The 106899-nt window shown below is 38.5% G+C and overlaps 4 protein-coding genes across 10 annotated transcripts; 2 read left to right on the top strand and 2 right to left on the bottom strand.

The window, feature by feature from the left end:
- Positions 1-2188: 2188 nt before the first annotated feature.
- GUCY1B1 (guanylate cyclase 1 soluble subunit beta 1) lies at positions 2189-45395 on the top strand. Its single transcript, XM_064710797.1, has 14 exons — positions 2189-2277; positions 2549-2622; positions 17971-18071; positions 19076-19194; positions 23517-23714; positions 32276-32506; positions 32900-33016; positions 33842-33975; positions 34659-34856; positions 37847-38084; positions 38934-39074; positions 40212-40366; positions 40682-40808; positions 44076-45395. The coding sequence occupies exons 1-14, from the start codon at positions 2275-2277 to the stop codon at positions 44097-44099; spliced, it is 1860 nt and encodes a 619-aa protein (XP_064566867.1). The 5' UTR covers positions 2189-2274; the 3' UTR covers positions 44100-45395.
- Positions 45396-54923: 9528 nt separating this feature from the next.
- Positions 54924-94818, top strand: TDO2 (tryptophan 2,3-dioxygenase). 7 transcript variants are annotated; one of them, XM_064710793.1, is made up of 17 exons: positions 54924-55049; positions 55767-55914; positions 67519-67665; positions 74243-74318; positions 74844-75030; positions 78105-78202; positions 83757-83862; positions 84964-85054; positions 85880-85950; positions 87796-87923; positions 89588-89774; positions 90531-90638; positions 91591-91702; positions 91827-91884; positions 92381-92460; positions 93028-93118; positions 93957-94759. In XM_064710793.1, exons 6-17 carry the CDS (start codon positions 78168-78170, stop codon positions 94108-94110), a joined length of 1221 nt encoding a protein of 406 aa, XP_064566863.1. In that variant the 5' UTR covers positions 54924-55049; positions 55767-55914; positions 67519-67665; positions 74243-74318; positions 74844-75030; positions 78105-78167; the 3' UTR covers positions 94111-94759. The 7 variants fall into 7 exon arrangements, with proteins under 7 accessions (XP_064566863.1, XP_064566862.1, XP_064566864.1 ...); XM_064710792.1 differs by lacking the exon at positions 54924-55049 and adding an exon at positions 55539-55638 and having other exon boundaries at positions 55801-55914; XM_064710794.1 differs by lacking the exon at positions 54924-55049 and adding an exon at positions 55556-55638 and having other exon boundaries at positions 74844-74891.
- Positions 58778-74962, bottom strand: ASIC5 (acid sensing ion channel subunit family member 5). The gene is made up of 10 exons (XM_064710788.1): positions 74923-74962; positions 72438-72744; positions 69904-70135; positions 68659-68778; positions 67583-67732; positions 66878-67025; positions 65302-65358; positions 63045-63213; positions 59609-59700; positions 58778-58977 (listed from the first exon to the last, which is right to left on the bottom strand). The coding sequence occupies exons 1-10, from the start codon at positions 74960-74962 to the stop codon at positions 58778-58780; spliced, it is 1515 nt and encodes a 504-aa protein (XP_064566858.1).
- CTSO (cathepsin O) lies at positions 94816-104213 on the bottom strand. Its single transcript, XM_064710796.1, has 8 exons — positions 103884-104213; positions 103198-103303; positions 102077-102210; positions 100869-101036; positions 99344-99465; positions 98010-98173; positions 97454-97546; positions 94816-96114 (listed from the first exon to the last, which is right to left on the bottom strand). The coding sequence occupies exons 1-8, from the start codon at positions 104016-104018 to the stop codon at positions 96080-96082; spliced, it is 957 nt and encodes a 318-aa protein (XP_064566866.1). The 5' UTR covers positions 104019-104213; the 3' UTR covers positions 94816-96079.
- Between the last annotated feature and the right edge of the window lie 2686 nt (positions 104214-106899).

The following is a 106899-nucleotide window of genomic DNA, read 5'->3' as shown; positions in this document are numbered from 1 at the left end:
TCACATTTTACAAATCTCACCTTGTCTAGAACTTCCATTTGTATCATATTGGGTTAATCTCAAAAACAGCCTGTAAATGCAACCTACCAAGCCTGAACCAAATCAGAAGAAAGGCAATTTCACATTTATCTCAGGCAATTTTGATCCTTGTAGATGTCAGCACTTTCAAAAAAGTGTCACTCAGGTACAACAAATCACCACATAATTCACCTCTGAAAACCATAAATAAAAATATTTCATATAATCTCTCTAATACTTCATGAGCATGAGGCCTCACTCCATATCCAAAGTGGATTCCCTTGAAACCTGTGAAGAAAGTTTTTTACACCTATTCTCCATACAGTCAACTTGTTTCCTGCCTGGGCTGTGCTGCCAGGAATTCCTTGACATTTGTATCCTCAAAACTCTTTTATAAGTGCTTGAGGGAGAAGACCAACCCCACTGGAGGGCAAAAGTCCCAGGTGTTGTCTTTTCATTACCAGCAGCAGGCACACAAAGGTGTAACTACAACATTTGTATGGTAGGATGAATTTTCCTATTTTCCCAAAATTCACTTCCTACGAAAACATAAAAAGTAGATAGTGACCTGACACGTTCAAATCTTAGTTAACTGGTGCCAACCCCTCTTTAGCTACAGCAAGGCACAGCCTTTGGTCTGGTTCCAGCAGTATGATTTATTACATTATCTTTGTCACCAGTTTCCTGGAAATTGAAAAGATTTTTAGAGATTTACATCTCTTCAGTTTTGATTCGGTTTTCTACACAGAGATATTCAACCAGTAGTTTGGAACCGTTTGGTTAATTTATCTAAATACTTTCATTCTCTCTTAAAATTAGCATATTACTTGTATGATTTTAACTGGTTATACTGAAGCTTTTGTTCTCGGTCATTCTTTTAAAAAACCTAAAATTGGTTTTCCCAGTAGATTTGGACTGTGTTAAGTAGAATTGATGACTATGCCTACAAAACCTAAAACTAGAGTTTGGTTCTGCTGTTCTTGGAATGTCTACTGAGATGATTTTGCTAAATTTCTAATGCCCATCCATTCATGTCCTCACTTACTAGAACTCTTGAAAGCTCTTAACACAGATTCAAAAGTTGACCAGGCAGTGGTTGAAATTTCAAAAGATTTTACATGCTGCCATTTTAAAACTTATTTACATGGAACTTCCAACATCAATGTTTCATGTTTTTTTTTCAAGAACTGTGTGAACAGTTCAAATGTTAAACTTATTTTGCATTATTTTACTAAGGTCTGAACTTCTGTGATTTTACCTACATTGAGAATTGATCTGGTCTGACTAGTGTTTATGGCTTCATGCAGCAAGGTTTCTGCCCGAGAGCTACTACATTGGTAGTCCACTAGGTACTGATCTCCTTGTCCTCCTAGATAAACTAACTATATTTTTAGTATATTGTGATTCTTCTTAAACAAGTTTTTAAAAGCTAGTGGTCTCCTTACATTTTTTATTTTGTACACTGGGGCCAGGTCTTTTGATTGTACAAAGAGCTTTAAAATACATGGTGCTGTATAATCTTTTTTTATTCCTTGTATATGACAGCATGATGGACTGTGTTATTTCCAAACTGGCCTTGGCATATTGTCTTTGCTCAAGGCCCCTGTTGTAAGGGCCATACCTTACCTAGAGAACTGTCTAAGAATCCATGTTCAGAAGCTTAATGATACAGCACTGTATTTATTAACACTGACAGCTGAAAGGACTCAAAAACACATAAAAACACCCCATTACTGAAAGTACTTCACTGCCTTTGAGAAATGAACGCACAGGAGCAGAAATGTCTGGGATCACTTTGTCGCCCAGATTCGTCCGTTTTTTAGGGACATTTTCCTCCCTAAAAACTAAGTAGTTGCATGGGTACAAGAAACAACTGAAACATTCTTGCGAAGGCAGCCGCTGCACGGGGAAGTGCCCTACAGGTTCCCACCCAAGCAGTACGCGCAGGATGGGCACGAACAGGATCGAGCCGGTACCCGGGCTGAGCCCCCGGCCCCGGCCCGGGCACGGGCAGCGGCCGCCCCTCAGCCCCGGGCGGTGCCGGCCGGGGCCCCCGCGCGGCCCTCGGCTCCCACGGCCCCGCCTCCGTCTCTGATTGGAGGAGAGCGCGGCGGCCGCGCCCGCCATTGGCCCCTCGGGCAGCGGTCGCGCTCGCCATTGGCTGCCGGCGGGTGCCACTCGGGGCGGCGGCGGCCGGGGGAGGCGGTGAGGCGGCCGGGCCCATCCTCTGCTGGCGGCGGCGGCGGCGGCGGCACCATGGTGAGCTCCGCCGGGCCGCCCGCCCGTCCTGGGGCTGGGCCGCGTCCGCTCTGCCGACACCGGGCCCGCGGTGGGAGGGAGGGGGCTGAATCCCCTTGGGAAGCGGGCAGCCGGGCCCATAGCTGTGTTTCGGGGGAGATGGGTGATGTTTCGGTGGGGTCGCTTCCCGGCGGGGTGATGGGCAGGGTGGGGTGGGATGCTGCGCGGCGGGGGAAGGGGCTCCCCTGCCGCCCGGGGCCTGACCGTGCCGCCGCCTCGTCCTGTCCCGCAGTACGGCTTCGTCAATCACGCCCTGGAGCTGCTCGTCATCCGCAACTACGGCCCCGCCGTCTGGGAGGACATCAAGTAAGTGTCTGTGCGCGTGTCTGCGCGCGTGTGTCTGTCTGTGGATGCGCGTCTGTGTGCGCGCCTGCCCGCGGGGGCGCGCAGGGCCGGGAGCCGGGCCGGGTACCAGCGCTGCGCTTGCCGTGCCGTGTACCGGGTACCAGCGCTCCGTTTGCCGTGCCGGGCGGTCTGCGGGCCGCAGGGGCTGGCAGCGGCACCGGCACCGGCACAACAAGCAGCGGCACCCGCAGCTCCGCGGGCCGGCAGCGGCGCCCCGGACGCGGCTCCCCGCCGTGACAAACCAGCGCGGCTCCTGCCGCGCCTCGTGCCGCTCACGGCCTCCCGTAACGCCTCCAAGACCCGCCTCGATCCATCTTTCCCGGTGCCCAGGAGCCGCAGCGGGGATGGCAGTGAGGCCCCGGTTCCCTCAGATAAGGAATGTGTGGCAGAATTGCTGTCCTGGCATCAGGCCGCCAGGTGAACCGTGCAACAGTTGCATCCTCTGCATCCCTGAAGGAACTAGGATACAGTGTTTGTTTAATAAACACTGAGTGAAAATAGTGTCGGGTTTTGGTAATGTCCTCAGCTCGAAATCAAAACAGTCACTGATTATTTAAGAGGATGTACATATGTAAGCATGACGGCAGAAGGATAGTTTTTGGCTTCACTTCTTGCATCTGGTTTCTTGAGCCTAACCCTTGCTTTTCTGGTGGTATAATGTATTTCTAAGGAGCTGACTGCCTTCACTTTAAACCTTTGATCAGTTGTGAGCTTGCACTAAAAGTTTTAAATGAGTGTGCAAGCAAAATACTGTTGACCTTAAAAATAGTAGTATGAATCACTGGGCAAAACTGCAACAAAAATTTTTGAAAGGTTGTAAAAAGCTTACAGAATTGTAGGCTTACTTCATCAGGCTTTAAGCAACATGGGGTCAAAAGAAATGGTTTAATATGATCTCTTGATAAAGCAGAAGTCGATTTTTCAACTTGGAGAAAGTGATTCTCTTTCAGCTGGATGCCTTCTGCATGCCTTTGTTGCATTTATTTTAATGTGTCAGAGTTGATGTTGATTTTATAATATTGCTGTTGTCTTAATACAATTCAAAAGGTCAGTTGTGATTGTAAAATTTTTTACCATGACATATTTTTTTTCATAAAATCATTTGTTAAGAGTGTGGTAACCTTGCACAGTACGTGAAATCAGAGAATCATAGAAATGTTCTCTGGAAGGGGCCTCTGGAGGTCATCTAGTCCAGTTTCTGTTCCAGCCTGGATTGGCACCGGCACTAGATCAGGGCTCAGCTATGACTTTTGTCTAGCCAAGTCTTTAAAATTACCAGAGGTGAGTCCACAGTTGTGGTTCAGCAGGCATTCATGGTTCTATTGATCCCTGACAGGTAGTCTGTAAACTGCTGTTTGCAAATACAGTTCTGTGCATAGCACAGATAAGCTTTTACGGTATGCCACAGAATTTTGTGCTATAAGTGAGGCATTTATTTTCCTTACATACCAAACATTTCTAAACACAGTGATCTACTTTGAATTCCTGTTTTGATTTTTTAAAATGACATATATTAATTAAGTGGTGATAAAATAGTGACACGTGCATAATTTTCCATGAAAATTAAAAGAAATAAATAGAAGAAAAATATGTGTAAAACATGATGTTCACTATTTCTTGCCAAGATGCTTTAAGTATCATGAACCACTTTTTGTCCAGATTACTCACTGAATATGTATTTGTATTTAAGATCAATCCATCAGAGAAGATACAGAGTTTCATCTTCTAGCATGAGACCATACTGCAGACTGCCAGAGCACAGTCATGATTCCTGATGCATCCTGTCTCTTTAGATTTTGGAAACACCTGATGGAATACTGTAGATAACTAAAGTCTATGAGGAATATTACTCATATAGCATTTTGGAGAAATCTAATAGATATATACAAAATACTCTTCTAAGGTCAGCTGTGATAATTCAGGAAGCTGGTACCTCCTGTTTCTGCTTTTCAAGTGAGAAACATTTGTGTCTTGTGGCAGCCCAGCAGGTAGGCTCTGCTGTTAGCTCACAAGAAGATGGCTCTCTGGAAGGAAACCAGCACAACACCACCCAGCAGAAAATTGGAATGTGATCCCCATGAAGGAGCCAGTGCATTTGCAGCAGCTGCCTTAGCTCCTTGTGTTGAATTGGTCACCATAGGGTATTTATTCAGCAGGATTTCTCAGTTGTGTATCCAGAGTTCAGAAACCAGTAAACCAACCCTGCCTGGAACACATTCTGGTGCTGCTGATTCAGGGAATGGTAGTGTCAGCTGGTAGCCAAGTGATGTTGATGAAAAACTTGGATGTTTTACCTTTTATAAGATAATTCAAACTTCTTGCAAAGGCTTTTTTTTGTTAGAACTGTTAATCATTTAGGAAACAGCAAGAAAGTACAGAACAGTGTTGTGGCATGCTGAATTGGATCAGTTGAATCACAGATGACTGGAGAAATAATTATTGAAGTCAACAGACCTTGGCTGTTTCAAAAAAACCCAAGAGGAACTTTTCACTGTTAGTAAGCTTGAATTTGCAATAGAACTTCAGCATTTCTGTGAAATAAAGAGACCTCTGGGTAGTTCAGTACATTTCTTGTCTAAACTTTTTTGGTCTTTTTCAATATTGAGCTGGTCACATACAGCTATTTTGTTCTCTCTGAAGTCAGCACAGAAGATGTGAATCAGCACTGCAGAGTGGTGGGTTATGATTGCTGAGTGATTCTGAAATGCCAACAGGTGAATTTGTACTTAAAGTTGATAGAAGGGAAAGAAAACATGAAACTAAATAAACTGAAGTAATGAAATATGGTTATTCTTCAAATAAAGTGAATTTTAGAAAGTTAAATGCTGAATTGAAAGGGTATTCTCCATCTGAAACATGGAAACTATTTTGTAGCTTGTTCAGTCAAAAGAGGCATTGAATGAAGTTCTTACGTAGAGAATTTGGGTACCCAAATAGTTGAATTTGAAGCTCTTACAAGACTGGTGTTTTCAGTGCCATCACTTACTGTTACCTGAGTTAGCATGATGATTTCAAGTCTCTGTGCCTGATATTTTTTTCATTTTTCAGCATTATTGTAAAACCATAATCTCATCAGAAAAAGATTCACTGTTTTTTAATGGCCCAGAGTAGAATTCTTGGGAAAGTTAGCCTCCATGTTATTTTCACTCACTTTAAAAAAAAAGCATAACTGAACAAAATACTCGTTTACACATCATATAATAAGTCGCTTAGTTAATGGAAAAATTACAGGATATACTTTGATACAGGGCTTGACTTTCCTAAAGAACTAGAATTAAAATGCTTGACACACAAAATGGTTCAAAGCCTTCTATTTCTGAACCAGCATTCTGGATCCCAAATAGGTTGAATTTAAAATAAGACTAAGAAAGCTGGCATATAAGTAATGAAAGTTAATCTTGATTTATGATGACTTTACTCATTTTCCAACAGCAAAGTCTCAAAATTTTGCTTCTCCTTAGGGTTTTCTCTGACTGCCACTTGCAGAATTAAGAATTTGAACTAATAAACAGGGGTTCTGTTATGAAGCCCTAGAATCATTAGAGGATTTATCCAGCAAAGCTGGATGAGCAACAGGGAGTGAGAGGAAAGTCCTCCTGTAGCTTCTGAATTCTGCAGTAGCAGAAGTTTCTTGGTGGAAAGTGAGGATGAGTTACTAGAAAATCAACAGTTAACCTAGAACTGTTAACCACACTGTTGCTGAGAAAATAGTTTTCATTTGTTCCTTCCATACTGAAGAGAAAACCTCTTGTGACTCCTTTATTTTGTACTTGTTCCATGCAGAGGGCTGGTTTAGACTGTGTGGCCACAGTTGCAGTGGCTGGTTCTCAGGGTGGTTCTCAAGATTCCTTTGGCATTAGATATCTTCAAGTCCTCTGCAGCCAACATAAACTCCAAGTTGTCAGGCCTGGCCGTTCCCACATACATGCAGTTCTGGGCTCATGTCTGTTTAAGGCCAAATTTGTACTGCTGGCTGGTGTGGTAGTGTGTGCACACAATTGCAAGTAGTGCACATGGAATTACTGTCCATGTACCTGTCCAAAACAATGCAGAGAGATTACTCACATTGTCAAAATAAATAAAAATTTCCAGGGCTTAAGAAATTGTGTTCCCTAGTATGTTTCTATGGCGGGCATGTTTTTATGGTGTGTGATAGTACATTTTTAAAAGAGGCCTCTGCCATAGAATCTGAGCTCTTCTGCAACAGGTATCACTTATGGCTGAGCTGAGCAGCCAATGTATGTGAAATTCTGGTCACTCCATCCAGCAGTTCTAAGGGTTTAATTGTGTGACAAGCATTGACAGGGATGTCTTCTTGAAACAGCTTCAGGTCAACGTGTGGGAGCTAGAGCAATGCTGTCAGCAGGGAATATGTACAGAGTCTTTTTTCCTGTGTTTCCCAGCACTACTCCTCTGTGTTTGATTAAATGAATACAGGATTTTCCCACGGGCTCCTAAATCTGAATTGAGGCCAGGTTAGATGCTCAAATTGTGACACTTTCAAACATACTGCCAAGAAAATGAATGAGAACTCAAAAATCTAATAAAGAAATGCATTAAAATGCTTCATTACAAGCCCATAGAGTAAATTAATATTTTCCCCACACAGGTATATGAAATATCTGGACTTGGGAAATGAAATGGCACAACCAGTCAGCCACAGTCTTCATCTTCCTTCTGTTTTTATGGTAGAAGTTCCCACAAAAACGTGTAGTGTGGAAAAACTAGAAGTTTTTCAACTGGAAGTTGAAACTCAGTATTTGCTAAAAGTACATAGAGGTGAAAACACTTTTCATTTTGGTTCTGGAGAAGTGTTGAAACTTGCACAGTAGAAAAATCGGCATTTTTTGCCCCTTAGCTGTCTGTACCGTAGCGTGGGGGTATATAAATCAAGTAATAGTCTTACATCCCTGGTGCTCAGTGCTTAATGTAGAATTAAGGCCTCTGCTCCTGCCCTTGCCCTGCTTTGTCCTTTGGAGGGGTTAGGATGCCATGTGCTCTCCCCACTGTTAAATGCCAAGACTCCAGGTCTGGGGAGCCTTCTGGCCAGCACAGACTCTGCAGGGACCCAGTGGTCTGGAAGTGCACACTGTGGAAGAGCAAAAGCCAATTGCTTGTCCTAGGAGGAAGGAAACTCATTCCCCAAGTTTCACAGATTATCACCTACCAAGGCTCCAGTCTCTTAAAAGTGTTTTTTTTTCTGTAAATCTCCTGTTATGGTTAAAATGGTGAAACACTGAGGATTGAGTAATTGGCCTGGTGCAATGTGGAAAAGGAAAGTGGAAAACTGCTCAGTTTCAAATTGGGTTCAGGTGAAGCAGAAGACTGTACCATTTGGGGAAGTGAAAGAAACTGCCAGGCCTGAAAATGAAAACTAAACAGAAACTTCCACATCCCATTGGTGAAGGTTAACATAGGTCAGACCAGTGACTTGGTGTGGCTTTTGCAATGAAATGTAGGTTGTTTATTTTATGGGGTAAATTTTCAAAGGCATTCCTAGCAGTTACGTTTAGTAGTGTTGTAAGTTGCCTGCTTAAGTCAGGAAAGGTAGATGCTTTTGTTAATTTACCTATCTAAAAATGGTACTCCACTGATTTCCCTAGCATTTAGATAATTAGAAACTCATTGACAGGATGTGCTATTCTGATTAATTATATTTGTAATATATCTAGAATTTACAATTCTAAAATAGCAAATAATATAAAATGAATATTAAATGCCTCTGAAAAAATATTTTATATTTTTTTTTACAGGAGATAGACTTGGATTGCATTGTTTTGTGGGAATTTGTCACAGCAAAAATTGTCCATTTTTGTACTACTTAAACAAAGCAAATAATAAAAAACTTCTTTAGTTGCAGAGTGAAGGCCCTAGCTTGGCTTTCTGTGTCTCTGTGCTGTGTTCAAAATGTCACTTTGTCAGAGATTTTTTTTCTTTTTAATATTATATCAAAACACAACATATTTCTTGACAAATCCTGTGAGAATTAAGATTTTGACCTACTGCTATTGCTTAGCACAGTGTTCAGATGTAGTAATAGCTCCTACTATACTGTAGTTTGCCTTTTCAGAAACCTAGGAAAATATGCACAACAGCTCTAGTGAAAAACTCTTTTACGTTGCAATAGCAAGCTTTTAAAATTAGTGGGAATTTAGATACTTTGTAGGACTGATGCTGGTAGGCTGTAAAGTCCATGAATGTTGTTTTTTGTGTTTTAAGCATAAAAAGTGCTTAGTATCTTAAAAAACCAGAACCATTGATCACATACTGGGCACCCTAAGTGAATGAAACCTTTTTGATCTGTGGTGTTCTTGCCTATTTTAAATGGAAATGGTATAATTGGCCTCATGAGATTGTTGGAGACCTAATTAATGCTTTTGCATGCAATTAGTGGACATCAATTCCACAGGAAAACTTATTAGAATTAAGGAATAATTCTCTCTTCAGAACTGGATTTGAAAACTGCTGTAAATCAAGCCTGAGATTATATATTGAGGAATGGATAAAACAAAACACCAAATAGTTGTGCATTTGTAGAGTAGGATGTAGCCTCAGTACTGAGGGAGCTGGAGGCCTGCAGGAAAAGGGACAGCTTTTGTGGGCTGCTGGGTGTGGCTGGGATGCTGGGAACAGGCAGGGAAATGTTGCTTGGAGCAAACTGCTCTCATGGTGCTGAGTGTGCCTGAGTCCATCTTTTCTGCTTTCACTAAACTGCAAAGAAAAACTCACCAGATGCTTAAGGCTCTTTATGAGATGTGTTTTATTTCTTTGTAATTGTTCTGGAAAGTGTTTTTCCAGTTTTGAGCTGACTGTAGTTTCTATTTATAGGGCAGCCCTTTAGAAAGCGTGTGAAACAGTGCCATAGTCTGTAACAGTCTGTCTGCAGTGATAACAGCATCACTTCTGGTGGCAGAGAAGTTGGATAATCAACAGCTTAGAATGTAAAATTTTCGGAGAAAATCTATTTGTGTCTCTAGGTACATAAGCAAATAAATATTGATGTGCATGTGTATGTGCATATTAAGTCTACATAATCACCATGTGGCCTGGGCAATAAAAATGCAAACTAAACAGCAAATAAGAATCAAATATCTGTACAAAATGTGACTGGGGCATTTCAGTTTGTAATCATCTGTAGTGGAAGCAAGTGACAAAGCCTTCCAGTTTTCTTTGGTATTTCTTGTCAAGGGGTTGATTTGCAGGAGAACCTCAGTGCAAACCTCCTTGTAAATTTCTAGGTGTAGGTTTTGGTGTGTCTCAGACTTCAGTTTTATTTTATCCTATTAAAGTCTTATTATTTGTCCTATTAAAGCCTTTGGGATTTCTCCCATCAAAATGCTGCCTTTCCTGTTCCTTTCTTCTGTACCTCTCCCCCCAGGAACGGTAGAATTCTGGGTGGTGACCAGGTGAGTTATGGAGTGTACCATGTAGACCCACATACATACCCGTGTGCTGCAGTGGGGGCAGTCAGTCCCTGTGAATCCTCTTTCCTTCTTTGTTGAACTGCTGGAGTTTGCTCAATATTTCCCTTTCCCAGCCCACAACTAATTATTGTGCTTTACAATTTACTTGAACTTACTGGTTCTTTCATGCTCAAGTGTTGCAGACATCCTATGTTAATTATTTTTAACTCTCTTGTCACAATGCACGCTGGTGAAAGAAATTGACTGTTTCACTAGAGTTTAGATTGTGAATCCATTCTTATTTTGTTATTTTCACTTGTAAATAATTGCAGTGATCTGTTAAAAAGCAAGAAAATGGAGGTTTTGCTGCCTCTTTCAGTACCATGTGGGTTTACCCAGTGATGAAGGCAATGTTCTGTTTGACCAATCTCAACAATTTTGAAAAAATACAGATTTCCTACAAATAGATATGAAAAAGACACTTTGGAAAGCTATTAGTGGTGAAATGACAGTAGATGATCCTTTTTAATCCATACCCCTTTTAACATTGTTGAGGTTTTTTCCAGAAAGCAGCATTTGTTTTTTTTTCTGGTTTAAAGTCCTTGTTTCATACTATTCCAAAGTTCTAATCAGTATTTTAATATTTTTTAAGTAGTTCTGACTAGATGATTCTTCATGGGTAGGGAGGTTAATACTTACAAGCATCATAGGGTCAGAACACTATAATTCCTGCTATTTCAGTTCCTCACAGCGGAAGGACCTGCTTGAAGGTCAGGAGTTAAACTCAGTGGATGCCAAATTATTTAATTCCTCTGGGAAAGGGCTGCCTAAAATGAAATACTGGCATGTTATGAAACTTGGTGTGTGTTTCCAGAATCTCTCAGGTACTTTGCAGTTTTCCCAGAATTAAGTGCTTTTAGATGTGCCAGGATAACAGGTGTTATAAACACATCATTCACTCTTGTTAATGAAATGCACGAAGGAGTATTTTGTAAATACCATTCTTTTTATTCCACTTACGTAAAAGGAAGCAAAATAATACTGGCTTTATATTTTTAATAATATTTTCAGTGTTTGTAGTAGCAGCAAGGAACTTGTACTTTTGTTAACTGTATCTTCTAGTATTATCTTGTTTGGAAAACCTACATTAAACACTCCCGTATCCAGCCTGTAAAACTGGGAAATAGCTCAGAACTGTGAAGTCTATAAATACACCTATTTATTTTACCCAGAACATCATTTTCCTGGACAGATTCCCATTTTTATTTAATCTTGTAACTTAATATAATTTATGTTCTTCCCAGCTGGGTATTTTAAAATATCCTTGGACCATCCAAAACATGTACATACCTGTTTTATTTTTTTCCTTTTCAGAATAGAGGCTCAATATTTTTAATAACTTTTAGTAAAGCGTCTTTGTGAAATACATGAAAAAAAGACCCACAACTTCGCATCTGTGAAGTAATATGAGCAGTGAGTTTGCCATTCTAATGTAAATTAGATGCAAAGACAATGATTCTGGTTTCACAGATACCATCTTTGGGTCTGACCCATGTAATCCTGTTTAAGAGTGCTACTCTTGGAACGGAATTAAACTTGACTTGCTCCTATCAGTGAGATCAGAACCATGCTGGGTTTCTAAGTGCACTGGAGTTATTTTGTCATTAAGATTGTTTTGACTGATCTCTTCAATTTAACGAGCACTTTTCCATCCTTGGTACACCAAGAATACTGAAGCACAATGGTGGCAAAAGTCCCAGCAGAAACAATATGTATCATGGAAGAAGTCCTGGAGGTGGTCTTGGAACTAGCTGTTGTTTTTGATGTGTTCAAGGTGACACACCCAGTGCACACACTTTGGGCTGAGTTTTGGTAGGAAGAGATCCAGTTGGGCTTTTGGGACACTGGATGATCTCTTAAAGTGACACCAGCAGCTTCTAAACAATAATGTTATATCACAGAGAAGCCTGTGCATCTTTCAGGATAAAAATAATTGTTCATACAGTCTTCTACCATATTCTTTGTCAACATTTGCTGCATGCAAATGGGAAGGGATCTTCTTCTGTAAGAATTTCTTAAGATTCCAACTTTTTGACTGGCTACAGAGGCAAGATAGCAAGTATGACTTCACAGGGGAAAAAAGTGTTGTCAGCAGCAATCTTCCTGAGGATGATTTATGCAAATCCACTTTAAATACTACAGTCTGACTGCAAAACTACATTAAAACTCACCTTGTGCAGAATGGGCTATGTATAAGTAAGACCAGCCAGATGTGACATCTTGCCCAGCTGTGTTGTCTGTAAAATCTCCAAAAATGAAAAAGAAACCCTTTCTACATCAAACCTCTTGAGAAATAAAAATGTGTGCCTTCTATGGTTTAAACATCTGAAGTGCAGCATCTGTTCTGATTTTAGGAATAGTTCTTCTCAGAATGCTTGTCCACACATAGCATTTCAGCCATTTCTGTGAATTATTAACATCACCTTTGAACATTAGTAGTGTGTTTACAAATACTAAACTAGTTGCACAATGGGAAAGATTTTCAAAGGGACCATTGTACACAGATGTATCACCTGCTGTTCTGTGCTGCTAAATTTTTGGGGGTGTTAGCATGACTGATAGAGGAAAGGCTGCTTTAAGACTTGATCTGTCTTTGATCTATTCAATAGGAATTTTTCCACTGATTTCAAGGCCAAATCTTTATGTGAAAAATATCCTCTGTATAGCTGTTATTTTCCATGGTGCAATGGTTAAGGTTCTTGTCTTGCCCAAGTAAACTGCCTCACATTAACCTGGATAATAGAAACATTCTGGAGGAAAACAAAAGCATTTTAGAAAAGTCTGTGCTGGAATCTTTGTTTCCCACAATTGAAATAGCTCTCAGTAATCATTCAGAATTAGTCTAGAGTAAATAAAAAGGGCTGCCAGACTGTAGAAGTTAGGGCAGGCATGTCATAGGATGTAAGTTTTGAACATGAAATATCACATCTCGTGTGACAGGAATCAGTTTGGGAAGAGCATTAAAATCCTGGGGCATTTCAACATTTTGAACGTGAATTTATAGGGGATCAAACCCTACACTTTTGTCTCTATAAATGAAAATGAGACATTAATTGTAAATTCTGTTCTATTTGACTTGAAACTTATTTTTAAAGAACAGCCATATAAAAATTAGGAGTTTGCTACTGTAATACTGCTTCTTCACTAAAGAAATAAGCAGGGCTTGGGAATTTGCCAGAGCTTGTTGCTTTTGGCTCATTTCCAGTCAAGTTCTTAAGAAAGCTACCAACATGTTATTGCTGTTAATGTCTTTGTGATCAAACACCACAGTCTGCAGAAAACATTAGAACTATGCTAATTTCCTCCCACAGTTTTATCTGGTCAAAAACTGTAACTTAAGATTGCAGCAAAACATTTCAAGGGAAATGCCACAGGTTTTTTGTAAAGCTATGGATTATGAAGTTTTCTCTAAAATGTGGTCAGCCAAGTACAAATGTAAGGAATTACAGGTTATGGACAGCTGACCACAGCAGCTCTGCAAAGCTGAAAAAACAGCCTCACTCTTAACATTAATACTAATTATGACACTATCATATATTTTTTCTATCACCCATGTTATAAAACCATTTCCTTAGTGTAAGTGCAGGCAGCTTTGAGAAATCAGGTAGGGTCAGGTAATTAAGTGTGAAAACTGCAGCCCCTGGGAAGCAATTTGAGGTGTTCAGCTGAATGACACTGCCCTGTCTCCTGGGCTGCTGGAGGTTGCTCACAGTCTGCCTCTGGTGCTGATAGCTGTGATGCTCTCTCACACAAGTTCTTTAGAGGCCCTGCTGTTTTGTGGCCTTGCTGAAGGACCAGTGCCTCTGAAAAAGTAGCATTGCTTTCACTTTGCAGTGGCCATTTTGGATAAACTCACAGCAGCATTTTCCCATCACATATAGTCTTAGGAGTAGTGTTTCAGAGAGAAAGACTTTTGGAAGCTCTCACTGCTGTTAGATAACTGAGAGAAGCAGAAAGGCTTCAGAAGCCTGTCCACAATCACTGTGCCTATGTGTGGTCTGTATGCAGAGCAACTTCTGTGAAAAGGTGATGGAGCAGACAGGGAAATTCATCTAGCAGAAAAATAATACAGAAAAACAGATATCTAACTGAATTTTATTTCAGCTCAACATGTATCTGAGTTGCTGGGATGCACCAGCACAACAGATCTCAGAATATGAAGGAATGGACTTGGAATGGAAGAAGAAAGTTCTGAAATTTAATAATTTTCAAGTATGCATCTTAAAAAGGCAGTTTATCTTTTGACATGGTCTTTGATTAGCCATTGTCATGATATTTGCCATATTTGTAGAACAAGCAAAGAAATTTTTTCCTGCATGAGAAGTAACTAAGAAGTGTAATCCCCTGAAGGAGTAAATATTTACTTTGACAAATTTTCTAGAAAATTTTGCTCAACTTAAAAATATTTTTAGTGGGAAATACATCAGTAAGGCTACAGAGAAGATGGCTGCAGAGTGATCCAAAGCATCTAGAGTAAACTAGGAAAAAAATAGTTAAAATAATTAAATGTAATAGAATGAAATAACTGAAACAACCAGGGGTGATTTTAAAAAGTGATGTCTCAGAGAAATCGCAAATATTGAAGAAAAACTTTGACAAAGTAAACTAAAGACAAATAAAATAAGAAAAAAAGAAGCATGGCTTGGCACAGAGAAGTAAACAGGAAAAGTTCCAATCAATGTAGTTGAAAAAAAATGCAAGAAGTTTTGAAAGAGATACCAACATCAAACTGGGTCAATTTTTCATAGAGAAAATTCTCACACAGAAAAGCTGTGTCTACTGAACTGTGTAAGTATGCAGTATTTTTGAGGATGTTCATTGCTTTTCCAGATGTGTGTATTATCCTTTGTGGTTTGGCTCAGATCAGAGAGACTAAAAGAAAGCACAGCATGTATCAGAGATGTGGGAAAGTTTGTTCACCCTTTGCAAACATCCCTCCAAACTAGCTGGCTTGTTACAGACCATGTTATGAGAACCAAAAAATCAAGATGGTTTTCTTTTCTCATATTCATTTCAGTTCTGTTCTTAGGAGTTGTAAACTTTACCTTCCTGTCCCTGATTGATCTCTTATGTTTCAAGACATCATTTCCCACCTCTCTTCCTGCTTAAGACCCTGCTTAATTAAGGTTATTACAATATTTTTCATGTCATTAGATAGAGAATGATGTTTCTTTTAGATGGAATTATGAGGTACATTTAGTCACACCTCCCCTATAACCTTGTCATTTTTCTTTAGGAAAATTGCTTAGCTTGTGTTCAGTCCATCATTCTTGGAGTGAGTATAAAAATTATTATGTCGAGTAACAGTTTCAATACTTCTGGTATTAATAACAAATATATTTTTATATATTTTTAAAATAATATAAAAACAGTGTTGTGTAATTTTTGGACAGTGGGAAGAATGTGAGGAGCAAGATTAAAGGAAGATGAAGAGGAATAAGAAAATAATGGGTTCCAGATATCCGTTAAGTGAACAGATTACCAAAGACTGATGATTACAAACTGGAGGGTTCGATGACAAGTCATTTCACTTAATTCAATAAAATACTGCCATATGAGATGGGAATCAGTCCTTCCCAGCAGTACCATTTGCCATCTAGCAGTTTTAAGATCAACCAGAGTACTTAATTCTCAGGCCTCTTCCCTTTGAGTACCTCAGGAGATGTTTCTATTTCTATGGATGGATAATTCCACTACATCTGTAAATGCTTGTATTGTTCTGCAGGCATTATTATTTTGTATTAATTAACTTTTAAAATCAATGACACCATTTTAGGAAATTAAAACCTGAGTTACAGTCAAATAATTTGATTTTAATTTATGGGTGATTATGTTATGATAATGGAGAGAAAGTGTTTGATATAGAGGGGATGCAGGATTTTACATAGTAGATTTAGAATTTTACTTTTTATAGGTCTTTATAATTCCTCTGGTGACCCAGAAAAATTCAGAAGTTAGAAATACTGGCTCTGTAGGCTTGAGCCATATCTCAAAGAGCATTTCTTTGTATTTACTCAATTTACCAGTCATACTCTGGTAAAAGCTCTCTTCATTACCATGGTACTAGTAAATAATTGTTTACTCACTGTCCTCTTTAATTTGTACATTAGAAAAATAATTATACTACTACCAAGTTGAGGAATGACTTGATTTGCATTGCTTGTCCTTAGCATTTTTTAAGAACCTACCTCATAATCTGCCTTTTTTATAGTTTTTCTGATTGTGATGGTATTTTTCTAAAGAGCAACATCGTATACTGATTGGTTTTTTTTGGTGTGATGCAAGATGGGATTCGGTAATTCAGTTCAAGGCTTTCCTGTCTCTTTGCCTTTCTTTTGACTTCCTGAAATGAACTGCAGCATAGAGATACATTTAGATGAAAGGGTATAATTTCTTTTTAATGAGGTAGCTGTGACCCTCCACCTGCAAATAAAGTAATGATGCTGTGATCATATTAGTTTTGCTGAGCCAAAATATATTCTAAGTGCATCAATTAGAGCATGAGTACTTACAAATGTCTCACTTCATCATTATTTCTGCAAAGCGCACTATCTCTATAGAGAGTCATAGTAGGCAACACCACAGGAGGTGAGCACCTATTTTAAAAAGCACACTGAGAAAGGAGGCTGTGCTCATTTTCCAGATGAGGACTTCCATAAACAGGGCACGACTTCATCAGAGAACACAGCAGGCCTCTCTGCACATCTCCTCATTTGCTGAAGAAAAATTTGCAAGGGACATAAGAGCAAATACAGAATGCTGCTTTTCATGAAACTGTGCAGAGCCAGGGCCATGTCCATTGGCATGCTCTGTGCACAGCAGCACAGCCCCATGGGAGCTGCCTCTTCAGTGTCCTGGGCTCTGCCTGCCCATGGAGGTGCCCCAGGAGCTGGGACTCAGCACTCCTGCAGCACCAGTGCCCCGGCTCCTGTGCCGTGCTGACGGGGTAAAACAGGGAGCAAGGCACACGTGGGGCCTCCCTAGTAACTCACTTGTGCCAGAGGCAAACCTTGGGAGGCACATTCATTGTCTGGGGGATCAACTTGTTTTCCTCAGTAAAAAAACAAACCCTACAGATTTGTGCTGCCTTTTGGACAAGCTGCTGACTCGATGTTCAAGTTGAAGAGAATAGGAAAGGACATGAAAAACAAAGCAGTCATTTTGTTTTGGTTTTTTACTTGGTGTAAGTGTGCACAGGACATATATATGAGTCTTGTCTTGAACCTGGGGTAGAGAGTTGTTTCCTTTAGTGAAGAAATGTGTATTTTTATTGTGCTTTAGCTAAGTGGTGACGTTTTACACGTGAGAATAGATGTGTGATATGAGAACAAGGCCTTGCAAGGTCCTAGCATCCTTTTTCTTCCTATCTGCTTGGCATGTGCAGAATTCTGAAAAAAAGACATTTGATTTGGTACCTGAATCTGTATTTTAAATTCCTCTTTGGACGTTTGTGCAAATGGTTGTTAGAAACATCCCACGCCTTTTGTAAATACAGTGTAATTAAAATGTGATGGAATGAAAAAGCAAAAAGTGTTTAAAGAGCCCATCATGGGATGCATTATCGGATAGTCTCTTATTTTTAAATGCAGATTGTGTCTTTACTAGTACAGCAACTTCTTTTTGAGGCTCTGTACTGAAAAATCATGTTGATTTTCTTGTAGCTAATTATTATTTTCAGAACACTTGTGGTCTGAAATATTTGTATTGTACACTAATGACTGGGATATGGAACAAATTTATTTCTAATTTTCTGTCTTAAATAACTATACAGGCTTATTTGTTTTAAAAGACATCCATATGGTGCTTTTCCCTCGAGCAAATAGATTTTATTCAATTTTCTTTTTAGGAAGGAGGCGCAGCTGGATGAAGAGGGACAGTTTCTGGTCAGAATAATTTACGATGATTCCAAAACCTATGACCTTGTTGCAGCTGCAAGCAAGGTCCTTAGTAAGTAATGCAGATATCTTCTTTACCTATTCATCGCAAAAAAGGTAATATCCTCCTGCCCCCCAAATCTGTGCAGCAGAGAGGAACAGGATTTAGCACAGGGGAAGTGAAAATGGAGTATTGGTCACAAAATTTTTTTAAAATCTTAAGAGAGAGAATTGTATTTCTTTATTTCTCTAAGAAAAATGTACTTATTTTATTGCTTGAAATTATTTTTATTATTTCCAAAGTATTCCATCTTAAACTGAAGAAATATACCTCATCCACACAACACGGTCAGTGTAATGAGCAGTCGTGAAGTAACAACATCCTGCTGCAATTGCAACTTTCAACCACTGCTGCAAGAGCAGTGAATGAATAAATGTATGAATGAGTGAATGAATCCTTGATCTCTGCTGAAGAACACTGCTGAGTCACAGAAATGCTTGTGGCATGGACACATTTCATTTAGTTGCATATCAGCCATTGATTTGGGTTGCATTCATTTTCAGTCATTGCAACTCCGGTCTAGAATTTAAAAGGTAGAATTATGCCCATCAGCATTATTTTATCTGCAGGCCCAAGTGCGGTATGAAATTGTTCTGCATCAGTAATTAGCCAAGAATCTATAAGACTGATGACTGTAGTAATGCTGAATTGGAGCAGCTGATGTGGTTTCATGCTATTGTAAATTGGAATCAACTCTGCTGAGGCAAGCACTACTAACAACCAAGTTCCTTTATTTTCAGGAAGTGATTCATTTTTCTGTATCAAAATCTAAATGCTATACATGTGTGAAGTGCACAGTGTGGTGAAATAATAATAGTAATTGGCAAATCTTAATGAAATTCCTCTACTGGATACTCTTTATTTGCCATATGAACCCTGAATCTTGCTTTGTTCTTGACCTACTGGATCTGGACAGTGTTTAGGTACTGTCTTTCTTGTTTTTGAATGCAAAAGTAAGGAAATAAGTGTATGAAATACAGTGTTTGGACTGAATCATATTTTCCTGTTTTAACTAGATTTAAATGCTGGGGAAATTCTTCAAATGTTTGGGAAGATGTTTTTTGTGTTTTGTCAAGAATCTGGTTATGATACAATTCTACGTGTCTTGGGCTCAAATGTCAGAGAGTTTTTGCAGGTAAGAATTTTTTGCAAAAATGTTTCACATACCAGACAGAATTGTTGCCTAGTCAAAAGAAATTTAATTTGATATTCCAAAGAGAAATTTGCATCAGGAGTATTCATATGCAACTGATTGCAGGGGTGGTCTGTGATAAGTAGACGTACTTTATTTATTGTAACAGAAAATGTGATCTTCAGGTTTTATGATATTTCTTCTGTTATCTCTGATTTATTATAGATGCTGGATATTTCTAATAGTATGTTATGTAGAGAGCAAGGGCTCATAACAGCTTATCTCTTAAGATATTGTCCTTCATCCATGAACTGAGGATGGGAGACTGCAGAACAGCATGATACTGCATTACAAACACAAACAAAATTAAAATGATTCTTTAATAGCATGGAAGAAATGTAGGGTCTTCTATAGAGTGTTATTTCTAGGTGTAGAAAAATGGCCTTTTTGTCACCTGAAGATTGTTCACTTCTGTAAGCATTTTGTATTTAAGATTTGTGTTCTATGTGACTCTTAGAGAGAACTGTTTACTGTAATGAGGTTAAAAGAATTGAACTGGAGAGTGCCCAAAAGCTGACTATCAAAATTCTTGATTTTCTCTGAATATATAGGAGCCTCCTGTCATCTGTACCCTTAAAATCTCTCCAGCATTAAGGGAAACAGCAGAATCATAGTTTGTTGGATTACTTGAATATTTACTTCTGTGTCTCACTGCCCCAAAACCTGCATCATTCCAGAGCATCCTAGATGCAGTCAACCCAGACTTCTTGTACAAATCCCACAAACTGTAGGTGCTAGGCAGAACAGGGTATGTGGATGTTCCAACACATCATGGAGCAATCTGTAAACCGCTGTGGGATGTGACATCCTTTTTATTTCATAGCTTCATTCACAGGCTGCCTTCAAAGCAAGCCTTCAGATACTTTGGTTTTATACAGGAGTAACTTGGTTGCTCATGTATGGGCCAGAAATACAGATTCTGTTTGCTTTCCCTCATGCCCTTTTCCAGATACTTCTCTTTTCATTCCGTACCATGTGTGCTGGTGGAAGGACTGGACATGGTTGTTATACACACCAAACATCTACAAAAGTGGAAACAGCTTACATTTATATTCTTCTAATGACAGTGTTTTAAGTTGCTTTGTTTGAATTTCAGTGTTAACAGATGACATTGGCTATTATATACTTCTCTAAATGTTAACAGGACTAACGTGTTAGTAGCTGTGCCAGAAGTGTACATTTTTAGCTTTTTATTGCAATGGAAAATCAACACTACTTGTGATTTATTACTTTTGCATCTTCCAGCAGTCATATTAGGTCAGGAAACGACTTTATATACCTGTTACAAAAATAGGTGCAGATTGGGTTTAATGTCCCAAACTTTTCTCAGATTCTTAACATAATAGAGTTCCAAAACGCGCTTCTTGAAATGTATATGGAGTCCAGGATATATACAAAATAATTGAGAACTGCAGCTTTTTAAAATATATAAAAATAAATCTCACATTTATATTCCATTTCCTTTGACATCTCAAGAAAATTTCATTTATTCGTAGTTGAAACACAGGTACTTCAAGCTTCATGAAAGAGGAAAATAAAAAGGGCAACTAAATCAAATATTTATACTTTATGTGAAAAACTCAAGCATGGAAAATTTTCAAATGATGTTGAAAGACACTGTGCCAAAGAGAAGCAATGTGAAAAGAGGTACCTCCAAGAAACCCAAAGTGTGATTTATGTTCAGTTTAGTAACTTTGTATTGAATGAAAATCAAAGTGGTTAGTTTTCTCATTTAAGGAGTTGTTTACATGGCTGTTGAGACTTTCATACTTGCAGAGCATTGAAATTCAGGGGATTAACTCCTCCTTTAGATAAGTCTCCAGGTGCTGTGTACCACAGAGCACTGAACAGCCTATCTTTGTATTTCAGGTGCCAACCACAGCTCTCACTTTTAGACAGACCAGGATCAGCCCCATTTAGTTTGACTGCTTGTTCTTTCCTGGAGATTCCCTTGTGTTTCTCCATGGAGCTGATCACTGTTCTGATCACTCATAGCTCTGGAATTGTTCTTTGGTCCCAGCACAAGCTCTGGCATACATCTGAGCAGTCTAGGAGCCAAGAATTCAGGGAGAGAGCTTGGCCTATTATGATCGGTACCTGACCTCACCTCTGGCTCACAGCAGGTGAACATACAGGAAAAAAAGACATTCATTCTTTCAGAATCTGCAATATCAATTTGAAATGGATTGAGCACAACAAAGAAATAGGAGTAGGAGTAACAATGACAGTGTCTAGGTCTAGGAGTGATTTCAGCTCCATGATCTGGAAAAATCTGTCTACTCCTTGGTTATGTCTCGGAGCAAGGTTTTGAATACAGGGAGCTGTAAGTCCCCGCTCTGGAAGATTAGAGAGTAAAACTGTAGGACACATCACATGGACTTCACGAACTGTGACACTGCTTTGAGAGAGTTGGCCATAAACTAGTGGAAGGGTGGCAAAGTGGTTTTGCAGGGTGGGGCTACTGCCAGTTGTTAGTCACACTTGTGCCAAATCTTTACTTTAAATGTTGATACTTAAGCAATCATTTTACAAAAATCCTGTCCTTGACATTGGCTGTTCCCTGTTTGAAATTCTTCAGCTGGTGACTGTGTAACTGAAAGATTATTGTCTTTTCCCATGTATCTCCCTGGGAGTTTTTCTCCAAAAGGTCGATATATCCCAGCTGTTTCTGAGGCATATCTACTGAAACTGCAGCTCTGCATCCATTGAAGGAGGTGGTGGGGCAATCTTTCAGAGTCAGTCATCTCTCTTGCTCTTTTCTCATCCACACTCTTTCAAAGCAGTCTCTTCCAATTTCATTGTCTTGAACCCTGCAAAATTCTTACAGAATTTGCCTTCAAGCATTGTCTTTTTGTCAGTGCCCACTAACAGCTGGAATGAATTGACACCCAGATTGTTGCCTCTTCATGTTCTAATTTGGAGATGTTGATATAGCAACAAAAACATGAATTTGAAACAAGCTGAAAAACTGAAGGAGGAAATTCCAGGCTAAGTGCATCCCACGGAATTCATTGCTAAGAGTGTCATTTTGTCTGGAGGTCTCCAAGAGAAAAGGCAGCTGTTCAAGCACTTCACAGCTCACATGAAATCAAGTTCAGTGTGCCTCCACAAATTGATGATCGACAGATGCTCATGAAAGGTGGAGAATTTCCCAGACAGCACATTGAAAATATTTTCACTTCACTTCCTGTGTTGGCAGAAAACAATATGCAAAGCCTGATGGTAGCAGTCACTTGCAGGGCAGTGAGAGAACAACATTTAAAATATGCAGTAAAGTTCTGGTCTTAAGATGCAAAGAGTTGTGTGAATTTTAGAGGATAAAAAAAAAATTGTGGGTTGCAGCTCTATCCTGCAAAGTAGGTTTCTCTTTCTGTGTTAAATGTACAGTAAATAACAACTTGGATCCTTGATAATTGCTTCACAATCAAAGTTGAATCAAGTGTTGTGTTTTAAGTGTGATTTTGATCTCACTGTTCTTTCTAATATCCTGATCAGGTATGCCTAAGTTTATAATTCAGCTTTCCTCTCCATATCACAATTTGTCTGGTTGAAATTTAAAGTTAAACATGTGGGAGAACATTCTGGGAGAATAGCAGGGAAAAAAAAAACTCTTCCCTTTTTTGAACAACTTTTCCTGATAAATTATTACAACAGCTGTGCTATTTCTGTTTATTTTGTGGAGTCTTTCAATTATTGTCAAATGAAAAGATATATTTAAGTTTGGTCTTTCAAGCATTTAAATCTTTACTTTAAAATTTGAACTTTGTCAGGCCCTGTAAACTTGATTTTAAGGTGTCAGAACTAGGCTTTTTCACTGATAATAAGGACAAAGATTTATGTTTATTCAGACATGCTTATTTGTATTTGGCTCCTGAACTCATATTTGAAGAGTAGATTATAGAGACAAGAATTGGGAGGAATGAAACTGGATGAGGAACCAGACTGAGAAACACACAGAAGGTCTTTAATCATCTGAATGTTTCAAAATACAGCATAATCAAGCACGACTTCCTACTATCTTGAGTAATTTATAGTAGTCCTTATTTTTATGCCATTCATTGTTCAAATGTTGCCATGGTGGATAGAACATTTTGGGCTACCTGAAAAGCCTGCTGTGACGGCAGGTCTACAGAGAATAAGGCAAATATGTAGAAGTATGAGCACTAGGAGAAAGGGGACATTCAGATTGGACAAAATATGTGCTTGCTTTCTTCATAAATAGTGAGTGAATGCCTTATAATCATGTTTTTAATTTCTTCTTCCAGAACCTGGATGCTCTGCATGACCACCTTGCTACAATTTACCCGGGTATGCGAGCCCCTTCCTTCAGATGCACGGATGCAGAGAAGGGGAAGGGACTCATTCTGCATTACTATTCTGAAAGAGAAGGTCTGCAGGATATTGTCATTGGCATCATCAAAACAGTAGCTCAACAGATCCATGGAACAGAAATAGACATGAAGGTAATGTCTGAAGCTATATACTCATTGAAAATTTATGTCAATAGGAAAAAACCAAGAAAATTAAAGGTGAAGTGATGGCAAACAGTAATTTTCATGTTGCTGTCTCCTGTGAAGAAGTGGCATGACTCTCAGGAAGAGCCATCATCGTTTGTGTTGCTTGAAGGACACAGCTATGTGCTGAGAAGGCCAGCTCTAACTGGCAGCCAGACTTGACTGGGAACAGTACAGAACAATATCCCCTTATTCAGAAAAGCACATGTAAAGAAATTAATACTGGCTCATTTGGGGTGCTTTTCTCCCCCCTTTATTTTATGTTTGGCATATATTTCTTACTGTTTACTGTGTTCTCTGAGAACGCAGACATTTCCTCTTTGTCCTATATTCTTAATCTGTGTGCAGACTGTGAGGCTGATCTTCATTGGTGAGGCCTGGGCAGCAAGCACTGTTTTCCTCCCAGCTAGCATGCCAAGTTCTGGCCAGAAAAAAATACATGCTTGTGGGTTTCTTGCTGTCATTGCATGGAAGTGTGACTGGATATACACCTAGAGCCCCAGAAGTGAAAAAAATGTTCCTCAGTGACAGAGTTAATGTAATGACATGATTGCGCTCTCGCTTGTAAAATGGGAAAGAGACTTCTTCCTTGCCCCTACAGAGTAACAGAAAGATTTGATTAATCAGGTGCTGTATATGTAATAATATAAAATCAGAGTTTGGTCTAAGGTGTGGGGGGAGAAACAAAAAATGAAAGCTTTTTTCTATTAGAAATATTGAAACTAATATAATTTTTTTTCATCAAGTAGAAAAGAATCTAAGCAGATACACCAATCAATCTTTGGGTTTTTTAAATATTCCCTAGTCATTCCCACTACATTTCTAGCAGTTTCATTGTATGCTCTCTGAGAAAATTCTTTCATTATTTTTTCACAAAAACACGGTCTTGCTCAGGTGAGAGATTTGCAAGCAATCCAATAACAAAGATATTTTTACTGCCGTATTGAAGTATTTGCCTTTCAGATTTCCTGTTCTAAGCTAGCTCAAGTTTATAGTACATGTCTAGTTGTGTATAGTGGGTGATATATTTGTGTCCTTGTTTAGATTCTATGTTGTAGAAAGCCACAGTTCAAACTTTGCAGCAGGTGTTGGTAATCAGATACAGAAGGATACAACACAATCAAACCAATCCTCTTTTTAGTTCCCTGTTTATTTGAAGTGTTGAGACAGACAAGGAGCACCATGTTGGAAAGTTGGCTGCAAAAGTGCTGAAGCTGTTGCTTGACGAGCATTTCTTTTGGTAGCAGCTTAAGCAGTCCCTGTTCTCTCAGTGCTCAGGTTTGTCCTTCAGCAGCTTCTTCAGCTCTGCCTTCCAGCTGGTGTCAAGTTATAAAATAAACTATACTGAGGAAGTGAACTGGGTTCAAAACAACGGGGTTTCTTTTTTGGATTTTTTAATCTTCATGTGTTCCTTTACGTGGCTTAGTGTTTTGTCTCTCAGAGGTCCCACACAGAGGCAAAAGTGATCCATGGGGCAGAGGAGAAATCTGGGTTGTCCAAAGCATCTAGCAGCACAAACTTTTGATAAACTGTCCTCTCAATCTGAAGGTTACTTTGCTGAGAAAATTGTATTAATATCCATCTAGAACTTCTCACAAATAATATGTGTTCTAAAGAGGTTTAAATATTTATTATGTATTTACTTCTTATATTAATTTGACTGGTTTAGGCTTTTCTGGAAATTTTACAGTTGTACTGTAAGTAAATAGGTATTTAATACTATTAGTCAAACCTACTGTAAATGGATGCAAAGTCTAATTTCAACCTACACTGTTCTTCTAGACTGTCTGAGGTAGAAGCACAGAGGTGCCTAAAAATAGTATTAAACTCTAAACTGAAGAAAGTTTATATTGTCTTATTTTGTCTGTTACCCCAGTTCTAAACTTTTCCCTGTTAGAATGTACCCTTAACCCTGAACATTTTCATGCCTCTCCTGATTAATGAAGCCTGTGTCTTGACATCTCTAGGACATTGCACACTGCTGTACTCCACAGGTACTCAGAAACTTCAGTGTAGATAAGGAGAGAATTTATTCTCTAAAAATGATAAAAAATAAAACCTGAAATTTGCAGCTTATCCACAGATGCTGAAGTCTTCCTCTGTTACTCCACAGGTCAGATATTAATCAGGAGTGGTATGGAGTAAGGGTTTTAAAGTAAAGTCTGGCATTGTAATAAGTAGGTAGCTTCACTGTTCAAAATATTGAGAATAGGAGAAAAAATAGACCAACTTATTTCATCTCCATTCTTTGCCTCATAATTTAGTGAGTTAATGCTTTTGTGTTTTAGTCTGTCAGCAATGCATTGTTTGAAACAGCACAGCCCAGAAAAACAATGGAATTGCTTTTAATTCCTTCAAGTTTTGTGGACCAATCAGTGCCTCTACGGTAAAATTTTTGTTTTGAACCTAATTATCATTTTGCTTAAGGAAGAATGGGGTGTTTATTGAATCTGATAAAAACCGCAGTGCCTAGCTCAAAGTTTCCAATGTTATTACGGGAGTCATCTTCTGACTTGCAGAAAGATTCTGACTTGTCCTTTCAAATGTCTTTATCCAAACAACTTACACGACAGTCCGATACAGGACTGACTTAGTAAGTTCTGCAATTCTCTTTATGTTAGTATAATGTTGATATTTGCAATTTGATGTTTAATACTTTGTTATCCACTTTTCTTCTCCATCTGTTTTAAAGAAATGCTTATATAAATCTGCTTGAGAGAATACATGCTTCTAATTTTGTATTTCCATGAAACTTTGGTTGAATTTGTCTAATATATTACAAGTCTCTGTATAGGTGGTAACAGAGATTAATTGGTTTTGTTAATGCTGGTTTTGTTTCATTAAGTGGTTAGATTTTGTTTCATGGGTTACAGAATGGCTGAGGTTGGAAGGGACTTCTGGAGGTCAGAGGTTTGTTCAACCTCACCTGCTTGTGGCTGGCCACCTAGGGCCAGCTGTTCTGGGCCATGCTCAGACATCTTTCAGCTATCTCTAGGGATGGAGACTCTCAAATTCTTCAGACAACAGGTGTCAGTGCTCCATCTCTCTCATAGTAGAAAAGTGTTTCCTGATGTCCAGACAACATGTCCTGTGTGTCAGTTTGTGCCCCTTGCCTCTTGAGCAGGCTCTGAAAAGAGCCTGGCTCCATTCTCTCTTCACCCTCCCTTCAGGTATTTGTGTGCATGGATGAGATCCTGCTACGCCATCTGCTCTCCAGGCTAAGCAGTGTTGGCTGTCTCATTCTTTCCTCTTCTGAGAGATGCTCCAGGGCCTTGATCATCTTAGCAGCCCTCCCTAGAGGGAGTGGACTCTGTCTCGTAGCTCTATGTCTCTCTTGAACTGAGGAACCCACAGCTGGACACAGCACTCCAGGTGTGGCTTTCCAGTGCTGAGGAGAGGGGAAGGATCACCTTCCTCAACCTGCAGAGAAAACCAGCTAATGATCACAAGAGGAAACTAAATATTAAAGAACTATTGTTCTTGTTTTGTCTCACATTGTTTCTTTGGGTGGAGAAGTAGCTGAATAAAAAAAAAGGTTACATTTTATCATCTTTCTTCAGAGTCACACAACAATTTTGTGTGTATGTGTGTGTGTGTGTTTGTGTATATATATATGTATTTATCTAAAACCATACATCTTCTGAAATAAAATAGGGCTTCCTTTTTCCAGAATGGTGTCCTTTGGGAAGTTTACTTTCTCTTTTAACACCTAGAGTGTGTGTGTGCGGAAGCAAAGAGGGGATGGGGCTGGGGGGGAAGTGTAATTTTGTTTCTGTTAGATGTTGTTAGCACTGAAAGGAAACCAGTTTGTTTTGAGCTTGGATTCAAAATTCCGGCTGAATAGTTCAGGAAAGCCCAAGTTGACATTAATTAATTAATTAGTTCAAATCAAATTTCCATTATCTTCTGTGATACGGTAATCCATTTTTAGCAAATAGAGCTAAGACTAAATCTTTTTTGCAGTAGATATTGTCTCTAAAATTGTTGCTGACTTTGTGTATGCACTAAGAATGTTCATGTTCTGCCAGTCTCAGTATGAGAACTGAAAAATCATCACAATGCTGGTGACAAACTTTGTCATGAGATCTCTGTTAGCAGCCTACTGGCTATGCCTTCTCTTGCTTCACTTGTCAGAGGTTATTTGTATATAAATGAGGGTGACCTGTGAAGGTGAAGTCAGGACAGGGATTTCCTCAAGGCTACTAATGGTATGGACAACAAAGAGTGTTGTACATAATCCAGCAGAGCCCAAAAATCTGTTGGGAGAGCAGACTTCTGCAGTTCTGTTATTTGAGAGGAGACTGTCACAATCTTTTACATAGGGAAGATGTTTTACAAAATAAAATGAGAAAAGAACAGGGAAAGTCCTTGACAAGATGACAATTTCAGGCTTACTAATGGCAGTGTGAAAAAACAAAGTGAAGATGTGACCAGCTGGAGAGCTGGTCTAAAAAATACTTGGGTACTTATCATGGAAGACAAGCAATGCTGGTCCACACATTACAATGCCAACTGTGCGTGAAGATAAGTCAGTCATGGAGCATGGTCAGTCTCTAATTTTGGTACTGGGGCAGCTGTAAACTTCACTATCTCCAGGCACAGTGGTTTGCTGAAGTGAGAGTCTGCTCTGAAGCCAGCTGCCAGGGACAGATATCCCCATGGTTCTATCTTTGGGTATGCAAAACTGAAAGTTTTCCACTGCCATTTCCACAGTTGAACTCCTTTGTCTTGGGATCATTCTGAAGCAGCTACAGTGAACTTTGTTAAGGAGCATTGCACAGTCAGTTTTGATCAGAAGAGATCAAGAATTTCATGCTGTATTGGCCTTTAAAGGGCAAAACTCCCCTGTTTTTGTATTAATTTTCACAATCACATCAAAAAAGAGCCCTGTCCAAGGACATTCTGTCCTGCCATGCTGAAATACAAGTGTGTCCTGGGGATATGCTCAGATCTACAGAATTGAGTCTTGTAGACACATAGTGACAGCTTAACAGATAGCATGTGCTCATTACATATTCTGTATCACAGCAATACTTCTTGATTTAATATCTTGTGTGAAGCTCACCAAATACATTAAACCACACTCATTTTAAAATAACTTTTCTCTCAATTGTCATTCCCTGAAATATTGGTGTGACTTTTCACTTGATTAGGCAAGGACAAACTCTGAAGCTGCATCTCCTGGAAGGCACAGGCAGGTTAGCAGTAAGATGTTATATATTCTCTTTGAAACCAAGAGATTGATTTCTCCCTTCAGTTTTAACTGCAGTTACTATGGTGATTGAGCTCTTAGACATTGTGAACTGATGTCACTTCACCAGCTAAGACTGCAGGGGGAGGAAGAATTAGACTTGATTGCTAGCTTTGTTGCTTTGTGACTGAACTTTGATTTGTCAAGCATTTATCAGAGGCTTCTTCAACAGTATTTAAATGATACTGAAATTGTGTGGCCTGCAAACTTTGCTTGCAGAATGAAACAGTAGATAAGTTCTATTCTACTTAAGCTTAGCGATGGATCTAGGGCAGGTCCTTATGCCAAACAAATACCTGGCCAGTTAGTTTGGATCTATAGGTGTAAGGGTGAAGGAACAGAATTTAACATCTTATATTAACAGTCAAAAGTGCTAATTTTGAATTTGCTGACAAGCTGAATGATGTAATGAGATAGGAAGATTAGATAGTTCATAAGTTGTGAGCAGAAAGGACATAATGAAATTGCATATCCATTGGGAAGTTAATTAGGGATGCATCAGTAGATTTTGTAGCCTGGAGAGGGGTATGATTAGAGCATCTGTTAATAAGTGTCTGTGCATGAATGATCAGAATAAAATTGCATAAACCAGCCATGTCCACAGCATATCATGTTTACCAGGAATGTGCTGCTGGCTCTATGTCTGTCTTGTAGGTCTGACACATGTCCATGTGTTTGGCCTGGTGTTCATTTGCTGTACTAGCATGTTGCACTAATAGAGCAGGCATTTTTAGATGCCCTGGAGTCTGGTCAAAAATAGTGTTTCAAATGAACTTGAAGATGCATGGGAAATTTGCAGCTTTTCACTGTTACTGGCACAGTTCTAATCTGTAAAGGTTAGGAAAATAGCACAGCATGTGTGAGGACTGACTTTGTCACTATGTGAGCTTGTTGGATCTGCAGAGGGTCATGGCTCAAACTAGCTAGATGTCTGGAAGCATGTAGCAGTTCTATTTTTATAGGTAGTTTTCTTAATCTAAGCCTGAGTTTTGTTCACTGATGCATCATTCATTTATAATAGATGAAATAAAATGGGAAGTTATTAAAAGCAACCTGTTAAATGCTGCATTGTAGCAGGAAAAAGTCTGTAAGTACAAGTTGGTAACAGAATACTAGTGTGCAGGGACTAAGGTGGCTATAAGGGGATAATCTATCTGGAAGATGATGTGTTGTTAGTATGAACATTTCCTTAAAAATTATTAGCTTCTATAAAATCACCTTTGCTGAATTAAGAAGGTTTTTATCCAAAATATGCAGGGATTTTTTTTCCATTTGTGGCAAGAGCAACACTTTAAGATCCAAGACTGGAAATAATCTGGAAGCGTAGATCAGTTCTACAGATAAATCTTCAAAATTTTGAAAAGGTTTCTGTGTGTAATCTCAGCTATCTCTGGCCACAATAATGGTACTGTTAAAATAAAACCTGTGGGAGTGTGCATGAATGACAGAAAGTAAGAGCTAAGACTCTTGACTGCCATCTGATAATCTTCAATATGACCTCAGTGTCTCACAATTTCAGGGATAATGATTTAAAAGGAAGATGTGGAAAACCTTTAAATTCTGAATTCAGAGGAAAACTAGATGTTCATCTACTATGTTCCATTCTCCTAGACAAACCCACTTAATATGTTCTCCTCAGATGACCACCATTGATTTTTTCTGAGGCTTACCCCTTCTTAGGTCATAATTTCCCACTTATCTTTGTCATACACTGAGATGTGGATTACCAGTACAGTTTTTGCGGCAGTTAGGTTTTCTCATCATCAACATTTGAATTTATTTGTACATGCAGCTTTGGGTACCTACATTAGCTGGTAAATTTAGTAGGCTGATCTTTCTCTGAGTTACTTTCATAAGCAATAGAAAGAGGAGAATAATGCAGCACACAGCTATAGAGCACCTAAATCGGGCTCATGCTCTAAACTGTCCTCCAGAAAAGCCTCTTTCCTTCAAATGAGTAGTCAATTTATAGATGAAAGAACTCTGCCACCTTAAATTAATCATCATGTAACAGTAAAATACTGTTTTGTTGTTTTACGCTCCTCCATTTGTTTAGGAACAAAAAAAGGCATCAGCACTCTCTAGCCCATCAAGTACTATTTTTGGCAGTTTTGGAGATCAAATATTTAATAAACTTAACATCTTAGGGATCAGTTGCAGTGTTTGTGCATATCTGTTCTGTTTTCAAATTGTAACTGTTAATCTCTGTGGTTAAGACTATGTGTAAAGGGCAAAATCAGGATGCTTTAGAAATTTTAAGAAATCTTTTTTTTTGCTTCAGTGACTTTAGGATCAGAGTCAACATGAAAGTAGAATCAGGTGGAACATGTTCCAGAAAAAAGCTGTTAAACAATACTATGTAAATAGAATTGTTCTTTCCCAATCATTAAGTGTAATTAAATTTGAAAAGAGGTGAATTTGGCTTCTCAGGGTAAATGATGTTATTCTACTAGTTATTACCTTAAATTATATTGCCATACATGACTCTCGCTGCAAATAAACTAATCCCTATTAATTTCATATTTTTTACTAACTTTGAGTAAAATTACTGAAGAGTGTAATGCTGTGTTAAGGACACCTTTTTGATATTCCACTGATGTAGATGATTCTAGTTTTGCTGTCATTTCCTTTAATGTGGAATACAGCCCAGAGAAGATTGCTTTTAGTTTTGTCTGTTGGCTCTGATCTTGCAGTCTGCTGGAATGTATAGGGACTGTATATCCTAACGTGTTCCATCCACTTTCCTTCTTGCTGTCAGTGACATATCCACCCTCTTAGCACTGTTTAGTCATCACTAAACAGTCGGCACTATTTGCTGTTGTGTTATAGGCCTTGCAAATATCTTTGATCAAAGTAAGGATTATGGGGTTCTGTGGGATTCAAAGCTCACACAGGTTCATTTCAGGGGAAGGGGCCACCCTATTTTCTGGCAAGAAAAAAAATCAAGTACAACCTGAGCCTTGACCCCTCATTTCAGGATTTGCATTTCACTCAGGCTTAATAAATTGTATTTGGGTGATCTTCACTATGTTGCTCTTGTAGAGAGCAACTGTGGCTAAGCAAAGGCATAATTATTCACCTGTAATTACAAAGACTGTGAAATCACAAATTCTTACTAGAATATGGTATTTTTCAAGATGTCAGTATAATTCTTGAATTTATCTTTCTCCTCTAAATACATTCCTGTCTCCATAGTAGCACTCCAGTTACCATTGAGTAGCAGAGTTTTCAGTTTTTCATATTTTCTCAATTTCTCTAGGTTATTCAACAGAGAAATGAGGAGTGTGACCACATTCAATTTTTAATTGAAGAAAAAGAGTCTAAAGAAGAGGACTACTATGAGGACCTTGACAGATTTGAGGAAAACGGTACCCAAGAGTCTCGCATCAGTCCCTACACTTTCTGCAAGGCATTTCCTTTCCACATCATATTTGACAGAGATCTGGTGGTCACACAGTGTGGCAATGCTATATACAGAGTCCTTCCACAGGTTAGATGATTCTTATACATGGATAGCCATAGAAAATTCATAGTGATAGATGCTTCACAGGTTAATTATAAAGATGAATAAAACAGATTTAGGATTCTCTGTCTAAACAGCATTCCAATGTAACTGTATAATATTTACTAAATTGTGCTTCTCTTGTTAGAAAAAGGACTTGAAAATAACCTAATTCTACAGCAGCTTTGTTCCTTATGGTCATGTCCATATGCAGTAAGAGAATAATTTAAAAACTTTGTTATTCAATGAAGAGATGCATAAATTCTCTTCTATTTGCTATTGTCATCTAATAAAATGGAATATAATTACTCTATGTATATTTTTATTATAAAGTGTAACACTTGGGTTTTTTTTCCTCTTTTCTGTTTTTTAATATTGTAGCTGCAGCCAGGAAATTGCAGTCTGCTGTCAGTTTTTTCCTTGGTCCGGCCTCATATTGATATTAGCTTCCATGGGATCCTCTCCCATATCAATACAGTCTTCGTACTGAGGACTAAGGTAACTAGAGAATATTTTCCCTGTTTTTCTTTAAGGATGTGTGCTTTGGAGAGATAAGAAGTGCAGAAAGCTCAGATGTCTTCAGAGAAAATTCTCTGTAGTATGCTCAAACCTATTTGAGTCTTGAGCCAAGAGAGAGTCACAGGTATGAATTTGTGAAAGGCTGTTAAGCAGAGTGTTTTATAGGAGTGGTGAAGTAAACACACTTCATGTCTCATGCTTTCTCTGCAAGGTGCCAGTCTAGTTTATGGTGTTGTATCAAAGCAAATGTAGAGAGGTAATTACATTTACTTTATTTCATAAGAGTGTGGGAGACAAATATGAAATGTGTTCTTGCTTGGACTCCTATGTTCATACAAAGGTCTGTGTCCTGTTCTCTAAAGAGGGCAGGAGACAAGGTGTGTGATATGAGCAGATGCAGTGTGTAGAGTAATGCCTACTACATCAAGGACCCTGTTTATTTAAAGAAAACTGTACCTGAGGGAAACCAGGATGATTTCTTAGAGATGATCTCAGGCACAGGTAGAACTTCACAGAACAGGCAATGCTATTGTCAAAACTATTGTTAAGGAGCAATGTGGAAAACAATGAGTTACAAACATGAATGTAAAGAAAGATACCATGCTTTGTGTCTTCAAGGTAGCAAAACATAATATTAAAATACAGACAGTGCATGGTGTTCAAACGAGAAGTTAATCAGGGCTTAGTGTAAGCTGTAAGTCTATTCCAAATATTCTGACTGCCTTTGTACTGAATGCATGTACAGACTAGGCCTGGTACATAACACACCATTGCCCTTACACAGTGGTGGCTTTTCATCACCAGGAGGGGCTGTTGGATGTGGAAAAGTTGGAGTGCGAAGATGAACTGACTGGCACAGAAATCAGCTGCCTACGCCTGAAAGGGCAAATGATCTACTTGCCTGAAGCAGACAGCATTCTCTTTCTTTGTTCACCAAGGTACTTCAAACCTAGAGAGTTCTATGATATTGATTTTCATTTTACAATGACTAATTTTAAGAACACTTATGAGAGTAGTACTACAGAGACTAATTGGTTCAAGTATTGATTTAATTGGTTTTGATGTGTTTATAGAAAAAGAGGTAGGAGCATTTAAGCATTGCAACTTGACTGAGTATTAAATACTCAGTATAAACATTGGCTTGCTCTTGCCCAGTTTGTACAAAAGGTTATTCCTCATATTACTTTTTTTTTTTTAGCAAGTTTTGTTTTTACTCAGAGAATGCTAAGAAATGTGACAATGATTTGGTTTTCTATGTGGATTCGTGTATTTTTGCAGTAGTTTAAATGTAATAGATTGGTGATAAAAAAGTGGTTGGAATAGAGGATTGAATGGAAAGATTCTTTACATAACCTCACTTTGTGTGCTGAAGTACATGCATTTGATATGCTCATGGAACTCTTTGTGAGAATTCTGTATTTAAACACAAAAATCAAGTGCTGTGGGTTAAAATGGATGATCACAAATAAGGTTTTCCTAGAATATGTTGTACAGCTCATCACAATTTCAGAAGCTTCATCTTTCTACTGTTATTTGGCAGACTGCTGTTTCTTTGAGTTTTAAATGCTCCTTTGTCAAGTTTCATTTTACCCGTATTAGTGTATATTTCTCTGCTTTGCAGTGTGATGAACTTGGATGATTTAACGAGGAGAGGTTTATATCTGAGTGATATCCCACTACATGATGCCACCCGTGATCTGGTTCTTTTGGGAGAGCAGTTCCGAGAGGAATACAAACTGACCCAGGAGCTTGAGATCCTCACTGACCGACTGCAGCACACTCTGCGTGCACTGGAGGATGAAAAGAAAAAGACAGACACGTGAGAACCAAATCCCAATTTTGGGCTGAAACACTCAGAGCAATATATTATTTATAGCTACCTTCTTTAAAGAATAACAGAATCTTGTAAGGAATATCAGAGATAATCAGGACTGGTAATTTTGGAGTCGAGAAAGAACATTTAATAGGGTATTTCTTTATTTAGATTGTCAAATGTCACCCACAGTCTAGGCCATTATATGCCTAGATGTTTTGATGGCTCCCTCCCTGACAAGAAAAGTTATAAAAAAGGAACTGACGATTCATTTTTACTTGTGAATTACCTAAAATTTTGGAATCTTACATGCAGTCCCTGTGTCATGGTTTGAGCCTGGCACAGAGCCAGTGCCCCCATGAAAATGCCTCACCCTGGTGTCTGCTGTGAGATGTGACCAGGAATAAGCAAAACAGGCTCCAACTTAAACATAAAGAACACTTTATTACCTAAAACTACAGGAAAAATAGGGAAAGACTATAAGGAAAAGAAAAAAAAAATTGAAAACCTTACAAAAACCACTTTTCCTCCTCCCCACTCCCTGACTTTCCCAATCCAATACATTCTCTCAAAAACACCAACTGCCCAGCCCGGCACGACACTTTAGTATACTCAAACTGCAGTTCATGAAGAGGAAAGGAGTCCTTCTTGTTCCATAGGCTTCTCCTGGAAACACACTGAAACCTCGGATGCTTCCTTGTCACTTCGGCACCGCCCGGGGAAAAAAAAGTCCTTTTGCCGCTTGTGACATGTTCCTTCCATGCCCAGTGCTCTCACCACCGAGACATGGCCAGAGCTGCTTTTAGGGTTGTCTTTCAAGGATGCCTTGTCTCACTCCAAAAAGGCACAGTCTCTGCTTTTGGGACATCTGTCCCCCCCATATTTTTCCAACCCCCTGGGGCCGGGGGGTCCTCACGAATGAACCCTCCTGGTTTTGAGGCACTGCCTCCCCCTAAATGCAGTCTGTGTCACAGGAACAACTGAGTCCATGGCTACAAGAAAAAGTCCAGCCAAAAGGCCACTCCAAATCATCTCTCCCCATCCAATCATCTCCACAATCTTCGGGCCAAAGTCCTTGTCTCATCTCATCTCTCATCTCCCTTCTTATTCAGCTTCGAGGAGGATTAGCATTTTTGCAAGGCCCCAATCATGCAAGAAAGGGTTAAAAGTTTTCAGTCTCTGTCTGTCCTGGGACGAGATGATACTCCCACACGTGCTGCTGCTGCGGCCGGCCGGCACTCTCCCTCCCCCCTTCTCCTCCTGGCTGGCTGCCATCACATTCGGTGCCGCCGGCTCTCTCTCTCTCTCTCTCTCCGGGGGGGGGCGCTGGCTGCCCGAGGGCTCGATGTCTCTTGGGGCTCCGCCACCCTTCCATCCTTGAAAGCCCCTCAACCCCCACCTCGGTCCAGGCCCCTGGCCTACCGCATGGCCGCCCCTCCCCTGCCCAGCAGCAGCGGGCTGGGCGGGGGAAGGGATCTGACCTCTTCGCCCGACGATGTCCAAAAGAGGAAGTGCCAGGGCAGTGCCTTGCTTTTAACCCCTGTGTATTCTCGGAGGTGTGTCCAAACCCCACTGGCTACACCAGGTGTCAGTATGAAACCCAAAACCTTCATTGGTTTGACCACAGCTTCCCAGAATTCCCACTCCTTCCTGGTCAAACCATGACACCCTGTAATGAAGGTGAATTTGATGAATGCCCGAGTGCTGTTATTTGACAGAGTTCAGTAAACCAACTTTTATCTTTCTGGCACCGGATAATAGAACAGAAAAACATAACTGAAAGCAGTTTGTGTAAGGCTGAAACTTGGGAATAGCTTAATGCTATGAATTTGATGTAGTAGTTACTTGTAGAAATGAATTTGGGTTTATCTAGATATATGTACGTAAAAATAACACATAAGTAAGTGTGCATTGGGCCCCAAATACTGTACTACAGATAACTGTAAAGTCAGTTTCAAAAGTCATTAGTCTATGGCATTTCAGCTCAACGACTGGCAAATTAAAAAAAAGCTTTTGCAAAAAGTAGCATGGAGTTCATGATTGACTTTTATTTATAAAACACAGTCCCATCTCTGTATTAATTCTATTGACAGATACGTTTTTTCTGTAATGGAGTAATGGAAATTATTTTAAAAATATTTGAAAGGGATGGACAGAAGAACCAGAGAAAACAAAGCCTAAGAAGTATTTTTTCTCTTTATTCCTGTTGGCTTACTTTATAAAGTCATTTTATCTTCAGGAGTTCTTGCCTTCATGGCAGCTGCTGGAACAGATAGTGTCACTTACTGTGTAATGTGCCAAAAGTATTCACTAATTATAACTCAAGGAGTGAACTTGCCAAAAATGCAACTAATGAGGGGTTGTGCAGGAGGCTGTGGACAAAATGACTTTCAAGATTTGTGAAAAAGTCAGAGAGGGAAAAGGACCTTAAGATAGGAGTTAGATAATTGAAGGAAGACACAGGAAAATAGGGTGAAGGTCTGTATGTGTGATTTGTAATATGAACAAGTGTTAATACATCATATAGACTATTAAAAAGACTCTCTAGACCCTAAAATCAGCAAGCTCAACAGAGAGCAAGCATTTAGAAATGCATGAGTTGATCAGAGATGGAAAACTGTTTGATCTCTTCGTAGTCTTTTTTGCAGTTTTTATGGTTCTGTGAGAAAAACCATGTTATATCAGCTGAGGATGTGGCAGAAAGAAGTAAAAAGAATCCTAGACACTACTAACAAATCATATCAGAAGAATTAATAATACATGTCTCATTTTGCTGATAATTTAGATGTATACTAATGTGTTCTAAATGGTATGATTACTTCCTGTTTTCCAAATAACATATTCTTCAATAAGGACTTTTTCTGTTGCTTGTTGATGGTGGGAGAATGTTATAAACCCTGTGGGTGTAGGAATTTAATATATGAAGAGTGCTGCTGTAAACAGCTTTCTCCAGATTCTCTTTTTTCACTTTTGCCTTTCTTTCCTTGCCTGTGTAGGTTGCTGTACTCTGTTCTGCCACCCTCAGTGGCAAATGAGCTGAGGCACAAACGCCCTGTGCCAGCCAAGCGCTACGACAACGTCACCATTCTCTTCAGTGGCATTGTGGGCTTCAATGCCTTTTGTAGCAAGCATGCCTCTGGAGAGGGAGCCATGAAAATTGTCAATCTTTTAAATGATCTTTACACAAGATTTGATATTCTGACTGATTCACGAAGGAATCCATTTGTTTATAAGGTAAGCATAAGATTTTTGAAGAATCTAACCTGTTGCTTTTCTATAATTTGCTATGATGTCATTCTTTTCCAATCTTCTTGGATTTTAGGCTTTAAAAAAAAACAACTTATGTTCTCAGTCTGAACTGTTTTATCTAATATTAGATAGCTACAGAAGAGTATTTTGGTTATCTCTAAATGTCTGAAGGAACATAAAGTGCTAAGTTCTCATCATGATTTCTGCAGTCACCCATTAGGTGGACATATAAATGTACTTCCACATTTAGCTGATGTGAACTCATACAAGCCATTTGTGGTTCTTCTGACCTTGTGCTTTAAGTTTTTCTGTTCTATTCCTGGGTCTTCTAATTGTAAATTATGACTTACTATTCAGTTACTCAATGTGAATTTCATGCCTTCATTCACTTCAGGAGTGAGGTGTAGTTGCAAATGTGGCTGGTAGCAGGAAGGTACAGAGATAGATATATATGCATCCCATAAATATGCATATGTGTTTGCTTGTGTGTTTATATCTATGAGGTTCATTCCTAGGTCTTGCTAGAACTGAATTTTGTGTCCTGTACCATGTGAATTAAGAGTGTGAGTCAGAACAAACATAGAGCTTAGCTTCATTCAGAAGACACCAGAAGAGAGAATGAAGTTTACACAAGCACAGTCATTGTAAGTTGCTACATTGTGGGTTTATGATAAATCCCCTTCAATAACAAGCAGAGATGACAGTAATTAGGGTGATTTGAATGAAAGGGAAAGGGAACTCTTTTAGAGGAGAAGCAGTCTTGAAGCACTGCATCAATTCTAGTACTCTAAAAACCATAATAATGAAGTAATTGAAAAATATCTATCTTGATAGGTGGAAACAGTCGGGGACAAGTATATGACAGTGAGTGGTCTACCAGAGCCCTGCATGCACCATGCACGATCTATCTGCCACCTTGCTTTGGATATGATGGAAATTGCAGGCCAAGTTCAAGTAGATGGTGAGCCTGTACAGGTTAGTAAATGAGGGCTTGAATGAAAACTCATTCTCTGACAGCATGGTAATGTTTTGAAATAAGATAATGCTCTAGTCACAGTCCGTGCAGGGGATGGGCCTTGTTATTGTTAGATTTTGAGACTGATATATACAAATAATATGAGAAGTCACGTGTAGCTGTGACATGTCCAGTTCCCAGACCTTAAAATGCTTATTATGCTTTAAAAGGTAAAGGACTCATTTAAGTCCACACCATTTATGTCTGTTTTCTGATAATTTCAATATAATCAGTGAATTCCTATTGTGCATCAAGTGTAGTCTGTTGGGTCTTCTTCAACTCAAGGAGCAGAAAAATAATATTTCCTCCCTGATATTTTTCATCACACCTCAGATCCTCATGTCAGAATGAGACATTATTGCATTAGAAAGAGAATTACAGTGTCATAGACAGGTACAGCAATGATTACTGACACCACTGTATATTAGTGGAATTTCACTCATTGTGGAACTTTCTGGAGATGTTGTAGCACTGATACAGAACTGGGCAAGCAGCATTGACTGTCCTCATCAGAAGGCTGTGAGCAGAAAATGATTGAGTGCAGTGCATATTTCTATTTACATGAATGCTGCTGTTCTATCACCTAGCTCAGAGCTGTGTACTTCAGCTGTGTACTTCAGCTTTGGGGCTTTACAGTAACTGTAATGTGCTACTAGAATGAGCTTCTCCAAACCTCTGTCCTATCTCTTGACCTTCTGAATACAAAATACCGTGATTTTTCCTTTGAGAAACATCTTTTTTCTTGACCCGTGCCTTCCTTTTCTGCACCTTCTGAGCAGTCGTTAAGCACAGACCTGCAGAGTATGTCTCTCTGCTCACCGCTTTATTTTCACAGTACATAATAACAGCAGGGTGGATGCTGGAAAATTACAGAGTTTGATTGTTCATGTGGAAGGCAGAGGCATGACACTGTACTAAAGTTAAAAAACAAAGAAGTTATAAAACCCACAAAATGCAACGCTTGGAAGAAGCAGGAGTAGCATTTTGGGAAAATAAACTCTAGTAGATACGAGTGGCATGTTGCCTCTGTTTAGTCAGAGGCATCAGATTAATTATGTTACTTTTGAATATTGAGACTTAATTTTTTCTCTCTAAAGATAACCATAGGAATCCATACTGGTGAGGTAGTCACAGGTGTCATAGGTCAAAGGATGCCACGGTACTGTCTCTTTGGAAATACAGTCAATCTTACAAGCAGAACAGAAACTACTGGAGAAAAGGGAAAGATCAATGTCTCTGAATATACTTACAGGTGAGTGATGTACTATTTTTATTGGTATTGGCATCTTAAAATAAATCACTTTGTCAGCATACCATAAAGGTTTTTTGGAGTTGAAAGTGACAGTCCTCATGCAACCATTATTTAAGTCTGTGAGTTCTCATGGAGCTGTATGGCAAACTGCATTATGGTACACAGTTATTGGTCTGCAAGTATAATAGTGATGTAGAGATGGAGTTGAATCTTTTGATAGTCTGCTCACGTACATGTAGCATGTTTAATATATTGCATAGTGTGTGGCATGCATGCAAAGTCCATTCATTTACATGTTTTCTCTTTCAATTTCAGGTGTCTTATGACACCAGAAAATTCAGATCCTCAGTTCCACCTGGAGTACAGAGGTCCAGTTTCTATGAAGGGCAAAAAAGAACCAATGCAGGTTTGGTTTTTGTCCAGAAAGAGTACAGAGACAGAGGTATGAGTAACTAGAGTGTAATTTTGTTTTTTTCCAAACATAAACATTAAAAATTTAATCTAAACCATGGAGATACATTTACATTTGCAAAACCAAATGTTCCACAGAAAAAAATGATGACTTTTGTGCAACACTCTTTCATTAACACATTTATTATCTTGACAGTACTTGAAAATACTTGATTATTTGTCTTTGCAGTTTGTGCAGTTCCTGAAAGAGTACTTTTGATTTCAAAAAGTCCTTGAGGGAATGCCAAGTGTTTAAATATTTATATCTCCCTCTTACAGATTTCTGCACTGTACTAGATTTTGCAATATAATGTCGGTTTCTGTTTAGCTGACATGTTACCAGCACTTCAAAATTTGCCATTTGCTTTCTTGCAGTGAGTGAAAAAATGTGTTTTCAAATCTTTAGGCAACAGTCAAGCAACTGTTTGCAAGCAGGTTCACACCTGATGTGTGTGGTGGTCTCTTAACTCCAGATGGTCCCTGCTTGTTCAGACACTGCTGCATGGCAGAGGTCCTGCTTTAGAAATACACAGGGTGTAAATAGTTTTTGTAAATGACATATCAGCCTAAGTTGTCTTCTCAAAATGAGGTGGGGTAGAGCTCTTCAAGAACTGAGGGACCTTTAAGCTTATGTCTCAGTTTCAGAATTCTGGGCATGTATTATCCAGAATTTCAGTAAAAGCCAATGAGATCTAGACTGAAAGTGTGGTACAGACTTAGACAATGAGGCTACAGTATGCCAGCTGCTTTGCCATAGCTGAGCAGATGCATACAATCCATCCAATATGTCAACAGGAAGAAAAAAAAAAGATAAAAGTAATTTACATAGCTTGAATTTTGCCCTGAAGCAATATAAAAGGAATGAGTTTTCTACTATGTATTTAAACTTAAAAACACCCTTGACTAAAATAATGAAAGTCATCAGTCACCTTGGCTGAAATAATTCTTGTAAGTCAGAGGAAATTAATTATGTGTCTGAATGCTCATGTACTTCTGAAAGTGTAATTTAGGCTCTTAAACTGTTTAAGCTTTTTAGGAGATCTAATCCAGATTTATTACCACTGGTACCCAAGTATATGAATATTGACTTTTTAATGGTAACTCCCAGTATTAACCCTCTGTACTTTAGCTCTGCATTTTCATTCTGTATTTGAATTTATATTATTTACAATTATATTGTGGATGCCACTTTTGAGAATACTTTTCTATTCTTATTCTACAGTAAGATAACTTCGCATGGCTACCATTATTTAAAATCTGTATTTAAAATACATTTTAATTAAACACCTTTCACTTTTTTTCTGCCTTATAAATGTCCTATCATTTGTTTCAAGACACATTATAATTTTAAATGTAAATTTTAGAGAGTTACTGAGTCAGATGAGTATTTTCCTTGTTTTAGCCTAACATATCTTTAGTATGAAAGGTTCAGGTAGTTTAAGACTTTGAGAGATATTGAACAACAGGTGGTTTTGTTAATCCTCACAGCAGTCCTGAGAGACACTTGCTGATACTATTATCCAGTAATGGAGCTTTGTAGAGGGACACGGGGGCAGGAATAAACCTGACTGAGAAATATTGTGAGCCTGATTTTCAGGAGCATTTAGGACTCACAGTTTAAGCACACTGAAAAAGCCTTTCTAATTTTGTTAGTTTTTATTAATTCTGAAATTCAGATAGAGATGTAATTCTTAGAGACAGAAGGACTTCTCCCAAGACAGGTATCTCTTCTAAATTGTACTAAGTTTGGGAGCATAGGAGAATAGAAATATACACTGATGTGGTGAACTGATAATCATTTTGTCAGAAGTGATTTTGAAAAGTGAAAGAATATGTTCCTCTAACCTTTTGATTCTTTTCCACTGCCTGCACAATTTCTTCTGTCCATACACAAAAAATGCACAAAATTTTATTCCTTTAAGATTATCTGAACTATTTCTCCTGTGAACATACTCTTCGTGGTTTTTTCTGGCACTTTATAGACTGTGCATAATTTCTTTAAACCAAAAGCAAAAATCAGATAACCATCTTTATGTTTGATCACTTTAAAGTAATCACTTTGCTTTATGCACACATGTAGTCTTGGTTTCCTTTCCAGAATTTTTTGCAGAATGCTAATGTATTATTTTGTGCAGTGCTGTTTATTGTTATGTACAGGGGGACTGTAGATGACAGTAAATAAGAGCATGTTTAAATATATTCAGAAACTATATGGTAAACTTCCTGAAAGATCACTGCAGGATATTGCAAGAAGTGGCATATAGAAGCAAGCATGAAAATGTTTCTTGAATCATCCTGAAGACACTTCTGCTAATTATGCTTTTACTGTGAAGTTTTCTACCTGCAGTATCTTCAGTCTAGGATTGATGCACATTAGTGATGTGTTTTTCTTTTCATTATATTCAGTGGAGAGTTATTAACTCAGCATTTCAAATCTATCAGCATATTTTACTCTGAAGACCAGTAATAAGAACATGGTGAGGAAAAAGGACAAAATGTTCACAGATGCCATAAGAGATGTGAAAACAAAGCTAAAAATACACTGTTTCTCTACTGGGCCAGTAGAAAATGATAGGGTTGAAGCAGCTCAGCATGCCTCAGATTTGATTCCTGGGTTGATTTCTGTAATATCAGTCCCCATGAGCAGCAGTTACTTCTTAGAAAGACCTAATTTATAAAAATAAGTGTTGGTTTGGAGTGCTGCTCCTTCACCTTTTTTCTCTGATATCTCTTCCATGATACCAGTACAGCACTAAGTAGAATTGCAACAGAAATACACATACAACAAAGCAACTGTGACAAATTAATCACTTTGCATCTGCTTGTTTGCGTAAGATTAATTATCGCTGGCTTCATTATTTTAACAGAGGTTCAGCTGAAGTTTCTTGAGAAACAGATTTGTTGTAAAAAATGAATCTTGCCAAGAGCTTCAGATGTATGACTGCAATTTTACTCCCTCTCCAGTTTTTAATATCTTTCTCTTCTGCCCTGTTCCCGCATTACTGGTGGGAACAAATTGAAATGTCTCAGGCAGAGCTGGTAGTTCACCAGGACATGTAGGAATTGTTTCATTCCTACATACAATACATATGGAAGAAATACATGCATTACATATGTGTTTTTGGTTTTTTTTTAGTTTTTACTATTTACTGATACTGGTTGCAAGTTGTAAAATGTATTTTGTCACTGCATTAACCCACCATGTTGTTGCTTCAAAGAAAATTCCTTACTTCTCAAATTCTGTTTGCATGCTCTCAAGGAAACAAAGCAAGATGCTTTCTGAGCTGAGGGAAGAGGAAGAGGATGCTGAATGTGGTGCAATGCTGTCTCCAAGTAGGGTGCAGGCAGTAAGGTTATGTTATGGATGTTCTTTCACATTATATCTCCCATTGCCATGTGCAATACCATTGTCTTTGCCCTACTCCTGAAGTCATACTTACCATTTTTCTCCAGGCTTGCTTGCTAATTTTTTGTCCTTATTGTTTGGTACTGTTATACCTCTGCTATGAGCATGTATTTCAAGCTTTCCTTTTTTTGATATGCATTTTTGCATGTCAGTCATGTGACCATTCCTACCACCAGATAATATTGAATGAAACCATGTAGTATGCACGCCACAGCTAACCACTTCAATCTGATGCTTCACATCTTCATCTTCATCTCTGAAGTACTGTGGTTATGTGAATTGATGACATTTCTTGAAAGATAGGTATTTCAGTTGATAGGCAGGACAGTGAACCTAAGGAATTATATTAAAAAAAAAAACTTAAAGCAGCATTATGAAAATTATTGCATATATGGTATCACATTTAATTCTGCTATTACCATGCTTCTCATTCATTTTGTGAATAACACTTGATGCTCTGTAAACTCCTGGTTAAAAAAAGGTTTCTCATGTGATATCATCCTGCATTTTCCCTTTGTGGACACTGTAAACATCTTCTGTATTGGGAGGGGGCAGCTGTTTTTCTGATACTGCCATTTGAAGCATGTGCCAATGTACTTCTACTGAAATGCTGTTCACTTGCAATGTATTTCTCATTGATTTATATAAACTAAATTAAATTGTCATATTAGTAATAGATTGCTGGACAATTTTAGACAACTCATAGTGCATTGATTCTCATCTGATGTAGCCCCTGGAGTTGGAAGGCATGCTGCTGGGACATGGTTGATACAGTTGCCTTTTGGTTTGGTCTCTCTAATTTCAGAAATGATCTTATTTTATTCCTTGAGAGGACCTGGTAATATTCTAGGCATCATGACATAATTAAGGGATGTAAAGCTTGGGAAGGGTCATAGTGTGTTTCATCATATGACACAGTTAGTAAAAGTGGACAAGTTTTCAGATGCATAGACCTTCCATAACTTTAATATATAGTGCATTTTTATGTGAATAGTATCTGTTCTTATCTGACTGATCATTTCTGAATATTTGCATTATAAAATAGAATAGTGCAATTACCTTGTGTATAAAAATTGTCTATATCTAGTATATCTTATTAGCACAGAATATATATGTATAAATGTTTCATGTTAATGTGCAAAAGAAATTGCAATAAATTATTTTTTCCACGGACTTCTAGAAATCTTGTGATTTTCTTTTGGCAGAAAACTTTATTTCGTTGCTTGATACAAAAAAAAGTATTTTCTCCATTAAATAATTTGCAGTTCATATTTAAATAAATTGTTGAGGCATTGTTCCAGTGTTTGCAAATGTCCAAATGTCTCACATATTCACGTTAATGGATCACATACTCAAATTAAAGTAGTGTTCAGAATGTTGAGGTTGATGCTTCAAAAACAGTAGATGAGGTGACAAAAATTTATAAAACCTTCATTTGAAACCCTTGGGCAGTATTTAACAATCAAACATTATAGCTGTATGATTGAGCAGGAGGTGCATTAGCAATCCAAGCTTTAGGAATGGGAAATCAAGGGAGGAAACCTCATATTTTCTTCTGCATCATCTCACTGCTGGACAGCAACACACCCCAAGACATCATCAGAGGTTGCCCTCTCTCAGATAGGTCCACAGCAGCAATGTGGACTGATCAAGTTGTTCAAGCTTACAAAAACTTTATGGTGCCTTTGAAAGACATGGAATTTGTGACAGCTGTGGTTGTATATTGATATAACTCATATGCAAATGGTTCTGAAGAAAATGAAGTTCTCTATCACACTTTAAGCTGGTGGAAGATGGCATGCCAGAAAACTTAAATAATGCTCTGGGTTTATATTGTATCTTCTTAATAATTTCAAAATATTAAAGCTCCCATTAAGCTACCTTGTAACATAACATTTAAAGCTTATGGGAGCTTTAAAATTTTGAAATTTCTTAAAGCATAGAATAATAACTCATATTGTGTTCATGTAAGAGCTTTTTATCTCAGTACAGTTTGGGCACTTAGCCACTTCTGTTACTAAAACTGATCTCCACTTAAATGTTGCATTCAACTACTAAATGTACCATTTGGTTAAATATTACTCTCAGTTAACAGTTAAACATTTCTGCAGGTATTTAGTTCTTTTATGTGTGTTCTACTGCCTCTTTTATTTAACTATAATGATTTGCTTTTTCAATAGAGGCTCTCTAGCTAAAACATGAGGCAGAGTAATAATCAAAGTCTGTTTCAAAGGTCTTTATAAATGTATTTTATTCTGGTATTTTTTGTTTAAAATAGAAAAACTAGAACAAGGAGAAAAAAGGGGAGATCAGCCACAAAACTGCAAATTATGGAATGCTTAGTTGTTTGGAATCTCCTGGATCTTATGCATTCCTGTGAAATCAGACAGGCAAGGGAAAATGATTTTCAGTGGTGTTTGTGCTTTGACTGTGCAGGGGGCTCTGTGCCTCTACTGCTGTCCTGAAGTGGGCACTGCAGTTGGCTTCCAAACTGCTGGGCCAGTCCTTGGTAGGAGCAACCTCTGGGGACATAACTTCATGTTTGATTTTTTTTTTTAACAGAATGATAAACAATGGATGAGATACTCATTTGGATATCTGCTTACAGGATTATCGCAAAAATGTCTTTAGTGAAAGGGTAGTCAGGCACTGGAACGGGCTGCCCTAGCATGTGGTGGAATCACCATCCCTGGAAGTGTTCAAAAGGCAAATAGAGGCAGCACTTGGGAATGTGGTTTAGCAGTGAACACAGCAGTGCTAAGTTAACAGTTGGACTTGATGGTCTTAAGAGTTGTTTTCCAAACCAGGATTCTCTGTAAAGGCAATCCTCCAGGAGGGACACATGAAGACAAAACTGATAAGGTTATGTGAGATTTTTTTTTTATTACTTGGTTACAGTGTTTGAGATGGTAGTGCAAATATATCTGATTGGTTCCAAGCTCACTTTTGAAAGACAATCATAGGCACAAGAAGGAAACAGGATGGGATGTGCTAGCATCTGATATGAATGGGTGGTGCTGGAGGCCCCAGAACCTTTGCTTTGAACAAACCTCTAGTAAAATCTAAAGCTAATCAATGAGTGAGCTGCAGGCAGTTGTGCACTACAATGTACATTCTTGTACTCTGCAATGTCTATGGCCCTGTCAGCAACACCTCTCTCCATGGAGCCAGAGAAAGGTCTGAGGCATCTGTATCCTAAAATGTGTTTTTCATTCACCATGTAGACAGGTCAACACTTTACTGTATTGTCACAAACTGTAAAATGGTTATTCCATGCATTTCTAGAGCCATCACATACTATTAAAAAAAAAAAAAAGTTGGGTCATGAGATTCTAGCACTGTGAAAACTTGAAGCGAATGTAGTATTCATGTACTCTAGGCAGTCAGCATACTGGTTCAAATGGGATGTTTTGGGCAATTATAAATTAATTCTGCCAGTCACTGTGTTGGCTTATCATAGCAGAAGTAAAGGGAAGTGACTGGACTTATAGTCCTGTTTTATTTTAACAAGGTTTTATTTCTCATTATAACAGGATCCTTTCTTTCCTGGATACAGTCTGAAACTCTTGTTATTTCATGCACCGACCTGACCATGGGAAGGGGAGCAAGTAATGAGCTAGTAAACAAAGCTGTGCTAATGTAACTGCAAAAAAACCCCATAAACACAAAAACAACAAAAAACCCCAAAACCAGAATAAAACAAAAAAAAGAACAAAAAGAGGTTCCATTCCCCAATCCATAGCTGCATGTATACGAGGCACTGAGTTTTTTTCTACTGTCTGTCTGACTTTGGGTGAGACTTTGGAAAAACTGCAACAACACATGCTGTCTCTACCAATTAATTCTTTGTTATTAACAGGAAAAGGCTAATGTTCAGTTTCATCATAATCAACGGGTCTTTTTGCCAATGTAACTGTTTGGAGATAATTACAAGAGTGGAATGTGAAAACAATATTTTGATTATTATTCTGGGATGAAGATGTGGGATCTCTGTTTGTAAGGGTTTTGTCCCAGACTGTTTCCCACATGCAGCATTCACATTGGCATTGTTTTCCAGAGGTGATTACCTAATACAGATTTAACACCACAGAGCAGCTGTGCTTTCAAGGTTAGCAGTTTTGTGGGCTGAGGCTCTATCTGTTTGTATGCTAGGCAGCTCTGGCAGGAACCTGTGTGCCTTTTTGTATTGTGGGTTGTCAGGGTCATTCTGGCCTTTAACAACTGATTTTACACTTCGATAAATGTGCTGTCCTGTCTAGTGCTCTAAAAACTGACTTGTGATTAAAATGACAGAACTTAGCTGAGCCCCAGCAAACGGCTAAAAATGTTCACACTTCCTAGCAGGTGTTAATCATAATCCTGAACTGGAGACCAATTAAGCCAGTAGTCCTTGAGCCTTTGTTTAAAAATAAAACCAAATAATACCTCCCACAAAAACGAAAAGTTCATAGTTTTCAGATAAGGAGTAAAACTGAGTTCAGTATTGCTGTCGTCAGCCCCTGTGTCAGTGTGAGCACAGTGCTGTAATGCAGTGTATGAAAAATGAACCACTTTCATAAATCACACTGAAATATGCAGTGTATTAGGTGAAGAAATGGACATCTATTTCTTACAAGTCCTAAATACTGGGTCTAACGTTCCTGGAAAGAAAATACAGCTTGTTATGCCTGTTATTTTCAGATATTTTGTGCAAGTCAACTTAATAAATGTAAGCTTTCCTACACAAAGTGTTCAGAAACAACCTATTTAAAAAAACCAAAAACCCTTATATAAGGAGATTGAAGTGTAAGTATTCTTTTTCCACAGAGGGCATAGTGAAGCATTCAGAGCTTCAACTACCTGTACAAGAAATCCAAGCCCCACTTTCTGTCACATTATATATGCGTTTCTGGGCAATTTTGTAATGATCTAGAGGATAAGAAACTTGCCCACAAAATAAGGATTCATACCTTTTCGCACAGTCATTCCCACATCATCTTACACTTCAGGCTTCATAGATACCATGTGTATATACACAGACACACATATTTGAGTGCTGCATGCTCTTGCATAGAGTATAATGAGTGGTGTACAGACTGCAAGTTCTAAAGTTGGCAGCTGTTGGAAGAATTTGCTTTCCTGAAGTTCTCAATTCTCCAAAGGAACACCATGGAAATAACTACTGTGCTGCTTTCATCACTGGAAGAAAAGAAAGATCAATTTTGTTTATACAGATAAGTATTTAGTTTTGAAAGCAATTGCTTCTTTCCATTGCGCATTTTATAAGTCTGAAAGGAGAGGCTATCTGTGCAAAAGGGCTGGGATTAATGATAACATTTCTATCTTTATGAGTGACTCAATCTCAGTTTTTCACTTGAACCTTATTTTCCAAACCATGCTGCATGGCTGTCAAGGAGCACTGTCCATCCTTTTAGTTCATTGGTTTTGTTTTTACTAAGTGCTAAATTTTCACCTTACTCTTGACTGCCCCTGGCACCCTGAAGAAAATCAAAAGCCTTTTCCTTCTTGACTGCTGACTCTGCTTTGGACTTCAGAAGTCAGTCCAATATTTGTGGTTGTTTCATCTATTACTGGTGCTATTGATGCTACCCAAACCCCATACATCATGTAGCTCATTAAATTTTAGTTCAGGAATACACAAATCAAATGTTGTGTCTCTGATGAATGTATCAGTACTTTGAATTAGAACATCGCTCATGTGTAAAAGCAGGTAACATAAGCTACAATTTTATATGAAGATATAATATTCCAACATCTAACATAAGACACAGTTACAATGGCACGGATCTTTGGTAACATTTTGGTAAGGATTATGTAACAACAGTGTTGTTCAAGAAAAGAAGTTCAACTTTGCCCAAGCAGAACCCAGCATTCCTATAGCTGCATTTACATGAGGCTCTTAGAAGGAAAGCATCCTACAAATAACTTAAAGTTGTTCCATCATAGGAGGTCATATTTGTGAGATAGTTTGTTTAAACTATTTAAAAATTACAAGGCAAAGATGCTGCATTGACAGGTCTTTCTAAACATTCAAATTCTTCATTCATGTGTAGTTTCTCATACAAAGATTTTTGGGTTATTTCTGTTTGCATTACTGATTTTATTGTCCCCATGAATGTGAAGGCCCATGGCAGTTGTAACACTGCTGCTGCAAAAAAAAATTTATCTGGTCTGTTAATTAAGTATTTGAAAGAACTTGTCAGCACTTTAGGACTAGCTTCTGTTGTAGAGTACTCACTTTTCTGCTAGGACTTCCTGCTGACCTACAGTGTCACTCCTGATGCAGAGTAGTCCATTTTACACATCTCTTTCTGTTCCTTATGTTCATTTTCTCTACAGCTCTCTGGTAAATACACAGGAAAATTTCTGTTGAGACAAGTGCTACTGAAAGTGTCTCTGAATTGAAGGCAGGAATAAAAATACTTGCAAATCAGGAAGAACTAATATATTATTTCCAGGCTGTTGCTTATACCTGGAGTATGCCAAAATTCCCTGCATCTGCTTTTATTCTGTTCTGCAGCCTTCAAGCTACTTCCATTGTTAATTATGAGGATGTGGACTGGAAGGACTGATGTTAAAGTCTTTGCTTCTTTCCTTCATCTGTTTCTGTAACATTTCCCCTTCTATGCATCTCAGTTATGCAGATTTGAACTTTGGGTTGCATTTATCAGAGCTGTTTTACTTGCTCAGTCAATGCTTAAAAACATTCACAGGTCATTAGAGTTTCTAATTGCAGTCACTAGGTCAGGTTGGAACATCTCCTGCTCCTAAACAAAAAACAAGCAGGAAAGCTCCCTGCTTGTGGAAAAACAAAAAGCAGCTTTATTCTGGCTGATACACAAGTGGGTGAATTCTATCAGTGCACAGCTTGGTGCAAAAAAAATTAGTAGTAATCAGTGGAAAAGGATTCTGAGTGGAAAATTAGGCTGTGAAAGGAATAGTCCCCACCCACCAGCACACAGATTAGTCAGGCAATAAATTTAAGCACTGCCAAGGCTTTTTCAACTCTGCTTCTTTCCTTCCTGCAGGGGCAGGTGGAGCAGATAATCAGGAGGGTGAAGAAAAGGAGACTTGTTGCTTCCCGAGCACCAGGCCTCATTTGGGCTTCTCTTCTTGTCTGGACACTTGCACAAGCAGCAGCATTTGGGATGCACCTGCCTTGCCCTGGAGCAGAGGCAGTGAGGCTCTCTGGGTGCAGGGGACCTGGGCAAGGTGCTGGAGACCCAAGACCTTGCTGAGGACTTTATCTTCCATCAGCATCCAGAGAAACAACAGTACCAGGCAATGTTGCTCCTTTTCCACTTTTAACAAGAAAAAGAGGGACAGAATTTGGGCACTAAGATTCTGTAAGCATGGCCAAAATAGATGTTTTGGCTTATGGATCTGAGAGCTGCCTGCCATCTGTTTTCTGTTCTGCTGTCCTTCACCTCCTTAGGGCAAATACTCACCTATTGATGCATGTGAAGTGTGCATTCATTTTAATTACCAAGTCCTGTATATGCTTTATTTCATCAACCTGCTCTTAGTAATAAAAAACCAAATGCATGCATTCAGAATACATGCTAGAAATCCATTTCACTTGTAGCTTTCTCAGCAGGAGAGCCATTCTGTTCAGCTGATTGCTGAGCAATCTCAGAAATTAACCCTCAACCTCTTTCTGCTGATTATTTAAAGGTAGAATGCTTTTGAGTAACATAGTATTTATAAATTAAGATGGGGAGACTGGAAAAAAAAAGTAGTCAAACTTTGTCCCTGATGTAATCCTGGAGAATTTTGCTAGCTTTAACCACTATTGTATGGTTTGTTGTTAATGACATTCATATCGATAAGTAGCTATTGCATATTTTCATTACAGGGCATCCTGGGTCTGATCTTGATATCATGTAAACTACTGATCACTTTGTGGACTTGTTTATATTCTTTATTAAGGCAAAAATGTCAGAATTATGCAGCTGAATTCAGAACTATATTTTCTGACTTTACACTGTGGGAATGTGTTGAGTGTTTTATGTAGGGGTTAATTAATGGAGCTTAAGAGCTGAATTCCATTGCTGGGTGCACATTCAGTAGAAGATTATACCTTTAGAAGGTTTATTTCCTGTTGGGCATTATGAAAGACACAGAGGTTGAGAAAGCAAAAGTCTAGCATTTCCCTTAGCACAGCAACTGTTTGAATCCTCAACTCTCCTGATTTTCCTCAGAGATATGAGCTATACCATCATGAGAAATTCTCTCTTCTTCAATTGGAACCTACTCCTTCCTCTTCCCTAAAGAGATGGTTTTCACTCTTGGATGCATCTTTGGAATTGAATACCATTACTAATTTGCTAAAAATGTTCTTGATTTCCAGACAGAGTTTTCTGGCAATATTTTCTTATTGGCTTATTGTACTAAAAACCTCCTATGGAGTCTGTAGAAACTGGCAATGCCAGCCAGTGGGATTTCAGCCATGTGTCAGCAATAAAGAATAAATAGATTGTTTCCAAATATAGATGTAAACCTCACAAGTATTTGCAAGTGTCACCAGCAGAGCCTACGTGGGTGAGTATTTTCTGGAGCAAACCCAAAGATGTCATCAAAGCAACTGGGTGACAGGAAGTTGCTCTGTCCACATAACTCAAAAGCATTGTTTCTCCACCCTTCTTCATACACCAGGTACAAAACCTCTTTGCCTTCAAAAGGGAGGCTCGGGAAAAGTCATGTCTATCACACGACAGTGCTCTTGCTGTTCTCTGCTTGCTATTGAGGCCATTTGTTTTGAGACATTTAAATTTTCTGCGCAATAAGTAAGAATGAGAGAAAAGGTAGTTACCATTGCCTGCCTAACCACACTTTCTTATGTGACCATGTAAAGTGGCTTCCCAAACACGCATGTGCTTGAATTGAGGAGAAAACCAGGTGCCTTACAGTTTTCTTTGGAGCAGGGTCTGTGAGGTACTTCACACAGCAGAGTCCTTGTCTGAACTGGAATACTGGGAAAAAAAAAACAAGGAGCAACTTACACTTGAGGACAAATGAACTCTCTAAAATCTGGTGCTGTAATGCACTCTATGACTTCACTTCTCTCAGGTATTTTTTTTAGAATTATGTAGGTCTCTTAGTAACAGTATGGACTTTAAAAAAATTTTTCTCCTACTTGTTACTGTTTGCTTGACTTCCATGTTTAAACAGTGAGCAGCTTCTTATAATTAGTTTTAAAACAGACTTTTGTGATGTTTCTCCAGTTAAACAGGGCTTTTTTTCTCATACCTGGTTTGTTTCATGTATGAGATTGTTTGCCATTTTTATTCATACATTGCTTAGATGTTTGGAGTAAAACAGCCTCAGAAAATTCCATTTATTCAGATTGCAGGAGAAGATGAAGATGTGATGCAGCACTTCCAGACTAGAGCATGTGCAATCTATAAGTGAACAGTATATTTACGTGGGCATGGTCTGAAGTTGTTGGCATTTTAAGGCTGGAAAATTTCTGCTGAACTCTGGATCAAAGTGTGTAGCATGTAATATGAGTCCTACACAATGGGGCTAGAAACGTTTAGGTGCAATTCAGGATTAAACATGTAGCAGGCCAGGTGACCAACAGGAAAATATTCCTGGGCTAGTCCTATTAGGGAGGATTCACAGTAGGCTTTCTAAGTTTTGATGTTCTCTTTGTAGTTCCTGTACACAAAGACCTGTTGGTTACCCCAGGCAAAAGGGTTATATTAAAATTCTTAGCTAAAGTTATTGGGAGTATCAGTTACGGAAACTGCATAAGAAATGAGTCATTGTTGTGGGAGGCATATGGGTTCAGTTGAAAAACACCAGAAGAAAATTTTCATTTTTAATGAACTGTTTTTGCATGTTCTGTGGTGTGTGTGCAGCCCTGACAAACCCACGTTTTTTACAGCTTGTGCATGAGAGCATTCCTTGTTGTAACTGTTCCTATTTCTTATCTTCAGCTGATACACAGTGTGTCAGGGGTGTAGCAGGAATGGTCAAGTGTCTAATCATCAATCCTGCCTTGCACACCTGTTTGCCAAGTTCTTAAATAGGTAGAATGAGATAAGGGAACTCAATGCTGTGCTGAGATTTGAGATCCACAAGGGACACAACCTGTGTTTATTTAGTGTTCATCTCTTTAACTCAAAATGACTGGCTAAGGGAAGAGTGGCTTTGAGTGTCACAAAATAGGCAGAAATACTAACAAATATGGGCTATCAGCCTTTCCGTTAAGGACCTTTAAGTGTACTGGAAGTGGTACTAAATTTTCTAAAGCTCAGGGTTATTTCTTTGAAAGTAACCCCCAAGAATTAGGAAGGCAAAACTAGATATGCATTTAAGCAGGCTTCCTGTTGCAAAATGACATTCTTCTCTGGAGATAGAAGTGTTCTAGAATTTCACACGAGAAAGAATAGCTGCATGTGTGAACCTCTTTCTCCTAGTTTTGTGGAAGTAGTCCTGATCCCAAAAGATGCTAAAAAATACTCAAACCAAAAACCACAAAACCTCACCATCTTGGGCATTTCTGTCCTGAGACAAGAGATGCGTGGGTGTTCCCTGTTTAAACATCAATTGTGTGTGTAGTGGGAAGAGCCATTTGGAAGTTTTTGTGTTCTAAAGAAGCTTTCCTTCTTGTGGTGACTGCTTTCAGTGAGGAGTGAACAGAGGTGAGCATCTCCTGCTGGATGAAGGGACAGAGTGCAAGAGGGTTAACAGCGCAGGATGGCCATGAGCAACATGAACAAGATGTGATGCTAACCCTGGATCTGCAGCAGTACCCTCACCATACAGAATTTATCATTAATAACCCTGTCATGTTTCAACGTTGCACAACTAATTAATATGGTACGAAGTTGGAAATATTTCCTGTATCCTGAGTTTATTGAGCACGCTGACTGCCAACACAAAAATGTGTTTAACTCTGGATACAGTTAGTATGACAAGCTGTACTAATGTTTATAGCCTAATAAGGGATACTCACTTCTGTGTACAGAAGTAGGAAGTTCTGGAAGCGCTTCATACTTTGAGAGACAGTGTGAGTGAAACAATATGGTTTATGTTGGTCTGAGAGGTTTTAGAATTGCATGATCATGTTTGGATTTCCAAAATACTGAACAACTGTGAGGCAATGTTTATTTGTAAGAAACTTGGCTTTCATGCTGACATGAGTACTACTCAGGTGAGGAAGAGTTCTTTTCTGAAGGTTTGCCAGCACGAGATTCACACACAGTGCAATCACTTGTAATTGGGGTAGGGTGTAGGCACAGCTAACTGCCTTCAAACTTGAGTGATTATAAAGGGAAATAATCCTCCTCCCCCCCCTCATAGTTTCAGCTTAAAGTAGTTGGTGAGGATAATTATTTTACCTTAACCAACACTTTCTTAAGCAACGTTAGATCAGCTGGCATGTTTAAGCTCCTTAAGAAATGCTTTGGTAGGTTATTTTGATGCAGAGTGAGGATGGCTGTGTACTTTTTTTGTTTCTTTTCCTCAGAAATCCATCTAAACATAGTGCTGCAAAGATGATGTCTCTTAAATAATGGCAGGTCTAATTAATGGCAGGTTTGTCAGGAGCTCCTTTGAAATATTTCCCCAGCTGATACCTCATTAACCAGAGGGAAACAATCTGACTTCAGCTACTCTGAGAAATTCTCTAAGAAGTGCTGAGGAATCAACTGTGCAAGAGGAGCTTTGTGAACAGCAGCCTAAGGTAAGTGGGGCATCTACTGGTGAAATGTTGCAGTGAATTCATCTACGCCATGAGAGTCTGCTCCAAATCCTTGTGTACACGCCGTTCTGTACATTCTACATTTTGCTGTGCCAAATAAGCAAGTGCCAGACCTGTTTCCTGAACTCTGGGAAAAAATGAAATTATTTCTTGAATAATTCCTTACTTTCTGGCACTCCTTTACAGATGGCTGCCATGTACATTGCAATAGTAGTATTGTGAGACAGTTAGAAAAAGGGAAATGAGCTAAAAAACTTGTCAAAAGGTGTGATTCATGTCTTTAGCTGTCCCCAACTTTCCCCCACCCCATTCTCTCATGGAAAGTTCTCTGATAGTATTAAGTCTGTCTTCCTCATACCAGGAACTCAGTTGAAAATGAATACTATGTATAAATAATACTCTATGTATAAACAATACTCTATGAAAACTACTTATAAAATTCATAAGTGAATGTGACACCACTCTATAAAATCCAGAGCTCCCAAACACAGGTCATTATCCATGTAACTAAATTTCTTTCCTTGGTTCTTCAGAAAATGTATGCAAGAGTCTGAGATTCTCTACAGCATTAAAGTTTAATGGCTTCTACAGAATGCATTTTAAAATGTATTTTAAATTTTTTTTACAAAATTCTATATTGCACGTTAGAAAAAGACTTGAGAGAAGCTTAAGGGAGCTTTTCCAATCATATAAACTAATTTCATTGTTAAGACTACCATTTTAGAACCAATTGCTATGGGAAAAACTTGCCAGTATGTTTTCTTGGAGCATGGATGTGCACTTGTGAAAAGGAAAACTGAATAAATAAGCGACAAAGTCATGCTAAAGTAGGAGATGATCTGATCAAACTGTTAAAATACCCTGCTTCTGCTGTCATTACAGATATGACATTGTCACCCAGTCAGTAAAGCCAGACATTTTCTTTAACACTTTTTAAAATCCTATTGCCATAATAGAGGAGTAGTCATACATCAAAATACAAAAGCACCCTTACTTCTGCTCTGCTGCACAGCACACTTGCTAAATTTAGCTGTGCTGGGGAATCAATTGCTTTATATAATCTTATCACAAACCATTGCTGCAAAAAAACCCCATCCAAGTCTGTCACTTGACCTTGGGCAAAACAAGTCTTTGTGCTTTCTTCAGAGCTCCTTCTGCCACGTGTGTTAAAAGAATCTGTAACCAAGCTGTGATTTCAGCTGTCCTTGTCCAAAGTCAGTGGTGTAAGCAAAAGTCATTTTAGTCTTGTTAAACAAAGCAAAGATTTCAGTACGTTCCCTTTCTGGGAACTGGTGCTTTTTTGGCTGATTTTTTAGCATGTTCTGTGCCTCATTTCACATGAACCTTTGGACAGAAACAATACCAGTTTTGTTTTCTTTAGCCCTTACAATACTAATGTTATTTTATTCAGCTCTTATTAATAGAAGCAAACAAAACAAATCATTGTGATTGATAGCTACAAAACACTTTGATCTCTGAAATACAAGGTGTGCTTGATTACTATGTTTAAACTTTACCCTGCTTTTCTTTTTTTCCTTAAGTCAGATAATACCTGGTTTCTACTTCCAAACCTATAATTTCTTTTGGCTCGAGAATTCCACAGTTAGAAACTGTTTGAGGCTGGGGGAAGTCTTTGGAGAAATATTGCAGTATGTTTGCTCTGTTCTTTCCATTCTTCCTCTGGGTTGGCTAATGCACACCTTGAACAGTGTGGTTAGAACAATTTTTATAGCAGTGCTGAGCCAAACGTGCCTGTGCTTGGTAACAGTGAGGGGGGAAAGTCCCAGCAAAAGTGGAGTGACCAATAAATAAGAATTGAGAAAAAAGGTTAGAGGACAAAAATCAAGGCAACTCTTTCTAGGTAGGAAAACCATTTCCTGTATTTCCTGAATTGCAAATCCTAGGACTTTTGCTGAAGGGAAGCTATTGCCAATGATGGTCAAGTGGTAGCATTTTCATTACTTTATATCTGACCTTAAGGACTTGGCTCTTCAGTAAATACACTTATTACTTTATTTAATCATTGCAGTCTTAAAAAAGTAGAAGACTAAACCACCACTGTTCTATAAGCCCAAACGGATGCAGGAAATCATGGAAGCTTTTCTGAACACTGAAATAAATGTTCAGGAAGCGTGAATCAGTACCAAAGCCACAAAATTCTTACACTGACTCATATTTAGTAAGACTTAGATGAAGCCTTTATTATCATCTTTCATGACATTAAACACTGAACTTGACCTGTGTTTGCCCACTTGCCATCCACTTGGATGCCCTGTTGTTCTCCGTAATAGCTGGCAGACTGATGAGATTTTTTGATGTGTTTCACACAGGTACTATTGTAAATTTTATTGCTATTAGACACATTCCTAATTGTTCTAGGTGAAGTTACCATATTCTTCAATGGAATATATTACAATGATAACATACTAGAGGAGTTGCTAATAAGGAACCAGCATTTTAGAAATAGCAATGCTCCATGTTTATGGTAGTCAAGAAATTTCTGTGAGATAAATTGGCATGTGTATTACTTCTCATCACTCAAAACACAGAAGATAAAATCTGGGTTATGAATGCTAAATTGTATCATATGTCAGCATCACTTGCCATGATGTTTAAAAAAAAAACCTAATTTGTTAAATCAAAGTTAAAGATTACATTTTGCTTTATATGAGAAGGAAAGTGAGACTTTGTGAAATGCGCTCTTTAAAGTTATTTAGCACAGTTAAATCATTTTAGGGAATAATAGGGAGAATAAGGAGAGCAGTGTAAAATATTACAGTCTCCTTTGTATCTTAAAAAGAAAGGGAATTTGCAAAACCAATTAGTTCCAGACTTCCACAAGCCATTAACATTCTTGTATTCTCCTCTTTTTTCCCTTTTGCGTTGGTTGGTTCTGGGATGGATTGTTCCATTGAGGCATTTCAGGAGCTTTCAAAAGAAGAAAGATGCACATCCAACAGAAGTTAGTAAAAATATACTCTAGGAGTTCTATGATTGTAATCATACTGGCACCACAAAACAATCCAAGCTGGCCACCTACATCAGCTGTAATAGAAGGAAATAAACATGTGTCATACAAAGCATCTGGTTTAGTCTAGCAAGCAAACAAAACCCTGCCAGGCTCAAGTGCTGCATAAATTCAATATACATAATCCATCACTTTAAGAAAACAGAATTAATATTCTTAAGAAAGTTTACTGAAGAGGATAATGTGTTTTTGAAAATTCTAAATAAAGCAAGTACAACACAAGACATCCTACTGTGAAACAGATACTTAAAATATTTACTACTTCTATGCCCTTTTAGCTGTCCCCTTGCTTCTCATTCCCATGTTCTCCCTCTCCTCTCCAAATCCCCAAAATGTCACTGTTCTTACAGTCCTGTCTGTGAAGAACCATAAACTAGTGCCAAACTTAACTCTTACTCTCAGCTGCTGTCCATACCACGACTTCTTTAGTGGAATGACAGGAGATCGTATCAAAAATTACCACAAGACAGACATGATTATTACTATTATATATAAAAATTGTGCTTCTTGTTCAGAAGCCCACATAGTTTTTTATTCAGGAGGTGGGAGAATTTTAAAAATGGGGGGAGTTTGTTGTCTGTTTTTTTTTTTTAAATATTATTTTTAGATTAATTATTAATCAATAATAAATATTAAGCATTCACTTACCAAGCAACTCAGAGATAGTCAAAGCCTTCTGCTGTTGTGTTATTTTGTAGCTCAAATCATGATATTTAATCTCAATACGCACAAGGTTTTGCCTAATGACAAATACAGAATTTACTTGAGACAGTCAGGAGTGCTGCTCATTTTTACCAACATCTGTCAGCATGGTCTGAGTTCAGGGAGAGGGATGGTGTCTTTAATGAGAAGTTAGATGAGTTTTATCAAAATCAGTTACATGAGAGAAGGAGAAAACTCTAAATCCAAATAACATCAGCAGTTTAAAAGGAGTAGATCTTCCCATTGTGTTGAAAAGGTAGCTCTAGATCTGTACTGTGGGATAGACTCATTATTTTTAAGGATCACTGAGAGAAACTTGAATGGACATGTCAAGTAAAGTGTAGCCTAGCACTCTTAATTACATGCAACTGCATATTTAATTGTGCTTATTTCAATTGGGATGTTTGTGCAGAGCAGTGCTTGTCCTAAACTTGGATATTCAGTTCTACCCTCTGCAAGTAGCTTCACTTATCTAATTATATTCTTGCCTGCTGCAAAAGTGGAAAAGTAGGTAAATCTCAGTTTGAGCAAGACCTGTGTAATAATGGAGTGAAGAACTCCTCTTCATGGTATCTTGTCTACAGAAAGACTCTGCCTAAGTCTTAAATGGAATATAAAAGTAATGTGTTTGGAAGAAAACTGGCACAAAAACTGTCTGCACACGTAATGACAATGGCTCAATGTCCAAGTAGAATATTTTGACCAGTGCTGTTGAACATTTTTTTAGTGACACGGACAGTGGCACCGAGGGCTTCTTTGGCAAGTTTGTCGATGACACCGAGCTGTGTGGTGTGACTGACATGCTGGAGGGAAGGGTTGCCATCCCAGGAGTGGGGACCTGGGCAGGCTTGAGAGGTGAGCCTGTGCAAACCTCACACAGTTCAGCAAGGCCAGGTGCTAAGTACTGAACCTGGATCATGGCAAGCACAAGCACAGGTGGAGGTAGAACAGAGAATAGAATGAGAGCAGCCCCAAGTGGAGGGACTTGGGCTGTTCGTTGAGGAGAAGCTCAACACAAACCAGCAATGTGCACTTGCAGCCCTTGGAGTCAGCCTGGACTGCATCCAAGGAAGAGTGACCAGAACACTGAGGGAAGAGAGAAGTAGAGGGGCAGAATGGAACACCTGGAATGTTTTGTCCAGTTCTGGGGCTCCCATCGTAAAAAGGATGTAGAGAGAGTCCAGAGGAGGCTATGAAGATGATCAGAGGGCTGGAGCACCTCACCTATGAGGACAGGCTGAGAGACTTGTGGCTGCTCAGCCTGGAAAAGAGAACCCTCTAGAGGGAAATCACAGCAGCCTGCCAGTACCTAAAGGGGGCTCACAAAAACCACAGAATGGGACTTCTTACAAGGATATGTAGGGATAGGACAAGGGCAATGGCTTTAAGCCAAAACAGAGTAGGTTTAGAGTAGATATTGGGAAGAAAGTCTTTACTGTGAGGGTGGTGAGGCACTGGAACAGGTTGCCCAGAGAAGTTGTGGGTACCCCATCCCTGGCAGTGATCAAGGCCATGTTGGATGGGGCTTTGAGCAAACTGATGTAGAGGGTGGTATCCCTGTCCACACGGGTTGGATGATCATTAAGGTCCCTTCCAATCCAAACCCTCCTGTGATTCTTCAGAACTGCTAACAGCTACAGGTTTTTGCTTTGGCAGTGACAGTGAGCTCATTAACAATATTAATGAAAATAAAGTATTTTTATACAAAATCATCATTTCTATCTCTTTGGGTGAAAATTCTAAAATTCAGGTAGCGCTAATGTATAAAAATAATCCTTTTCGCCTAGATTCTGTTAGTAAGGCTCCTGCCCTTGTAATGGATTTGCTAAAAGAATTATCAATAAATATTTAACTTTTTCCTCATAACATCTTCAGAAATAATTACGTCTCTATGTTTTATAGTTTGAAATGTGTACTCATTAATGTGTTGGCAGGATTCCTATTGGTTAAGGCCTGGTTACAGGGGAATTTCTTGTATGTTCCCTTATGTAATTGAATAATTACTGAGTTGTGCATAATGTTTGCAGACAATAAAATAATCAACAAAGATAAAATGTCCTGAAGGGATTGTTATTGTTTGTATATAACAGGTTTCATTTTCATAATGTTCATTTGAAACAGACTTTTAATAGGGCCTGTAGATATAGGACAAGAGGTAATGGTTGTAAACTAAGGGTAGATTCAGAGTAGGTGTAAGGGAGGCATCTTTTACAACAAGCATTGTGAAACACTGGAACAGGTTGCCCTGAGAGGTGGTGAATAGCCCATGCCTGGAAACATTCAGGGTCAGGTTGGACTGGGCTCTGAGCAACCTGATGTAGATGATGATGTCCCTGCTCATTGCAGGGGAATTGGATTAGTTGACCATTAAAGGTCCCATCCAACCCAACCATTTTATGATTTGTATAGTTCCTGTGCATGTATAAACATATGCCAGCATATCAGTCAGCATTTGCAGACTGATGGCTTTGAAAGTGAGAAAACCAAAGTCACTGAGAGAATGAAACTCATAGATATTTCATGAATCAAATGTTCTACAATTGTTTATAAACATACTTTGATATTGTATATACCATGAGTTCATGTAGCACCTGCCTTAATACTTATTTGCACTGCTGACATCTCTGGCTGTGAGAAAGAGGCAATTCAGTGTATGAAACTGGATTAAATTTTCCAACTCCTTTTTCTGAGTAGTGCTTTCAATCACACACAACCAACCTGTTTCTGTCTTCTGCTACCTTGTGAGAATTGATGTGGTACCAAAGATTTTCTAAATAACTTCTATAATATAAATAGTGTTAAGGAATTCTACCAGCAATAGAAAATGTTATTAAATTTTTAGCTTTGCTGCTACAATAAAATCCAAGTCTTCAGTATTTACAAAACTTCCTTTGGAAATAGGCTAAAAGGAGAAAAACTTTATGCAGCATCTATTTGTGTTTTTTCATTGCCTTAATTTGTGGAAGTGTGAAGATTGGTTGTCTGTAATGAATCCATAGTGAATAGGTTTGATAACCCTACTTTTTTTATTCCTAATTGAAACAGTGATAAAAAAACTTTGTCATCAGAGATTAGTGAAAGAGAAGGTAATTGAGAATATTACATTGTAATTGCATTTTCTATTCTTTGTTATACAGTCTTAGGTGTATCTAAGTATATTATATACATACACATATATGTATCTATGTGTATAATACATACATACATAAATATAGACATGAATTAGTATAAATCTTAACCAGTTTGTCCAAGGGATTATGTTATCTCACAGGCAATGTTATTAATACCACACTTTAAGGTCATATTTTCATCATACACTCTGCTACCATGGTTACAAGGAATTGATAATTTCTTTGTTAGACAAGGTGTTAAGCAAGATTACCTGATGTATTCTGGGCTTTTCTTCAGTTTTGTAGAAAAATATTTTATGGCTTTTTCTCCTCCAAAGTTTGAATAGGTGACTGTGGTAGGATAATCTGTTTCTTCACATGGGGCAGGGCAAGTGGAATTGTGTGTTCCTACTGTACATAATCCTTTTATCTCTATATTATCTGAAATTTCAGAATAAATAATTTTATACAATATTTCTTAGAAAGCACACAATTTAAAAATTTTAAAAAATTACTTACTAAATTACTTTTAATTGTCTTTCATAAATGTGTAGATTAATTCTCCCCAGAAAAGTGGATACTTACCAGTATTGAAGGATCAAATAAGTGTTTGCAACTTTCATTTGGGAAACTGGTGCACAAAAACAAGGGTTGAGATATATTTCTCATTTTTTTCCAAAGAAATACAGCACCTCTAAGTGTTTCTGCCTTCATTGGGGCTTTATGTGCTTACTATTTCTCACCCACAGTTAAACAAAAAGACAACAGAAAACTTTCCATGTTCTGTGCTAGCTTTCAAATTAAATACTTAGGTATATATCCTTGATATTGATGCCTTAGTGCCTGTCCAGCTCATTTCAGTGCACAGAAACAGCTTCCAGAGCAGCTCCAACTGCAGTTGGCTATCATCTGATAACTGTAAAAACCTTGGTAAGATAAATTCACTTTACCTTAACCCCTGCCTGCCATTTCATAATTGGGCTCAGCTAAGAAGGCTTAGGGAAAGATTTGTCTCTTCAAATACTGAAGAGAAGTCATAAAATTCTGCAGGTCTGGCTGCCATGAAAGTGGGGAGCCATTTGTCTTAACAAGGAATTACAGAAGGAAGTACAGAAAAGAATCGTTACAGAAATCTGGCAAGGCTAGAGAAAAACAGTGTGGATGAAAAATTGTAAGGCACAAATGTTTCCTAAATCATAAGCCATCACTGTGAGATGAGTACTGTGACCTCCTGCCTGTGATATTCTATTTGCCCTGTTTGTGGGGTGGCAGAGGCAGTGTCTGTTCATTCTGCTGGTGGGCTTCTCACTTTCCAAAGCACAGAAGAGGAGATATCTCAGCCTGTTAGCTGATGACTTGAAATACTCTCCAGGGATGCTGGGGTTGTGGATTTTATTCTGGAGAGGCAGCCTTTAGAGCTGCTAAAATAATGCTCTTAGTGGGTCCTGCAGATACTAGATAAGTGTGCTGTTACTTGAGATTTTGTTATCAGATCAATTTTGTTATTTTGTTATCTTACCTCTCTGACACTATCAAAGGAGGGTCAGTCCCTAAAATGAGATCCCAGAGACCATATATCTGCAAACTTTCTGGGATCCAGCTCTGAATCCTGGCCATCCTTCAGAGGAATTTGGGGTCATTTTTGCTTATTGCTCTGTGCTTTCTTTGACATTCAGTCACTGAATATCTATTGAGTAAAATAATATACATCTTCCCTCATGACAGGCTTTTAAGGATCATGGTTATATAAGAATGTGAACTTAGTGGAATCCATTTTAAAATAGCTTACAGGGAAACAAGTAATTGTTGACAGTAGAAGATCTGGCCTGAATGTTGCACACACCTTATCAAAACAGTCCCCCCCACCAACTTCTGAGTCTGCTAATCACTCATAGTCACATTACACAATAGAAACCAAACCAATGCAAAAACAAAGCTTTCTGAGGTTCATGAAAAGTAACGCCTCAGATTACTGTTTTATGTATTTTCCAGTCTGTTGCAGTGACTTACAAATTTCATACCCACTGTGCATAGATTATTTGTTTGTGGAAAAGAATTGCATTTCAAGTGCTTTCAAAATTTATATTTTACTTTTTAAAAGATGAAATCTTAAAGCTAGTGATTTCTGTTTTGCCTGTTAACAAACCTGTTATTACTGTACTGTTCACTCTCCTTGCACAAAGAATATAACCTTGGATCTAGAAGGATGCTGTGAAGATGTGAAAATGCTAGCCAGAGGCTTGGTAATTGAAAGCATATTAGTTGGATGTTCTTCAATTTTAAACCATTTCTGATTGCTAAAGTGAATTCTCCTATTAGTTTATATATACACATACACACACACACTTTTTTTGGAGTATTTTTGTGTGGTTTGTTTTTTAATGGACATATATTTCATGCTCTGTCTGGTGTCTGTTTTCAGAATATTAAATGAACTGGGATGTACTCCATTTCAGATTATTTTCATTATCGATATTGTCTACTATTTGTAATTGGCTTGGAAATCATGAATATGAAGTTATTACTTACAGACTGCTGGATAAACACATTTGTAAAATTTCAGCAAGTCACATTCTGTTCCATTTCCTAAAAATAAATAAAAATATTTAGGACCCTCAATTAACCATCTAACCCTTAGCTCTATTTGTACTAAACTGAAATGTAATGTCATCAAAACTTGCTCATCACTTCAGGTTAATGATTACACAACTGAGAAATCAATTCAGCTGGGCACAGTGCAGTTACCAACACCAGGAAGGGGACAGGCTGAAGAGACACAACAGACCAAGCCAGAAGGCTGCTGATGGAGCAAAAACCTTCAGTATGTGTACCAGCCTGAATTGCCTTTAAGCTTAAGAGTGGCTCACTCTTGGTGTTAGCTTGCTAAAGACAGGAATTTCTGCTTTTCCTAGTGGAAATGAAAAAAATAAACCCAAAGTAAGGTAGATTTGATATGAGATTACATCCCACATGTTTCTGCAGAAATTCTGAGCTTCATGCAGGAGTTTTTTGGAGATCTGGGATGTAAAAGAGTATGCTGAACTAGAGCAAAATTTTTAGTTGGCCTCAATTTCACTCCATTTTAAATTTTTTTTCCATCACATGGAAATGTTGTGTAGCAGTTTAGCACACAGTTCCAGAAGGCATTGCTCTCCTTTATCTAATTGTCCTAGTATAAAGTTGTATATAGCTGTCACCCCAGGCATGGGAGACCCAGACTTAATTGTCTTGGCAACCCCTTTTCCATGACAGTTTGCAGAAGGCTGCCAACCTCCTTTCCCAGGGGTTCCCAAACTAACAGACTAGAGACTACATATTAGGGGGTCTGATTAAGTAAGAGCTTTCTGCCTTGCTTGAGCATATTTAAAAAATACAATGATTCAGTACAGGCTTTCTTGTGATCTAGTGGCTTTCTTGCCTACCAGTTGTGAGAAAAGAGGTGCAAGAGCAGAGATCTGGGTTCCAGGCTTGCTTTAGGTGACAGTATTGTCATTAATGCTGAAAAGGTGTGAGAGCTCACTGTTAGTGCCTTACATTTCTAGAGTGATTAAGCAACCTGGATACTTTAGGGGAGTATTACAGCATGCACCTGGTGCTCCACATTTGAAGCTGATTAGAAGGCTTCATACAGCCTTTTTGGCTTTGTGGAGCCTTTGCTGCTGCCAGGCTCTTTCTGTGGCTCATGTAGGAGTCCTGAGATTCTGTCTTCAAGCCAGTTCTTCTGCTGTGGTTACTGAACACCTGCCTGCAAAGTAAATTGCCTGGATTATGTGTGAAAATGTATGCCTTCTTATGGGTTCAGTTCCAGCTCCTTAGGAAGTCAGGTTGAAGACTACAGACCTGTCTCACACTCCTGAGGCATAATTGTTTCTTTCTATTTTTTGGACTGTATCCTAAGAATAGACAATGACCCAAATGCTAGGTCTAGCCTTGACCAAATATCTTGCTTGTTTCCTTGGAATTTTAATTAATGTCAACTGGAGATTTCCCTCAAATGTGTGCTCTATCTATTCAGTATATAGCAATAGCTCTGGCTATTCAATAACACATGAGGTCTCCCAGGAAGACGATCAGCGTGGGGTATAATGATTTTCCTGAGAAATACCTGGAAGAATGAAAGGCAAACAGCCACACCAGTCCTGTATGTACCGGGCTTTGCATTCCAGCAAACATCCATTAGTACTATAAATCTTGTGGTACTGAAGCTTTATATCAGGCTTGCACTCTCCCCATGGGTATTCTTGGATAATTGACTGTAGGATAATAATAACAAAAAATACAATTTTTTTGGTGTCTGTTTTAAACGCTGGTATTGCTTTTCCACATTTTAAAGTGCTGCAGGAAGCCTGTTGAAGACACAAGCTGTAACATTGTGATTTAATTAGAGGCAATTACAGTTCATGCTCTTGGGATTAAAAATTCTCCCCTCTCTCAAAGCAAAAGTAGGGCCTGATTAGACAGCTTAGCCTAAAATGGTTCTCTACTCCACTTGAATTCTGCTAGGAATTTGAGAACCTCTTAATGATGGCAGAATGTGTTGATAGGGGAAATTCTGTGATGTCTTTTTATCATTTTCTGTCAATGAGGTTGTAAAATTACAGGAAATAAGGCTGACTTTGATAGACAAAGTAGGAAAACCAGTGATATTCTCCCAAATTTCTCTTGCATTTGGAGGAAATGTTATTTTTTGGACTCACTAAGGCTTAATGGATATTTTGCACTCCAAAATGTCTGATTCATCGTTAGTGCTTCAGAAGAGAACAGGAGGCAGTAACAAGCACCACTCCCAGCCCCTGGGCAAAGCCCTTACCTTCAGCTGGCGGATTGCGACCTGCGCGTGCGTCCCCACTGGCGTCAGCAGACCCAACCCATCAAAGCGCGGCAGCTCTTGGGGTGAGTGGACAACAAAAGTTATTCCAGCGTCAGTATAACCAAGGGCAGGCTCATCAGTGAATTTGTCCTGACACAAAAAGAATTGTTAAAAGTCGTTTTGGCTTTGCTTGCCATCTGAACTTTTAGCTATATTTATTGTGGTACTGTGCTGTTTAGTTATATTTTTGGCAACTTACAGGAAAGTACAGAAGCAAACTGACTTGAATTTCCTTTGTTCATTACCTCTGTGGTTTTCCTTCCAGTTGCTATAAACTTTTAACCTTTTTATTCTTTTTGGCAACCCCAATTTTAAATACAAGAAGTCATAGTTTAGCATTTACTCATAACTTGGAGATTTGTTCCTTTTACTTGCAACTACCCATCACATTTCACTAAGCTTTCCATTATTCTCTTCAGAACCTTTCACTCCTGACTCATAATTCCTAGAGAACAAAAGCCAATGTCTAATAATTTATCAATCTATTAGTTTTCTTCCCTGTTCGCACAAGGTGATATTCCCTGTGTTCTGCCTTTCTGTTGGTCAAAGACAATTCTAATGTCAGAAACAATTTACAGTGCAAAGGTCTTGGCTGGCATTGAGCTGCTGCAGCTGCTCTAACTAAAATTTGGTGCTACATAGAAACTGACATCAGGTGACCTTCCCTTCTGGGCCTTTTATTAAGATGAACTGCTTGTATAAAATTAAATCACGCTTCTGATGACATGTTTCAGTTCTGGATGAGCAGTACATGTGTATGCTCACTCACAACCTTCTTCCCCTTAGCTGGGGACAGAGTCACTACTAATTCTGTCTTTTTAAAGCTCTATTTTGGTATTTCCTTTAAAATACCCTCTCACTTGGAAATAGTCTTGATTTTGAATTTTGTACATGAAATTCTGGAGGCCTGTGTAAACCCAATCAAACAAAAATCCCAAACCAAACAAAATAACCCCCTCCACAAATTTATAAGTTATTACATGATTCATTGCTTATAATCCTTAGGATAGCTGTACCTGCTGGACATCAAAAAGCAAATGTAAGCCTCTTCCAGACAAACTCACTCTTCTTGCTGAAAGATCATTATGATTAAAAGTAAAGCAGTTTCCATATTCAGTAAAGATGTGTTCAAAATCCTTCAATAAAGGAAAATAGGGAAGGGTGAAATGAAAGAAAGAACACTTGTAGTTTCCTTAGTTAATTACAATGCAAGAAAGGGGTTACTGGCGTTGTTGTTGACTCATTTTGTTTTATTTTGTTCTCCAAAGTGCTCAATATTATAATCAGAAAAGAGGTGTTTAATGAAATATTCAAAAGTATTTCAGCCCTTTCTATAGAAAATGAAGTTTAAAGGAGAAATTTCACATTCTTTATTAACACTGAGCTGCTCAGAATAATTTAATGAGGTCCTGTGTTATTTCTATACCTGTTACATGATATAGAAACTATATATTCAAAAATAAATTTTAATTTTTTCCATTAGCTGCTTAGTGCAGACTGTTTCAAAACTAAATGTCATGTTACATATGAAAGTACAATATTTGCATTTTTTCCTGAAACCACCTTGTAATTTACTATGACTGCATGTCATTGCTTTAGTTATGTTCTTAGCACTAGTGTTTTCTAGTTAAGAGAAGTCTCTAATGCCTAATTTTAGAATCTGCATCATATCTAAAGGTTAGATTAATCTGAAAGGATATAGACCTGACTTCTTGGTTCACATTTTCTGTCTAAGTTGGGAATTCCTTTACAGCAGAATTGACATAAAAATGGGATCATCATATTTTTTGGCTGTCATCCCAAATTCCCAAACATGGGCTATTTTCTTTCCAAGATTTAAAATTCCTGTTATATCCTGTCTGTATTCTTGACCTCAAGGAGAAAACCACAGAATCACGCAATGTAAAAAAACTTGTTTCAAACTGTCCTTCATTTAGGCCACTGATGGAAAAGGTTGTTAGATACAGCCTGGGGGTGTGACAGCTTTCAAGGGCTGCTGCCTGTGCAGAAGTGGCATTAGGCAGAGAGCAATTTAAACTGAAATCCCATCTTACAGCTCAGAGAGTCCAGCAGGCTGCCTCTGTAGTCAGTGGGAGAACTGAGACCCTCAGGGTAATTTAGAGCAGGACTTTTGTTCTCTATTTTCTGACTGTAAAAGAGCATAGGGGAGCAGGTGGCAAAGCTAGATATTTTAAGTTGAGTATAAAGAATATATCCCCTTCCTCTCTGTGCTATTGTTTTAATAAAATAAACATATTTACCTGTGGGTAACATGGCTTTCCAAAAAAATCACATTCAAGCAATGTGCTGCTGTTCAGATAAAACCCATTTTGCCTTGTAAAGTCTTTGATGCTGAAGTTCTGGTTCCCAAGAAGGAAATCATTTAACTCCTCGGAATATTTGTCTTCCACAGCAAATTTTTGGAGAATTGCAGATACAGTGTTCCAAATTAAAAAAATTACTTTCAGGTTGCTCACAGCATGAGCTTGAAACCTGCCAATGAGAAGGAGAAAGAATTGCTTGGGATTCTGTAGTTATAGGACTGATCTCAAGGCTAATTTTGACAAAACTGTGACAAATTTGCTATCTCCTCACAAACTATAAGTGATTCTTGCCCAACAGGTTGCAGTTTGATCTCTGCAACATGAACAAACAATATAGTCCCTATATCTAGATTGTATCTTTCATATCTGGAAACAGCAAATACACACCTTCCCATGGCAATTCTGGTCAGTCATATAGGAAATATTTCTGTTGTGTGTGGTTGTTTACTAAACATTAAAAACCAAATCCCCTGAGTAAATGAACTGTCACTGTCACATTCTCTGGAAAAATCCCTTTACCCAGAATTCTTCTCCTGGGAAGCTGAGAAGCCTCAGAGAAAAAGGAAAATAATATTATCTCATTTGCTTCTCTTGTGTTTTGCTGCTTTGGAATGGGTTTGGTGGTTGTTTCATTGGTTTCTGGTGTGAGTGTTTTCACTCATTGGCCAATTGGGGCCAAGCTGTGTCGGGACTCTGGAAGGAGTCATGAGCTTTCATTTTTATGTTTTAGCCTTTTTAAAATATCCTTGCTGTATTCTTTAGTACAGTTTACTATAGTATTCTTTAATATAGTATCATAAAATAATAAATTAGCCTTCTAAGAACATGGAGTTAGATCCATGTTCCTTCCATTAGGAAGTTAGATCCATCATTTCTTCCTTTGTCTGGAAACCCTGCAAATAGAAAAATGAACCATTCACATAAACCAACAACAAGATTAGTGGAACCAATGACAAGCTGAACAATTGAGTTTATGGGTGGGAAACTAGCTGAGAGGAGCTGTCCCTTTCAGAAAAAAAGCTGTCTTCATTAATTTGGAAATGGAATTCTAAGCACATTTGCAGTAGTGTCATGTGCCTGCTTTACTAAGGCACTGCACCCCACTCTAGACAGTGTACCTTCCCATGAGTTGGTGGTGTGGTGGTTTAATCAAAGGTGATATTTACTCTTTGAATCCACTAGAAAAGACTCAAAAACATGATGAGACTTTGGTGATGCTTACCTTAGGTACTGCCTTGAGGTTCTTTATTGAAGTAAAGTAAGGCTTTACAGAAGTTATAAAGTTATTTTTAAAAATGTATTAACGTAACATATTTGTGTAAGAGATCTTAACGCCTCAGTTTAAGGAAGGTTAGTAGGAACAGCTCTTCACCACTAAATTTGAGTCAAAAAATGAAGACAAAGGGAGTGCTGTGCCTCTTTGTCCTGCTAATGAAAAAACCCCAGTTAATAAGAACAGGAGGGGAGGATAAGCACAGCGTGACCGGCAGATGGATACGGCAGCAAACTGTTACTTAGATGGGAAAATGCTGTGCTCAGTGGCTGGCTCCTTACGGTGTGCTGCTGCTATACTTAAAAGAACTGAGGCTTGTTTATAACAGCCAGCCCACTGCAGCCAGAGAGACTTCTGTCTGCAGTGCCCATCGTGTGGTACAACCCAGGGTAGCTTTATGCAGGTAATGAGGAAGTGGCAGAGAGAGGCAGAACCGCTCCAGGCCTTTGAGACTTGGGCTTCTGGCTGATTCTGCCAGCAGAAGGTGGAAAATGAGAAAAGGTACTAATTTTTGAGGAAGAAAATGTGGATAAGCTTTCTGCGTTTCTAAAACTGTTCCATGTTTTTGCTCTAAAAATCAGGCCACAATTTCATTAAATTATTTTTTAAGTGGCTGCACTGAATGTTGGACACTGTCTTCAAATGTAGAAATCTATAGTGAAGTTCTTGCTTAGACACACGATTTCCAAACAACCCAAATGTTTTTTTCCTGCAAAAACTCCAGACATCAGCAGGAGTCGTAAAGGCTGAGCACCTCTGAAAAAGGAATATCTGTTTTACCTAAGAGTTTTACCTTTCATGAAGTTCCTGTTTAAAATAATTTGTTCATCTTGTCTTTTATTTTTAACTTCAATGGGGCTGATGGCTGCCCCTTAGTTACACTGAAAAGCAACACTGATACATAGAACACTACTACCAGAGTTTTTCTATTCCAACTTTTGTTGTGAAACTTAAAAATCATGTCATCTGAAGGAAGGGGGAGATGATAAAAGCGGCCTCCCTTTCTTGATTCTTGTATTTTCATCCTCTTTTAAGTATCATGTGGTGGTGAGGGAGGTGAGGGACATGTGGAAGACATGCCCCTCATAGCCATATTTTCCTTGGTTTATGTGATTTGTCCAAACAGGTTGTGGAACCTGACTGCTTTCAGATAAAGCTGTGTTGTGTCTCAAGAGCAAACAACAGACATAATTTTTACCTGTTCAAGTTGCAGAAGGTCACAGCGGGGAATTTGACTTTTTCCACGTACTGGACCACCACGGCAGTGGTGGTTGGCCAGCTGAGGTAGTAGCTGAGGCGGCTGCAGATCTGCCAGGCAGCCGTGGCGAGGCAGCCTGCCACCACCAGCAGCCACAGCGCCCTGCGAGCCCTGCTCCGCCTGTGCACGATGTTGTGCACGCCATGGAACGAAGTGGATGAGGCGAACTCCTCGTGATACTTCCTTCTGTCTTCGCAATCTGGCAGCAGTTTCTTTATCAAACACAACCGTATCTTTTCCAGTATTCCTGAGTGTGGAACAAAGTTAAAATTTCAAAAAAAATTAGCTTTTAACCATCACTAAAAAAAAAGGAATCCACATAATTCTGATGTGAATTTTCCCTTTAATTGTAAATTCTCTCTTTAGTAATGAACTTGATTCTGAGGATGGAAGAGTTGTGTGGGAAGAGATGGGCTCGGTGTTGCCCTGAGTATAAAGTATATCTTGCAGTATTTCAAGCCCACAAATGTTTAAGCACTTTAATTTAAGAGTAGTTTCACTTTTGGGGGAAAGATAGGATTTTGACATACCTCGGGGGTTTAAAACCATAGGTTGCTGTGAGCTTATGTGAAAAGTTAAACATCTCATTTTTACAGCAACAACTCCATAAAGGACTGGTCCTTCACACATGCTCTGACAAATTAGGTTTAAAATGAATGATATGGAATTAAATGAAAGGGAATTTCACTCTTTCACTATTAAAATTTTCAAGATAAGAATTGGAAGGTTTGCAGGTTCAAAAGAATACCCAATCTCATTTTCTTAGGTTCACACTTGTCTGATTCCATAACTTTGAAATGGGATGGGTTTGGTTTTCATTTGCATCATGTTTTCTATAAACTGATATTAAAATAAACCAAACCTTTTTTAAAGTTTAAAAAGAGTTATAACAATAATGAATGTAGTCAATATCTGGAACTGCAGTAACGTTACTATGCTTAATGCTGAATAACCTTTTGGACATGGATTTAAACTTAATTTTCTCTCCCAAAATATCCACATAAAGGAAATTTCATGAGATCTTTTTTGTACCTTGTCAAAATTGGATCACTCTTTTCGCAAAGTGCTTCTTCCACAGATTGCCATCCACTACTTTTTTTTGGCATTAAGTCCATAAGAAAAGCAAGAAAGTTTGTGAGACAGTTTTTAATATCTGAAAATGTATTATTTAGATCAGTGTTTAACAGCAATTAAATGCTTCTCTTCTGTTTGTATCCAAAAATTAGCTTTAATTCTTTGCATGTGTGGTAGGTAGAGAATATAGGCTTTTTAAGACAGAGTTACTCAAGGCTATTACAGCTGGGCAAAGGAACAAAGGGATGTAAGAGTCATCTGCCAGAGCCACATCAGCCACATCGTGACCACATCAGTACTCCGGGGCCTTTCTTTGGCCCACAGTCTCTGAACCATGATAATGAAATCCCAGGTGGTGCTGGATTTCAAAATGTTTCTGAAGGGAAAGAATTTACTTTATGTTGCTCTTTTAAGGTCTGTGTAAGTACTTTGATCAATATTGTGTAATTTACTATGACCTTGTTTTATCCTCAGACAGTTTTCCGCTGCAAAACTGTTCAAAAGTTTCTTTCCTAGCTCTAGTGACTGCTGGAGCCCACTGCAAATCTGTTCAGCTATGTGTGTATTTGTACATCGTGCTGGAATGGAGAAGATTTCTGGTTTTGCTGTAGGCTTCTCTCTCATTAGCACATGGACAGTGGGATGAGTTCTTTTCCTGTTCCCCAAAACAGAACAGAGGGAGAAGTACATTCCTACATTCCTACATCTCTGCATCTGCGGCCTATAGACTGCAACAAGAGATCACAGGCAAGTCAGATCCTTTTCTCCAAGGATAATGCTGTGACTATTTATTTCTCTTATATGCATTGGGCTAGTATAAGATTGATAGCATGTCCCTACATAGAAGCCAAGTGCCATCAAAAAACAATTAATCAGCAGAGGTGTAACTTTGAATCTAGCAAAAATTAAGCTAAGCTAAGCATTTCTCCTCCTGTGCATAGCTAGTATAGTAAATATTAGTAAGTAAAAATTATGTTTCACCTGAGAAAAAAATCAATAAATGTTTTGCTTTTAATGTATAGGATTATCTAATAATAGCATGTTGCTGCTTTCATTAGCACTACTTTGTGAGTGTCTTAAAGAATCCTTACTCTACTTCCAGATTTCTGTAGAAAATGCTATTTAGCAATTCCCTAGTTAAAACTGTATTAGCTTTATTCTAAATACATAGAGGGCCAATAGCTAAAGGCTTTTAACATTTCTTAAATAAGCATACAAATTTTTTTCTACAAGCTTTTTTGAGCTCTCCCTTCTTTGTTGTATCTTGAAAAGGTCCATTATTGCGACTTTTGGACAAGATGACAAATAACAAAGCTGTTGGTAAAGTACTCTAATATACCTAGTTACATACCTTTGGCATCCCATTGAATGAATCTCCTGAGCTGGTCCATGAGGCCGTGCTGATTTCAGTAAGGAAAGGATGGATAAGAAGCTGCCTTACCACTGTGATCACTGCTAGGTAATGGCTTTTATAGAACACTAAATGGGAGGTGATTCTCAATGACACATGGGACTGGGTAATTTACCTGCTGGGGTTGCTATGTTTTGCCTTTTATTAACACAGTCTGCAATGTGAAGGAGATAATTTTGATTACAGGATCAGATGTACCCCTTTATATACATTGCAATTACTTATTATGCTTATAGTCACACAAGTGCACTTGGGTATTGTATCACCTTACAAATTTCTTTCACATATTTTCCTTCTGTTTTAGAAAAGCCTATGATCTTTGCTAAAATACTGTGCTGTTGAGAACCAAATAGCTTCTCTTGAGCTAAATAAGAACCCCCTTCCTGGTCTGGAGAGCAGTAAAATGTCTCTCACTAGATTACTAGCAGGAACAGGATGCAGTTTATCCACACTTTGAATGGCTGTCTTCATAACCAGCTCCAGATTTCTTGTTCTTGTAGACATTTCAGCAAAAATGAGCTGTTACTTCTAAGAACTAACCCTGTAGGCAAGGATGAATACACACAGGGTCAATCATTCCAGTAAGGCCTTATGCAAAGGTACAGAGGCTGCTTTTTTTGTTAATGTGCAAAATTATCTTGTTTGAAATTTATTTCAAGAAAAGAGCTGAACATCTAATAAAAGTGAATAAAAATACTAGAAGATTCAAATGTGGGATGTACTTCATTAACACTTTAGGAAAAAATAAGAAAAAAGCCCCCTCACATTCTCTTTCTGATTTCTTTACTTCTTTCCCTCTGTTGTCCCGTTGGTCACCTACAGAATTCTTGGGTTAGTGTATCAGCTTGGGTTCTTGGTGCCTCACTGCCTGGTCGTTTGCTAGTTTCTGGCTGTGTTGTTAATGCTACAAGCAACAAGGTAAAGCACTGAACTCCATTTAATTTAACTCCTGGCTGACAAGTTTCTGTACTCTACTGCTTGGAATTCCCAGCTCCATTTATCACTGTTGCCTCACTGATGGGACTCTGCCAGGACAAGTTTTGCACAGCACTTGTGTTGACACAAGCAGTTTTTAAGATGTTTGTAACTCGAGCCCAGCTGATGCTCTGCTGAGCAGTTTCTGAGCCCTGCAGATCCATTGACTCCTATTAATGCAAACCACTGTAATTCACAGAACCCAGACAACACCTCTTGCTCGAGTTGCTTGAGTTCATAAAATAAATTATGTTAATCTTTTATACTGTTTTGTGTATAGAATTAAGAAGCACAAACTGTAAGTTACTTGGCTCTATATACAGCAAGTGATTCAACTTTTTTTTTAAAATTGTGTTGCTGCCTCACAAAGAGTTGTTGTGCTTATACAATACTTTAGATGAACAAGGTTTATGTTGTCCCCTTGTGTTTTACAGAAGAAATTTCTTTCTTTTATGGTTGTTTTATATTAATTCTTAAGTAAATACTAATGGATGAAGACCAACCATCTTATGTTTGTTCATCCTTCCCAAATGGCTTGGACAAACAGGTTCCAGGCTGTAAATTGGTCACAGGCAGCTTGCTCTGGCCACTCACTCCTAGCATATGTATTTCGTTATTAAAACCACACATTCCCTAACAGTCAATGCAGTAAAGATAGGAAAACCAACTGTTAACAGAGGTGGTCACCATTTTTTTGCATTCACACATAATGCTAATTTTGTACTCAAATTATTATTTGAAGTCACTCTTACATGCTATTCAGTTCTGCTGTTATGGTGCTAAATTAAAAAGTAATGCTGCAGGCAGCGTAACTACATAGTTATTTCCTGACACAAATAGATAACGTGATTCTGATAAAGTTAATTCTTTATAGCCTAGTTGCAACAAAATATCTTCTGAGAATTCTTATGGGTTGCTGAGATAAAATGCATGTGTACACATTATGCATTTGGTGTATATTTAGCTTTCTTTGGACAAAATTGTATTTTTTAGAATATATTAAAGTGTTTCTTTCCAATGCCTGTTACATTGCATCACCCTCTATAAGTGCTTTTTTGATATTAATGCTTCTGTTTTGCTTAGCTCTCTCTTTTAATAGAAGCATCTCAAATATTATCTGCTTTTAAGTCAGAAGTAATGCATTTACTAATATGGCAGACTACAAATACTTTTACTCAATTCATACAAAAATATTAGCAGAAAAAGGCAAAACAGTGAAACAACACACTGCCTGGATTGTTGTAATGCATTGCCATTGCCATTTCATGGAAAGCTGGTGCTGACAGTATATGCAAGCATCTGTCTTGCTCCTTCCCTGGAGCAAGGGCTGAAAGTGGATTCAGCAATGGGGGCAGAAGGGGCTGCAGCAGGAGGTGCTCAAGGAGAGTTTGAGGACTCCTTGAGTCTCTCTCTGCATTGATGAGAAATCATGAGCTCTCATCATTGTTTTCTAATGATTAAAGATACTAGAATTTCCTTATTTTTTGTTTTCTTATGCCAGTGTTATCCTGACATAATTTAAACTGGTTACTCCTTTTCCCATCCTGTGGTGTATTGGAAGCTGCTTATTGCCCTTCCTTTCGATAGGAAAGTATTTCTCACTTTTCTATTTACAATCTTCTCTTAGTTATACTGGTCAATTCTTTCCATCTTTCTTAAGGGGCCATATTTTCTACATCAAACATTTTTTGTTCTTGCCATCCTCTTCTGAACCCTTTCCACATTGTCTTCATCTGTCTTGAAGAGTGGTGCCCAGGACATAATGTAATGGATAAATGGATTTCTGATGCTGGATAGAAGTGAGGGGTTCCATGCCATGTAGAAAGTTGTTATTTAAAAATTCCAGTATAAGATTTTCTCTAAAGAACTTCTTATTTGTAAGTTTGGTTATCATGGCTGAAGTTCAAAAGTACTGCTCTTTGCATCACAGAAGTTGCATGTTATTAATTTCAGTGCATTAAGGTAATTCTGAATTCCAGCTCCTATCTGCCAGCATGCTATTAGACTTTCCAGGCTGCTCTCATTTGTCAGTTCAAGAAGTGCACAACCTATTCCATCACCCCATCTGTTAATGATAATGCTGAATGGGATGAGATGAGCACGTTTTTGTCAACGTTTGTCCTAAACCAGCCCTTTGCACTTGCCAGGCAGCTGTGCTGTGGAGTAAACAGCAACACGAGCTGAGCCACGTGGAGGCAAGGGAGTAGCTTATGGCTCCAGGTTTGTGCTTCACTGGACCTCACAGGTAACCAGGACTGGGGTGTTCAGGAGGGGAAAAACAGCCCAAAGGATTGTATACTTTATATACTAAAGTACTGCACCCTGCAATGTGTGGCTGCAAGGCATTAGTAGGGGATAGGTTTGCCTTGGGACAACACTGCGGAATGTGTGCAAGATATGTTGTTTCTCCGAAGTTTACAGTTCTGGCTGGCACTGATCCATTTACATTGATGAAAGCAGAGAGTTTGGGCAATATAAGTGAAAGAACATTTTCTCCATACTTGGATAAAAATTATTAGTCAAAAATTATCAGCATGTGAAAGAAATGCTGCTGCGTTCTGCTGAGCCACAAATGAGAGATGGTGGGGGAAAGGTTGCACTGGGATGTGTGAAACATAAATGGAAGTTAAAAGTATTCTGGGAAGTGATGACACAGTTCTTTGTGTTTAAGAATTTGAACAAATGCGGTATTTAGAAAGAAAAAAATAATCTTTCCAGCACTATCTCCTCTCTTTGTTTGTAGTTTGCAAGACCTTGATCTCTGTTCCTCCCCCAGGTACAAATGTCTGATTGGATTATTAATATTGCATCAACTTTAAGCTTGTTTGTTTTAGCCTGGAGTCACCAAATTTTAGTTTTCTTAAAACCAACTGTTAATTTCAAGTGCTAGTTAGATAGTAAGTCCAGTTTGGAAAATCACAAAACACACAGAGGTCACATTTTGGTTCCAAGTTTATCTTCTGCTCTTCACCTTCCTTTCATGTGTCCTTATTCACATATCTCTTACTGTTGTTATTATTGGGTGAGGAAGTGGTTTTTGTTCAGTGCTAGCAGAGTAGCCAGCACAGGGAGCTTCTGGCTTAGGACACTAGGGGCTTCACCTCTACAATTTGAATAGCACTTTGTCAACCAGAACAGCAGTTGCTGCACTGCATTTCACTATTATAGTTGTATGTTTGTTATCAAAATTATTTCATCACTATAGTTTTATGAAATTAACAATGCAACATCTGTATGTAGAAAAGATATTTTCCTTCTGAGTACTTTTTCTCACAAAGGTCACAGCAGAATCTGCACAAATGCAGAACAGGGTGCCTGGGACTACAAAGGTATAGTGCACCTATTTCTCATTAGCCAGGAATAAGTACCAAACAAAAATTAAAATTACTTGATTATTTGTCAGGAAATTTGAAACTTGCACATGGAAATACTCCTTCACATGTGTACTTCAGTTATGGAATTCATTGCTGCAGGTTGTGGAGTCACAGAATCTGCAAAAAGGTTATTAAATGCAAGAACACAGAAATCTTATGAAGTCAGGAGCTATCAAAATTGGAAAATTACATGAATATTCTGGGGAAATAATTGCACTGTAAGCTTGCTTATAAGCTTGCTTTTTAGTTTGCTGGGGTTGGTTTTTTGTTTTGTTTTGGTTTTTTGCTGATGGTGTTTTGTTTTGTTTTTTAACGTTTGTTTCTTTTGTTCGAATAGCTCTCCCCAATCTTTTACTTTCTCTTTGAAACTTTTCAGCATGGCATGACCTACTTGGATCTTTGACTGACTGCAGGCATTGTTACATAGGTAGAAGCCATGTGTGCTGGGTAGCTCCTAGTCTGCATTTGTTGGACCAGAGTGCTGGGAAGCTTCAAGCGTCATTTGTTTGCAGTCAGAAGCTCTCTGAGCTCTTTCTTCAAGTTAGCAAACTCTAGACAAACAAATTGATTTGTGAGGATTTTGTAATCAGGATGAGAGTTTGAGCAGTAGAATGGGTGACACTGTCCAAACCACTTGTGTGTGTACTTTTTCTTCTCCTTAAGTGATTTCATGTAGGAAAACTTGAGATTTGGCTTGGGTGAACAGGTCACTTCCAATTCATTCTTTTTTTGGATTCATGACAGTGTGTAGAAGGACAGTCTTACTTACCTGTCCTCATCAGACCATAGTGTTTTAGACAGAGAGCCCCACAGTGAGAACATGCCGACTCCTGGCTCTGGCTGTATCCATAAATCATGCTGCAGGCCACCTCTGCCTTACATGGGACCTCCCTTGGCCAGGCTGGAGAGAGGCTCCCTTTTTGCCTGTGTGAATCACTGCTCTCAGTCCAAGTAAATTCAGTTTGTCCCTGCTCTGCAGCCCTACTGCAGCCAGTCCAGCCACCCCACATCTCCCTGGGAAGGGCAGGTAAATGGAAAGGGGCCAGGGTGAATTAAGATGCGTGCTTAACAATTCCCAGGCTTGGTCATGAAGGCTGTGGCAGTGCATTTGAAGGCCACAAAGAGCAGTTTTGGGAAGCTGTGGGGTTTTTTTGTTTGTTTGTTTGTTTTGTTTTTAGTTTTTTTTGGGGTTTTGTTTTGGGGGGGGGGTTCTGTTGTATGTAACTGTTTGTCTTGTATTCAGCCCAGTCACAAAACAGAACATTCTCACTGTCTGCTGAAGATGAGTCTCCTGTGATGAAAAGAAGGTTTTTTATCTGACTTTCACATGTTAGAAGTAAATTAACAAATAACTAAATAAAACCCAAGGGCACACACACTCTTTGTTTTCACAGCCTTGCTCAGTCATCTGCAGCATGAACAGCAAGTTATGCATGTGGCTAGATCTGCTTCTTTCTGGTTTTGAGTGTTCAACATGAAAAAGGGAAGTGAAGGTACATTTTGAGAAAAAAGCAATACCATAATTTAAAATTAAAGTTATGTTTTGCTTTTGGATACATTCACATTGAAGAGCTTTTTCATCAAGACTTGTTTAAGATTATGCTAGTAGGAGAGATGACCAAGTGGCTGTAAATCTCTGTCAGGATATAAAGGACACTCCAATAAAAATCAGGTCCCTACAGTGAGCCCCAAATTTGAGCAGCATGGCAGAAGCACATTTCTAAGGGTGTCTGCAGCCATGCCAGAGGTCAAGGCTCTGAGCTGATCCAAACCTGAGGGCTCTTGTAGGCTGTGCTGTCATCTACACTGCCAACAGACAGTTTCATAATCAGGTCATACAAGCCACTTAAATTATTTTACTACCAAGTTAGCTACATACTTTGAAGCCTTATCGAGAGGGCTTCAACCATTGTCTGAAAACCATTGTCTGTGGTTTTTTTTCAGGGGTTTTCAAGTCCTCATCAAGATATCTTTTTCCACTGATCTTGGAGAGTTTTAGATCTATTGTAGTTGCAATGGTTAGAGAGCTGAATTCAGCTAGCGTGAGATCAAATTTTCTTAAATGAATGGATGCAAATGTTATCCATAATATTACCCAGTTCTTTAGGAATTGATCAGTTTACAGCTTTGGGACCTCAGCTATGAGGTCCTTAAACAAGGAATTTGGCATGTTGGAAACACTGGAAAAAACTTTCTAAATTGCTCTTGTCTGGCTGATTTACTTGATTGACTGAAGGCCGTCTGTTGCTGAATTGGAAGGGGTGTTTGTATAGTTGTTGCTTAGACAATATCCCCAGCTAGATTTCAAGTGAGTTTGCTAACCCTGAGTGAATTAATGGTACTATTATTTCCCAAATAGGGAGTTAATGTTTTGTTAAGTAGAGAGTGTAAAAGGGCTCTGCTACTTCAAAGTCCTTTGCCTGCTGGGTAGGCAATGTAAAGGTTGCCTGTCAGAGATCATTGCACCGGAAGTTTATAATTCTCTGTATTTCACAGAAGAAAATAAAACTGCACAAGAAAACATACATTAACATATTTTGTGAGGTTAAAAGTTCAATATTTTCCAGCTGTCCTTATTTTTACTAGTTTCGCATTATTTCTTTCTTTGTGCCATGAGAAAAGATAAGAGTTTGATTTCATTATGCATGCTTAGTCTGGATGTTTCAGGCGAAGATATACAGGAATGACAAGATAAACCTTCTTTTTCTTTTGAGATATATGGATGTGCAAGATTTCCACATTTGTAAATCAAGCTGTTTGAGTGTAAATATGTGAAAAGTTGCTTTCAGCATTTGGTTTGTGATGTCCTCATTTCCATCTCTAGTTGTCTGCATTTGCTGAGCACATGTAGGTGTGTGTAAGGAGAGGATTATTTTCTTCTGTCATGTTTTATATCAGGAAGGAAGAACTCCTTGACTTTGCTTGGTAGTTGCTTCAGTGAAGTCCTACATTTCTTGTGGCTCAACTTTAATTTAAGCTGATTTGTGTAAAGCCTGAGAAATGACATCTGGCTGAACGGGGTATCTATCCCATCACCCACATCCTACATCTGCCTTTTTTTAATGAGAAAACTATTCTTAAGGGACTGGAACAGCTGAAACCACCACACAGACACCACTAAGCAGAGAGCAAATGATCCAGGGTCACAGAGGTCCTGTAGTTTTGTTTGCAGTGAAACTGTGCATTAACTTTTTTTTCAGAAAGGGCTGGCAGGCAGAAAAGAAGTGTATGCTAGTTACATGTTACTTCATTGTGTGTTAAGCTGATGACCAGATAGAATTGAGTAACATTTGTCAATAAATGAGACTGAAATTTTTGTGCAAGGAGATAAAATTAAGAAATAATTCTGAATTAAATACTTGGAAAACCAGCATGAGCGGTCCATTATGTTTTTAGTACTTCACTTAATCTGAGTACATTTTTTAAAAATTATATATATTACTTGAAATCTCTTTGAATAAGTGCTATTTAGTCTGTCATTCAGGTTTTTTCACTTCCGTCCCCACCCCCACCCCTCTTTTCTTTTTCCCTGTGTCTGATTTTTTAAACTTAATGGTATCCTTAATGGCTACAAAAGGCTGCAGGTTAAAAACCTACTCTAACAGTTCGTGGTTTTATTAAATATTGCCTTTTTATCACACACAGACCTCTCATTGATTTACACCTTACACACTGCACCATACAAATGCATCCAAAGAAGCAACTGGTGGAACCCTTGCAGTAAAAAGCACAAAAAGCTTGTGCCATTGGACAAAACAAGCATGTCATCCATTCATTTTATATCTGGCAGGGAAAAACACAGTCCTGGAGAGCCAACAACACATGAACTTCCTGACCTTTGTGCTGTGATGGTTTCTGCCATCATTGAATAGTGGGGATGGGCTGAGGGCTAAGGAGGGGAATTTGGGGGTTGGCCTTGGCAGTGAGATAAGGCTACATAAAAGGGAGCTGCAGCAGGTTTGGGAACACTATCAGGGTGTTTTCCCCCGTGTGCAGCTCAGCGAGTTTGGATCCTGAAACCATGAGCCAGTGCCCCTTTGCGGGGAAGAATTACCTGTGAGTCCTTCCTCTTTCTGTTTTACTCTATAAATTCCATTCAAATGATAAGGTGTTAGTGCAAAATATGAAATCTCAGAGAGGAATTACTTATTATCAGCAAATAGACAGCTGTAGCTGTAGCTATCATTTAGCTGTTGCTAAATAAGTAGAGATCATACAAGGACTTGTCTGAGCACTTGCTATTTTATGTGAGGTTACCAGCTGTTACTGTGACAAGAGGAACTTCAGTTTTTATCAAGAGCCTGCTTTACTGGTTCTGTTTATCAAAATAAAGCATTGACTGAATTGTAGATGTTAGTAAAAAAGCAGGTATATTCATAATTCTTTAATGAAGCAACTTACATATTTACTTCATTTTCTTCTTAGATTTAATTTTAGCAAGCTATCTTTGGAAGATGAAAATAACGACAAATCTCAAGAAGGCATAAATAAAGCCAGCAAAGGTGGGCTTATCTATGGAGAATACCTACAAGTAAGTTAAATGAGTTCATGTGTGCTGTGCTGGTTGTTCTTGAGGCAGCGCCTGTGACTGACACTGCTCCCAGCAGTCAGTCACTGACTGAGACACGTCTCCAGGTGTAGCAGGCACAGGTGCCCATCTCACCTGGACCTCAAGGTGGGCTCTCAAACTGCAAGGAATATGGATATTTTGTGGCGGTTGGTAGGGAATTATCCATGTTGGCAAACTGTAAAGTGACACACCACTAAAAGGTTTCTTTGGTCAGCAATTTCTGCACGTCAGCAGGATCTGCGCAATGTCCTTGAACATCCACAACACTTGGCTGGAAAAATCTATTTCAGGGGTAGGGTAAATCTAGGGGGTAGGATGATGACTAGGGGAGAACACAAAAGAAACTCCCACCCAAAAAATCCTTTTCTGCAAAAGCTAGAAGTAATTAAGAAATAAGTACAAATAAAGTACCATAGATAGTAAAAGAATCAAGAAGTTCTTTTGGGTTTTTATTTTTTAGACAGCGTGAACTGAAGGGAATTACTCTTCTTTTGAACTAAAGTAAGAGTATGTTAACTTTGATTTGTTGACATACTCTTTAGAATTTTGCAAAGATTAATTTGAAAGCAGCTATGATTAGATTGTAAATTTGACTAAGAAAAACATTTAATAATGTCAGAACTTAAGTAATTATTACTGCCTCAACTCAGAACTCTTATGCAGATGTTGTTGCATGATTACTAAGAATTTTACTATAGGAACTCTGTTTTCATGGGACAAGACGGTATAGATCTAAAATCTGGAAAACATGCTGGATATTTTGTTTTCTCTATTTTTTAAACTATGCATACATATATTTATGTAATTAAAATTACCCTTTAAATTATTGTCAAAACTTTATTACTTGAGGTACCTAAATGTTCCATTTCAGGCAAGATTTTTTCTAATTAAAAAGTAAAAGTCATACCTGAGACAATTTAATCAAATTTCTCATACAACCTAGAGCGTGAGGTCTGTATATGTATTTTTAAAAATATTGTTCTTAAAAATTAGCTGTATGCAGTAACACTACCATTACTGATAGCAGAGCTTTACAGAACAGTTCTTACCTTTATTTTTAAGCTGAACAAAATATTGAATGCTCAAGAACTTGAGAGTGAGAAGAAAGGGAAAAAAATCCATGATGAGCATCTTTTCATTGTGACACATCAAGGTAAGTGGAGGGGTGCAGTGTTGGTTTACTTAGCCAATATTTTTGCCACAGAGAGTTAATTGGTGCTGACACATGCAATGAACCTTTTTCTTTTCATTTCAGACACTGGCACAGCAATATATCTGTGTTTTATCTGTTTTTATATGTGCATGTATTCATATACAAATTCTAAGGCAGTAATCAACTCTTTGCTTGTGAAGCCATAAGTATAACCTTTGGATTTGGTAAACCAAGATATGGATGGTTCTGTTTTTACAGAAATTAAGGTGGTGAAAACCTTGGGGTCATCCAAGCAACAGGCTGCTATGCAAGTTATTGTAGGCAAATTTTGGGTGTTGCCTTGTGCCTTCTCTGAAATTCCAGTTTTAGCCATCTAGAATCTGTCTAGAAATCAGCACACCAGTTAGGTACTCCCTAATGCTCACATCTTCCTTTTTTTCAGACCCTGGCATGATGATATTTTCTGTTACTGACAGAAAACATGTAGTTTGTAAGCAGGTGTTGAGTTAGATTCTATTGAAGTATCAGATCTGGATTTTCTCTTTCCTCTTTTTGTAATGAGCAATCTGTAGATGAAATGTCTGATGTGTAAAACATATTTTAAAAAACTTTGTCAGTATTCTCGACTATAGATTATTTTGCCTAATGCTTCAGGTAAAGGACAGAGTACTGAAACAAGTAATAAATTTATGTGTATCTTCTTTTGCACTGGCTGTGTCAATGTAGGCTACTAATTTCAAATCAACATGTAAAAATTTTTTTTCCTGGTGATAAGAAGAAAAAGTAACCTTGAAGTTGATGCTAACACTGTCTTTCTTGTTGTAGCATATGAACTTTGGTTTAAGCAGATTTTGTGGGAAATGGACTCTGTGCGAGTGATCTTTCAAAATGGTCATGTAAGTTAAAATAAATATGAATTTTGGGAAAATTCAGCCCTGATTTTCTCTTGCTTCCTGCCTCTCAGTCTGATATACTTAGGTTTACTAAAGCAGCATATGCTCCTTTTAGAAACAGCATCAAAAGACCAAATGAAATTTGGCTGAGTGGCTCTTGTATCCCGATAGTACAGATTTTTGGTCAGCAAAATTTTACTTCCTCCTGAAGTATGCCTTTTGTGTAGATCACCTTCCAGGGCCAATTTCATTGGCCAAAACGCTCTCATACTCTCTTGCTAGTGCTTGGTAACTGTAGAAACTTAGGTTGGAAATATCTACTGCAGAAAAGGCAGGCTCAGAGGCAAAACTAAAAAGCAGAAGGCTTACAGGTATTTTTAGGTTGAAAAGTAATTTCTGCCTTTGTTCAGTTTATGAAGTTTACATACTGTCTCCTTCCATGCAATATCTGCTGTGAGGAGAACTCATTTTTGTGACTGTGTAATAGTAAATCCAACAGAGAAGCAATAATCCAAAGCAGTGTAATACTGTGCAAGAATTTCTGAAAATTACAAATATAAGCAACTCTTCACATTTGTCCAAAGCTAAGAAAACATTATAACAGTGGGTAAGAAAGGAAAACTCTTGAATTGATACTACATCCACAGAAAAATCTGACAGCATGCAGTTTGAGAAATACCTTGAGTATGTCTTTAGCATGTGTCTTAGCAGAAGATTTGAAACTAGACCAGATTGAAAGAAGGAATTTTCTTTTCAAGGTCCAATGAAAATGTTCTCTGTTGTCCACTATATTCCTAATTTCATTGGTGTTTTAGTTTAATATTTTATCAAATTGTAACTTACCATAACCAGTTCTTAAGAAGAATATTTTTTTTTGAAAAATGAAGCCTTACTTGTGATCAGAAATTGAAATGTCAATGTTAAGGTCAAATACACAGCCAAGCAATTAGGGAAATAAATATCATCTGCCATTTTTTGTAGTTTGATATTTCCTGGTTGCATGCCCAGATTTCAGAGAGAAGTTTAATCCCGTTGAAACTGAACAGAATTTTAGCAGACTACTCTGCAGGCAGAGTGTTTAATTTAGTGAAAAAAAGAACTTCTGTGCTTTCCATTTAATATTATCTATTTCCCACCAGATGGAGTCTTTTCTCTTCTTCTCTGCTTGCTAATGCACATTTCTGATGAACATGTTTTAGATGTGCTCTCCTGATGTAGCTTTCAGATTATTTAGCTTCTCAAGTTCTAAGTAATTTCTTTAACTGCCTTATGGCTTGCAGAATGGAGCAAAAATAGAAATTATTCTAGAAGTAATTATAACAGAAAGTATATAATTTTCATATATAGAATATTAAGTTACAATATTATTATAAAAATAAATTATTACAATAATATAATAATTATATATTCTATTACATTATTATATATTATATAATATATATAATTACATTTTATATAATTATATATTATATATTATAAATAATATAATAATTATAATTTCCAATATTGCAGATATTTGAAATTATAATTTATTTTTATAATTTAATTTCTTTGACTTCTATTTTAGTCAAAAGCATAGAAAAGAAAAATAAAGAAAACCCTGTATGATAGGCCTACCTATAATGTAGCATCAGTCAGAAAAAAATAGATTTCAATCTTTGAAACTTAGTTTCAGTTTTAAGTTAAAACCAGAATGCTCCGCTCCATATGAGATTCTGCCTCTATGTATTTCATATGGGAAGGACTTGGGAACTACAGTGATGTACAACAGTGAAAAGACATGAAACAGCTATGTAGGATGTAGACCAAACACCATTCTGGCTATGATCTTTATTTTTTTTTATACAGGTAAGAGATGAGAGAAACATGCTGAAGGTTATTACTCGAATGAACAGAATTTCACTGATTCTGAAATTACTTGTGGAACAGTTCTCAGTTTTGGAAACTATGACTGCATTAGACTTCTTTGATTTCAGGTAAAGACTTACTATTCCTCCACAGCAATCCAGGAGCTGGTAATTCCCACCCTTAGAACGGATTGTGAATTTTGCATGTGTGCTGGTGTCCGTCAGCAGGCTGAGAGCTCACCTTGGAGAGGCAAACATGACATTAAAGTGCAAGGGTCAGTTATGAAATTGACCATGACTGTGAGTCCAGCATGTTCTGGAAAGAAGTACAAGTGAATTGTTGACTCTTTTGTGCAGGGTGCTGCTGACTGGTTTCAGGGTCAAAAGTTAAAACAGCAGAAACAAGAGAAATAACTCACGGTTCTGATAGCAATTTAGTTGAAACTTGGCACTGCAGATTGAAGACTTGCTCCATGGCAAATCATAGAAGAGCCTGGGGGAGAGACATGCACTCTCTCTAGATTATCAAACAGGTATTTCAGCTGTCTTGGTTTGCATGGTGCTGCCTTGGGTCTGCAGTGCTGGAGGCTGAAGGAAGCATTGCTGCCCCTTGTCCTTTTCCCCAATAACTTCTGCTGCCCAGTAGCAGCTCAGTGCATTGCTGGGCTGGGTGGTTGTACCTCTTCTGCCTTCTGCTCAGGCTTTCTCTGGATCCTTTGGCTTATCTCACCTCTCACATTTCGTTCTGTTCCCTCTCTACATCTAGGCCCTATCACCACACTGCCACGTGTTACAGCTTCATCCATAGTCTCCCTTCCCTATTCTTCTCCTGCTTGTGTCACTTGTGCATATCTGCCTGCCTTGTGACCTCAGTACCATCCATCATCCCATTCACTTTTGTATTTTGGCAGCCTTTCCCTTCTATCTTTTAATGTTCCGTATTGAAAAGAGCAGGAAACTATGAATTTTCTTCACTTGTTTGAATTGAGCATTACCCTACAGCAGGGGAAATCCATGGGCTAATCATCCATTTTGATCCATACCTTCTTCAGCTTTTCAGCCACATACTCATTTGATAAGTAAACATAAGATTAAATCAATGATGTGTCACTGTCAAATCTTGTACTCACAATTCAAAATGCATTACAATTATCTAGCAATGTGGGATTTCAGGTTGCTTATATAAGTAATTGTTTTTCAGCATGGTCAGATGACTTAACTCTTAAGATTCCCATTAATGAATCCTTCAAAAAAAAACTCCACCAGAGTTCTTTTGAGCATTATTCTACTTTATAGAATAAGGCAATATACAATATTGCATATATATATTGCATGTATGGACTATTATACATAATAATATATAGGAATTACATTGTGTATCAAGACTATTTAAAATGGCATGTTGTTGCTGTGACAATTTTTGTAATAGCTTTTTGGGCTGCAGCTGCTTAGCCTATTTGGAAAGGAAATTCTATTCACTGACATTGCCTCCTATATATCACATGCACAAAGCTGCCCTTTTAAAGCACAAATTCACACGGTTTACGTTTGCACTACCTGTGTATGCACAAACAATACAGAACTAGAAAATGAGATTATAATTGCACTGTATTTGCATTAAAATTGCTTGGTTTTTTTTTTCCTTTTCCTAAGTGCAGTCATATAAAAAAGTCCTCAGATAGCTATTTGATATTCTTCAGATGTGAAATATGGGGGATTTTTAGAGAACAAGAAAAATCCACCATTGTAAAATAACACCCTGTATTTTTGTATCTTTTCTTCTTTTCCCAAAGGTACTACCTAAGCCCAGCCTCAGGGTTTCAGAGCCTGCAGTTTCGCTTGCTGGAGAACAAGATTGGAGTTCCCCAAAGCCTGAGAGTGCCTTATAACAGAAGGCATTACCGTGATAACTTCAAGGGACAGGATCATGAACTGCTGCTTCAATCAGAGCAAGAACCAACACTACTGCAACTTGTGGAGGTAACAATGTCTGTCTTGGACCTTGCCTCATTTTCCCTATCTCCCAAGAATGTCCTTCATTAGTGTCAGAGACAAATTCTCCTACCTTAAGAGAAACAAGCATGTTGGCAAATTCTCTGTCAATTGTGTTTTGGATTCTTGACAAATTTGGCATGAAAGAGAGTTAATTGTTAGTAAACCAACTGGTTTTTCACAGCATCTTGCTTTCATCTGAAAATTCTGGCTGTTAAACTGGTAAATAGCATTGTGGAAGTGTGGGATAAGAATGTAGATGCACTGTTTCACTTGCATTGCTTTTTGTGACTATAAGCCCTTTTGGGAGGAAAATTTTAAAAATAGTCCCACTGTTAGTGATGGCTGTTAGAGAGGTTAAAAACAATAGATGGCTCTGTCTTCCTTCTGAGACTTATCATTACTCTTCTCTTATACACATGTGGAATAAGGTTTGTTTTTCTGTAGTTTGCTTTAAAGATGAATATGAGACAGCTTCTGTCTTCCAACATTGTCCATGCAACCTGGAACCTGAGGGGGCTGGTATGGCACCATTATGGTATGGCAGGTGTAAATCATCCACATGGACATGCTGAATTTAGCACTAAGCACTTCTGCAGGATACTGTAGAAGTGCTTATTGCTAAACCAGAATTGTAGCAGTAGAATTTATGTTGCTATAACTTGTAATTCTAGGATAATGCAGTTGCATTGCTATTGTTTGAATATATTATCATTACTACCACTACTGCTATTATTATTAAAGGCATGGCTGGAAAGAACTCCGGGACTTGACTCAGAAGAATTTGACTTCTGGGGACAATTTGAAGAGAATGTTTTAAAAGGCCTAGAAGAGGAATTTGCCTTGATACAGGTATATAGTTTACTCTTGAACTAACAATAGGCAAAGACATCTGGCAAAATGATATTGTGACATAAATTTAACTTTTGGCTTATTCAAAGTTTCTCACTCACTTCACTTAATCCTCATCAGTCTTTTTCTGCAAGAAGCAGAAAAAAAATGCAAATTCTTCAGGAAATAGGAATATTTTTTAATTTGATGTCTAAGATGATTTAAAGCATGAGGTACATGGATGATCAGGATTGCAAAAGGGATGGATTAGTATCAATGGAAGGGCTGAATTTGATTTTACTGAAACTACAACTTCACCATTAATTAGTACTTGCATCTACAATATAAAGTGAATATGAAGTTTGGGCTCCTGAGCTGTGGATATGGAATGTCCCATTAAGAGCCCATTTCTGTTTAACTGTATATGGCAATTTGCTGCTATGTGATCATTTGAATTGCAATGGCAAATAAGCATCAGAAAATCCCTGATGATTTCAAGACCTGCAGCTTTAAATAACATTTTTTAATATTTTCATTTTTAATGAAAAAAAATTTATCAACTTCCTGAGAATATCTGTTTGTCTTTCTAACTTATCTAAACTTTTTATTTACAATTTTCTTGGCCCCTGCTCTGTAGAGATGTAACTTTTTCGCCTTGAAAACAAATAAATCAGACTTCAAACAAATTATGATTAACTTTTAAAGGCCTCTAGACCAAAAAGTGCAATAAATTGCCAGTTTGTTTGAATATTCATTTATCTGGGTTGTGTTGGAATCTATTTAATTGTACATTTCTTGGTAATTGCACTTTTCAAAGGACAGTGACTCATGTATCTTATTTGAAAATACAGTTCTTACATCTAAGATTCAAACTTCAGAGTATTTATTTAAATAAAAATTGCAAAATGAGTCATTCAAGTGCTTAATTTTCCCTGTTGAATTCTAAAGCTTGTCTTTGTTTTAAATACCAAAGGCCAAAGCAGAATCAGAAGAAAAAGATGACTTACTGTCTGAATTTCAAAAGCAGAGAGACATATTACTTTCATTGTTTGATGAAAAACGCCATGAACATCTGCTCAGTAAAGGTAGATTTTATTACCATATGTGAATATGTACTTTGTATGTTTTACACGTTATTTATAAATGCTTGTTGTAGCATTGAAGTTGCAGGAGAATGAGCAGCCAACTGAGGACACTTGTATTTTGCAGGGGAGAGGCGACTGTCCTACAAAGCACTGAAGGGGGCCTTGATGATCTACTTCTACAGGTGATGTTGTGTCTTTGATGGTGACTGGCAGGAGGAGAGGGGAAGGTTAAGAACAGCAGCACAGGCTTAGTTAGGCTGGAATGGGCTGTGGGAAGGAATCTATTTCAGCCCTCCACAGGAACACTGATTAGTCAGATGCAGCTCAAAGGTCAGACCAGGCTGCTCAGGGCCATGTCCTGATGAGTTCTGAATATCTTCAAGGATGGGAGGTTGCACATCCCCTCTGGGCAGCTTGACCAGGTGCTGCTTCTCAGATTGTAACTAGTAAATGCCTTGTTCTACCTGTCCTAAAAAGATCTGGAGTCCATTTCCAAGTTCAAAAATAAAGGGGCAGATGAAGACATACACAGCAGAAGCTTTTGTTAAAATATCTGGTGATATTCCAGTACCAATTTAGGAAAAGCAAGCTTTAAGTCACTAAGCACTGGTGAAATGCAACTTTGAAAAATAAAGCTTATGCTGAGAGGTCTCACTGTCCTCTCTTTCATTTTCCAAGGGAAGAGCCTCGTTTCCAGGTTCCATTTCAGCTTCTTACCTCCCTTATGGATCTCGATGTGCTCATGACTAAATGGAGATGTAAGTCTGACTTTTTTGACTGTGACACTCCCTCTTCTAGATGCAAATAAATTGTCCTGTCTCTGAGTTACACCTAGTCTTAGAATTGAGCTTTGGAGTTCATGCATTAGGAATGACTCTTTTTGTTTGTACTTCAGCCAAGAGGGAAGATAAAGAGATGCTTCTGTGATCATTAGGTACATAGGTATAGCTATCACTTCTCTGACCTGCTTTAAGTGTACTATCTTATCTAGGGACAAGTATCTATTTTTCAATGTATCCCAAAAAGTCACAACATCATGTCTTTATATGCAAACATTCCTTCTGCCTCCTTCCATATCTATACATAAGTGAATGTGTAATTCTGTATTCACAGAGCATAGTAATGTGTAATAGTTAGTGTGTTCATTCTGAATTAACAATAATTTTATATAATTGACTTAAGAATGGCAGAATTAACTCCTGCATTGCTGAACACCTAAGAGTTCTGTATCCCTGTAAAGATCTCTGAATGACCTTCAATAAATGTGACCCTGTATTTTATTTAAATACTGAACATGTGCTATTTTCTCCTGTTGTATCATTTAGATAACCATGTCTGCCTGGTGCACAGAATGATTGGTGGCAAGGCTGGCACTGGAGGCTCATCAGGCTACCACTACTTGCGTTCCACAGTGAGGTACAAATAACGTGCTTCCCCTGCACCTGCAACAATGCAGCTCATAAACACTCTAATGCTGGGAGACATAATTCAGATGGCTCACTGGAGGCCAGAGGGCTGCTGACTCTCTTCTGGGACTCCAGCACATCTCCCCTTGGTTGTTGTACATTTATTTATCAGTGATATATAAATTCCAAGCCTTCTAAGGCAAAAAATTCCCTTTTGATCACTCATGCCATCGGTAATTCTCAAAGTGTTACAGTGATAGCAATAATATGAACCCTGCATTGTTCAGCTGGTGTGCCAGCTAGCCCAAGTTAAGGAGGTGACACAGGCTGGAAGTGAGCCCCAGCTACTGTATGACAGTTTCTTTATTCCCTAGCATGACCTCTAATTGCACAACCTCCTTAAAAGAGGATCTTCTTTGAGGTTTGCTCTCAAAGAGCTGTGAACCACCATGTAGAGCTGTGAGCAACTGCTATCACAACCAATGGAACAGAGGGCAGAGCAGAAAGCAGATGTTAGACTGATGTTGAAGATTGAATGCCCATGGTCCTTCTTAGAAAGCTCTCCCACTCCACCTTAATGCCAGGTTAACATTATTGTTCCTAGATAAATTCTGCTAGAGATCACACCCTATGGACTCTGCATTTTCAGAAGAAAGATGTTGCTATAGATCCCTATTAAGCCTAATCTTCTATGCCCTAGGAAGTCAGGACTGGATTCTTGCTCTGCAATATTCTGGAGGGTTGGTGCAAGGAATCTTGTTATTTGCATGAGAAGGAATGATTACTGAGGATATAGAAATTATGGCCTTCTATGCTGATGGAAGTATTGTTCTAATTGTCTTTTTCAGTGACAGATACAAGGTGTTTGTGGATTTGTTCAATCTTTCAACATTTCTAGTGCCAAGACACTGGATACCAAAGATGAACCCAAGCATTCATAAATTCCTTTACACAGCAGAATACTGTGACAGCTCCTACTTCAGCAGTGATGACTCTGACTAACCTGCCTTTCTAGGATGTTGCTGTAAACAACCTCCTGACTTTCACCTTCAGTGGTGCTCCCAGCCATTCCCACCAAGATTGCGGGTGTGTAAATATGTATTTATGTATGACAGCTTTGTGAATAGTACAATTGTCCTGTGGAAGAAATTAATTGCTTGTAGAAAAAATAAATCTGTATTGAGATAGCCTGTGTTAAGAGTAAAATGATACCCCAATTCAACTCAGGGCAAATTTAACTCTTGGCTGGCTTTTTAAAGCCTGCACCTAGAGAAAGGGAGAAAAGTACATGCAGTTATTATGATCATGACTTATTTGTACATATTTTTGTATTTGCTTGTTTGCCTAATGGCTGCCGCTAATTTATGACTACTTAAGGATATAATCAATCTCATCACCTTCAGAAGAATATTCATTTCTGAGCTCTGGTGCAATTTCAAAAGGACTTTTGAGTTAAAAAGTTTCCAAAGCTAGATTCAAAAAAGTAAGTCTTGAATCTACAGAAACCAAACCATCCCGAACTTATAATATATCAAGGATCATGCTGCTATCTCTTTACATGTGAATGTAAATCCCTTACACAGAAATACTGTTAAAAATAGCAGATATAAGAACTTACTTTGCATTCCAAATAAAGCAGTATTAAAGCTCATCTTTTGTTAAGTCTCCTTTTAAAGCAAACTATAAAGTTCAAACAAGAGTATGACAGGCATTTAAAGTGATTTTTATTCAAAGTGGTATACAATAAAAGGCAACTTTGGCTATAGAATACTGATAAAGCACTGCCATCTTATAAAATGGACTTTTGTCTTTTTAAGTGCTCCCTTTGGAAAGACACAAACACTGTAGGCTGGAATTTCTGCTAAGTTCCCTCTACCACAGTACTTCAGGTACTTACACCTGTCAGTAGCACCTCAAAAACACTGGAGGCACATCTGTGTTTCATATTGCTGTGACTACATTACTGCTATCTGTGCCCATTAGAGACTTTGTTTTCCAGTTATGAAAGAGTGTTATCTTTGTTTGTAAGCCACTCAGGGAAGGCCAGACTACACAACACTCAAGAGTACAGAAGACTTCACATTTTTTAAAACCGAAGTTTTCAGCCAAGTAAATTCAGTAAGTAGCAAAACCTGAAGTAAAGAAACATCACACTTGGTCTTCTTTCATTTAAAATATTAGCAATTAGAAGGAATAAACCAGCATCACTTAACAATATACAATTATAAACATTTGTTGCACTTGTCATAAAAGTTATAAAAAAGTAATCTAAAAACATGGTACAATAATTGAGTGCAAAAAATTACAGAATTGCTTTAATACTTTTCATGGTAGGCCTTCTTAAAAGATACAGGTAAAGCATTTGAAGTGAAAAATTCAGAGCATTTTAGAATTACATGTTTCATTGTGAGTTCTAGTTACATTTGCCCACAGCTGCAGTTTCACAGCTCAGCAAAGCTGGAACACCTTTTTATTACCAGCAAGTTGCACGTCTGAATTCAATTAATAAGGGAAATTTAACACTCACTCTATTGGATATATTCTGTAATTGCTGACTTTCTAAACTGTTACTCATGATTCTTCTTATACTCAAATGATTTCAAATATACTCTTATAGTATTGATTTTTTGATTCAAATTCCTTCTTATTTGTCATCATTTCTTTCCTTTTAAGATTTTTCTATGGAGTAGTATTCAACACCTGGATAAAGCTTCCATTTGAGGCTTCAGTCCATCTTTGTAGCTTCTCTTTGTGCACTCTGCAAATCAGTCTTCTTAATCCATGAGAAATTTGGCATTCAACACAAATTCAAAATAAAAACATTTTTAAAAACTTCAGCTAGGAGTTGCAGGAATTGCCCTTACAGCTATTCTTATATTTGAAAATGGCTTTTTGAATTCCACCTTCATATACAGTGTCTGTCATCATGATACTTGTGGTCTTTGACCAGTTGTAGAGGCTCACAGGGATGTCAAACAAATACTGCTGAGACTGTATCTGCAATACCTAGAAATGACATAAAATTTGGTTTTAATAAATACTGAGGTGGAGACTTCCCAAAAGTCATGTTCATATAATGCCCTCTCCCCTCCAAGCCAGAACAGTAGAAATCCAGGGAATCATCTGCAACCCTTTTTTTCTTCGTCTCCTGGCACTGTGTATAATTGAAACCTAATCTCCTCCTTCCTCTGCTTTTATGGTTCAAAATTTTATATCCTGGTGGCTTCAGAGCACCTCTAAATCAGAAGACAACATCTCTGTGGGAAAAGGAGGAACTACTGTCTTTGCTGGATTGTTCTTGTGTGGTACACTACAGAAAATGTGAAAGATCCTGCTTTTTGCAAATAACACATCTGTTCTCCCTGCCATGTCTATAATTGATTTGCTGTATCACTACTTCTAAATTTCTCTTTCCAAACTATTTATACAACAACAGTAAGAACAAAGATTCAGTAACATGAGAAAGCTATGATTGGATACATTGCTCTGATCTTTACTAAGTGCAGGCAAACTGAATATTGTCTATTCTTTATGTGTAGAAGATTTAGGTAATCCAACACCTCCTGCAATGATTGAGAGCTACTGTGAAACACACATGGAAGGGAAAGCCAATGGGTTACTCTAACACATAAAATTACCACAGATACACAACACTTCTTATCTAGTGGAACCATCCCACCAATTTGGCTCAGCAATCTGATGATAAACCAGAGCTTGACTTGCCTTACCTCCATGTCCAGCAGAAACTGGGTATTTAATGCTACAGGAATCCCTCAAATACAAAGAAAAAATTCATGCAAACAACAATGGGGCAGGAGATCGAACTAGCACTGAAAGGATATATCTCTGTCCTACAAGAAAAGCCACAAGCAGGGTACACAATTCCCAGGTAGATCAGTTTTTCATATTTGTTTGTTAAACTGAGCCCAGAGATACTGGCACCCACCAGACAAGGACAGCAGCTGTTTTACCTACAGGGACTACAGCGATGGCACTCACCTACAAGGATCACACATGACTGGATATTTTACAGTGCCATTACCTCTTCATGGTAAGGGACAAGAGTACTTTGACTATTTGTTTTATCTTATACAGCTTTGCCTTTACATGGTCCTTTTCAATCATTCAACTACATGCCTTGGTTGAACTAGCAACCACTTCATTTATTTTTCCATCTGGACTCATTTAACCTCTTTTAAAGCATAGCAATGATTGTACTGCCTCTCTGAGGATCCCATTATATTTTTATTATATATATTATATTAGGGTGATAATTAATTTTTATAGCTATTGGAAAATATATCCCAGCCCATGGCCTTTAGCACTTACTTTTTGCCAGACTTACCACAGACATTGCCGCCCATCTTAACACGAACGTAGCCATCTATTCCCCACGTTGGCCCCCAAGAGTTCTGTACAATCCAGTAAGGAATGCTACCTGGAAGAGACATTTCATGAACAAGAGACAACATGAGAGTTGGGAAGTTTTAGCCTCCTAACACGCCACAGAGTTAATTAGCATTTCAGAATCTCACAGCTTCTGATGGATGGATGATACAGGCCAGTGAAACCTACTGCTGTTCACATAGATAACAGAGCTAATATTCTGGTATGGGAAGACTGGATATGGGCTCTTCTAGCATAAAGACACATACAGCCATGGTCTTGGCTTTACAAGGATAAAGTCCTACAGAACTGAAAAAGAAATGACAAAAAGAGTTTTTCTTCTGGCTGATGTGAAGATGATGTGATCATCACAGAACTTCCAGGACTGAAGTGACATCAAACCCAAGAGCTTCCAACAGAAAACCGACTTCTGGATTTTAAGCACTTATCCCACAAAAGACAAGTTGCAAGTCAAAGAAACCTACTGTGCTGAAGTTCAGCTGGTGGAAACGCACCTGTTCTGTCAAAACCAGTGATAAGAACAGCATGGTTTGCTCTTCCACTGGAGCAGTGATATTGTATGATTCCACCGAGATAATCCTGCCAGCTAATGGCATCGACTGTCACTGCCAAAGGGCCCCAGCTGACAAGCACCCTCATCATTTCCTCCTCTTGACCACTGCAAAAGAAGTGAGTAAAAACACCAAGTTACTTAAGTTAGCACACTAAAGTGATTAGAGTGATTGTAATCCACTTGTTAAGAATAGTTTAAAAGTCAAATAATTAAACTCTTTCCTCCAAGTTCTACATATCACACACCAGTAATTATATATTTCATATACTACAACACAGTGATACAAATACAGGACACACAAACTATGGGATGGGTGTAGATCCAAACACATAACACTATTAAATAGCAGAAGGTTTCTAGGTCAAGCCAGTGGCAGTGGAGAGCACTTCATACTTTTTGTACATCACTCTTCTCAATCAAAACAAGGTTTGAACAAACCATTAGTCTGTATTAGAATTTCCCATTGCTTTTTAAACCTACAGAAGTACTTCTTTACCTAATAATACACTAAAGTATGTGTCTCAAACATATCAAAACACAGGACATTTCCACTATCAGACATTTATCATTAGCACGCTCACACAGTTGTATTTATCTGGAGCAGGAAATTTTCATCACTAAAAATATGTTCATTAGCTAAATTTGGCAAATACAGACTGGCAAAGACATGACTGGTTTTGGTTACTTATAGCTAGAAGTAACACAATTCCTAGTCAGAATAATACTTCTCGTCTTTATTCAGTAGTTGTACTATACTGATAAAAAATAGAAATGAAGTTTATTCACACAGAAACCTAAAAAGCTGAAGTTTTTACAGAGTTCATCTGGCAACACTTTCTAAAGTCATGGGCTGGAGAGGATGTGGGTAGATATGTAAATGCACAATTACTGAAGTAGTTGAATGCTTCCTATTTTTTTCAATAAATTCCACTTACTATTGGTAGGATTTACTGTTTCTGACAAAAGCAGCGTAATGTTCATACATTAAAAACTGTAACTGACTATGTTCCAGTTTATAGCCAATTTAAAAGACCCAATTTCAAGCCTTCTCATTTGAACAGGCTTAATGATGGCAGTGTTGAGTGGATTCATTGTGGCAAGCCTTAACTCTCAAAGATGTTATGCATTAATCCTTCTCCAGCACACAGCTACAGAACTGATGCAATCAACATCACATCCTTTGCCTGGTCAATGCACTGTTCACTCCACCTAACTCCATGACTGCTGTTCGCAGAAGGAAAAGGACAGTGAAAGAAAAGAATGAATAAAAGCTACCTGAAGTCATACGCAGCAAATCCTGTTATTGAAACTCCAAAATCTGAGCGCTCAAAATAATGGCACAGTCCTGTCTGGGCTTTGAAAGTGTACTCTGAATCTCTCACGAGTTTTACTTTGGTCTGCAAGAAGGTAATGGAGCAAGAAATTAATGCATTTGACTTTTCTTCTATGCACCTCAAAACATATGGAGAATGACCACATAACCCACTCAAAATTCAGTGTGTACTGGGCAAGATTAGAAGTAAGAATGTCACACTGTGAAATAACTATTTACTAGCTCTAGTTTCCTTGTTCACTGAGCTTCAGCAGGGATTCAGAAATCTTTAAATAAGAAACTAAATTTAAAAGGCATCTCTGGTTTAAACTATCCTCATAAGCAATTCTGTCAATTTCAAGACACAGATGTTCATTCATGAACTATTAATTCTCCTCAAATGACTTCCACATACAAAATTATATTCTCCTTGGGATGGTTAAAGAAGGAAAACATCCCAAAAAGTTATATAAAATACTGTAAAGTCCAATTCTGTTCTTAGCATGTAATTCTCATGCTAATACATGACATATGCATCAGCCTTTCATGCTTTTCATGTCTTCTGGAGTACAGCATATTTATGACAGTGACTTCTTCTGCCTAACTCATTTGTGGTTCCTCTGCAGCCAAGACGGAATGTTCTTTCAGAGGAATAAAAGGTGAGTATCCTCTGTTGTTCTTGATATTCAAACTTATACAAGTTATCTAGGCTGTTATTAGCCATGGGTATATTACTCTATAGGGGTAGAATTATGCTTTCTTAAAGTCTGAGGTTTTTTAATCCAAAAAAAGAAAGAACTCTTTTCATATTTTTGTAATTCAATCTGAGAGTGTATTTTTATTTTAAAGATATTAAAATGTTTCTGTGTACCCATGTTATTAACACACATTTTGAACTTTTAATGAAATGAAATATTTTAGCAACAATTGAAGTAGAAACTTTGAATGCATTTTCAATGTCCTGGTCTTCAAGGGAAACAAAGGTAAATGCAGTTCATTTTATTCTGAGGTTTTCCACATACACTTGTACATAATTTTACAGTGTTTGCAAGGGAAACTACTGAAATTTAAAGCAGAAAATGTCAGGATTCCTTCTTTTCCCCAGATGCTGGGGCTTTAAATCCACAAAATGCCATATGCATAGGTGGCTCTGTCTACACTGGTACTGTATGCCTGCAAATTAATTCAGGAACATTATTTTCAGCCCCTGTGGACTGATTTGTTACGTTCACGAGAACATATATAGACCATAAAATTTCAATCAAATTTGAATTCTGCTTGAACTAATTCTCTCCTGGTTCCAAACTACATAAATAAGCTTATATACATATACACAAGCACATATGTGTATGCATATATGTACACACATATATGACTAAAAAAACTCCATGCACATTTCACCTTCCCCATCAGTATTTTTCCAATAAATAGGAATGCTAATAGAGAAGCTGATGAAGCCTTTTGGGATATTTACAAAGAGTTTCAAACCTGGTTCAGCCAGCTCAAAGCGCTAACGGTGGATCCCCCGCCGCAGCCGTAGTTATTGTATGAGCAGTCAATAACTTGCTGCACACTGAGCTCTTCCAGGGTGTTTCTTTTAATTGCATAGGCAGACTCTATGCCACCCACCACGCTGAAAGCCCAGCAGCCTCCACACTGAGAGAGACAAAAGGGAAATGGCAGAGAAAGCAGAAGTCAGCTTTGGTTTCGAAGCCTGGTATGAAAAAAAGAGGCAAGAGTCTTCCAATGCTCTTCATTTAATACATCATCCTTGAATTCTGCTTTTAAGGCAATTAAAAAGAAATGTTATCATCAGTTTAAAATGCTGAACTGTTTCCCTCCCTATATTGCTCTCTGAATGCTAGAAATGCATTATGGGTGTTTTTTTAAAGACTCTTTCCTCATGAATTTTTGTTCTGATGATAGGTCTGAGGATGCTTTTACTGTGAGATATCTATTTTCCAAAAAAAAAGTGAAATCAGTTTTTAACCACATTAGTAAGTTTTTCTAGAATTTTGTACAAGCAGATTAGAGTTTAAGAAATGGTAAAGTGAAATTAAGCATAATAGAAAAAAATCTTAGACAATAACAATCTATACTGCAATTTCAGGCTCTTTGAACAGTGACATTTAAAATAAACAGCAGAATTTATTCTTCACAATGTGCTACATGAAGCATGGAAAGGAGACACTGGGGACTGAGCAGCTTGTTTCTTAACAGGGACCATAACCACTCTGGGATAAACTGTAATTGTGTGGGGTCTGGTCACTTTCCAATCATGAAAGCATCCTCTGAGGAATTCACTGGTAAGGATGTGGGTGTTGACCAGCCAAGAGGATTCAGTCATGGGAGGAAAACAACAGGAAAGGATCTACACCTCTCCAGGTGGGATGAGACCAAGTACTGAACTTGATTCCTTCAGAAAAATACAAAACACACATGATGCAAAATATTTGGAGATTCACTTAACTAGATCAAAAAGAATATTACAGTTTTTAAATGCACAACTCCTAAACCTCATTCTTTTAAGCCAATACTTCTCTACATAAAATGCTACATGACTTTGTGTCTGTTCAGCTGGCCACTCTTGTGCCAGTGCTGCAAGGAGCCTCCAGGCAGAGCTGGTCCCTGCAAAACCTTCCCTGTGCTCCACAGCCCACTGCTGAGAGCCAGGAAGGGAAAACACCAGGACTTACTGTCTGCTGATTTCTCACTTCTGCAATGACTTTCTTGTCCCTCCAGTCAAACTTCTTTGGCAGAGGCTTTTCCTTCCCCTTTGGCACTTTTATGTATCTGGGAAGTTTGTGAGGCATGCTTCTCAAGTAAATAGCTAAACACAGAATATAAACATATTTAAATCTATGAACAAAAAAAAAAATCCCCCTAACAACTACTTTACTAGAACTCAGAGGTAACTTTGATCTACAGTTGCAACCATGAGATTGTATCTCATTCTAAAATCCATAGAAAATTCATGTATTTTAGAACAATCATTATGTTCCAGAATGAATGTATTTCTACAGTTTCAGAAAGAACAGAAATACTCTCTGCAGGGAATGTGGGTCTGAAGTTGAACAATAACCATAACCACTCCATAAAAAAAATTTTTACTTGAAAATTTCCAAAACATTTTACTAACTTAAAAAATACTTTGTTTTAGTCATGTACAAGGTGAAAATAAGAGGAGAATAAAGTAAGAATTCTGAAACACCTTAAAGTTGCTGGGTTTTCACTAAAAAATATTGTTTAGTTATTTAAAATTAAAGCAAGATGTTAAATCCTCTGATGAATAGAAAATGTAACAACAGACATGAACAGCAAGAAGGGAAGTTTTATAGAGTTTTCCAGAAAAAAGAAAATCAAGTATATCATGTTGCTCGTGAAAGCTCCAGCTGTCATTATGCAGCCATGGACCTCCAAGCTTTGTTTGGACTGTGGTCAACTTTGTGCTGGGGTAGGGAATATGAACTTACTGCAGAACCTTCTGTATCTTCCTTTTTCAAAAAGGAAGAACTTTGTGTATCTTCCTTTCTTCTGTTGTAATTGAAGAAAGCTTTAAAGAGCAGCGAGAAGAAAGAAAGAAAACCAGAACTGCCTGAATACTAAAACGTATTCAGGCTGTGGGTAATTCAACCTTGCAAGACTACAGAACACAAAGAGGATTGTTGTGTCCTCCAGAAGTACTTACAGTTTGGTATCAGCCATTGTAAATTAGCTGACTATCAGCACAGGAAGAATCTGTAAGTGTGAAAAACACAAGGTTCTGGGAAAGAATTAAAAAATGACAGAAAAGGTACTAGAAAACCAGAAAACATACCTTTGAACTCTTCAGGAAACAGATGAGAAAACTGATTTATTCCATAGACAGCAGTTGTATTACCTTTTGATAATGAATTCAATAATCTAATTCTTTTGGCACTTTCCTGAAGGAATACAAAAAATAATTGTGGGCATTATTGAGTTGGCAGCAGGGACAAAACTGTAAGAGCAGAAAAAAAAAGGTCAGTAACAGTAAACATGAAATTGGATAACAAGAACTGTTAATCTCAAATTCATCCTGCATCCCTAGCAATAGGAAAGCCATTACGCTAATTTCAACTCCAACAGATACCAAAAAAGCATTTGTTAGGTGCAAAAAATTGACATGAAACAGACAAAACAGAACAAGTTGCGTCAAACTCATCTGATGTCCTTCTTTGACAGCACAACAAACCTTGTGGTTGAGAGATATGCAAAAGTGTCTCCAGATACGAGTTAACCCCATCACTTCACGAACCCAAAGAACAGCATAATGACACAGAGGCCTCCCCCGGCGGCCCGACGGTGACCCGCGGGAGTGGCACCGGGAGCGGCACCGGGGGCCGCGTTCGGGCCTGCGGGAGGGGCGCTCTGCCTGCCCCCGCCCCGGCCTGCCCCAGCCCCGCAGAGCCCGCCCCAGCCCCGCAGAGCCCGCATCAGCCCCGTAGCGCGGATGGTGAGGCCAGCGCGGGCTGGGACACCTACCCGCAGAGCAGCCGCCGCTGCTCCCCCTCGCTCCCGGCCGCCGCCATCCCGCAGCCGGGTGCCCGTGAGGGCGGCGCTGCCCGGCCGCAGCAGGCACAGCAGCAGCGCCAGCACCGCCATCGGCCGCCGCGCCATGGCGGGGCCGGCCCGGCCACGCACCCCGCCCGCGGGGCTGAGGTCCGACGGGTTCCGAGCGGGAAAGGGTCCGAGCCCGGTTTCCTTCCCAGCCCGCGGCCGGAGGCTGTCCCCGCTGCCGCTTCCCGCGGGGCCGGCGGGCGGGGCGGGCCCGGGCGGGGCATGGAGGAGCGCCCGCCCCGCACCGCCGGTCCCGCACCGCCGCTCGGGGCTGGGAGCGCTGCTGCGGATCCTTCTGCTGGCGGCTCGGGGGGATGGCGCCCATTCCGAGCTGTGCTCGAGAGCGCTCAGCAGCGCCTGGGCAGAGCCGTGCTTGCAGCCGTGTTTCCCATGTGGGAGATGGGCTGGCGCGCAGGGCTGCCAGGGAGGGGAGAAGGGATGCTGAGCGTTCAGGTATTTGCCAGGTTATAAAAACCTTCTCCGAGAGGCTGGTACCTGAGTCAGGTCCTGCTTGGTACCTGCAAGCTGGGCTGCCAGCAGGAGAGGGAAGCAGCAGCAATGCGGGATACAGGCTTTAGCAAGGGAAGGCACGGGCGGGCAGTGCAGAGCTGCCCGGTGCCCGCAGCCCCTCCGTCCCAGTGAGAGAGCTGGTGCTGAAAGAACACACGGAGAGAAACCATGACTTTCCTCAGAGACTGGTCATGCTGGTACTTGGATAGGCAGGTCAGTGTTCAGCGTTTAAAAGCTCCATTAGGCCGCTACGACTTAATAGCGCCCTCTTAGTCAATTTCCATCACCAAGCATTTTTATGCAGTGCCTGTAAATAGGATATTTGTATGCGTTAAACCTGCTGTACGTTTCAGTTCTCTCTGCTGCTTTCTCCCCACGTACCCTCTTGTTAACACAGGTGTCTTGTCCTGCGGTGCCAGTAGCACACCTGGTAGCGCTGTGCTTGGGGAACAAACCTGTGGGATCACAATCCAGCTTTGCCTCTGCCCTCCTCCCGTGGAATTAGCTGAACTGCCACCGGTTTTGTTACAGGGAAGGCTATTTCTGGCTTATAGCCAGTGTATGGAAGAGCTTGTTAGAAGGGCAGATTTTATTGGTTGTTCTGACACGGTTCATCGCTGTAAACCCAGGATTGGCGCTGGAGATGTTATTCCAATTTATTACAAATTTGTCTTGACAGATTGAGGTCTGAGATCAGCATAGGGAATTAATAGGATGACATAAGAACTGAATGTTGAAGCCTTTGCAAGGATGGTTTGAATTTCAGCAGCCAAATTCTGAGGCAAATTCCATCAAACTGTGGCTGAGCACTGAGGCCCTTGTGGGAAGTGCAGGGTGTAGGGTCTGGCAGGAGTGTCAAAGGACAGCTTGCTGTGGTCACCATAGCTTTGGATGTACTGGCTGTGGGAGGAACAGCAGCCTTAATGCAGCAGTCACATGGTTTTATTCTCTATGGTGCAGAAGAATGGAACAGGAAAGAACTTCTTTTGCCAGTTAATGTAAACAACAGAAAGATGTTGAAATTATGCTTTATTTTAAAACATAGTTTTCATAAAAAATTAGGATTTTCCATCAGTCTAACATGATCAACACTCTCTAAATTGGCCTGCTGCCCTTGAAATCTGTTGTTCCAGGATTATGATTATCTCAAGCTGAATATTTTTTCATGTTTTTAATAGATAGTCATTAAATTTTAAACAAGCGAACCTAGCTTTAATATAAAAAAGGCATAAACTTTCAGCTATTTTTGGGTTATTATTTGTGTAGACTATGCTGTTTTCAAACAGAAGTAATCCTGATTGGAGGAGCCGTTTTGGTTTGTATGTAGACTTCAAGGGTTACTTTGCCCGTGAAACACATGGGGGCAGCAAAGGACTTCTGAAATGTAGTTACAAACCACACAACTTTCATTTTTATTTTAATTAAAATAAATAACCTCCAAACAAACAAGCAAAAAGAAAAAAATCCCCTCCTATTTTTGGAAAATAGATGTATCTCTGATTGCTTTGCATTAAAAATTCTGTATAGTATAGGAAGAGGAAAACGTTTGTTTCCCCTGGATTTGCTCTCTGTGTACTAAATAGCTGTTTCAGTATATCTTGTTCAGGAGGAGAGACTGTAAGAAAAGTCAGTGTCTCCTCTGGTGAGTGGGTCAGGGGAAAGAAAGTGTAACAAACAGCCAAAGGTAGGCGACTGACAGCCAAAGTGTTTCAGATGGCTTTCTTTTTCCACTGAAATACCTACAATGCCATAAAAACATTTTGTGCCTGTACTCAGATGAACAAAATCCCACCAAAGTACACAGAGAGCTCAGTCTGCAGGCATGCAGTTCCTGCTCTGCTTTGAATTATTCCAGTGTAAATTTAGCCATGCTTCATTAAGATAAAAGAAAATATACTTGTAAAAATAACGTAAGAATAAGGCCTATAAAAAGAATAGGGTATAGAAGTGTTTGTTGGGTATATTGTTTTGGGTTTTTTGTTTGGTTGAGGTTTTTTAAAGGTTTTATTGATGCAATTCTTATTGGTTCATTGACACAGGTAAGCCATATATTAGTTACTCTAGTCATTCACAGACAGATGATAAAAATATTTTAATGCTTTTTTTCCCCCAATATTTTTATGATTTAAAATTTTATAACTGTAAATAGCTTTATAAAAATATATTTTAATGAAATTTTACATATCTCTATCCCATTCTGGCTATCCATTAGAAGTATTTGATGAGCTGAAACAATGCATTCCAAGGGAAGAAACAATGACTAATAAACATTTAGGAACCTCTAAAATCATTGTAAGATGTTTTCTTTAAATAAGGGTATTTCTTTACCAGGAGAATTTGCTTCCCATCAGCTGCAAAACACCAATTTATAAAATTTCTCATGACATACCAGTATTATTAGTGGGTGGGTTTTTATGGTGTTACAGGTTCA

This window comes from Zonotrichia leucophrys, chromosome 4 (genome assembly GCF_028769735.1).
Source record: "Zonotrichia leucophrys gambelii isolate GWCS_2022_RI chromosome 4, RI_Zleu_2.0, whole genome shotgun sequence".
Taxonomy (NCBI): Eukaryota; Metazoa; Chordata; class Aves; order Passeriformes; family Passerellidae; genus Zonotrichia; species Zonotrichia leucophrys.
This window is presented reverse-complemented; position numbering and strand designations above follow the sequence as displayed.

Excerpts from the sequence above, each read along its gene's own strand:
- GUCY1B1 (XM_064710797.1), top strand. Across the intron at positions 2,623-17,970 it reads GCCGTCTGGGAGGACATCAA|GAAGGAGGCGCAGCTGGATG; the intron begins GTAAGTGTCTGT and ends TTTTCTTTTTAG. Across the intron at positions 19,195-23,516 it reads ATGTCAGAGAGTTTTTGCAG|AACCTGGATGCTCTGCATGA; the intron begins GTAAGAATTTTT and ends TTCTTCTTCCAG.
- ASIC5 (XM_064710788.1), bottom strand. The coding sequence starts at position 74,962 with ATGGACCAGCTCAGGAGATTCATTCAATGGGATGCCAAAG. Across the intron at positions 70,136-72,437 it reads ACCTTCTGCAACTTGAACAG|GTTTCAAGCTCATGCTGTGA; the intron begins GTAAAAATTATG and ends TCTCATTGGCAG. Across the intron at positions 63,214-65,301 it reads ATGTGTTTATCCAGCAGTCT|ATAATATAGAGATAAAAGGA; the intron begins GTAAGTAATAAC and ends CTGAAATTTCAG.
- TDO2 (XM_064710789.1), top strand. The coding sequence starts at position 83,353 with ATGAGCCAGTGCCCCTTTGCGGGGAAGAATTACCT. Across the intron at positions 89,775-90,530 it reads CACTACTGCAACTTGTGGAG|GCATGGCTGGAAAGAACTCC; the intron begins GTAACAATGTCT and ends TTATTATTAAAG. Across the intron at positions 91,885-92,380 it reads TTGATGATCTACTTCTACAG|GGAAGAGCCTCGTTTCCAGG; the intron begins GTGATGTTGTGT and ends TCATTTTCCAAG.
- CTSO (XM_064710796.1), bottom strand. The coding sequence starts at position 104,018 with ATGGCGCGGCGGCCGATGGCGGTGCTGGCGCTGCTGCTGTGCCTGCTG. Across the intron at positions 102,211-103,197 it reads GTTTCCTGAAGAGTTCAAAG|CTATTTACTTGAGAAGCATG; the intron begins GTATGTTTTCTG and ends TTCTGTGTTTAG. Across the intron at positions 98,174-99,343 it reads TTTGCTGCGTATGACTTCAG|TGGTCAAGAGGAGGAAATGA; the intron begins GTAGCTTTTATT and ends CTTCTTTTGCAG.